This window comes from Arvicola amphibius, chromosome 4, assembly GCF_903992535.2.
Source record: "Arvicola amphibius chromosome 4, mArvAmp1.2, whole genome shotgun sequence".
Taxonomy (NCBI): Eukaryota; Metazoa; Chordata; class Mammalia; order Rodentia; family Cricetidae; genus Arvicola; species Arvicola amphibius.
Window position 1 is genome coordinate 103929442 of NC_052050.1, and position 128435 is coordinate 104057876.

Consider the following 128435-nt stretch of genomic DNA (forward strand, 5'->3'; position numbering starts at 1 on the left):
GACTCTCCACAGCTCCCCCTGCCACCAGCACACTTCCTGCTCTTCCTGCAGGGGTTATTCTCCCCGGATGCTGCCTCTCTCTTCCTGTCCCTTCCCAGCTTGCACCCAGAATCCTCACCCCCTCCCCCTGCCTCATCCTCCCATCTTTGGGGCCGCAAAATCCCACAGCTCAGCCTGTTTGGGCTCTGGGGACCTGGAATTGAGTGCACCCAGGGGGGTGGGAGGTCCCCTCCTTCATTTGACTGCCCGGAGCAAGGTGGGCCTTTGTCTGAGAGCTGCTTGGCCTGCAAGGGGACCTGACAGTCGGCAGGAGGATCCATCATTCTTTGGGGTGAGTGAGGAGTGAGTGCCCGAACCGTGGCAGCTGCCCGGAGAGGGACCACCGACTCTCCACAACTCCCCCTGCCACCAGCACACTTCCTGCTCTTCCTGCAGGGGTTATTCTCCCCGGATACCGCCTCTCTCTCCCTGTCCCTTCCCAGCTTACACCCAGAATCCTCCCCCCCTCCCCCTGCCTCATCCTCCCGTCTTTGGGGCCACAAAATCCCACAGCTCAGCCTGTTTGGGCTCTGGGGACCTGGAATTGAGTGCACCCAGGCCGGTGGGAGGTCCCCTCCTTCATTTGACTGCCCGGAGCAAGGTAGGCCTTTGTCTGAGAGCTGCTTGGCCTGCAAGGGGACCTGACAGTCGGCAGGAGGATCCATCATTCTTTGGGGTGAGTGAGGAGTGAGTCCCCGAACCGCGGCAGCTGCCCGGAGAGGGACCACCGACTCTCCACAACTCCCCCTGCCACCAGCACACTTCCTGCTCTTCCTGCAGGGGTTATTCTCCCCGGATACCGCCTCTCTCTCCCTGTCCCTTCCCAGCTTGCACCCAGAATCCCCCCCCTCCCCCTGCCTCATCCTCCCGTCTTTGGGGCAACAAAATCCAACAGCTCAGCCTGTTTGGGCTCTGGGGAACTGGAAGTGAGTGCACCCAGGCCGGTGGGAGGTCCCCTCCTTCATTTGACTGCCCAGGGCAAGGTAGGCCTTTGTCTGAGAGCTGCTTGGCCTGCAAGGGGACCTGACAGTCTGCCAGAGGATCCATCATTCTTTGGGGTGTCCTGCTCCAGTTCTGGGGCCATCCACCCAAGGGGGTCGGGCTCTGGCCTCCAGGCAGGTCTGGGGGTTCCTGTGGAGGGGTGCGGGCTCCTTTGGATTGTGCTGCCAGGTTCGCTGTGTGGTGTTCCATCCCGCCCTGCCCCCACCTTGGCCCTTTTGTCTGGGCTGCGACCCTGGGCTGCCTGGAATCCCTGATCCTGTGCCCTGACATTCCGTCTGAACTGGTGGGTGAGTGCGGACCCTGGGGCAACCTGCCCTGGAGGAGAACACAGACCCCCTACCCCCAGTTCCCTCTGCAGGCTTGTGTCGGTTTCTCCCTTCCCTGTGTGTCTCCCAAGCTTTCCCTAGTGTTCTCAGGTGTCCTGCTCCTGTTCTCTGACCATCCACCCGGAGGAGTCAGACCCTGGCCTCCAGGACACCAAACACCTCCGCGCTCCTTTTGAAGGAAGAGATGGGCAGGCGCCAATGCAGGAGCTCCTCCAACAACATGAAAGGCAACATGACATCACCACAAGCCAGACATCCCGAAACAACAAGAATTGAACACCCTACCCCAGAAGATATAGAAGAAACCGACATTAAACAGTACTTTATGAAAATAATAGAGGACCTTAAACAGGAGGTAAAAAACTGCCATAAAGAAATGGAGATGACAAACAAAAAGGTAGACGAAATAAATAAATCTCTCAAAGATACCCAAGAAAAACAAGAAAAACAAGAAAAAGCAATCAAACAGGTAAGGGAAACAGTACAAGACCTGATAAATGAAATGGAGGTATTGAAGAAAACACAATCTGAGGGACGACTGGAAATGGAAACTCTGAGTAAACGAACAGAAACTTCAGAAACAAGTATTTCCAACCGAATACAAGAGATGGAAGAAAGAATCTCGGACTCTGAAGATACTATAGAGGAAATAAACTCACAGATTAAAGAACTAAACAAATCTAACAAATTCTTAACACAAAACATTCAGGAAATCTGGGACACCATGAAAAGACCAAACCTAAGAATAATTGGGGTAGAAGAAGGAGAAGAATTACAACTCAAAGGCCCAGAAAACATATTCAACAAAATTATAGAAGAAAACTTCCCCAACCTAAAGAAGGAGGTTCCTATGAAGGTACAAGAAGTCTACAGAACACCAAATAGACTGGATCAAAAGAAAGCATCCCCACGCCATATAATAATCAAAACACAAAACATACAGAATAAAGAACAGATATTAAGAGCTGCAAAGGAAAAAGGTCAAGTAACATATAAAGGGAAACCTATCAGAATTACACCTGATTTCTCAATGGAAACCATGAAAGCCAGAAGAGCTTGGATAGATGTGCTACAGACACTTAGGGAACATGGATGCAAGCCTAGACTATTATACCCAGCAAAGCTTGCATTCACCATTGATGGAGAAAACAAGATATTCCAGGACAAAAACAGATTTAAACAATACGCAGCCACAAATCCAGCCTTGCAGAAAGTAATAGAAGGAAAATCACAAACCAAGGAGTCCAACAACGCCCACAATAACTCAGGCATCTAGCGACCCTTCACCAGCACAACTAGAAGAAGGGAAACACACAAACTCTACTACTAAAAATGACTGAAGTTAACAACCACTGGTCATTAATATCACTTAATATCAATGGACTCAATTCACCTATAAAAAGGCACAGGCTAAGAGACTGGATACGAAAACAGAATCCAACATTCTGCTGTTTACAAGAAACACACCTCAACCACAAAGACAGACATCTACTCAGAGTAAAGGGTTGGGAAAAGGTTTATCAAGCAAATGGCCCTAAGAAACAAGCGGGTGTGGCCATACTAATTTCCAACAAAGTTGACTTCAAACTAAAATCAATCAGAAGAGATGGAAAGGGACACTTTATACTCATAACAGGAAAAATCCATCAGAATGAAGTCTCAATCCTGAATATCTATGCCCCTAATATAAAAGCTCCCACTTATGTAAAAGAAACACTTCTAGAACTCAAGGCAGCCATCAAACCACACACACTAATAGTTGGAGACTTCAACACTCCTCTCTCACCAATGGACAGGTCAATCAGACAGAAACCTAACAGAGAATTGAAAGACTTAATGGAGGTAATGAACCAAATGGACTTAACAGACATCTATAGAACATTCCACCCAAATAGGAAAGAATATACCTTCTTCTCTGCGGCTCATGGAACCTTTTCGAAAATTGACCATATACTTGGTAACAAAGCAAACTTCCACAGTTACAAAAAAATATTAGTAACCACCTGTGTCTTATCGGATCACCATGGATTAAAATTAGAATTCAACAACAATGCTACCCCCAGAAAACCCACAAACTCATGGAAACTGAACAGTCAACTACTGACCCACACCTGGGTCAAGGAAGAAATAAAGAAAGAAATTAAAGTCTTTCTTGAATTTAATGAAAACAAAGACACAACATACTCAAACCTATGGGACACAATGAAAGCAGTGCTAAGAGGAAAGTTCATAGCACTAGGTGCCCACTTAAAGAAAACGGAGAAAGCGCTCATTGGTGACTTAACAGCACACCTGAAAGCTCTGGAAAAAAAAGAAGCAGACTCACCTAGGAGAAGTAGAAGACTGGAAATAATCAAATTGAGGGCAGAAATCAACAAAATAGAAACACAGAAAACAATCCAAAGAATCAATGAAACAAGAAGCTGGTTCCTGGAGAAAATCAACAAGATTGACAAACCCTTAGCCAAACTAATCAAACGGCAGAGGGAGAACACACAAATTAACAAGATCAGAAATGAAAAGGGGGACATAACCACAGACACAGAGGAAATTCAGAAAATCATTAGATCTTACTACAAAAGCCTGTATGCCACAAAATTGGAAAATGTAAAAGAAATGGACGGTTTTTTAGATAAATACCATATACCAAAGTTAAACCAGGACCAGGTAAATGCTCTAAATCGTCCTGTTAGTCGCGAAGAATTAGAAACTGTTATCAGAAACCTCCCTACCAAAAAGAGCCCAGGACCAGATGGTTTCAATGCGGAATTCTACCAGAACTTCCAAGAAGACCTAATACCTATACTCCTTAAGGTATTTCATAATATAGAAACACAAGAGTCACTGCCAAATTCCTTCTATGAAGCTACAGTTACCCTGATACCTAAACCACACAAAGACTCAACCAAGAAAGAGAATTACAGGCCAATCTCACTCATGAACATTGATGCAAAAATTCTCAATAAAATACTGGCAAACCGAATCCAAGAACACATTAGAAAAATTATCCATTACGATCAAGTAGGCTTCATCCCAGAGATGCAGGGCTGGTTCAACATACGAAAATCTATTAATGTAATCCATCATATAAACAAACTGAAGGAAAAAAACCATATGGTCATCTCATTAGATGCTGAAAAAGCATTTGACAAAATTCAGCACCCTTTTATGATAAAGGTCTTGGAGAGATTAGGGATACAAGGGTCATTCCTAAATATAATAAAAGCTATTTACAGCAAGCCGACAGCTAACATCAAATTAAACGGAGAGAAACTCAAGGCTATCCCACTAAATTCAGGAACACGACAAGGCTGTCCACTCTCTCCTTATCTCTTCAATATAGTGCTTGAAGTTCTAGCAATAGCAATAAGACAACATAAGGGAATCAAGGGGATTCAATTTGGAAAGGAAGAAGTTAAACTTTCATTATTTGCAGATGATATGATAGTATACATAAGCGACCCCAAAAACTCCACCAAAGAACTCCTACAGCTGATAAACTCCTTCAGTAACGTGGCAGGATACAAGATCAACTCCAAAAAATCAGTCGCCTTTTTATACACAAAGGATAAGGAAGCAGAGAGGGTAATCAGAGAAGTGTCACCTTTCACAATAGCCACAAATAGCATAAGATATCTGGGAGTATCGCTAACCAAGGAAGTGAAGGATTTATTTGACAAGAACTTTAAGTCTTTGAAGAAAGAAATTGAAGAGGATACCAGAAAATGGAAGGATCTCCCCTGCTCGTGGATTGGGAGGATCAACATAGTAAAAATGGCAATTCTACCAAAAGCAATCTATAAATTCAATGCAATCCCAATCAAGCTCCCATTAAAATTCTTCACAGAGATTGAGAGGACAATAATCAACTTTATATGGAAAAACAAGAAACCCAGGATAGCCAAAAAAATCTTATACAATAAAGGTTCTTCTGGAGGCATTACCATCCCTGACTTCAAACTCTATTACAAAGCTACAGTATTGAAAACGGCTTGGTATTGGCATAAAAACAGAGAAGTTGACCAATGGAAGCGTATAGAAGACCCGGATCTTAAACCACAAACCTATGAACACCTGATTTTTGATAAAGGAGCCAAAAGTACACAATGGAAGAAAGAGGGCATCTTCAACAAATGGTGCTGGCATAACTGGATGTCAACCTGTAGAAGAATGAAAGTAGATCCATATCTATCACCATGCACAAAACTCAAGTCCAAATGGATTAAAGACCTCAATATTAATTTGAACACATTGAGCTTGATAGAGGAGAAAGTGGGAAGTACTCTACAACAAATGGGCACAGGGAACCGTTTCCTATGCATAACCCCAGCTGCACAGACTTTAAGGGCAACATTGAATAAATGGGACCTCCTGAAGTTGAGCAGCTTCTGTAAAGCAAAGGACATTGTCACTAAGACACAAAGGCAGCCTACTGACTGGGAAAAGATCTTCACCAACCCTGCAACTGACAAAGGTCTGATCTCTAAAATATATAAGGAACTCAAGAGACTAGACGGTAAAATGCCAATTAACCCAATTAAAAAATGGGGCGCTGAACTGAACAGAGAATTCTCAACAGAAGAAGTTCGAATGGCCAAAAGACACTTAAGGTCATGCTCAACCTCCCTAGCTATCAGGGAAATGCAAATCAAAACAACTTTGAGATATCATCTTACACCTGTCAGATTGGCTAAAATCCAAAACACCAATAATAACCTTTGCTGGAGAGGTTGTGGGGTAAGGGGCACACTCATCCATTGCTGGTGGGAATGCAAACTTGTGCAACCACTTTGGAAAGCAGTGTGGCGGTTTCTCAGGAAATTCGGGATCAACCTACCCCAGGACCCAGCAATTCCACTATTGGGAATCTACCCAAGAGATGCCCAATCATACAACAAAAGCATATGCTCATCTATGTTCATAGCAGCATTATTTGTAATAGCCAGATCCTGGAGACAGCCTAGATGCCCTTCAGTGGAAGAATGGATGAAGAAACTGTGGAATATATACATGCTAGAATACTACTCAGCGGTAAAAAACAATGACATCTTGAATTTTGCAGGCAAATGGATGGAAATAGAAAACACTATTCTGAGTGAGGTAACCCAGACCCATAAAGATGAACATGGGATGTACTCACTCATATTCGGTTTCTAGCCATGATTAAAGGACATCGAGCCTATAAGTTTGGGATCCTTGAGAAGATAATAAGAAGGTGAACTCCCAAAAAAGATATAGTAATCCTCCTGGATATTGGAAGTAGACACGATCGCCAGGCAAAATTGGGAACTTGAGGGTTGGGCAAGACTGGGCCAAGGGAAGATGGGGAGAGAAAAGTGTGAAGGGGAGAGCGGGGGGAGCTCGGAGGAATGGGGTGCTTGGGATATAGGAAGGGTGGATATGAGAGCAGGGAAGCATATATCTTAATTTAAGGAGCTACCTGAGGGTTGTCAAGAGACTTGACCCTAGAGGGGTTCCCAGGTTTCCAGGGAGACGCCCCCAGTTAGTTCCTTGGGCAGCTGAGGAGAGGGAGCCTGAAAAGGCCAGTTCCTATAGCCATACTGATGAATTTCTTGCATATCACCATAGAATCTCCACCTGACGATAGATGAAGAAAATGACAGAGCCCCACCTTGGAGCACCGGACTGAGCTCCCAAGGTCCTGATGAGGAGCAGAAGGAGAGAGAACATGAGAAAGAAAGTCAGGACCGTGAGGGAACCTCCAGCTGGCGACAGATGGGGAAGATGACTGAGCCCCACATTGGAGCACTGGACTGAGCTCCCAAGGTCCCGATGAGGAGCAGAAGGAGCGAGAACATGAGGGAGAAAGTCAGGAACGAGAGGGGTGCGTTCACTCATGGAAACGGTGGGACAGAACTAATGGGAGATCACCAACTCCAGTTGGAATGGGACTGATGGATCATGCGACCAAACCCGTCTCTCTGAGTGTGGCCAACAGCGGGGGCTGACTGAGAAGCAAAGGACAATGGCTCTGGGCTCTGATTGTTCTTCATGGACGGGCTCTGTGGGAGCCTTCTCAGCTTGGTCGATCACCTTCCTGGACCTGGGGGGAGTTGGGAGGACCTTGGTCTTAGCATAGAGTGGGGAACCCTGATGGCTCCTTGGCCTTGAGAGGGAGGGAGGGGAGGTATGGGTGGAGGGGAGGGGAGGGAAGGGGGAGAAGGAGGGGAGGGAGGGGGGAGGAGGAGGGAAGGAGATGGAAATTTTTAAATATAAAAAAAAAATAAATATATCATTACAATTAAAAAAAAAAAAGAAGGTGAACTCCCAAAAAAAGATATAGTAATCCTCCTGGATATTGGAAGTAGACACGATCGCCAGGCAAAATTGGGAACTTGAGGGTTGGGCAAGACTGGGCCAAGGGAAGATGGGGAGAGAAAAGTGTGAAGGGGAGAGCGGGGGGAGCTCGGAGGAATGGGGTGCTTGGGATATAGGAAGGGTGGATATGAGAGCAGGGAAGCATATATCTTAATTTAAGGAGCTACCTGAGGGTTGTCAAGAGACTTGACCCTAGAGGGGTTCCCAGGTTTCCAGGGAGACGCCCCCAGTTAGTTCCTTGGGCAGCTGAGGAGAGGGAGCCTGAAAAGGCCAGTTCCTATAGCCATACTGATAAATTTCTTGCATATCACCATAGAACCTCCACCTGACGATAGATGAAGAAAATGACAGAGCCCCACCTTGGAGCACCGGACTGAGCTCCCAAGGTCCTGATGAGGAGTAGAAGGAGAGAGAACATGAGAAAGAAAGTCAGGACCGTGAGGAAACCTCCAGCTGGCGACAGATGGGGAAGGTGACTGAGCCCCACATTGGAGCACTGGACTGAGCTCCCAAAGTCCCGATGAGGAGCAGAAGGAGCGAGAACATGAGGGAGAAAGTCAGGAACGAGAGGGGTGCGTTCACTCATGGAAACGGTGGGACAGAACTAATGGGAGATCACCAACTCCAGTTGGAATGGGACTGATGGATCATGCGACCAAACCCGTCTCTCTGAGTGTGGCCAACAGCGGGGGCTGACTGAGAAGCAAAGGACAATGGCTCTGGGCTCTGATTGTTCTTCATGGACGGGCTCTGTGGGAGCCTTCTCAGCTTGGTCGATCACCTTCCTGGACCTGGGGGGAGTTGGGAGGACCTTGGTCTTAGCATAGAGTGGGGAACCCTGATGGCTCCTTGGCCTTGAGAGGGAGGGAGGGGAGGTATGGGTGGAGGGGAGGGGAGGGAAGGGGGAGAAGGAGGGGAGGGAAGGGGGAGGAGGAGGGGAGGGAGAGGGGAGGAGGAGGGAAGGAGATGGAAATTTTTAAATATAAAAAAAAAGAAAAAAAAAGAAAGAAAAAAAAAAGAAAGAAAAGATAAAAAGCCCCGAGGCAAAAGGTAAAGAGAAACAGGTTAATTTAAGTTAAAAGAGCTAGCCAGGGATGTGCCTAAGTTAGGCCGAGCATTCAAAACTAATAATAAGGTCCCTTCCCAGCTTGCACCCAGAACCCCCTACCCCGCCTCATCCTCCCGTCTTTGGGGCCACAAAATCCCACAGCTCAGCCTGTTTGGGCTCTGGGGACCTGGAATTGAGTGCACCCAGGGGGGTGGGAGGTCCCCTCCTTCATTTGACTGCCTCCAGCAAGTCAGGCCCTTTGTCAGCAAGCTGCTTGGCCTGCAAGGAGACCTGACAGTCGGCCAGAGGATCCAACATTCATTGGGTGAGTGAGGAGTGAGTGCCTGAACCGGGCAGCTGCCCGGAGAGGGACCACCCACATTCCCCAATTCTCCCCCACACCCGCACACTTCCTGCTCTTCCTGCAGGGGGTTATTCTCCCCAGATACTGCTTCTCTCTTCTTGTCCCTTCCCAGCTTGCACCCAGAACCCCCTACCCTGCCTCATCCTCCCGTCTTTGGGGCCACAAAATCCCACAGCTCAGCCTGTTTGGGCCCCGGGGACCTGGAATTGAGTGCACCCAGGCCGGTGGGAGGTCCCCTCCTTCATTAGTCTGCCTGCAGCAAGGTAGGCCCTTTGAAAGCAAGCTGCTTGGCCTGCAAGGAGACCTGACAGTTTGCCAGAGGATCCATCATTCATTGGGGTGAGTGAATTGAATTCACTGGGGGGAATTGAACTTCTAAAAAAGACCCAAAGGGGATTATTCAGAGGAAGAAATGGGCAGGCGCCAATGCAAGAATTCCTCCAACAATTTGAATAACAACATGAAAGCACCAGAACCCAGTGAACTTACAACAGGAGGACTTGAACACACTAATCAAGGAGAAGTAGAAAAAATTGACTTTATGAAAGTAATAGAGTCCCTTAAACAGGAGGTGAAAAACTCCCTTAAGGAAATGGACGAGAAGAATAACAAAAAGTTTGAAGAATTGAGTAAATCCGTGAATGATATCCTAGGAAACCAAGAAAAAACAATCAAACAGATAATGGAAACAGTGCAAGACTTGAAAACTGAAATGGAGGCAAGGAAGAAAATACAACCTGAGGGCCAGCCGGATATGGAAAATCTATGTAAACGAACAGAGACTACAGAAAAAAGCATAACCAACAGAATACAAGAGATAGAAGAAAGAATCTCAGATTCTGAAGATACCATAGAGAAAATAAACGCACTGATCAAAGAAAACAGCAAATCCAACAAATTCTCATCACAAAATATTCAGGAAATCTGGGACACAATAAAAAGACCAAACCTAAGAATAATAGGCATAGAAGAAGGAGAAGAATTACAGCTCAATGGCCCAGAAAATATATTTAATAAAATTATAGAAGAAAACTTCCCAAACCTAAAGAAAGATATTCCTATTAAGGTTCAAGAAGCTTACAGAACACCAAATAGACTGGATCAAAAAAAACATCCCCCCGCCATATTATAATCAAAACACAAAACATACAGAAAAAAGAAAGAATATTAAGAGCTGCAAAGGAAAAAGGTCAACTAACATATAAAGGAAAACCTATCAGACTAACACCTGACTTCTCTATGGAAACCATGAAAGCCAGAAGGTCCTGGATAGATGTTTTGCAGAAACTAAGAGACCATGGATGCAAGCCCAGATTACTATACCCAGCCAAGCTTTCATTCACTATAAATGGAGAAAACAAAATATTCCAGGATAAAAACACATTTAAACAATACATAGCCACAAATCCAGCCTTACAGAAAGTAATAGAAGGAAATTCACAAACAAAGGAGTCCAGCATTGCCCAAAATAACTCAGACATCTAGTGACCCTTCACCAGCACATCTCAAAGAAAGGAAACACACAATCTCTACTACCAAATAAAAAATGACAACCGGAGTTAACATCCACTGGTCATTAATATCACTTAATATCAATGGACTCAATTCACCTATAAAAAGGCACAGGCTAAGAGATTGGATACAAAAACAGGATCCAACATTCTGCTGTTTACAAGAAACACACCTCAACCACAAAGACAGACATCTACTCAGAGTAAAGGGTTGGGAAAAGGTCTATCAAGCAAATGGACCTAAGAAACAAGCGGGTGTGGCCATACTAATTTCTAACAAAGTTGACTTCAAACTAAAATCAATCAGAAGAGATGGAAAGGGACACTTTATACTCATTACAGGAAAAATCTATCAGAATGAAGTCTCAATCCTGAATATCTATGCCCCTAATACAAAAGCACCCACTTATATAAAAGAAACATTACTAGAACTCAAGGCAGCCATCAAACCAAACACACTGATAGTGGGAGACTTCAATACTCCTCTTTCACCAATGGACAGGTCAATTCGACAGAAACCTAACAGAGAATTAAGAGACTTAATAGAGGTAATGAACCAAATGGACTTAACAGACATCTATAGAACATTCCACGCAAACAGGAAAGAATATACCTTCTTCTCTGTGGCTCATGGAACCTTTTTGAAAATTGACCACATACTCAGTAACAAAGCAAACTTCCACAGTTACAAAAACATATTAGTAACCACCTGCATCTTATCGGATCACCATGGATTAAAATTAGAATTCAACAACAATGCTACCCCCAGAAAGCCTACAAACTTATGGAAACTGAACAGTCAACTACTGAACCACACCTGGGTCAAGGAAGAAATAAAGAAAGAAATTAAAGTCTTTCTTGAATTTAATGAAAATAAAGACACAACATACTCAAACTTATGGGACACTATGAAAGCAGTGCTAAGAGGAAAAGTCATAGCACTAAGTCCCCACTTAAAAAAAACGGAAAAGCACACATTGGAGACTTAACAGCACACCTGAAAGCTTTAGAAAAGAAAGAAGCAGACTCACCTAGGAGGAGTAGAAGGCTGGAAATTATCAAACTGAGAGCAGAAATCAACAAAATAGAAACACAGAAAACAATCCAAAGAATCAATGAAACAAGAAGCTGGTTCTTGGAGAAAATCAACAAGATTGACAAACCCCTAGCCAAACTAATCAAACGGCAGAGAGAGAACACACAAATTAATAAGATCAGAAATGAAAAAGGGGACATCACCACAGACACAGAGGAAATTCAGACAATCATTAGATCTTACTACAAAAGCCTGTATGCCACAAAATTGGAAAATGCAAAAGAAATGGACACTTTTTTAGATAAGTACCATATACCAAAGTTAAACCAGGACCAGGTAAATGCTCTAAATAGTCCTGTTAGTCGCGAAGAATTAGAAACTGTTATCAGAAACCTCCCTACCAAAAAGAGCCCAGGACCTGATGGGTTCAATGCAGAATTCTACCAGAACTTCCAAGAAGACCTAATACCTATACTCCTTAAGGTATTTCATAATATAGAAACAGAACAGTCATTGCCAAATTCCTTTTATGAAGCTACAATTACCCTGATACCTAAACCACACAAAGACTCAACCAAGAAAGAGAATTACAGGCCAATCTCACTTATGAACATCAATGCAAAAATTCTCAATAAAATACTGGCAAACAGAATCCAAGAACACATTAGAAAAATTATCCACTATGATCAAGTAGGCTTCATCCCAGAGATGCAGGGCTGGTTCAACATACGAAAATCTATCAATGTAATCCATCATATAAATAAACTGAAGAATAAAAACCATATGATCATCTCATTAGATGCTGAAAAAGCATTTGACAAAATTCAGCACCCCTTTATGATAAAGGTCTTGGAGAGATTAGAGATACAGGGGTCATTCCTAAATATAATAAAAGCTATTTACAGCAAGCCGACAGCTAACATCAAATTAAATGGAGAGAAACTCAAGGCCATCCCACTAAATTCAGGAACGCAACAAGGCTGTCCACTCTCTCCTTATCTCTTCAATATAGTACTTGAAGTTTTAGCAATAGCAATAAGACAAAACAAGGGGATCAAGGGGATTCGAATTGGAAAGGAAGAAGTTAAACTTTCATTATTTGCTGATGATATGATAGTGTACATAAGCCACCCGAAAAACTCCACCAAAGAACTCCTACAGCTGATAAACTCCTTTAGTAGCGTGGCAGGATACAAGATCAACTCCAAAAAATCAGTCGCCCTCCTATATACAAAGGATAAGGAAGCAGAGAAAGAAATCAGAGAAGTGTCACCTTTCACGATAGCCACAAATAGCATAAAATATCTTGGGGTAACTCTAACCAAGGAAGTGAAAGACCTATTTGACAAGAACTTTAAGTCTTCGAAGAAAGAAATTGAAGAGGACACCAGAAAATGGAAGGATCTCCCTTGCTCTTGGATTGGGAGGATCAACATAGTAAAAATGGCAATACTACCAAAGGCAATCTATAGATTTAATGCAATCCCCTTAAAGATCCCATCAAAATTCTTCACAGATCTTGAGAGGACAATAATCAACTTTATATGGAAGAACAAGAAACCCAGGATAGCCAAAACTATCTTATACAATAAAGGTTCTTCTGGAGGCATTACCATCCCTGACTTCAAACTCTATTACAGAGCTACAGTATTGAAAACAGCTTGGTATTGGCATAAAAATAGAGAAGTCGACCAATGGAATCGAATAGAAGACCCAGATCTTAACCCACAAATCTATGAACACCTGATTTTTGATAAAGGAGCTAAAAGCACACAATGGAAGAAAGAAAGCATCTTCAACAAATGGTGCTGGCATAACTGGATGTCAACCTGTAGAAGAATGAAAGTAGATCCGTGTCTATCACCATGCACAAAACTCAAGTCCAAATGGATTAAAGACCTCAATATCAATCTGAACACACTGAACCTGTTAGAGGAGAAAGTGGGAAGTACTCTACAACATTTGGGCACAGGAGACCGCTTCCTACGTATAGCCCCAGCAGCACAGACATTAAGGGCAACATTGAATAAATGGGACCTCCTAAAGCTGAGCAGCTTCTGTAAAGCAAAGGACACTGTCTCTAAGACAAAAAGGCAGCCTACTGACTGGGAAAAGATATTCACCAACCCGGCAACAGACAAAGGCCTGATCTCCAAAATATATAAGGAACTCAAGAGATTAGACTTTAAAATGCTAATTAACCCAATTAAAAAATGGGGCACTGAACTGAACAGAGAATTCTCAACAGAAGAAGTTCGAATGGCCAAAAGACACTTAAGGGCATGCTCAACCTCCTTAGCAATCAGGGAAATGCAAATCAAAACAACGCTGAGATACCATCTTACATCTGTCAGAATGGCTAAAATCAAAAACACCAATGATAGCCTTTGCTGGAGAGGATGTGGAGTAAGGGGTACACTCATCCATTGCTGGTGGGAATGCAAACTTGTGCAACCGCTTTGGAAAGCAGTGTGGAGGTTTCTCAGGAAATTTGGGATCAACCTACCCCAGGACCCAGTAATCCCACTATTGGGAATTTACCCAAGAGATGCCCAATCATATTACAAAAGCATTTGTTCAACTATGTTTATAGCAGCATTATTTGTAATAGTCAGAACCTGGAAACAACCTAGATGCCCTTCAGTGGAAGAATGGATGAAGAAAGTGTGGAATATATACATATTAGAGTACTACTCGGTGGTAAAAAAACAATGACATCTTGAATTTTGCATGCAAATGGATGGAAATAGAAAACACCATCCTGAGCGAGGTAACCCAGGCCCAAAAAGATGATCATGGGATGTACTTACTCATAATTGGTTTCTAGCCATAAATAAAGGACATCGAGCCTATAATTCGTAAAAAATCCTAGAGAAGCTATATAAGAAGGTGAACCCAAAGAAAAACATATAGTTATCCTCCTGGATATTGGAAGTAGACAAGATTGCCGGACAAAAAATTGGGAACATGGGGGTGGGGTGGGATGGGGGGATGGGGGATGGGGAGAGAAAAGTGTGAAGTGGAGGATGGGAAGAGCTTGGGGGAATAGGATGGTTGGGATATAGGAAGAGTGGATATGGGAACAAGGAATTATATATCTTAGTTAAGGGAGCCATTCTAGGTTTTGCAGAGACTTGACTCTAGAGGGGTTCCCAGGTGTCCAGGAAGACGCCCCCAACTAGTTCGTTGGGCAGCTGAGGAGAGGGTGCCAGAAATGTCCAGATCCTATTGTCATACTCATGAATATCTTGCATATCACCATAGAACCTTCACCTGGCATTGGATGGAGAAAATGACAGAGCCCCACATAGGAGCACCAGACTGAGCTCTCAAGGTCCTGATGAGGAGCAAAAGGAGGGAGATCATGAGCAAGGAAGCCAGGACCGTGAGGAGTGCTTTTACCCCTTGAGACGGTGGGACAGATCTAACGGGAGACCACCAAGTCCAGTCGGAATGGGACTGATGGAACAGGGGACCAAACCGGACTCTCTGAATGTGGCTGACGGTGGAGGAGGACTGAGAAACGAAGGACAATGGCAATGAACATGAACTCTACAGCATGGACGGGCTCACTGTGAGCCTTGTCAGTTTGGTTGCTCACCATCCTGGACTTAGGGGCAGCTGGGAGGACCTTGGACTTAACATAGTGAAGGGAACCCTGATGGCTCTTTGTCTTTGGAGAGAGGTGGAGTGGGAGTATGGGTGGAAGGGAGGGGAGGGAAGAGGGAGGAAGAGGGGAGGAGATGGAAATCTTGAATAAAAAAAATGAGAAAAAAAACTAATAATAAGTTTTCATGTCATGATTTGGGAGCTGGTTGGTGGCCCAATAGAAAAAGCCTCGTACACTCTTCTGGGCACTAGGTATGCACACGGTGCTAAGACATATAAGGGAGTAAAGGAGGGAAAGGAAAGATAAGGAGAAAGCATGAAGAGTTTCGCCAGAGAGATAATTCAAGATAAAAAGAGCTTGGTGCACTCAGATGACCGCTTGAATTTGACCCCATTTGATCCCTGTGACTCACATCTGTAGTCCCAGAATCCCTACGGAGTGATGGGAGGCAGCAGTAGGAGAATGACCTGGAAGCTCCTGGACCAGTTAGCCTAGAACATATAGAGTAGCAAAAGCAAGGGAGTTCCTGCCTCGATACAGTAGGAAAAAAACCTGGTTCTCTAAGATTGTCCCAACATCCTCTACTGCTCTCCGTTGCCTGCAGAGATCAGAAGAGGGCATTGGATCCCCTGGAACTGGAATTACAAATGGTTGTGAGCTACTCTGTGGGTTCTGGGAAGTGAACCCAGGTTTTGTAGCAGTAGCAAGTGCTCTTAACTGCTAAGCTGCTGTAGGAAGTCTTACAGCCAGTGGTTACCCGCCCACTGGGGCATGGCCTCTTATACTACTTTTTTGGGGGGTTTCTCTGTGTCACTTTGAAGCCTGTCTTGGAACTAGCTCTTGTAAACCAGGCTGGCGTTGAACTCACAGAAATCTGCCTGCCTCTGCCTCCCAAGTACTGGGATTAAAGGTGTGCACCACCACTGTCCAGCCTGGCCTCTTATACTATTTATGCCAATTTAGAGCCTGCATCCGGCCTCTTTTCCAGCTGCGGGGTTCAGTTTCTGATCTCCGTTCCAGCAGAAGATTCTGATTTGTGAGTCTGCCCCTAAATAAATGACTGTCTATTTCTCAACTCTGAGCTAGTGTGGTACATCTTTTAAGCGTCCTTCCACATCTGGCACGCCCACGTGGATTCGGACTCCACACCTACCGGGTGGACAACCTAATAGCCGAGCCAGTCCACAGGCCAGACAGTCTCCCAACACTGCCAGTTTGGCTTGCTTTTAACTAAGAGGTTTTTTGTAGAACCTCCACCACAGCGGTGCTTACTGCATGTGATAACTGGGAAATATCCCAAGTGCATGCACAACTGCCGTGTTCCCTGGCGCGGTTCCCTGCCTCGTTGTGACATGTGTAGCTTCCAGTATCTGCTCTCTGCCCAGGAGTTCTGGGTTTCTTGCTCCGTGTATGGAATTGCTTTAATAGCTTTTAATTTGTCACGCAAAGCATATTTCACAGTGTTTAACCAGCACCAAGACAGGAAACTAAAGTGGCTCAGAAACTAAAGCAGCTCAGGACCATTCCTGTTGCCACCACAACTCTGCAACCACATCTGCTGGACAATAAAGATTATTACACCTAAAACAATTTGCTGGATCATATAACAGGTAATTAATAAATTAATATGGCAAATTACATTAATATTTAAACTCTTAGTAACTTTTTGCTAATACTATGTAATTGTATTATGCAAGGCTTATATGGTTATGGTGATACTTCAGTTTATTGGGTAGTGGGACTCAGTTTTCTTCTTCATATTTTATCATTAAGAAAGAATATGGCACTTTTAGAAATGATACCATCAAAAATCAAGTTACCTGAAAAAAAATTAATACTATTAAAAAGGATAACATTAATTTTACAGAAAGAATGAATACTTATCTAAGGGTATCTAAGAAGATATTTGAAAGAATTCATACTGTTGAATTTGACAATCAAAATTTGTTAAAAATTATGATAAGTTAGCAGATAGAGTATCTCTCTAGGATGGCAATCTTCACGCTATTCAAGTAATGACCAAGGATGAGATGTTATCTTTAAAGGAGAAACTTCAGACCTTGGAATCACATGCACAAAATGAGGACCAGAGGATAGGTGCCTCAGTGAAATTGCTGGAAGTATATACAAGCCAGGAGATTCAGGCTTTACAAAAGACAATAGTAAAAAGATTTAAAATAATTGAGGAAATTATTGGAACTGATGAAAAGAGAAAGAAGGCACAAGGACAGGATTCAGCATCACCAGTAGCTGTCAGAGATGACTTACCCAGGGTTTTAGCTTCCTACCCTATAATCTACTCTGACAGAGCATCAAGTTCTAAAGGCCCAATAGGATCCAAAGAAAGTAGATGGATACCTATAGGAATGAATGATCTAAAAGAAATTAAGCAAGCGGTTGTAACGTAAGGCTTGCATTCGCATTTGTTAGGGAGATGATAAAGACACGATCTTCTAGCACCAAAGCAATGCCACATGACTGGATTCAGTTAGTTTCAGCAGTCCTGGATGATTGGCCTCAATTAATGTTTAGATTTTATTTCAGAGAACAGGCAAAAATTTTGGACAACAGGGAAAAGCAAAAGGCCTTAAGACTTCCCAACATCAAATTCTTGGTGAAAGCACTTATGCTGACCCACAGGTTCAAGTTCTTTACGATGAACAAATCTTGCCCCTATGCCACAAAGCAGTCTTAAATGCTTGTGACAGGATTCAGGAACTAGGAAAAATAATTGAATCATATACCAGGGTTAAACAGGGCCAGATAGAACCTTTACCGACTTTTTACAAAGATTAACTAAGGCTATACAAATAGGAGTAACAGACCCAGATGCTAGATAAGTACTTATTGAATCTCTGGCTTTTGAAAATGCCAACTTAGAATGCAAAAAGATACTTGGGAGTTTAAAGGTCAGATCAACACCAATGGATGAATGGATCCTGCATACAATGAACATTGAGACATTTGACTATAATACTGAATCTTGGGTAGAAGAACCAATTTCCAAAGGAATAAGGGGACATCAAAATGCCAAATGTTTTAATTGTGGTAGAATAGGACATCTGAGAAGGGACTGTAAACAAGAAATTCCTAGGAATAATATCTCCTCTGGGAATGGCAGAAATAGGAGGACTTAGCCTTCAGGTATATGTAGAAGGTGAGGCAAAGGTCCACATTGGACCAATTAATGCAGATCAACAAAAGTCAGCCAAAGCAACCTGATACCATCAGGAAACTGCTTGAGGGGCCTCTCACAGGCCCCAAAGCCTAAAGTGGCCCAGTCATTTGCATTAACTGTTGAGGACATGTCTCACCAGGAAAATTAAAAAATCCAGACCCTTCTGTAAAAGACCATACTGTTCTAGATGATGGCATAAACATGGAGGATAAGTCAAAATTTCCAATAAGGAATAGGAAATGTATATTCTGGCAGACTTCTATAAATGATCAAAGACCAAAGCTAAAGTACATATAAATGGCATTGTAATTGTTGGCTTGATAGACACAGGTGTGGATGTGAGTATCATTACTCCAGAATCTTGGCATCCAAATTGGCCTCTTCAAGAGGCAGATGTTCAATTACTAGGAATTGGAACCATATCTCAAGTTAAACAAAGTACAAGATGGGTTGACTGTATTGGGCCAGAAGACCAAAGAGGGAAGCTGAGGTCATATGTGGCTAATATTGCAGTAAATTTATGGGGTCATGATCTGCTGCAGCAATGAAATACCCAGATTAACATTCCTGCAGTCCCAGTATCATAAGGTACTATATACAAAGGTCACCAGCCATTCAGGCTGTACAAGTACATAAAGCAACTAGCAAACCTTTAGAAGTACCAACAGCCCTACCTTTAAAATAGTTAACTGAGAAGCCAATATGAATCAAGCCGTGGCCTCTTGCTGAAGGTAAATTACAGGCTTTGGAACAGCTGGTATGAGAGCAACTAGATGCTCACCATATTGAAGAATCAACCAGCCCTTGGAATTCTCCTATATTTGTTGTTTAAAAAAATCTGATAAATGGAGAATGGTGACAGATCTAAGAGCTGTCAACAAGGTTATTCAACCTATGGGCCCTCTACAATTTGGAATTCCTCTGCCTTCTCTATTACCAAAAGGATGGCATCTTAAAGTTTTTGATTTAAAAGACAGTTTCTTCACTATACCTGTATAAGAAAAGGATAGAGAAAAATTGCCTTCACAGTGCCTACTTATAATAATTCTCGGCCTACTAGGAGATATCAAGGAATGCTCAATATCCCCATTCTGTGCCAATACTTTGTAAGTCAGCCATTGGAAATAATATGTAGTTTCCTAAGTCTATACTTTACCATTATATAGATGACATTTTGCTATCTGATTCAAACACGGATACTTTAGAAAGAATATTTGAAGAAATAAAAAAGTTTTGTGAAAATGGGGATTACAAATTGCTCCTGAAAAATTGCAGAGAGGAGATTCTGTCAATAACCTAGGTTATAAAATAGGTTTACAGAAAAATAGAACACAAAAGCATGAATTAGGTTGCAGACTCTTAATGACTTTCAAAGATTGTTAGGAGACATTTCCAGTCTATGACCGGCTGTTGGGATAACACCTGATCTAATAATTCATTTAAACAAAACCTTAGATGGTGATAAAGACTTAAACAGTCCCAGAGAATTAACAGCTGAAGCAGAAAAAGAACTGATAATGGTTGAAGAAAAATTACAGGAGGCACATGTGGATAGGGTGAATCCAGAGCTCAAATGTATTCTCATCATATTGCCTTCCAGAATTTCTCCTACAGGAATTTTAATGCAGAAGGACAATATTATATTAGAATAAATCTTTTTACCACATAAACCAAGTAAAAAATTAAAACCTTATGTGGAAAAAGTCTCTGAATTAATTATAAAAGGTAAGTTGAGACTTCATCACTTAGCAGTATAGACCCAGCAGAGATAATAGTGCGTTTCACTACTGATGAAATAGAAAAGTTATGGGAAGGCAATGAACCATGGCAAAGAGCTTGTGCTAATTTGGGGGGAGAAATTAATAGCAATTACCCCAAAAGTGATAGACTTAACCTTATAAAGAGAACTTTTTAGATTCTTCCCCTGAATTCTACGTAATGTTCCAATAACTGGAGCCTGTACATTTTATACTGATATAAATAAATCAAGGAAGGCATGTTACAAATCAGAAGAATTAAGTAAGGTGGAACAAAACCCTTATAATTCTGTCTAGAAGGTAGAATTATATGCTATTATCATGGTGCTATGGGATTTTAAAGAACCTCTTAATATAGTTACTAATTCACAATATGCAGAAAGAGTTGTCTTTCATATTGAAACTGCTGAATTTATACCAGATGATACAGAATTGACTTCATTATTTATCAAGGTTCAAGACAAAATCAGGAATAGGCTTTGTCCTATATACATAACACACATCCAATTCCATATGGGTCTGCCAGGTCCTCTAGCACAAGGTAATGAAGAAATTGATCAATTATTGATTGGAAGCATGTTGCAGGCCTCAGAATTTCATTTAAAAAATCAAGTCAATAGCAAAGGTTTTTAAAAAAGACTTTTCTATTAAATGGCAACAAGCTAAGGAGATTATAAAAAGATGCCCTACTTGCTCTTTCTATAACCAAACACTGCTAACTGCAGGGAGTAATGCAAAGGGTACTTAAAGGGTTGAAATCTGGCAGATGGCACTTTGCAGAATTTGGAAAATTAAAATATGTACACCACACCATTGACACTTATTCAGGTTTTCAGTGGGTAATTGCTTTAAGCTCAGAAAAGGCTGATTCAGCAACCACACATTTATTAGAAGTTATGGCCATCATGGGTATACCTGCACAAATAGAGACAGACAATGGTCCAGCATATCTAAAAGAACAAATCAGTTTTTGCTTATTATAGTATTAAGCACAATACTATAATATAATAATATTATATATATTATTAATATATATTATAATAATAATATAATATATAAGCACAATACCACACAATCCTAAAGGGTTAGGTAATTATAGAAAGATCAAACCGAACTATAAATAATGTTAAATAAACAGAAAGTGGTAAAAATGCCTCCAGAATAAATTACATAATGCTTTATTAACCTTGCATTTTCTTAATGCTAATAAGAAAGGGACAACAGCAGCAGAGAGACATCGGATAGTAGAAAAGTCTTCTGAATTAAATCAGCCAGTTTATTTCAAGGATGTGTTGACCTCACAATGGGAGCCAGGAGATTTGCCAAGTTGGGGAAAGGGTTTTGCTCTTGTTTCCACAGGAGAAGAAAAACTATGGATACCATCAAAATTAATAAAGATTTAGCTTGAAAAGGAGAAACCTCTTGAAAAAGAAAAATGACAGCTCATCCACATTGGTGACAGCCATTCAGATGGTAAGAAAACCTCATAAGGGTTGGAGCAGTGTTCTGTTCTTATCTTTGCAGGAAAATATTCATCTTCAAAATTCAAGAGACCCTAGATGCTTGAATGCTGACAGATGGAAAAATAACTATCCACTAAGGATCATCAAGAAAAAGGATGACAATTTTTGCCATCAAGTAATTGATACACATATTTTTAAACATATATATATATATATATATATATATATATATATATATATATAGAGAGAGAGAGAGAGAGAGAGAGAGAGGGAGAGAGAGAGAGAGAGCTGGCTTTGGAGTTGGGCACTGGCTCTGTCCCTCTCTAAATCCAAGAATGTTGTTAAAATAAAAATTCAAAGTTTCTGTCTCATGTCAGAAACCATGACATGGGACAGAAAGAAAAAATAATTTAGAAAATTTTACTTTTTTCATATCTATTTTTGTCTTTATTGTACCTTCCATTGAATATATGTCTGTATGTGTCTGTATAAATAATGTTTGTGTTTTCCACAATAAACAATAAATTTTCCTGCAGTAATCTTTGAAGTTTCCAGGAAGGGGCCCCACAACAACAACCCCACCTGGTTGACATGACGTCATGATGCTGATAGCTCTACTATAAGACCTGTTTTGGGTACCAGCTGCTCAAGATGGTTCCAACTTAGCCGAAATGGTGAACTTTTTTACAGTGTTCTGGCCAGACTTCCAAATAGGAACCTCAGAAAAACCCTACCAAATACTTAGAGACTATTCGCAATTATACCAGAGAGTAATCTTGGAACTTATCCATCATTTTACTTTCACAGAATCCCATAGAAAAAAAACATCACCCCCCATGACAGCTGGAAGTAATTCTAGAAGACACCGTCCTCTCTCCCAACAAAGTTTATCCTCGGGGTTAGGGACACCATTTAGGGGTTGATTATAATTGATATAGGGTTAGGGATTGGGGGCAAATTTTATAAGCTCAGGGATCTCTTTGAAAAAAGGGGGGAAATTGGATGGGATAATAGATTAGTGTGAACTAACTCACACTAATAACAATAGTGAGTAATAGCACGAATACTTTTGAGTTCTTATAGGCAATTTTATTGGTATAGATTCTTTTATATTGATACAAAGTTAAATTATATTGAATATTGTATGCATGCATGCTTCTACCTCTGCTTAAAACATTTTTATATATTGATATATTTATCATATTGCAATGTACATTTCTACCTCTGATCAAGGTACTTATACATTGTTTACATTTTGAGATCATTGTCCTCACTAGTTGCACAGTTGTTTATTGTATAATATTCTAATATGATGTCTTAGTCTTTAAGTTATATAGGTATTAAGAATTATAGATCAATAGTATGTTTGTCATACTTATATTTAGACTAATCAGGTTCTTTAGATACATAGAGATTATATTCTGCCTGGATAGGTAATCTTCACCCACTTCAAAGAGCTGTAGAATATGGCATTTAAATAACTTAAGGTTTTGTTGAAGTGAGACACAATTGCTCCTGGCAGCACTGATTTATTTCTGAGAGAATGTTAAAGAAAACCCACTTGGAGCTTGTTTTCTTCTTGGCAAAACTGGCCTTTGAGCAAAGAACTGCCCATGCCCCAACCACTGACAAGGTACATGGTATCTGGAAATGGATAAGCAGGACTGTCAAATCTTGCCAAGACAGGGTGAGACAGTTTTGAAAAATGTCCTGCCTCTGAAAATGGTCTGTCAGTTATTCTAGGCCTTAGCCAAAGTTAGTTGCTTCAATGTTGCAAATGAGACTTTGGGTGTTGCCCAGGTAGCCAGTTGTCTCTGTCATTTGTTGCACATTTTGGAAGTTGCTTGATTGCCCTTCCCGCTTACTCAAGTAATATTATTTCCTGTCTCAGATCTTCAATGGGGTTGAAGACTAGGTAGTTGTTACTTTCCTCTCATGACTTGGCCAAGTTTTTTTTATTATACAAGACATAAACTAGTTAGGATAATTACTGAATATATTTGTTATTATTGTATATAATTTTGTATTATGCTTAGAACTCTCTTATTTAAACAAAAGGGGGAAGTGCTTTAGGAAGTCTTATAGCCAGTGGTTACCTCTCCACTGGAGCGTGGCCTCTTATACTATGCCGATATAAAGCATGCATCCAGCCTCTTTTCCGGCTGTGGGATTCGGTTTCTGATCTCCATTCCAGCAGAGGATTCTGATTTGTGAGTCTACCCCTAGATAAATAACTCTTTATTTCTCAATTCTGAACTAGCATGGGATTTTTTTAAGTGTCTTTCCAAACCAAGCCATCTCTCCAGCTCATAAAACAAAATTTTAGGTTAAAATTAGAAAGTTCCCCTACTTCTGGGATTTATAGTAGTTCTGTCTTCTTTGTTTCTCTTAAGCTTCCACCCATAATCTTATAATAAATCCCCTCTAAACTCAAAAAAGGGAAAAACTTGCTGCAGAGTGACAAGATACATAATTAAAAACTTGCATTTACGTAGTAATTACAAACATATGTATCATTTCACCTCATTCCTTTGAGGCTGGGTCTCTCAAATGAATCTGGAGCCAGGCTGCCATCAAACAAGCATTGGTGATTCTACTGTCTCTGCCTCTTGCAGCACTGAGGTCACAGGTGTTTGTTCATTTGCACCTGGATTTTCATTTTTTATGTTCATTACATTCTTATTTGTTTTTGGGGGGAGGGATTACATGCATGCTACTGTAGTTGGAGGACAATTTTTAAAAATTAGTTCCTTACATCATGTTGGTCCCAGGGATCCAACTCAGGTCATTAGGCTCTGCAGCCAACACCTTCATCTGCTAAGCCATCTCTCTGGTCCCACATTCAATTTTCTCTTATGTGTACTGGAATCTTAACCCAGATTTTCATGCATGAGAAGCAGTGTCTCTGGCTGCCACCCCAATATTTTTTTTCCATTTCCTCAAGGAAAAAGCAGTTGTTTGGTAGCTCCACCTGTTCTTCAGGGGAGCAGATACCTTCCATGTCCAGAATTGCAATTACAGGACTGATATATAAATGTGTTTGGTTCTTTGTATATTTCTTGTCTTTTCTGGGTAAGTTCATTTTCCAGGGTCATTTGTTATCTTGGCCAGTTACGCAGAAATGGAAGAAATGGAACTCTATGTAGCTCTCAGAGACTTCTGAAATTAAGGAGTCAAAGTGTGTACTGAACCTTTTTTAGGTAGAAAACGCCTCAGCCTTTGCGAGCCTGTTCTGCTCTTGAAGAGGACTGAGCTTGGTTTCCAGCATGATTTTGGGCAGCACACCCTCTTCTGACCTCTATGGGCACCTGCAGTCTTGTGCAAATATCCACAGACAGATTCACATCCAACACACTTTAAAATGGGTCCTAAAAAACTTCTTAAGTAGCACCAAGGTGTGGTGATGGACACCTTTTATCCCAACATCAGGGTGTCCAATTCATTTGAGTTATAGTTTTAGGTGGTTGTGAGCTGTCCACCCCATCTGAGAAACTGAACCATACTTTTCTGCAAGAGGTGTATATGCTCTTAACCACTGAGCTATCTCTCCAGCACCTGTGTGGCTGATTGAATAAGAATGGCCCCCACAGGCTCAAATGTTTTAATATTTTTTAAAGGTTTATTCATTTATTATGTATACAGTGTTCTGCCTGCATGTACACCTGCGCACCAGAAGAGGACACCAGATCTCATTATAGATGGTTGTGAGCCACCATGTGGTTGCTGGGAATTGAACTGAGGACCTATGGAAAAGCACACAATGCTCTTAACCTCTGAACCATCTCTCCAGCCCCATGTTTAAGTATTTGATCCTCAGTTGATGGAACTGTTTGGGATGAATTAGGAGAGATGACCTTGTTGGAGGATGTATGTCACTAGTTGTTGGGGGGGAGGTGCTTTGAGGTTTCAAAACACTTACAAGATATCCTGTATTCTCTCTCTGCCTCCTACTTGTGGATATGAGTTCTTAGCTATTCCTGATATCATGCCTTTAAATCATCATCATGGACTCTAACTCTGAAATCATTGACTCAATTAAATTATGTTGCAAGTTGTCTCTGTCAGCAATAGAAATGTAACTAATACACCCTATTTTAATATTTTGTTTTTCTGTATTTGTTTTTTGCATGTTCATGTGTAAGTTCAAAACATGTGTTCACAAATGCATGTGTCCTCATATGTATGGAAATCATAGGACAAACTCAGCTTTCAGAGTTATAATAGACTGTTTTTGAGGCATCCCCATACACATGACATAGATCTTGTTAATCAAGGAGACAGGACACCCCATACCAAGTAGAGGAATATGGTTACCCTGAAATTCCCCCAACAGATGTCTCATTCTCAGACAGCTCAGACATGATTGCTTGTCTTATCATCTGCTGCAGAGAGCATGCAACTACCACTCCAGCATGGAGGCATATGATTCTCCACCAGAAGGGAGAGGTAGCCATACTGGGAGTCCCCCTGCAGATGCTTTCCCATCAACAAATCAGCCTCATGTGCCTATCTCAGCCCACTGCAGACACTATGCACTCGTTCCTCCTTTGGTTCTGTCAGTCCCAGTTTGTGCATGCACCCATGTTCTGTGGCACAGAGGTTTGAACAAATGTCAACTCATCAAGAGAGGGGACAGATGACAGATGAATGTAAACACTGAGGTTCAACTTGGTGAATCAATGAGTTTATCAGAGTTATTCATAGAAGGATGGCTTAGTGATTGCTTAAAATGGCAAGATAAGTAGGTGCAACATTGAAAGCCTACCCTAAAATGGATGAGGAATCCAAGCTGCAAACCTGGAGCTCTCTGAATGACCTGCAAGCAACTTGACAGCTTATACAACCTTGAGGAGGGATAAGCCTTGCACACTTGCTAACTTTCAGGAACTTTCTCAGCCTTTGAATTGTTATTTCCTGACTCTTACTGGGTCTCTCTTTAAAGTCAGTCATTGAGGTGGCTCAGCAAGCAAGGGCATTTGCTGCCAAACCCAAGGAATGAGGAGGTGGGGGTAGGGAAGAGAGAAAGCCAGCATGAGAACTTCCTTAGTCCTCTCATCAAGCTTTCCTCCAGCTGTTCAGTTCTGTTATTTCAGCTGAGAGGGAAGTGCAGTGCAGCGGCCGAGAGGGAAGTGCTGTGCAGCAGCAGCTACACGGTCAGAGTTTCCACTTTGTTTTACAGCACTGGGGATCAGACCCAGGGTTTCAAGAATGCTAGGCAATCACTCTAATACTGAGCTAGCCAACATTTTATTACTTTTTGAAGTAGAAAAAGTCCCAGAATGACTTGGAATTTGTCATTTTTCAACTTCAGCTTTGATTGTACAAAGGCTGACAAGCCTGCTCTACAAAGCAAAGCAATATTGAAAAACATAAGAATAATCTGTGTTGTAAAGCAGGCAGAAACAAACATGTCCTTTTTTTCCCTTTTAAGACAGGGTCTCATAATGTCTCATAACCCTGGCTAATTTGGAACTCACTATGTAGACTAAGCTGTTTTTAGACTCACCAGATATCCTACTTCTGTCTCCTGGGTGATGGAACTAAAGTTCTTTGCCACCATTCTCTGCTCAAATATATGAATTTTATTTATTTTATTTATTTTTTTAAAGTCTTATTGCATTTATTTCTCATTTTTGTTGGGGTTTGTTTGACTGATTGGTTGTTTTCTTGCTTTGTTTCGAGACAGGGTTTCTCTGTATAGCTCTGGCTGGCCTGAAACTTGTTCTGTAGATCAGGCTAGGCTCGAACTCTTAGAGATCTGCCTGTTTGTGCCTCCCAAATGCTGGGATTAAATGTGTGTGCCCACCACCACCCAGCTATAAAGTCTTATATTTGTATTCTGTAAGGATACCCCACAAGAGGGGTGGGGTGGGGGAAAGGGGAGAGGGGGAGAGAGAAGGGAGAAGGGAAAGGTTGGGGAGAGCTTGGGGAGTGGGAGGGTGGAGATGGAGGAAGGGTGGATATAGGAGCAGAGAAGAAGATATCTTAATTAAGGAAGCCATTTTAGGGTTGGCAAGAGACTTGGCTCTAGAGGGGATCCCAGGTGTTCAAGGGGATGTCCCCAGCTAGGTCCTTGGGCAGCAGAGGAGAGGGTGCCTGAACTGGCCTTGTCCAATAGTCACACTGATGAATATCTCGAATATCACCATAGAACCTTTGTCCAGCGATGGATGGAGATAGAGACAAAGACCCACATCAGAGCACTGGACTGAGCTCCCAAGGTCCAGTTGAAGAGCAGAAGGAGGGAGAGGATGAGCAAGGAAGTCAAGACCGTGAGGGGCTGGGGGTTGGTCCTCCTACTGAGACGGTGTGCCTGATCTAATGGGAGCTCACCAAATCCAACTGGACTGGGATTGAACGAGCATGTGATTAAACCGGACTTTCTGAATGTGGCTGACAATGGGGGCTGACTGAGAAGCCATTGATAATGGCACTGGGACTTGTTTCTACTGCATGTACTGGTCTTTTGGGATCCTATTCTATTTGTGTAGGTGTGTCTTCTATCTATCTGATGATTTCATTGGATAATTAATAAAGAAACTGCCTGGCCCATCTGATAGACCGGCCCTAAGGTGGGTGGAGTAGACAGAACAGGAAGAAGGAAGTGAGGTAGATGGCTCAGTCAGATTCCACGCCTCTCTTAAGTTAGGCAGACCGCCGTGCCTCTCCTCAGAGAGATGCCAGACGCGATGAAGCTCCAGCCCAAGACGGACGTAAGCTAGAAACTTCCCGGTAAGACACCACTTCGTGGTGCTACACAGATTATTAGATATGGGTTAATCAAGATGTGAGTAAGAGGCTGAAAATAATGGGCCAGGCAGTGTTTAAAAGAATACAATTTGTGTGATGTTATTTCGGGGCATAAGCTAGCCGGCGATCAGGAGCAGGGCGGCAGGAACGCAGCCCGCAGCTCCCTACTACATTTTTGGATGCATACCTTCCTAGGTCTGAATGGCGGGGGGGGGGGGGGGGGGGGGGGGACGGGGGGGGGGGGACGGGGGTGGAGAGGGTGGGGAGGAGGGAGGGCCTTGGACTTCCCACAGGGCAGGGTACCCTGCCCTCTCTTAAGACTGTAGGGGGAGGGAGGAGGGTGAGTGGGGAAGCGGGACAGGAATGGGAGGAGGAGAGGAAGTGGAAATTTTTGAATGGAAAAAAAAGTCAATAGCAAAAAAAAAAGAATATACAAAAATACAATATACAAAATTTAATTATGCAAGAAAGAACTGAAAAAGGTCATAGAACTCTCTATGTGGCGGCCCACAGCTGTAATCTCAGCATAGGAAAGTCGAGGCAAGAGGACCAAGATTTCAAGGCTAGTTTCCACTACAAAGTAAGTTTGAGACAAGTTTGGGCTCCATGAGACCTTGTCTTAAAAACAAAACACAAACAATGACTGAAAGTTCAAATAAAATGCTATAACACAGTGACATGGTTCAGGGTATAAAGGCACTTACCATCAGTCCTGATGACACATCTAGTTAGTGGAAGGAGAGCCAATTTCAGTGAGCTATTCTTTGACTTCCACATGTGTGACACACAAATAAGATGCAATATATTTTCAAATATTTTCTCACACATACTAATTATTACATAATTAACAATATTCAAAAATCCTATTATGAATGCTAGGGAAGGGCTCAGTGGTTAAGAATGCTTGCTGTTGCCAGGTGGTGCATTCAGAAGGTAGTGACAGAGAGCATTCCAGGACAGATTGCAAAGCTACAGAAAAACCCTGTCTCGAAAAACAAACAAACAAACAAAAAGAATGCTTGTTGCTCTTTCAGAAGACCAGAGTTCAATTTCCAATACCCAAGTGTGGTAAGTCACAACTAACTGCAATGCCAATTCCAGGGTTTAGACACCCTGTTGGGGCTCCTGTGAGATTGTACACCGGTGGTATACACGCACACAGACAAATTCATACTTAAATTTTTTTCTAAATCTTCAAAAGTCTTATTATGGCTGTGTTCAAATAATAGCATTTGTATAGAATAGTTGAGTAACAGTAAAATGCATTTCATACAAATATCAAAATTTCCATTTCTTATGTTAACATGGCATTCTGTGTAATTATTACAGCATGGCTTGCATAGAGAAGCCGCTCATACCTCTACCTTTCAAAAGCCCCGCCCTCAAAAGGCCCCACCTCCTTAAAGCCCTTATCTTTGGATTGGATTTTCTCCTTCAAGTATAGAGGCTCCGCCCCACGTCATTGACAGATGTCCGAATGGTGGGTGAGAAGAGTCCGGCTCTTCCGTTTCAGGTTCTCTTGGTGCCGTCAAGCCTTCCCTGCCTGCCTAGTCTTTTCCGGTCTTCGTCTGGCGTGGCAGCCCTTGACAAGCTGATTTGGATCTTTGATTCCGTCTTTGTCATAGCAACGCCCTTACTCTCCTTCCAGACACAGTCTGTCATGGCAGCGTCCAGAGCAGACACTTCCTGACCCGTCTAGCGCTTTCCATGGGCGCTTCCTATTCCTAAAGCCATTCATGGTGGCTCTCAGGCCTCACCGGAAGTAACTTACCGGAAGTGAGCCGGTGCTTCTGCCGGAAGCCAGCGCAGCGCTGGGAAAGATGGCGGCGGTGGGTAACTCGGTTCCTTGCGGGGCCCGGCCTGGCTGGCCCCGGGGCAACGGTCCTCCGCATCCTGGGCCGCGCGGGCGGTCGTTGCTGGCCGCAGGGCCAGCGCTCATAGCGAGTGGCGACGAGCTGGTGGCCGCCGTGTGGCCATACCGGCGGCTGGCTCTTCTGCGGCGCCTCACCGTGCTGCCGTTCGCCGGGCTGCTGTACCCAGCCTGGCTGGGCGCCGCCGTCAGCGGTTGCTGGGACTGGGGCAGCAGCTGGACCCAGGTCCCCGAGGCCGCTCTGCTAGCGCTCGCCACCATCTGCCTCGCGCACGCACTCACTGTCCTGTCAGGGCATTGGTCTGTGCACGCGCACTGCGCGCTCACCTGCACCCCGGTAAGTGCGCGCGCACGACCCCGACCAGGACCAGGCACAGTGGGGCCTAGCAGGGGTTCCGGGCTGCAGCGGGCTTGCATATCCCTAGTCACGGCTGCAGCTTTCCAATTGCAAGGCCCAGTCTCCAGAGGCGCCCTCTGCCCCGCATCTTAGGCCTAATTCTGATCCCGCTGTGACTCGCCATGCAACTGTTGTGTGGTCATTGTGATTCACAAGAAACACATGTAACAGACTTAGCGTAGAACCCATGTTATTGTTTGTGAATTTTTTTTTTTTTTTTTTTTTTTTTTTTTTTTTTTTTCAGAGGAGAAAAATCCCAAGTGTTACACAGTTACACGGAGTCTTTATGGCAAAGAGAACATTTAGCAGCTTTGAATATTGGGGCATTGTTTGTGAATTTTTATCTTAGCTTCCATATGGCATGTTGTTCTTGGAACGGTACTACTTTCCTTCTCCATAGTCTCCTACCTTGGTTTTTCTTTTCTTTCTCTGTTTGTATAGGACAGGGTCTCACTATGCTGCCCTGGCTCGTCTGGTACTCAAAGATATCTGCCTACCTCTGTTTCCAGCATGCTGGCATTAAAAGCCTGTGCCACCATTTCTGGCTCCTACTTTGTTTATCTGAAGTATGAGGCTAGACCTGTAGGGTGATTTCCCCTAATCTGTATTCAGCCTCTGTTCCTTGCCAGACCCAAAGGAGCATGTAGTTCATCCTGGTGCCCAAGAGGAGCAGGAGCGACTTTTAAATGAACAGCTTAGTCTCAGTGGTGTCTGTCTATAACGTAAGGGCAGATAATAAGATAAGGGCTAGTCAGGGTATGCAGCAAGGCTGTGCAGTGACCCAAGCTCAGAATTCTAAATGCAGCGCTGCAACAACCTCAAGGTGCTCTAGCTTAGCAGGTAGCACCAGTGACCACACTATAGATCCCACTAAATTTGAAGCCTGGGGTACAGATATCTGCTCAAGCCAGCTTCTTTTCTAATACCAGCTCTGAGTTGGTCCTCAGGAAAGGAGGAAATGTCAAGGACTGCAGGGAAAACCAGAATATCCCCGTACATACCCTTTCTGACTCTGTGTGCATTGAATCCTGCAGAGGGTTTGGCACTGAGGGTTAGTAGTAGAGTTGTGTGTGGGGGCGGTAGGTATGGAACCCTCAATCCCTAGCAATCATTTATAGAGGAGAACTTCCTCTCCTAGGATGGAGAAGTGAGTGGGAGCAGCTAAGTGGCTAAGTGGCCTTGAGGTGAGGAGGGAGATGAGGGTTTGCTTCTCCCTAGGCTTCAGTTTCACTCTGTAAGGTGAGAGCTGAACTCCCTCCAGGGTCACTGAGGGAGGCTGAGATAACCTGTAAAGTGCCTGCCTGCCTCGGTGCCAGCTCCCTACATAACACCTTGTTCTTGCCTTCGGTGTCATTTCAGCTCATCATTGTGTCTTTGTTTCTGTTTCTTCAGGGTCACCACTGTGTGCCCCTCCATCCCCATCATTGCAAGGTGTAGCAAACAGCTTACGGCGGAGTGTTTCTTGTGTCAGGAAAGTAGAATGGAAAAGAAGGGGGACTCATTTGTTACTGCAGAAGACAGATAACACTAAGTCAAATCCCAGGGAACTTTAGATGGGGAGGGCTCCAGAGTAGGTGACATTTAAGCAAAGGGAGCTAGCTATCTCAGTGTGTATATGCTTCCCGCAAGGAAGGTGGTGTGGAGGAAGGAGGCATGCCCAACCTCTCAGCATCCCGCACATAATTCTCTCTAGGGAACCTCACAGTTAAGTTACAAAAAAAAAAAAAAAAAAAACTAAAAAAAAAAAACCCACCTCATGCTGTTTTAAGTATACTTATGGTTTTATGTCACATTCATAGCTGTCTTTGGCTGCATTGCCCACAGGCTGTAGGAGGGATATGCTTGGATACCAAGGTTCTTAGCTTAGGCACAGGCAAGCCTGACTGTGCAGCGTACTAGGGAGCAGTAAGCAAGCCAGAGAGACCCAGTGTGGTGGCAAGTGTGCTGTGGCAAGTCTTGAGGCATGTGACTGGAGAGCAAACTAAGTGTTCCATATGGCTTTGAGTTCATGTTCAGAGGTGATGAGTGTGCTTGTGACCTCAGCTTTCTAATATAGGGTACGGCCAAGCCAGCACTAGAGCCTAGGTACATAGTCATAACATTCTATGGAGCTGCTGTCCCACACTCCTCTGCCCTGTGAGGGCATGCACTTTGGGTTAAGAAGGGCTCAATAACAATTTTTGGCTTTTGACAGGAGTATGACCCCAGCAAAGCAACCTTTGTGAAGGTGGTGCCAACCCCCAACAATGGCTCCACTGAGCTGGTGGCTCTGCACCGTGACAAGGTAGGTAGGGATGGCCTGCAGGGTAACTGGAATAGGCATTTGTGTAGTGTTCCTGAGCACTGATGTCCACACCCCACCCCCAGGATGAAGATGGGCTGGAGGTGCTGTCATTTGAATTCCAGAAGATCAAATATTCCTATGATGGCCTGGAGAAAAAGCAGTTTCTCCCAGTGGCCTTCCCAGTGGGGAACACTTTCTCCTACTATCAGAGCAACAGAGGCTTCCAGGAAGACTCGGAGATCCGAGCTGCGGAGAAGAAGTTTGGAAGCAACAAGTGAGTCCACAACTTCCCCATGGACCCCTGTGCACAGCTGCCCTGCTCTGCTCCTCCTTCAGGAGCCCTGGCAGTAAGGCAGAGGCTCTGCTTTTAAACCAAAACTGCTAGGCGACCCGCTCTGCTCTAGTTTCCTCCAAAGTTGTCTGCCAATAGGGCCTTAGAGGACCAGGAGCCTCTGCTTTGTGGTTGTGAGACCTTGGTCAGAGGGTTGTCCTGTCTTGAGTGACCATTCTGACCATTTCTGAGTGTCCGTTTTGTGACTCTTGATGTGTGTGGCAGAGGGTGGGTGTGCATGTGCGTGCAAATATATGAGGCAGGGGGCCAGCTTTAGTTATCCCAGGAACCATCCGCCTTGTTTTTAAGACGGTCTCTCTGAATTGGAGCTCACTAAATAGCAACATCAGCAATTCTCCTGTCTCTACCTACCTAGTGCTGCTATTATAAGATCATGCTGCTACACTTGGTTTTTTTACACAGAGTCTGGAACTTGAACTTAGGTCCTCATGCTTATAAGGCAAGCACTTTAAGCTGTGTCCTTGGCCTGCCCTCCCTGACAAACATGGAATTAGATTTTATTTATTTTTCCCTTGTCAGGCTTTCTCCTTGTAACCCTGGCTATCCTGAAACTCAGTCTGTAGACCAGGCTGGCCTCTACCTCCCAGAGATCCACCTGCCTCTGCCTCCCATGTACTGGAATTCAAGGTGTATGCACCACTGCCCAGCATGAAATTAGATTCTACCTTGCAATTTCTGTTCAACTATTTATGCTCATATGCATCTCAACACATTAGATGGTGATGACACACCTTCAGTGGGGTTGGAGTACAGCTCAGTGGTTGAGTGCTTGGCTAATGAGCTAGACTGGATTCCACCTCCAACCCTGCAAAAAGAAAACCTCCTTGATACTGTGTAGGATGATAGATACTCCATGCAGACTTTCTTCTTTAATCTTTTACTAAAATTAAGGTGCTGATAAGCATCTAGGGGAGGACAGTACAAAGCTGGGTACCAAACACCATCATTTGGCATCACAGCCCCCATGGTGTCCACCCTGACAAACTGCTTAATCAGGAAACCAGTAGAGATCTTAGGATTTTCCTCCTGTGGTGCTGTTCATGGAACCTGGTGCCTAGCACGTGCTAGACAGGAGCTGTCCATTGAGCTGTTGCTCCCCTAGCCGTCCACCCCAGCTGTCCACTCTAGCTACCACACACTTAGCTGTCCGTGAGGTTCTTTCATAGCTCAGTTGCTTTTTAGGAAATGTACATATTACCAATATTACCATATCCAGTACCAAGTTAGAAGAATCATTTGGTGGTCTGTGCGACCCTAGTGTCCACATTAATGGCCTGGGACATATTTTTATGCTGTCACTCTGGGTGTTTTTTTTTTTAATCTGTGGGATTGTTCTGCAGTTTCTACTTCTCAAATCCCACCATGTCTGGGGAAGTCTGTGAGTACCCTTGCATTTTGAGAGCTGAGCAAAGGAGACCTAAGTCAGATTGGGAGACCACATGTTGCTATAGGAGACGCCATAGGGACAAGCAGTTTGAACCCTAGTGCTTATTGGATTTCTGTGAGTTCCAGGCCATAGTGGGAACCTGTTTCCAAAAAAGAAAGAAGAAACGGAGGGGGGTGGGGAATCCCAGTTCCAGGGGTAGAGACTAGAGTTCACCTAACATGTACAACGTCCAGAGTTCCGTCCCTACCTGCACATAAACTAATCGTGGTGGCACTCTTGTCATTCCAGCACTCAGAAGGTGGAGGCAGGGATGTTCAGTTCAGACCGCCTCCTTGGCCCTGTAAGGAGCTTGAAGGCAACCTAGGATACATGAGAACCCATCTCAGTAAAAGAACATCCAGTTTCAGTGAGATCAGGCTCTGTCACCAGGGTTCCCCTTCTCCCAGGCACCCTGCCCTGCTGCCTGTGTCACTGACCAGATATTCTCACCTTGCTCTGGGGTGGGTAGTATTGGGAAGAGCCTGTCACAGGGTTCAGCAGAGCAAGGGGCTCAGTGGGTAAGGACAGCACATTGTCAGCCAGTCTGTGCCTGGCTGGTGAGCAAGCAAGGAGTGTGTGAGCACAGCCTCTGCCTTGGGTAGCCTGTATTTTGGAAACCTGCAGAGGTTCCCAGTTAGAGGTGGCAGGGCCAGGATCTCCCCTGCTTCAGCCTCATCCAGGAATTTGACAAGTATGGTCTCTTGCAGGGCCGAGATGGTGGTACCTGACTTCTCTGAGCTTTTCAAGGAGAGAGCCACAGCCCCTTTCTTCGTGTTTCAGGTAACAACAACTCTGTCCCTTGTACCAGTTCCTTCTTTGGGGCTGTTACAGCCAGAGTGAGCCTGGCTGCCCTTGCAAACCCGAGTCTCTCCCTGCCCTCAAGGATTATTGGTGTTTGCCAGGATTTCTGGGTACAGGACAGGTGGGCAAGGCTGACAGGCTGCTGCCTCACAGGTGTTCTGTGTGGGGCTCTGGTGCCTGGATGAGTATTGGTACTACAGTGTCTTCACTCTGTCCATGCTGGTGGCTTTTGAGGCTTCCCTAGTGCAGCAGCAGATGAGGAACATGGCAGAGATCCGCAAGATGGGCAACAAGCCCCACATGATACAGGTGTGACTGATGGAACAGGTGGGAGGGACGAGTGGATGGTAGCCCTGCTCAGCCCTGGGTGAGCACCATTCATAGTCTGTTGACACACTTCCCCTACTTACACTTCCAGGTCTACCGCAGCCGAAAGTGGAGGCCTGTCGCCAGTGATGAGATTGTTCCAGGGGACATCGTGTCCATTGGTGAGGCAGGATTTCTCTCCCTCCAGACAGAAACCCTTGCCTTAGACTGTGGCTGACCCTCCTGCCCGCACGTTGCAGGCCGATCCCCCCAGGAGAACCTGGTACCATGTGATGTGCTGCTGCTGCGGGGCCGCTGCATCGTGGACGAGGCAATGCTCACAGGGGAATCGGTGCCACAAATGAAGGTGATGGATGGGATCCATAGTTCCTTAACCAGGGCAGGAGAGGCAGGTGGGCTGGATTTATTTCCATAGATTTGGGTGAGCCAGGTGGAGAGAACCAGGATATCCAGTCAGGATGGGCATAGAGAATCCAGGAGGATTCTCTGTATCTGTGAGGTTGTCTAGTGCAGATCACAAGGCACTAACTCCACAAGTCCTGTAGTGAGAAAGTACCAGCCATGGAACCCGGATGGAAAGGATTTGCTGATCTAGGTATGGGTGTCCTCATGGGAGTCAGGCAAGTCCCTGGGGGCCAGATGCATACAGAGATGCAGCCTACTAATACCTCAGCACCAGAAGGCTGTCATCCAGTTCTGATGTTTCCTTTCTCAGGAGCCGATTGAAGATCTGAGCCCAGACCATGTCCTAGATCTGCAGGCTGATGCCCGGCTACATGTCATCTTTGGGGGCACCAAGGTGGTACAGCACATCCCCCCACAGAAGGCAACCTCTGGCCTGAAGTGTAGGTGCCTCGAGGGTGTCCTGGAGGTCCTGCACCTATTGTAGCATGAAGGGTGTTAATGACACATGCCTCTGCTTGCCTCCTCAGCGGTTGACAATGGATGTGTGGCCTATGTCCTGAGGACTGGATTCAACACTTCCCAGGTATGGTCTTTGATCACATCTAGGAGGGCCCAGAGTGTATGATGGATTTTTCCAGAACATTCACTCTTTAAGGCTAATGCAGACCTTACCATCCTAGTGCTGGCTTGCTTTCCCTGGCCAAACATAACAGTGGGTGTGCCCAAAGATGTCTCACAAATAATAAATACCCAGAGACAGATATTGGGGTTCAAGCTGAAGATCAGAAAAGCAAAACAGCCAAGCCAGTAGAGAAGTCTTACCTCTACCAAGGCTGAACAACTGCATACTGAGCCCAGAACTTCAGTCTCCTCCAGTCTTGTATTCCCCTTTAGTGCTGGGACTAAAGAGGTGTAGCTCCTAGTTTTGGGATTAAAGGCATGAGCCACCACCACCTAGATCTGTTTCTGCATTGATCTCATGTAGCCCAGGGTGGCCTTGAACTCACAGGGATCCATCTGCATCTGTCTCCCAAATCCTGGGATTAAAGGTGTGTGATACCACTGCCTGTCCTTTAGTGGCTTAGTTTTACCTTCTAATCTTCAGGCAAGTCTTATTTATTAAGATATAATAAAATATCATTATACAAGGTAGTCTGTCTGTGACCATCCTAGGAGGAGGGTGTTAAGTGAGGTGCCCTGGTAAATCCTTCACGATTTTGCCTGGAGGGGTGATGAAAGCCTGACTTCTTCCTTTGCACTCCACACACACACAGACTCACACCCCATGGCCCTGTGGCTGGCATCTTTAACTCTCGTTGGAAATCTAACTGGGGCTCTAGTCTGCCTGCTTCATGGTCTGATGTGAGCATCGCTGTTTCCTAGAAAGAGAAGCCAGCCTCAGTGCTCTCAGGGAGGGGAGGCCACTGTCCCCTGTAAACCTCCAAGAAAAGACTGTCTCCCCCGCCCCTGTCCCCATCCCTGCAGGGCAAGCTGCTGCGTACAATTCTCTTTGGGGTAAAGAGGGTGACTGCGAACAATCTGGAGACCTTCATCTTCATCCTTTTCCTCCTGGTGTTTGCCATTGCTGCAGCTGCGTATGTGTGGATTGAAGGTAAGGGCACTGACAGCCCCTGCTCCACACCCCCATCCCTGCCCCAGGTTACCAGGCCCTGTTTCCACAGGAACCAAGGACCCCAGCCGGAACCGCTACAAACTCTTTCTTGAGTGTACCCTGATCCTCACCTCGGTTGTACCCCCTGAACTGCCCATTGAGCTGTCCCTGGCTGTCAACACCTCCCTCATTGCTCTGGCCAAGCTCTGTGAGTACTGAGTGTTTGGTGGGGTGTGATACAGAACAGGCAGGAGCCTGGAGGGACCCCCTGACTCCAGGTCCCATCCCCCACCCCTAGACATGTACTGCACTGAGCCTTTCCGGATCCCCTTTGCTGGCAAGGTCGAAGTGTGCTGCTTTGACAAGACAGGTACCTTGACCAGTGACAGCCTGGTGGTGCGTGGTGTAGCAGGGCTGAGGTGAGCATAAAGGGACTCCCCCACCCTATCCCACCCCACCCAACCCCACCCCACCTCACTCCACCTCCAGCAAACAGAACCAAACTTGACCTGAGCCTCCACTGAAGTCCTGGTTCTGAGGTTCTATTACAGAGGTCCTACGTGGATATCAGTATTAGTGGTGTCAGGGGTAGGGAATTTGATTCGGGCCAAGAAGAGCCAGCACAGACCTGGTGCCTCATTTGTTGGGACCTCAGGAATCATCCTTGAGGCTGGTAGTCTCAGATGGACCACTTCTTCACCAGGGTATCCTTAGTGACCATCACACTGAGTACTGACAACTCAGAGGGTAGTCCCTGGGGACACTCACTAGAGATTTCCCTGGCAGAGGTGCAACTCACCCACCCTCCTCTCTCCACATGTTACCAACTGTTCAATTGCAGAGATGGGAAAGAGGTGACTCCAGTGTCCAGCATTCCCATAGAAACACACCGTGCCCTGGCCTCCTGCCACTCGCTCATGCAGCTGGATGATGGCACCCTAGTGGGTGACCCCCTGGAAAAGGCCATGCTGACAGCTGTGGACTGGACACTGACCAAAGGTGAGGGGCTAGAATCCAAGGCCTAACATGTGTGGCCTCTTTGTCCTGGGCAGGCTAGCCCATGATGGTGACATTCTTCCAGGCTAGTGCCAGGCTGGCCTCACATTGGTATCTTTATGGGTCAGTGTCCTGTCTTCCATGGCTGATGTGCCTGCTGTGACCAGCAGGGTTCTGGGAATGCTGGAGTGGGAAAGTTGGAGCAGAGTGTGGGGGGCTTGGCTACCTCTCTGGAGCAAAGCCCCTCAGGACCCGTACTTATTTGTTTCCAGATGAGAAAGTTTTCCCCCGAAGTATTAAAGCTCAGGGGCTGAAAATTCACCAGCGCTTTCATTTTGCCAGTGCCCTAAAGCGAATGTCCGTGCTCGCCTCCTATGAGAAGCTCGGCTCCACTGACCTCTGCTACATCGCGGCAGTGAAGGGGGCCCCTGAAACCCTGCACTCCATGGTGAGCCAGCCCCAACCCTGGGGGAAGGGATAGGCAGGGAACAAGCAGTGACATGTCCCCTGTGTTTTGTGCAGTTTTCCCAGTGCCCAGCTGACTACCACCACATCCACACTGAGATCTCTCGGGAAGGAGCCCGTGTCCTGGCTCTGGGGTACAAGGAGCTAGGACATCTCACACACCAGCAGGTGAGGACTGGCCACACTCACAGCCCCTACAACCCTGCCACATCAATGGGAGTGGGTGCAATTTCATGTTGCCTTCTCTGCTCTGGGATGTGCTAGGCACCTTCTTGGGGAAGGCCAGAAGGCATCTCAGATTCCACCATTCTTGGCCCAACAACCTGGTGGTCAGAAGGCCTTAGCGGTCTGTACCCCTCCCTTTCCTTCCCTCCATCTATCTCTGCCCCTCTTTGCGACCTCTAACAGCCCTTTGACTTGCTTCTTGGTCCTGATCTAGTCAGCTTACTGCCTCCAGCCAAACATCCCTCTAGAACATAATGTCAGCCCACAGCCCTGACTATGGAGACCCACTCAAGTCAGGACTCAAGCCTCTGTCCTCCTGCATTATGGTTGGCTTGCTTCTGGGTCTGGAGAGCCCTCTTTCTCCCAAGCCTGGCCCCCTGGTCCTGTCTACCCTGACCATCTGCCCCATACCTTCACTCCTATTTTACTGTGTCTTCTAGGATTTTTATCCCCCGCCGTCCGTGCTACTTTTTGGCTTTCGTGATGGTGGTCGCCTTGTGCAGTCCCACTTTTGAACTGAGTCACAGAGTGCTCTATGATGTCTCGCAGTCCACAATCATGAATTCTAGACACAGTTGGGTCTAGACCCCATTATTATTAACTGGATCCCACTTGGCACCTGCCTAGCCTCTCCCCTCCTGACTTAGACATTTCTCTTCTTAGAGGACTGGGCCTTTCCTCTCCTGGCACCATCACACACACAGTGACTCTAGTTGCTGAGGCACTTGTCATTACCTGCTTTCCTGACTGGGTTCCTCACTCTGGGAGATTTGAAGAGGCTAGTGGGAAGGTAGATGGTGAAGGTATCCTGCGTCTGTTCACAGGCCCGGGAGGTCAAGCGGGAGGCACTGGAGTGCAGCCTCAAGTTCGTGGGCTTCATTGTGGTCTCCTGTCCACTCAAGGCTGACTCAAAGGCTGTGATCCGAGAGATCCAGAATGCATCCCACCGGGTATGAGCAAAGCAAGAAGTTGGAGCACAGGCGGGGGCCTGGGACTGGCAGCAGAGAACTGACAGCTCTAGTTCTCAACAGTGAGGAGACCACAGGCTTTAAGCTGGGTGTAGATAGGGCTGGTAAAGGATACTCTGTAACATGGCCTCTCTTAAAACCTTCCTCACCTCATCAGACTGTGTGTGACTAAGAAGGAGACAGAAGCTGGAGGGAAGGGATCTGGAGGCCATGCCTGTCCTCATGTACAGTCTCAGAGAGAGGCAGAAAACACAACTGGTCCCCAGTGAATCATCACAGGTCAAGGCGTATCTACTTGCTTTTTCCATTACTAAAATGTTCTCTGTACAAGCAGGTACCAGGCCCTGAGCACGGACAGTCAAGAGCTAATTCTTAATTTGTGTTTTAAGTGAAGGCAATAAACTAAATGTGGTGACATGCCCATCACCCTAGCAGTAAGGAGGCAGAGGTCAGCGGGTCAATGTGAGTATGAGGTCAGTATGTTCTACATAGTGAGACCAAGGCCAGCCCAAAAAGCAAAAAGTAGGATTCGAGAGTTGGCTCAGCAGTTAGGAGAACGTGGTGCTCACTCATGAGTACCAGAATTCGAATCCTGACAGCACACGGTAACTGTAACTACAGCTGTGGGAGATCTTACATCTCCTGACCGTCATATCCAAAGGCACACACACCCATTCCTAGAAACACAGTGTAAAAAGTGAGTTCCTTTACGAAGAAGCAGTGCATTGGGGCTGAAGTGTGACTCAGCGTGTGCTTAGTGTGTGAGCAGCCCTAGTGCCAGCTCAGCACTAGGACTGTGGTGTCCAGTGAACTGCTGCAGCCCTGCCATTTGGGTAGCACATCCTGGGTTGTAGGCTGTGCTACCCCAGAAAGGTTGTGGCCTTTTCTCTCATGCTTTTAGGAGGAGCTGTAAAGCCAAGGTAAGAATTCCGCCCAGCAACTCTTCCCTGCTAAGCTCTGTCCCCTATTCCCTATCCTCTAGGTGGTCATGATCACAGGGGACAACCCACTCACTGCCTGCCATGTGGCTCAGGAGCTGCACTTCATTGATAAGGCCCACACGCTCATCCTGCATCTTCCCTCAGAGAAAGGTGAGACTGGGTAGCTGGGGCCCTAGTCTAGGACCAGTGCCTTACCGCTCTTTACTGCTGATTCCAATTGCTGTCCACCCCACTATGAGGAGGCCTCAGATAAGGCTTTGGATATGAAGGCTAAGAGAGATAGGTAGTGCGGCGTATGGTGTGGTATAAGGGCATTCATTGGTTCCTGAGCCTGCCTTGTTTGTTTACAACAGGCCTCGTATACACTACCAGACAGAGGCACTCATTCCTCATCCTTGCCCACCTTGGGCTGGCAGGTCACTCCTGTGCCATTGCCCAGAGGTTGCTAGGTCCCAATACCTGATGAGGGCACCAGTTGCCCAACATTGAGGGTGGTAGATCCTGGGTGAAAGTCATGGTGTGTTCTTAGCACATCTGTCTGCCCTGCTGTGCACTGCGAGCACCTTCTATGCACACTGAAGGGAGGAGATAAACTGCTAAGCTGGCTCTTGGCATCTTGCTTGTAAGCAAGGAGGCTGGGCCTCAAAAGTAAGTTCACTTAGTTATGTGTGGAGGGAGGGTGCACTCCTGTCAGCCCAGCACTTGAGGCAGGAAGATTGCTGTTAGTTCCAGGAGAGACTGGGCTACATGGTAGCTTTCAGGCCAGTTTTTTCGTACATATCTTCTGAGACCAGTCTTTAGAACCCTTCCTAAGTAAGCAAGTAAACCCACTTCTTGCTTGGGTCACTTAATGTCACTTAGTGCAGGACCTATATGAGGAGCAGCAGGTAGCCCAATGCAGGATAGCAGAATAGAAGGTGGTAGATATACCCAGCTAGGAAGGCTTCTAGAACCTTCCCACTGCTTCTCAAAGAGCTCAGTCATCACTCTCAACTGTTGGCCCCAGCTCTCCCTCCATTCCAGCCCTGTATGCTATGTTCTTGGACCTGAGGGTTGTGGGCAGGTGATCCTAAAGGGATGATCATAGCTGTTACTTTACGTGCAAGTCAAGCAGGTTGACTAAACTTCCCTCTCACATAGTCTAGGGTGGGAAGTCAGAGCTGGGTGTACTGATGAGCCACCCTCCCCCAGCCTACTCCTGGATCTGAGCTGCAGAAGTAAAAGTGGGTCCCATGGGGCTTAGCATGAGAGGGATCCTAGGTACAAGAGGGCTAGAGTTCAGGTTGGTAGTGGAGAGATCTGTTAGATGAGGGATCAGTGTCATGTAACTTCCTGAGGGAGAAGGTGGCTTGACTTCTGAGACCAGACCTCCTGTGTTTGCATCTAGCCCCATCATGCTTAGATTCCTCGTTCCTCCTGAGGGTCCTCTGTGTGTTCTTTGTGAAATGTCCAGACCAGGGTTAGGTTCTGGGTGAGGCTGTGGTCTTGGCCCTGGAGTACCAACCCTTACCGTGGATGTGTCCCACAGGCCAGCCGTGTGAGTGGCGCTCCATTGATAGCAGCATCGTGTTGCCTCTGGCCCTGGGTTCCCCCAAGGTACTGGCCATGGAGCACGCACTATGCCTCACAGGTGATGGCTTGGCTCACCTGCAGGCTGTGGACCCCCAGCAGCTGCGCCACCTCATCCCTCACGTGCAGGTGTTTGCCCGTGTGGCTCCCAAGCAGAAGGTATGTGCTGGAGCCTGGAGTTGGGCACTGGGGACTTTGGGGATGGCTGCAGCCCTATTCATTTCATGTCTACCATGCAGGAATTTGTCATCACCAGCCTGAAAGAGCTGGGCTATGTGACCCTCATGTGTGGAGATGGCACCAATGACGTGGGCGCATTGAAGCATGCTGATGTGGGTGAGCTCCAATAGCTGGGAGCTGTGTCTCCATCACTAGAGTAGGAACATCTCACCTTGCCCTGTTGCTCATAGACAATCAGGGGTATTTGACTCTTAAGATAGGAGCTGGGTGTAGCTCTGTGGTAGAGGTCTTTATATGTACAAAGTCCTGGACTTTATCCCAAACACTGAAAAAAGAGGTAATTTTAATTAATAACTTCCCTGGGCAGTCGTGCTCATCCAGGCAGAGCTCAAGAGAATCGGGTTCAAGTTCGAGGCTAGCCTGGTTACATGGAACCCTGTCTTTTAAAAAGAAATCTTTATGGGGCTGTAAGGTCAGGGAAGGGTACAGGCACAAGGAACAGAGGATAGAAGCAAAGAGGTAGTTGGGGGCATTGTGTGAATCCCACAACCAGGCCTGATTGCCACAGGCCATTGACAAGACAAGTGTGACAACCCTGGACTGCAAAGGTTGAGCTTTTGTCTTTTTTCTTTTTCATCTGACCTGCATCATCTGAGTTCTCACCCTCAAAGACTTTTCTCTCAAGTGATAAGTTTCTTTGGAGACCATCAGTTTTCAGTTTCTCATTTTAGGTTCTGATGGGATGTGTACGCTCATTTGAGCCTGGATCTTGCTGTGTTACATGACCCGGAACTCAAGATCCTGCTATCTCAGCCTCCAGAGGGCTGGGGTCACAGCTAGGCCTGCACCAACATGGTTCTGACACATCTGGATTGGTGTGTTCTCCATTTGATTTCTTGTGGCTTCTACTTTTTTTTTTTTTTTCAAATAACAAATATTTACATTCTCTCTTTACAAACTGAAAGTAATGCTTTTTAAAAAATTTGGTTCTGGGCTGGGCAATGGTGGCGCATGCCTTTAATCCCAGCACTTGGGAGACAGAGACAGGCGGATCGCTGTGAGTTCAAGGCCAACCTGGTCTACAAGAGCTAGTTCCAGGACAGGGTCCAAAGCTACAAAGAAACCCTGTCTTTAAAAAAAAAAAAAAAAAAAAAAAATTGGTTCTGGCTGGGCAGTAGTGGCTCACACATTTAATCCTAGCATTCAGGAGGCAGAGGTAGATGAATCTCTGAGTTCAAGGCCAGCCTGTTCTAAAAATGAGTTCTAGGACAGCCAGGACTACACAGAGAAACCCTGTCGAGGAAAAAAAAGTTCTAAATTGAACTTGGGCACTTGAGCATGGGCAGGCAGGTATTCAGCCACTGAGCTACATCCCCACTCTTGCTTTCTTTTTTCATACCCTCTTTTCAAATGCGTTGATTAGTATTGTGTGATGTGTATTCATGCTGGTGGAGGTGCATGCCTGCTATCACGTAGCTATAAAAGTCAGAAGAATGCCTTGTTGGAGTTGGTTCTCTTCACATTCACACGAATGCCAGGCACATGTGGGAAGTACTTTTATCTGCCAAACCATTCTCCAGCAAAACAAGGAGGCCAGTCTCTGAGGGCACCATAGGGCAGTCAGGTGAAATGGAGAATCTTGGAACTGGTGGGATGAGCAATAGCTTTGCAACTGAACACTGGTACCTGCCCTTCCCATCACTCCTTCCCAATACCTTATCAGGTGTAGCACTCTTGGCCAATGCCCCTGAAAGGGTTGTAGAACGACGGCGGCGGCCAAGGGACAGTCCAGTCCTGAGCAACAGCGGCCCCAGAGTCTCCTCCAAGTCAGCCAAACAGAGGTCAGCACTCCTGTCCCCTGAGGAGCCACCAACCTCCAACAGGGTGAGTATTCAGGTTGGAAAGCCCATCACCCTTGCTAGCCAGGGCTGACCCCTGCTGCTCACCCCACAGGACCGCCTGAGCCAGGTGCTGCGGGACCTGGAAGATGAGAGCACCCCCATTGTGAAGCTGGGGGATGCCAGCATTGCAGCACCCTTCACCTCCAAGCTGTCCTCCATCCAATGCAGTGAGTCTTGAGCACCTAGCTCTGCCCCTGCCTGTAGCCATGCTCACCCAACACCCTGCCCAATTGTGCCCAGAGCCACACCCAACCCAGCACCCTGCCCACTCATGCCCTGCTTCCCCACAGTCTGCCACGTCATCAAGCAGGGCCGTTGCACATTGGTGACGACGCTGCAAATGTTCAAGATCCTGGCCCTCAATGCTCTCATCCTGGCATATAGCCAAAGTGTCCTCTACCTAGAGGGTGTCAAGTTCAGCGACTTCCAGGCTACTCTGCAGGGGCTGCTGCTGGCCGGCTGCTTCCTCTTCATCTCCCGCTCCAAGGTGGGCCCTGGACCGCCTAGGGCTGGCCACAGTGCATTTCAAGAGCTCTTGGAATTTTCATCCCATGTTACAGACAGAGACCTAGAGCCCAGAGGCAGGATTGTCCCTTAGACTGCATAGAACATGCACACAGTGACAGGCTGGCTGGATACCAGTGATATCACTTAGGGTATATTGCTATCTGTGAGCTTGGGGTTCAGGCAGGTCACAGTCCCTAGGACAAAGGAAATGATAAATGAGAGCAAGCAGAGAACTCACAGTTCTGTGAGGGGGAAAAGTGTGTCACAGGCTTCAGGGACAGCCACGGCGGCCTCCTGAGGAAAGGGCGCTGCCACAACCAGGCGTCTACGCTGTCACTGATGTGGCAAAATAGAGGTCCCAGTGGCCAGAGGGTGTATGTGTCAACTTCCCGTCAAGGTGAAGAAAGGCTGCACAGGGCAACTTGAAACAAAAGGTCTGTCTTGGCTTAGTCTTCCAGACGTTTCAGGCCATTTTTAGAGCTACTCACCTAACAGCAGCTAAAAGAGGAAGGCCTGGGATTATCTCCTAGGCTACATTCCCATATGCTGACCCCACTATCTTTCATCAGTCCAGGCATAGGTCACAGCCTTAGGGATTAATCACTTTGCAAATCCTCTCATGTTCCCGGGTCTTCCCTCCTTAATAGGGTGGGAAGCTAGCAAACTGGACTAGGCATAACCATAGGCACAAGGCTCTGCCTGCCATTTTGGGAGTAGAGAGTAAATCTGTTTCCTAACAGACCTCCATTGCTACCATGGAGTACAGATGATTTTGGGCATAGGCAGCCCCAAGATCAGGATGAAATAAGATGCTTGAGGAGGCAGGAGTATCATCTCACTACTGGTTGAGTGAGTAAGCTGGCTCTGACTGCCCCACAGCCTCTCAAGACTCTGTCCCGAGAACGGCCCCTGCCCAACATCTTCAACCTATACACCATCCTCACAGTGATGCTGCAGTTCTCTGTCCACTTTCTGAGCCTCGTCTATTTGTACCGTGAGGCCCAGGCACGCAGCCCTGAGAAGTAAGTGGTTCCAGGAGGAGAGGAGGGAAGGACAGCTGACCAGGCCCTGGCTCTGTGTCAGGGCAGCAGGAAGCCACAAAGGGGCCTGAGCAGAAGAGGGATACTGACATCCATGTGCCCCTGCAGGCAGGAACAGTTTGTAGACCTATACAAGGAGTTTGAGCCAAGCCTGGTCAACAGCACTGTGTACATCATGGCCATGGCCATGCAGATGGCTACCTTTGCCATCAACTACAAGGTGAGGCCCCACATACCTACCCATTCCCACCTGGCCTGCCCCTCCCTCCTCAGCCTTCCCTAGGCAGCTGTGTTTTCATTACAGGGCCCACCGTTCATGGAGAGCCTGCCTGAGAACAAGCCCCTGGTGTGGAGTCTGGCAGTTTCACTGCTGGCCATCATTGGCTTGCTCCTTGGTTCCTCACCAGACTTCAACAGCCAGTTTGGCCTCGTGGACATCCCTGTGGAGGTGAGTGACCCTGAGCAGTGGCCACTGGCTCAGCCCAGCCACTGGCCCGGCTCACCTGCTTCCTCCTTGACAGTTCAAGCTGATCATTGGCCAAGTCCTGGCCCTGGACTTCTGCCTGGCACTCCTGGCTGACCGTGTCCTACAGTTCTTCTTGGGGACTCCGAAGCTGAAAGTGCCTTCTTGAGACGATGGTGCTGGTATCCACTGCCTACCCTGGCTGCCGCTGGACAGGAGCACTGCCCCCCATTGCTCCAGAGGGAAACACTGCTCCCATCTCCACAGTGAGGCAGCCCTGCCTTGACCTTGGAAGACTGAGCTGGGACCCTTGTGTGCAACCACTGGCCAGGCTAGTGGAAGCAGCCCTGGCTAGCACCTTTGGGAAATAAATCAGCGTCTGCAATTTTGTGAAGCCGCCTCCAATTGTCTGTGCCACACAGGGCCTCTGGGAATTGAGGAGCCAGGTGGTCACCAAAGAAGGGCCTGCCGTCACCACAAGCCAAGGGAGGAGAGTGGCACCTTCTGTTGGCATTCGGCACTTTGCAGGCCAAGCCTGAAACTGGTGACCTCAGGTTTTCTATGTAGTGCCCATCCTGGATTTGTGGGGCTTTTATAACATGTCAGGCCCTGGGAGAGGCAACAGTGTGTCTTCCTCAGTGCTGTGGCAGATCCCACTCAGGGTCCTTGCCACCATCTCCTATCACAAATGCAGCTGCCACTGGCTGGGACCCTAAACGCCCCCACTGGATAGTCTCCTTACTTTCAAAGGAAAATGCGTGCAGGTAGGGGACTCCTGAGCCTAAGTGAGTTCTTGGAGGCCCCAGTACAAGGTGTTTGTGTCCCTACCTGCCCCTAAGACCTGACTGCACTGAAAGGGAACTTACCTCAAGAGCCTGACCCAACCAAACATTTAATCCCAGCACTCAGCTGGCTGAGGCAGGGGGATTCTTGAGTTTGAGACTAACCGGGTTTACACACGGAATTCAGGCCAGCCAGGCCAAATAGTGAGACGTGACTCTGCTCCCTCGCGGGGGTCCCCCACCCCCCCACCCCTGCCTCAACAAAAAAGGGAACCTGACCCATGAAAGCCACAGGGTGCTGGGGACTTCAGGCAGTCTTCATAACATCAGTTCTTCACAGGGGGCGCCCTGAATCTAAAAGACTGGACCGGGAGTTCGGTCTAGTCACTGGACGGGGCAGGGTTCTGGGGCGGGCAACCAAGGCTTGCTGGAAGAGAATACTGCCAGGCTTTTAGGTAACACAGAAATCCATGGAAGGGACACCTGATCAGCTGAGGCTCAGCAAGCCTGGGAGGAAGCAGTGAAGGCTAGTCAGAAGTCCGATGGCGGCTTCCGGGAGAGGCGTGTCACCTCGGGGCGTGGCAGAGATTGGGCGGGGCGACACCACTGGGCTGGAGGAGGCAGGAAATCGGGGCTGGTCCTGGCGGCGCAGCCCTGTCCCTGTCTCGGCTCCGCAGCAAGTCCCCCCACCCCCGCCCCCGGGTCTCACCATGGACGCTACGGAGACAGGTAGGAGGGGTGGGAACTGGGGGACATCTCTCCACCGCTCCTTAGCTCCTAACCCAGGGAGCCCCACTTACTCCTGAGCTACCTGACAGCCGGGGAAGAAATCCTGGCAAGGGAAGGACATGGGAAGGTCTGTGCACCTTGGAGACTCCTGAAGCGCACCGGGTGCACGACTCCTGCCCCAACCCTCCGATTGCCCTGCTGAGCCGGCACCCCGGATGCCTGGGGGGGAAGGGGCCCAGGAACGGGAAGTGGCCGCTTCTGCTTATTATACTATGGATGGGGGCAGGGTGTCACGGCCAGGATCCCTGCAGGGCACCCCGGGCGGGGGTGGGTGCATAAAGCAAGAGAGTGGCGGCAGCAGAATTGTGACTAGGTCTGGGTTATGTTTCCGGCTGTCTTTGTGTGTGTGTGTGTGTGTGTGTGTGTGTGTATGTGTGGTGTGTGTGTCATTCAGTCCTGTTCCTCATGGTTTCAGCTGTACTCGCGTGTGTTTATGCCGCAGGCTAAGTGCCTGTGCGTCCCACGTGGGATCCCATCTGTCTGCCCTGGGGTCCATGTGGCTCCATTGTCAAGCCGCATCTGTATTCTTGATTTGCCTATGGGTCCCTGCCTGTCTGTGTGACTGTGAGCAACCGCTTCTCTGATTTTGCCGGTGTCCATCTGTCTGGTCTGAAACAACCCCTCCGAAGCTCACTGTCCCATCCCACACTAGTCTTAGACCAAAACTCAATTAGGTCTCTGTTTCTATCTCGTTTTGTCTCTCTTCCTCCCACCTCTGCTTGAGAGTGGTTGAGGTGCCTGTGATTGCTTTGCTGCCACTGAGGGTAGAGGAAGGGGGACAGTGAGTTGGTTCATGTTTTCTTGCACTTCTCTCCCCCAGAGCTGACTCCAGCTCCCGAGGGCAGGAAGAGGTACAGTGACATCTTCCAGAGCCTGGACAACCTGGAGATATCATTGGGGAACGTGTGAGTCTGAGCCTGTTGCCACATCTGGCCAAGCTCCCTAACTATCTGTTGCTCCACATCTGGACACACTGACTTCCAACCCTCCCAAATACGTGTGCCTTCTGGCATTCTAGATACACAAGTGTTTCAGGTATATCTTAAAAGTAGTCCTAAAACAACTCCCACCACATACACATAACCTCATGAACCCTTAAAATGCTTTAATCCCAGCACTTGGGAGGTAGAGGCAGGCACATCTCTATGAGTTCAAGGCTCTTGTCTACAAGAGCTAGTTCCAGGACAGGCCCAAAAGCTACAGAGAAACACTGTCTTGAAAACCAAAAAAAAAGAAAGAAAGAAATAACTATAATCCCACTCTGTGAACCCCTAAATTACCTAAGGCCCTTCAAAATCTTTCTCAAGTCTTGTTTTTAGGAGAAGATCTCACCTAAAGATGTAGAACAAGTACATAGCATTCATAAGGCACCACCATGTAATATTGCCTGTGCCACAAAAGGAAAAATGTGGGAAAGGAGTTATGTTGATAGAATGTTTGGCATACATATGGCCTGCATTCCATCCATAGGGCTGTGCAAACCAACCAAGGTGGTATGTCCTTGAAAATCCTACACTTGGGAAGTGGAGGCTGAGAATCAGGCTGGCAGCACAGTGAGCTGAAGGCCTGCCTGAATACCAACCACAGCCTCACCTAACTCCCTTAAATCCTCAGATCACACCTTCTAAATCACAGATAATATTAGAGACTAGATCTCTCCCTTCTCCCTCAACTGTCCAGGATTTTTCCCAACAAAGGACAGTCTGGGGCAGAAATGACTTCCTCATTCCTTATCCTCCCCCAACCCCACCCCCAGGGCTTTCGACCCCTTGGCTGGAGACCTTGTACTCAGACAAGACCTGGAGCCTGACAAGACTGCCACAGCCACAGTGGTGAGCAAGGAGATAGGGGACAGGATTGGGGGGGAGGGCTCAGTTAGGCAAACCCCTGTCTTGCTTGATCCTGAGTGCTGTCTCTCATCCTCTTACCCCAGAGCAGTGAAGCCAGATGTTGGAGTGATCCCTCACCAGAGGGTCCTTTACCTCTCACAGGTAGGGGAGAATTTCAGGCAAGGATGGGGGGAATAACAGAGGTCATTCCTTCACCACGGCATCACAGACCCTGTTCTGTGCCAGATTTAGAGGACAGGGAAGAGCCCACAATTCCCCTATCCTAAAGGATTCCCCAGTCTTGAGTAGAGAATCTGTAAATTATGACAATGATCTCAAAAGGGGCTTTAGGAGGGGTCCATGAAAGTGTGGAACCAAAGTCATGGGGCTGGTCTCAGGGTCCAGGGAAGGCTTCCACAGAGGGCTGGGCTCGGGGGTTTCCCTATTTGTCCCAGAGGAAGAACTAGATTTGCGACTCACTCGGACGAATGGTGGCGTGGATGCTGCCCTGGAGTATGCCAAGGCATGGAGCCGCTATGCCAAGGAGTTGCTGGCCTGGACAGACAAGAGGGCCAGCTACGGTGAGACTTCTTTCTTCCCAGCCCCTGATGACAAGCAGGACCCAAACCTCAGCTGCCTATAGATCCCCCTCTGTCTCTCCTCCCCGTAGAGCTGGAGTTCGCTAAGAGTGTCATGAAGATCGCTGAGGCCGGAAAGGTGTCCATTCTCCAGCAGGTACCAGCCTTCTCTAGAGCCCCAGGTCCTCTATCCCTCTCTGTTCAGTTCCTGAACAAGCCCTGTACTCCACCCAGAGCCAAATGCCACTTCAGTACATCTACACCTTGTTTCTGGAGCATGACCTCAGCCTGGGAGCCCTGGCCGTGGAAACGCTGGCCCAGCAGAAGAGAGACTACTACCAGGTAATCATCCCCCTCCCTGTAGCTGCCACTCAGGAGGAAGCTGGAGCCCAGAGATGCTCAGGATCTTGTCAAAAGTTCCTACACTGAGATTCAAACCCAGCTTCCTATGAGACGGCAACACACACATACACACACAAAATGGTACTTTTATCTGAGAGGAGGGATGATGTGAGTGTCCTAGGGAAGTATCTACCAGTAGAGATACATCCTCAGCCCCAAATCTTAAAATTCTTCAACTTAGAAATACCGATTTTATGGGGCATGTATGCCTTTAATCCCAGTACTTAAGAGGCAAAGGTAGGTAGATCTTTGAATTTGAGGCCAGCCTGATCTACATAGTGAGTTCTAGAACACCCTGAACTACATGTGAAACTCTGTTTTGATCAAACAAAACAAGAAAGAAATACTAATTTCAAGCCTGGCATGGTGACATACACCTTCAGTTTCAACGTAGGGGAGGCTGAAGCAGGTGGATCTCTGAGGTGGTGGTCAGCCAAGACCTCATAGTAAGACCAGGGCCAGTGAGATGGCTCAGAAGGACCTGAGTTCAATTTCTGAAACCCATATAAAAGTAGAAGGATAGATCAAACTTCATAATGCTATCCTCTGTCCTCCACACACATGCCATAGCATGTATGTTCACATATGCACATCATCATACACATAGAATAATAATAATAAATAGATTTTTTAAAAAGATGGGCTGGAGATATAGCACAACAGTAGACTACTTAGCTAACACATGCAAGACCATGATTCAAATCTGAAGTAGCAAAAGAAAAAAAAAAAAAAAAAACCAGACAGGGAACCCATGGAATTGGCTCAGCAGGTGAAGACACTTGCCACCAAGTTTGGCAGTCTGTACCCATATGGAGAAAGGAGAAACCAGCTCCCACAAACTGTCCTCTGACATCACACGTACTAGCACAAATGTATCCCCACACATAAACAAACATAAAATAAATAAGTGAACTTTTAAAGAGGCTGGAGGGAGGCCTCGGTGGTTAAGAGCACATACTGCTCTTGCAGAGGGCCTGCCTGAGTTTGGTTCCTAGAACCCATGAGTGGCAGTCCACAACCACCTATAAGTCCCACTACATGGGGATGTGATGCCTCAAGCCTCCATAGGCACCCACACTCGTGTGCACAAGCCTGCACACATTCACACATTTTAAAGTAATAAAAAATAAAATTGAAAAAGTTGAAAAAACAAAGAATACACCAATAGGGATGTTAGACTGATGTTTCTTGGCACTAAGACCTCAGGATGTCTGGAGTCCCTGAAAAAAAGATGGAGTGATCACACAACTTTCTGCTTATGTACATGGGCTTAGCTTAGGTCTGGGGTATTGGTAGTGGTGTCTAAGAGCAGAGCCCATGCAGGGCCGTGGAGCCGGAGACAACAAATGAGAGCACTGAAGTTGCTTCCCCATGACCATCCTCCACTCTGTAGCCTTTAGCAGCCAAAAGGATGGAAATTGAGAAGTGGAGAAAGGAATTCAAGGAGCAGTGGCTGAAGGAGCAGAAACGCATGGTAAGGCCCTTCGTAGTGGGCCGTCCATCAAAGAATGGAGGCCTCTGCAGACCGCAGACAGAGGACTTATGGTCCTCTTATTGCCCCCAAGAATGAGGCGGTGCAGGCACTACGGCGCACCCGGCTCCAGTACATTCAACGCAGAGAGGACCTTTGGGCACGTTCCCAGGGGTCCCCTGAGGACCCTCCTCTCCAGGCATCTCCCGGATCCAGCAAGCAGCAGGAGCGCAGACGACGCTCCCGAGAGGAGGCACAGGCCAAGGTGGAGACACAGTACCAAGAACCCCTAACATCTGGATACTCTTCCCTCCCCAGCTCAAGTCCATTTAAGCTGTCTCTGCCTTGGTTTCCCCAGGCACAGGAGGCGGAGGCTTTGTACCAGGCCTGCATCCAGGAGGCCAATACACGCCAGCAGGATCTGGAAACCACCAAGCGGCGGATAGTGTCACATGTACGCAAACTGGTGTTGCAAGGAGACGAAGTACTTAGGCGGGTAAGACCCGGCCCCATGTTACTCGTGGTTCATTGCACTTGGGCACCGGTAAATACTCCTTTCCTCTGTCCCTAAGCCATCTCTGAGGCCCCAGGACACTATCTTTACTGCATGTCCCATAGCAGGCCCCATACCCCTTCCTCATCCTTATAGCCTATCAGTGGCAGGCCCTGTCCTCAAACCCTGGTCATCATACTTGTTCGTAAAGGTTAGGCTACCCCGGGGCCACGCCAGGTATCTAGGTCCAGTCCTCTTAGGTTATGCTTATCTCCATCCTTTCAGGTGACACTGGGCCTGTTTGAGCTACGAGGGGCACAGGCAGAGAGAGGACCTCGAGCCTTCTCAGCTCTGGCTGAGTGCTGTGCGCCCTTTGAGCCTGGCCAGCGCTACCAGGAGTTTGTGCGGGCACTGCAGCCTGAGGCCCCGCCACCACCATCTCCCGCCTTCTGCTTCCAGGAGTTCACGCCTGTGCTACACAGGTGTGCTCTAGGGCTGGGCTTGGAGTAAGCTCAGAAGCCCCGTGCCAGGTTTTAATAAATGTGTATGTGTGTGTGTGTGTGTGTACTTTGATTATGTTCATCTCTGTTACCCCCCTCTTGCTCCCTCTTCCACACCAACTGAATCCCTTACTCTCCCAACTAGTTCCCATTTCTTTAATGTCTTCCAGATTTTTGTTTTATTTTATTTTATGAGACAGGGTTTCTCTGTGTAGCCCTGGCTGTCCTCAATCTCCCTCTGTAGACCAGGCTGGCCTCGAACTCACAGAGATTCACTTGCCTCTGCCTCTTCTTGAGTGCTAAGATTAAAGGTGTGCACCAGCACTGCCTGATTAAAGAATTATTTTTATTTAGATGTATGTGTATATGCTACCTGTATGCAGGTGCCCTCAAAGACCAGATGATGGGATCAGGTCCTGTGGAGCTGGAGATATAGGCATTTGTGAGCCATCTATGCGGGTGCTGGGAACTGAGCTTGGGTCCTGTAAGAGCAGCCAAACATTCATAGCCACTGAGCCACCTCTCCAGCCCTTCCTGTGTTTGTTTGCTTGCTTGCTTTGAAATGGCTCGATGACTTTTGTTAAGGGTACTTATGTGATCAGGGGGACTTCTAATGAACTACCCCAGTCTTAGAGTGGTGGGGCTAGGGCCCTTTATGGGGCTCAAATTGTCCTGGATACCAGAGTTTGCAAACCCTTGAAATTGGGACCCAAATGCTATGCCCGCTTGCTGTCACCAAGGCCAGCTTCCTGGATATTAAACCCTCAAATCTCTCTCTCCCAGTTCCCCTCAGGACACAAAAAAGAAGTTTTTAGGGCCCCCACATGCCAGGCTGGAGGAGGGTTACTCTGAGCCTGGCTCTTGGGAGGATACCAGCTCAGGCAGCCAGGGTAAGTTCAAGGAGGCCTGGTGAGTATAGGGCCTGGATTTGGGCCAGCCTGATTGCCCTATTCTCACCTAGGGATGCCAGGCCCCACTCCAGGCAGTGATGTGGACAGTGTAGGTGGTGGCAATGAATCCCAGTCCCTGGATTCCCCTACTTCCAGCCCAGGTGAGGGTAGGATCCTCCCCTCATCTCCCCCCACATGCCTGTACCCTTCCACCTCCCACCTGTCCTCCAGCTCCTAGCCAAGCACTGACTTTTATTCTTCAACCTACCTCTTGGCCTCTGATCTACCCTTCGATCTATACCTGATCCTCCAGTGTTGACCCACTGTCTTGGTGGAATTTTCCTCTAATCCACCAGACAAGGGCCTGGCCCATTCCTGTACGTGACCTCTGGCCTCTGACCCTTTCTCTCAAAGATCTCTCTGGGTGTTTTTGGAAGTCCTGGAAACCAAACCTGTCTCCTTAGACCTACCTCTGTGTCCTCTGACCCCAGGTGCTGCTACTCGGCGGCTTGTGAAGGTGTCGTCTATAAGCACTGAGTCCTCTGATGACTTTGAGGAACGAGACCCTGGTAAGGCTGACATAGGTGGGCAGGTGAGCTTACAGGGACAAGAGGGTGGCCCTGACAGCCCTGACCTCCCTCTTGCAGATCTGGGGGATGGGATGGAGAATGGACTAGGCAGCCCCTTCCGGAAGTGGACACTGTCCACAGCTGCTCAGACCCACCGGCTACGGCGGCTGCGTGGTCCAGCCAAGTGCAGAGAATGTGAAGCCTTCATGGTCAGCGGGACAGAGTGTGAAGAGGTGTGACCTAGACTGGAGACCTAATGACCTCTGCTGACTTCTACCAAACACACTGACCCAGATCCCTGCAGCCCTTTGCTCTAGGACCTGCCTTTGTCTGATGTCTTATCTCAGTCTCAATGTTTGTTTTTTGTCGTGTGTGTGTGTGTGTGTGTGTGTGTGTGTATGCATGAGTGCCATGGTGTGGGTGTGTTAGAGGATACTTTAAAGGAGCCATCTCTTTCCTTCCTGCTTGTGAGTCTTGATCGTCCTCAGGCTTGGCAGCGAGCACTTTACCTACTGAGCCTTTTCACTGGTCAGGTCGAGCATCTCTTACCCTTCTCCACTCCCTGGTTTTCCTGATAACCTCCTCATCCCCTGCTGCCCTCCTAATAACCTTCTTGTCCCCAGCTGAACTCTTAACCCTGTGACATTCCCCCCTCCAGTGTTTTTTGACCTGTCACAAGCGCTGTCTGGAGACCCTCCTCATCCTTTGTGGACACCAACGGCTTCCAGCCCGGATGCCTCTCTTTGGAGTTGACTTCCTACAACTCCCCAGAGACTTCCCTGAGGAGGTGCCCTTTGTGGTTACCCGGTGCACAGCTGAGATAGAGCATCGCGCCCTTGGCCTGCGGGGTATCTATCGGGTCAGTGGGTCTCGAGTGCGTGTGGAACGACTGTGCCAGGCCTTTGAGAATGGCCGAGTGCTGGTTGAACTGTCGGGAAACTCTCCTCATGATATCACCAGTGTCCTCAAACGATTTCTTCAAGAGGTAGGTGGCTCTAGGCCTGAGGTGGTGGGCAAGAATCATGCAGCCTCTGGCTCAGGACTCTCAGCAGCCCATCCCCACTCCTGTCCCCACCAGCTCACTGATCCCGTGGTCCCCTTCCACCTCTACGATGCCTTCATCTCTCTGGCAAAGACCCTGCATGCAGACCCTGGGGACGACCCTGGAACTCCCAGCCCCAGCCCTGAGATTATCCGCTCACTGAGGACCCTCTTGGTGCAGCTGCCTCCCTCTAACTACAGCACTGTGCGGCACCTGGTGGCCCATCTGTTCAGGTGTGCATGGGTCCCTAACTACAGCACTGTGCGGCACCTGGTGGCCCATCTGTTCAGGTGTGCATGGGTCCCTAACTACAGCACTGTGCGGCACCTGGTGGCCCATTTGTTCAGGTGTGCATGGGTCCCTAAGCTTTGAATCATGGCCCTCTTTCCCTAGAAACATAACTGCTTACCTGTATGGCTCATATTAACCTCTGACCTTTCATATTTCTTCTGAGCTCAGAGCCCTGAACACACACACACCTGACCCTGATACAGTCTCAGTGACCAGACACTACTTTCCTGTGTCCTGGCCACGTCACCAGGCTAGCTCACATGTCCTACCATTCTTCTTCAACTTCATGGTTGACCCTTCTCCCCACCATTTGCAGGGTGGCTGCTCGGTTTGAAGAAAACAAGATGTCTGCCAACAACTTGGGAATTGTATTTGGGCCTACGCTGCTGCGGCCACCAGATGGACCCAGGGCCCCCGGAGTCAGCCCTGTGGCCTGTCTGCTGGACTCCAGTCACCAGGCTCAGCTTGTTGAGTTCCTCATTTTGCACTATGAGCAGATCTTTGGAATGGATGAGCTCCCTCTGGCCTCTGAGCCCCTGACCCAAGATCCTGGCCTGGCTCCCACACTCCTCAAATCCAGTCCCCAGCACCCAGCCCCACTTCTTGCCCAAGACATACAACTCCTGACCATAGCCTCAGACTCCAGCCCAGATCCCAAACTCCACAATGCCCCGGAGAAGTGTCTGGAGGCCACAGCTTCTGAGGTAGAAGTCTGCTTATCCCACAGATGTGGGGATGGCCTTGTCTGTGTTTAATACCCCCCTTCTTTTGCACAACTGGACATTGAATCCAGTACCTGGTGTGTGTATGTGTGCTTATCACTAAGTCCTCCTAGCTCTCTTTAATTTTGTTTGCATTTTTCAAAAGCGTTTATTTGTTTGTTTGTTTGTTTATTGAATGAGTGTAGCCACACACATGCCATCGCATGAGCATGAAAGCCAGAGGACAGCCTATCCTTCATGGGACCTGGGGATGGAATTCTTCAGGTTCAAGTACCTTTACCCACTGGAACATCTCCCCAGCCCAAATTGCTTTTGTTACATTTAAGGGGGTGTCACACGGAAGTCAGAGAAAAAGTCAGTTCTCTTCTAGCATGTAGGTCCTGGAAATGGAAATCGCCAAGCTTGGTGACAGAGGTCTTTTCATCCTTAACCTCCTTTTAGTGTTTATTTTGTGGCAGAGTCTCCTTAAAGTGCCAGATTGGCCTTGAACTCACACTGTAAGCCAGTTTAATGGCCCTCCTGCCTAGGACTATTGAGTAGTAGCTGAGATGACACACTATATATTATATATATATATATATATATATATATATATATATATTTTTATATATATATATATATATATATATATATATATATATATATATATATATGTACATTGGTGTTTTTTTTGCCAGGATGTATGTCTGTAAGGATGTCAGATCCCCTAGAACTGGAGTCACAGACAGTTTTGAGCTATCATGTAGGTGCTGGATATTGAACCTGCATCCTCTGGGAAAGCAACCAATGCTCTAACCTCTGAGCTGTCTCTCCAGCCCTGACACACTTGCCTTTTTATTGTATTGTTTTATTTGATTTTGAGATAGGGTCTTTCTCTGTGATCTTCCTGCCTTAGTGTTTTGAGTGCATGACATAGGGATAGGAAGAAGCATGGGCAAGTCTGGGGAAAACATACAGGCAGTAGGACCAGCTGGGAAAAGGTCTTGAGGTGGGAGTGCGCCTGCTATGTGCCGTCCTGGATTGTAAAGAGTGGGCAGGGGAAACAAGAATGGAGCAAGGATCAGGTTGCAGATGAATCTCGGTGACAAAGTGATCGTCTAGCATGTGTGAGGTTTTGGGTTTGGATCCCAGCACTAGAAAAGAAGGTTAGTCAGATGGCTCTGTTAGCTGCCAAGCACAGGGTGTGAATGACAGATGAGCACTGGCTATGGACAGTGTGCATTGAAACAGAGTCACTCACTGAACTTGCAGCATGCTATTTCAGCTAGGCTGGCACGCCAATAAGCTCCCAGGACACCTGTCTCCACCCCATAATATAGTAGTTACAAGCACTCCCAGTCATGCCTGGCTTTTTACAAAGATGCCAGAAATTCAAATTTGGCTCCTCATGCGTGTACAGAAAATCCTCTGATGCACTGAGCCACCCCCACAAAACCCAAACAAGGCTTTACTGTTAGGAGTCACATTCTGGGTTTCTTCCTGCAGATTGCAACTCTGCAGAGGGACCAAAGGGAGGAGAAGGAGGTGGAAAACACCGGAGACGGGGCAGGGGAAGGTGAGTGTCCTGGAGAGCTCCCTTTCCCGTAGGGTTGCTGGACTGACTGGTCACTCCTGGAGGTACATCTTGAGAACCTGGGGATGCTTAGTATTCATCTTTCCACAGGGTCCAGCCACAACCCTGAGGACTTGCTCCTGGGAACACAATCCCGGGGCCACTTCAGTCGCCAGCCAGTGAAGTATTCACGGGGAGGTGTACGACCAGTCACTCATCAACTGTCCAGCTTGGCTCTGATAGCTTCCAAACTGTGTGAGGAGACTCCTGTTACTGTCTCAACAGTGCACCGAGGTAGTTTGAGGGGACGAAGCCTGGGCCCTGCTGCTGCCTCCCCTGAAGGCAGCCCCCTGCGCCGAAACCCTCTGCCCAAGCACTTTGAGATCACCCAGGAGACAGCCCGGCTACTCTCCAAGCTGGACACTGAGGCTATGTCCAGGGCTACCTGTTGTGCTGACACTGAGCCTGAGGGATCTGAGGAACATCTCTGACCACCCACCATCCCAGGAAACTCAGGACTGAGCTGATAACCCCATATGTCTCTCTACCTGCCCCACCTGGTAACCAGACCAATTCAGAGGGGTGTGGGGAGAGACAGGTTACCAGAGAGTTGGGTAAGGAAGACCACCCATCTTGGGAAGTCCTCACCATCTCCCTGCCAGAGGAGGTTAAAACAGCCAGGCAACACAGGTACACAGGCGAGTCAGGTTCAGTATTCAATGGTCAATACAGGTCCGAAGATCCTTGGGGTTACCCCAGTCTCTGACCTCTGAGACAGATGTCTGATTACTCTGATCATAATGGCTCCTGGCCCTAGTGCCACTTGCCTCCTTGACAGAGTCTACGTGAGTAGGTGGGTGTAGTTTAGCCCTCTCACCTGCTTTTATGCCTTTCTGGGTTTGGTTTGTTTGTTTGTTTTGAGGCGGGGGTCTCTTGTAGCTCTGGCTGGTCTGGAACTCCTTATGTAAACCAGGTTGTTATAGAACTCACAGAAATTCTCTGTCTCCCAAGTGCTGGCCAAATCTGGATTCTTATAACCTGAATAAAGCCATGTCCTGGTTGAATACAACGGTGCTAACAGTGCTTGCTGCAAAGCCTGACCCACTTGGTAGTAGGAGAGAACCAATTATTGCAAATTATCTGACCTCTGCCCATAAACATGCACATGCACATATAAAATTACATCTTAATTAAAAAAAAGTCCTCTGAGCAGTGGTGGCACACGCCTTTAGTCCCAGCACTCAGGAGGCAGAGGCCGGCAGATCTCTGAGTTGGAGGCCAGCATGGTCTGTAGAGTTAGTTCTAGGACAGCCTGTTTTGAAAAAAGGTAAAAAACAATCCTGTGATGTTCTTACACATCTGTCTTTGCCAGGGAAGGCTGACAAAGAAAAGGTCACCAGTAAGAGCAGCTTCTTTTACCCCTATATTACTGACCTGATGAACCAAGACTTCTAAAAACCATCCTGCGAAACCCCACAGGAAATTAGCGCAGGGCCTGGAGCCCCAGATGAGTCACTAAGGCCCTGCCAGAGCTCTGTGTCCCTGATCCGGTTCTACATAATCAAATACAACCCGGTGCAGATAATTGGGACAATGGGGCTGTATGCTGCAGACGGGGGAGGCCAAGGGAGGAGGCTGCAGGCCAGAGCCAGCACAGGCTGAGGGGAGACCACGGAAGTCAGGGTGGCGCACAGAGCGCTGGTGGCGCGCCTTCAGTGGGGCGGGGGTCCAGCCGCGAGCTTGACCAGGGCAGGGTGAGGTGGGGCGGGGCTTGCAGCTCGGTACAGGATTGGTCAGGATCAGGGGGGCGCCCCAGAGGCCTCAGCTGCGGATCTTTCCAGCTGCCAGGTGATTCAACCTCAAAGGCGCGAAAGGGCAAACACGTGAGGTGCGCGGAGGACGGAGTGAAAGGGGTGTCCCACGTGGGAAAACGGGGCTGTGGGGAGGAGGTGGGACTACTGCATTTTTTCAGTACACCATTCTTTCGACATTGGAGGTGGTACGCTCCAGGGGGCGGGACACTCCCCCAGGGCCCAAGAGCTGGGGCAGGTAGGGGCGTGGCCTTGGGCCCCGCCTCTCCTGCCTGCTCGGCCTGGGGCTTATAGCACACCGAACGCTTCAGCTGCGCAACCGCCCCATCGCAGGGTCATGGATCTCAGTCCCACCTCGACCCCCCGCGAGCCTGCCCCGTCTGCCGCTTGACTGGAGGCCCAGGTAAGACCAGTACCAACCGGACCAGGGTGGGTGCAGGCTTCCGGAGAGAGTGAGGCGTACCCCTTCTTCTCCACAGCCCTTCCTCTAGCCCAGGGTCGTCTGCAAAACACCTTTTGTCCCGGAGGCCTCTTGGCCTTCCGTCCCACCCCGGAATGGCCTGCTTCCAGAGCTCTTGTGCGGAATCCTGCCCATAACTCAACTTCTGGTGCGGTCTCTCTGTCTCCTCTGCTCACTCTGTCACCTCTGCGCCTTGGCACTGCCCTCCGGGTGCTGACTAGGAACCTTGCTCTAAGTGTGCACACACCCCCTGGCCTCTGCACTGTGCGAGGACCCTGGCACCAGTGTGATCTTCAGGCTGCCCCAGCCAACCCTCCCACACCAGTGCCCTGGAAACCACAGGTGTCCAATCTGGTCGCAGATTGGTGGTGGCAATTACAAGGCCCCGAATTACAATGTAGATAGATCACAATGCTTCTTCAGATTTTAAAGAAGTAAAAAAACAAACAAACAAACCCTACCTATCAGACAGAGATCCATTTAAAAATTGTTGTGGCAACATTCAGCAGAGGCGAATGGGTCTCTTGATTTTGAGGCAGCCCTGGTCTCAGGGTGGGATGTGCAGTGAGACCCTGCTTTCTGAGTAGATAAACAGAGCTTGTGTTTTTTAGGTCACTCTGGCTCTTACCACAGATGCCTTGCTCAGAGGGCCTCTGAGTCTGTGGGTTGCAGTCACCCATCTTGATTCTCGTCTTGGCCACTGCCTGTTCATAGCCTCCTCCATCAGGGGCCACCTGCACTGAACCTCTCTCTTTCCATGTCCACAGGCAGTCACCAGGGGTCAGTGCTAACTACAATGAGACCATCGGCTTTTTCTATAATAACAGTGGCAAGGAGCTCAGCACTTCACTGGCGCCCCAAGGATGTGGTAGTGGTGGCTCTGGGCTGACAGTCAGTTACTGGTGTTGCTCACCAATCTGCTGGTTATTGCGGCCATTGCCTCCAACCGGCGCTTCCACCAGCCCATATACTACCTGCTATCGCAACTTGCTGCTGCTGACCTCTTCGCCGGGATGGCCTACCTCTTCCCTCATGTTCCATACTGGCCCACGAACTGCCCGGCTCTCCATCAGAGGCTGGTTCCTGCGACAGGGTCTGCTGGACACCAGCTTGACGGCATCAGTGGCCACACTGCTGGCCATCGCTGTAGAACGGCACCGTAGTGTGATGGCTGTTCAGCTACACAGCCGCCTACCCCGGGGCCGTGTGGTCACACTTATTGTGGGTGTGTGGGTTGGCTGCACTGGGCCTGGGGTTGCTACCTGCAACACTTCTGGCACTGCCTCTGTGACTTGGATAGTTGCTCACGAATGGTGCCCCTGTTCAGCCGCTCCTACCTGGCTGTGTGGCCCTGTCCAGCCTTCTGGTCTTCCTGCTTATGGTAGCTGTCTACACACGCATTTTCTTCTATGTGCGTAGACGGGTAGAGCGCATGGCAGAGCATGTCAGCTGCCATCCCCGCTACCGAGAGACGACGCTCAGCCTAGTCAAAACTGTTGTCATCATCCTGGGTAAGTGGGTACTCTGACAGCAGCTTCAGGGACCAAGCCTCCACAGGTCTTGGAAAACTGAGGAAATGACCTGATATTGCAGGAAGGGAGGGGGGCATTCTCCAGGGAGGTGGTATCCTCAGTGCAGGGGAAAAGGAAAAGATGAAACTCCATGGTCAGAACCAGGCAGGAGCCTCCAAAAAGGAAAGAGTGACCCTTCAGCTAGCCTGCACAGAGGAGAACAAGGGCAACCTCCAGTTTTCATGTTCCCAAGGAAATCGTTTAGAGGTCTTGTTTGTTTTACTGTGTTTGAGGGCAAAGTCTCATGTAGCCCAGGCTGGCTTCAAATTATATAGTATTAGAAGATGATCTGGAACTTCTGTTTCTCTTGCCTTCATCTCCCAGATGGTAGGGTGTACTCCACACCTGATTTCAAGTACCACCAACTGATCGGTATCCTCAGACCTGTTCTTGTGGTTGTTTGTTTTTTTAAGGCAGGGTCTCACAAGTACCCTTGACTGTCCTGGAATTCACTGTATAGACCAGGCTGGCCTCGAACTCACAGATATCTGCCTGCCTCTGCTTCCTGAGTACTGGGAATGAACCACTACATACCCAGTCTTTCCTCATTTTGTTTTGTTTTAGATTTATTTTTATTTGTGCGTGTGTGTATATGTGGCTGTGAGATTGTGTCTGGGCTCATGCAAGTGTGTGCAGGTGCATGTGGGGGCAGAAGTATCCTAAGCACTTGGAGCTGAAATTGCAGGCAGTTTCGAACTGCCTGAAGTCGCTGTTGGGAAATGGATTTAGGTACCTGCTCTTACCCATTGAGCCATGTTTCTCCGGCCCTGGTTGTTGATTCTGCTTATTTATTAATTTGGTTTTCTTTTGAAGTAGGGTCTCACTGTGTAGACTTGGCTAACCTGGAGCTCACTGTGTAGATCAGGCTGGCCTTGAATTCATAGAGAGCCACCTACCTGCCTCTGCCTCCCAAATACTAAGATCAAAGGCATGCACCACCACACCTGGCTCATGGTTTAGGTTTTTGATTTTTGAGACAGGGTCTCTCTACATAACTATGGTGTCCTGGAACTCACTCTTAGACCAGCTGACCTCAAACTCACAGAGATCATAGGTGGCTGCCTCTGCCCCCCAGTGCTAGGATTAAGGCCTGTGCCACCATGGCCCAGCTTGGTTACTTTTTTAATGCAGGTTTCATGAAGTCCAGGTTGTAACTAAGGCAAGACAGGCCTTAAAGCACTGACGGTTCCTGCCTCTCTTTCCCTGAGTAGATGGGTGTATGCCCTTACACCTGGCTCCCCTTGGGAGTTTATTCTTTTCGGGGGGGGGCTAGAAAATGACTTGGTGAGTAAAGAACACTTCCTGTTCTTCCCAGGACCCATGTTCAATTCCTAATATCCTCATTAGGCAGCTTATACCATTTGTAACTCGAAGGGATCTGTTGCCCTTTTCTAGCCTCCAGGACATCACCCACATGCATGTGGCTTACACTCATACACGTGTACACACACATGTAAATAATTTTTTAAAACTTTATTTTGTGCATGTGTGCACAGGTGTATATAATGCACTTTAGTTCATCTGTAGAGATCTGAGGGACAATGTCTGGGAATTGTTTTCTCCTTACTCCACATGGGCCCTGGGAATTTGATTTGGGTCCTCAGTCTTAGCAATAAGTCCCTCTTTTGAGCTTTTAGTATAGAAGGAAATCTATTTCTGGTTGAGGACTGATTCTCTCCAATGATTCTTGGCCCACTATTCTAACTAGCCTGTCTCATTCTTTAGTGAACAAATCTCCTATAGAAGGTTGAAGGGCCATGGGCTCCTTGTCCCAGTTCAGACAGGTGTTCCTCTGACAGGCAAATTGGAGAAAGGTGTCTATCCCCTCCTGGCAGTTCTGGCCCCTGCAGGGAGCTTGTGTGATATGTGCCACACAGTTGGTCACTGCTTTAGCACAGGGTGGTTCACGACAAGTCTCACCATCGTCAGCCTCCACCCCCTCACTCCCCAGTCTCTGTCCTGCAGGGGCATTTGTGGTGTGGCTGGACACCAGCCAAGTGGTGCTGCTCCTGGACGGTCTGGACTGTAAATCCTGCAATGTCTTGGTTGTGGAGAAGTACTTTCTGCTCCTGGCTGAGGCCAACTCACTGGTCAACGCAGTGGTGTACTCCTGCCGAGATGCTGAGATGCGCCGGACCTTTCGCCGCCTCCTCTGCTGCGTGTTCCTCCGCTGATCCAAACACACAATCTTCCCGATACTCATCTTCTACCCAGACTGGTGCCAGCACCCGGATCATGCTTCCTGAGAACGGCTGCCCACCAATGGACTCCACCCTTTAGCTTCCTTGGACTGAGGCAGAAGATGGGGCAGCAAAAGTATCACCCCACAGCCTCTAGCAGTTTCCCTGACTCAATCCAGCCCAGGAGATGCATGGTTTTCAATACTTCCCAGGCTACAGATCTGCCTGCCTCAGAACACAGGGATTTGGGGTCATCTCTGTGCACCTGGGAGAGCATCCAAAGGGGCGTGGCAGCCTGGCTCTCAAACATCTCAGGGTTTTACTTATTTTTGTTTTAACAACACGTTTTATATTTTTCTTTATATCTCTGGTATGTCCTGTGGACTGTTTCTTCCTACATGGTGCTGTCGGTGTTCAGGGTAGAAAAGGTGAGAGCTGTCGTAGGTTACACCACCCACTGATGCAGGCTAGACTATAGGTATGCTGTCTTTCCGAGGCCAGTTTGGTTTTTGGTTTTTTTGAGACAGGATCTCAGTAGCCTAGGCTGGCCTTGAGCTCACTGTGTAGCTGAGGATGGCCTTGATCCTCCTGACTCCACCTCCCAAGTGCTGGTATTGAAGCTGATTCCTTGGGAGTTTTGAGCAGCCTCTGAGGGCTCACCTGCCTCCATTAACGTGGAGGGAGTACGTGATACAGGACAAGCCTTTCCACTCTAAGGTTGCCAAGGTCATTTTCAAACAATTTGTCCCTGTGTCCCTGGAATTATCTATCTATCATGGCACAGAGTTTGCGAGAATCCTTCAACATGGAATCCCCTGACCCCATCCTCATTCCTATTCTGTGCCCCCACCTTTTTTTTTTTTTTTTTTTTTTTTTTTTTTTTTTTTTTGGCAGGGTCTTATGTGGCCCTAGGTCTATGTTGCTGCATCCATCTTGCCTCTGAATCCTATGTGCTGGGATTAGAGCTATATACTACCATTTCTGGCTTCTGCCTCTTTCTGGAGTCTCATATTTCCTTCTGCCAATCCTTCTACTATCCGCCTCTTCAAGAACCTAGAGCGATTTCTGGCTTGTGTAAGCCTTTCTTTCTACCTGCCTCCCCCCAACCCATTATTTTATTTTCTAAGATACAGGATCTCACAACATACCTCAAGCTATCTAACTCACTGTGTAGCTTAGACTAACTTCCAGTTCTTAGCTGTTCTTCCTGCCTCAACTCCTGAGTGCTTGAATGACAAGCCTAAGACACCATATTCAGGTGTAGCCGTATCTGACTACACAGCTTGGAAATGACCACAGACATGCCAGGAGGGACCAGAAAACTCCACTGAGGAAAAGGACTTCAGTGTCCCTAGGAACCTGAATTAAGTCACAAGTTTCTGGAACTTTCTACTCCTCAGGCCTGAGATGAGCCCTCTCCCCTGCCTAAGAAAAGTCCCATGGCAGTGAGGTGGACCATAAGCCTGGCTCCCTGCCCCCACCTCACCAGAGGAGCAAGAGTAGTGTTCTCATTCAGATTCACATGCCAAGCAAGCAACAGCAGGAATGTGGACCTCTGTCTTATCTGAGGCCAAATTCTTAAGGCATTAAGCATCTGTTTCCCACAGCTCTGGAAATGATGCTGTCTCAACAGGTGTTCTCCATCCCACAGCTCTGGAAATGATGCTGTCCTCTACAGTGTTCTCCATTCCCTACAGCTCTGGAAATGATGCTGTCTCTACAGTGTTTCTCATTCCCCACAGCTCTGGAAATGATGCTGCTCTACAGTGTTCTCCATTCCCACCAGCTGGGGCCTGGCACACAGTAGCCAGTTCCACCACAGAGCTCGGCGCACAGGGAGCCATCTCCGAAGAGAAAATGCTCATCCCTACCTACCTCTGTGAAGACAGGACTGACTGTGGGGCTAGGTAGTAGTTCTTGATCCCATGTGGCAGTGTGTACCTGCAGCCTGAGGTCTCCCAAGGTGACAACCCAGGCACTGCCCAGCCGACCATTAAGGACTTTCTGTCCCTACTTCCATGGACCTCCAGACCTGTTGGACCTTGTCACTTTGCGTATTGAGGCAGCCAATCAAATCCGGAATCGGGGACCCTCTGCTGACTCCAGAGGTCAGTTGTCTCTCCTGTACTTAGGTCTGTCCTTCATCATCCTCGCCCAGATTCTGTTGACAGATTTATCTTGTCAGCTTTTATTCCTTTTTCCACTTATAAGTGTTACAGTTTTTGTTTTCTTTTTTGACACAAGGGTTTTCTATTAGCCCTGGCTGTCCTGGAACTCGGTCTATAGACCAGGCTGGCCTTGACTCAGAGATCCACTTGTCTCTGCCTTCTGCGAGCTGGGATTAGAGAGTGCCTAGCTGTGTGCATATTTTTATACAAATGTGGGCATTCTTGTACCTTTGGTGTGCATGTGGAAGGCTAGAGGTTAGTGTCAAGAATCAGCGCTGGGAGCTCTGCCAGTCTTACTCCATGAAGCAGAGTCGCTCACCAAAACAGCCAGTCTCACTGACCCTGCTGCTTTGGGCAACCCTTTGTCCACTGCCCTCCAAAGGCTAGAATTACAGTTTGGGCCACTCCACCCCTGCATTTATGTGGGTTTTTGAGGTTCTGAATTCATACACTATGAGTGGCAAGCGCTTAACTGCTGAACCCCCTCAACCCCACTCCACCCACCCCCAGCTTTTTTCTCTTGATCTTTTCCTCTGCCAGGTGGTCACCAAGTTTTTTGTCTTTTTTGGCCTGTGGAACTTATAGTCACCTCTCCCCACCAAATCAAGCCTGTGTACTGCTAGCCACTGACTGACATTTTGTACAGGGTACCACTCTCGGCCCCCTTCAAGAGTTCCATTCCTGTTGCTGGGACCAAGCCTATGGTTTCCTTCATCAGAGGGTTTCCCTTGTTCTTTCACATTTTCATTTCTTGCTGGGTGCCCCTGAAGTGTCCCCATTGCCCTACCTGCTGCTTGAGTTACCTCTTCAGTAACAGAATGAAATGGGCTACCCAGTCATGCTAACACTCACCAAGCCTTCGTCTGAATTCTGTCTCAGAGCAAACAGATTCTGGGAGGTTCTGTGACTTTGGAGAGGGATTTGTGTCCCTTTTTCTTCTGCTTGAGCAGCCTGTTGTCATGTCATGCATCCCAAATGAGAGACAAAGGCCCTTCTGTCGGACGTGGTGCACACACTACATGCTAGCGTTTGCTAGACCTGGAATCCTGGGGTTGGAAGGAATGAGCAGGCCTATGATCAGCAGGAAAAGGTGTTTTCTGTCAAGCCTGATAACGTGAGTTCAATCCCTGGGCCCACATGGTAGGAGAGACCAAGTCATGAAAAGGCTGTTCTCTGACCTTCACATGTGCCAATGCTTGTGCATGCAGATGAGCATACACAACACACACACACACACACACACACCCACACACACCAAAGGCATATTAAAAACAATGAACAGCCAAGCAGTGGTGAATGCACGCCTTTAATCCCAGCACTGGGGAGGCAGAGGCAGGTGGATCTCTGTGAGTTCAAGGCCAAACCTGGTCTACAGAATGAGTTCCAAAGCTACAGAGAAACCCCAGTTCGATAAAAAAAAAACAAAACAAAACAAGCAAAAAAAATGACAAAACAAAAGTCTTCCAGGACTGGAGAAGGAATGGTTCAGTAGTTAAGAGCACCCGGGTTCAATTCCCAGCACCCACATGGTAGGTTCACAACTGTACTCCAGTTCCAGATCTGACATCCTCACACCAATGTGAATTGAATAAAATAATTTTTTTAAAAAGGATTTCCTAAACTGGATCTTGCCGAAAACCACATATAGAGCTGACTTTCTCCAGTGGAGAAAAGTGCTTGGTTCTAGCTTCCTGTTACTGCTATCTATACATATCTGCATACTTCAATCCAGTCCCCTCAGCTGGATATAAGGGGAATAGAGAGCTTCAGGGAAACAGGGATCTGGTGACCGGCCAGAAGGGACCCCCAGAACCCAGGACTTGTATAGCTATCCCTCCAGATTGAGCCGCAATGTGCTCGTTGTAGGAGGAGAGGACATATGGGGCTGCATTCCTCATGATGAGGGTGGGGAGCATTCTTCAGCTTCCCATGCTCCTGTAACCCCCAATAAATTCCCTGGGTCACAAAACTGGACTTGAGTGAAATTGTTTCTTTAGTCAGTCTACTCTTATCAGGGGTGGCTTCTCCCAGAAAAAGGGACGTGTGAGGCTCTGGGGTCTGAAGAGCTCTGAGAAAGGCCAGAGGACAAGTGGAAGGCCCTCAGGACTGGTAGGAAAGACTCGAGATGTGAAAGGACCATGGCAAGGAACACGAATTTGAGGAGCCTGACTTAGGTATGGGAGGCCTTGAAGAAGAGGCAGGACCTGGAGTGGGAATTCTGAGGAGGAACCAGAGTGCTGAGGAACTAGCTGGGGTGGTGAAGGAGGTGGAAGCAGGCGACTAGAGCAAGGGGCATTCTCAACTACTAGTAAATTTGATGTCAGCTTGGGCTATATGAACCCGGCCTCAAGTTGAAAAACTAGGAAACAGATGTACTTCAGTTGGTAACAGCGGTTGCCTGGTATGCATGAAGGCCTGGACTCCATTCCTACCACCACACAATAAGACATGAGGCACACTCCACATCCCAGCACTTACGTAGATGCAGAAAAACCAGAAGGGTCGAAATCAATGCTCCATGTAGCAAATTCAGTCAATTTTCATTACATAACAAAATGTGAGGACACCCTGGGCTATATGAGACTCTGTCTCAAGTTATTTATTTTGAGACAAGGCTTTGCACATAGCTCTGTACTGAAACTCACTATGTAGAGCAGGCTGGCCTCGAACTCACAAGATCTGCTTCCCTAATGCTGAGATTAAAGGCATGTGCCACTATGCCCAGCCACAAGTTTTTGAAAAGTTCTGAGGGAGGGAGGTGTGCAAGTGGGAGAGGTGAGGATGCAGGCCTCTGAGGAAGGAAACTCGGAGATGTGTGGGGCTGCCAAACTGGGGATCAGAGAGAAGGCAGACGCGTTCAAAAACCCAAGGGTTGTGGCCTCTGACGGGGATGGGAGCCATCAAGTGCACCAGACTTAAGCAAATGCAGGTATCGTCGTTACCATGGCAACGCTCAACCGGGTTCTCAGAGGCAGTTGAAAAGGCAAGTTTCTAGTGAGTCGCTGGGAAGGGGGAAACAATGCCTGGCGCTGACGGATGACGGCGCCCGCAGGGAGCGTGTCCGGGGGAGGGATTGCAGAAGAGAATCGCTCTTTCTAGACAACCTTCAACTGGTTCCTCAGCATCCGTTAAGAAAGACTGTTTGAAGCACACGTCACGAGGGAGAGGGCGGGTGCTCCGCCCCGATTGGTGAAAGGCACCTCCAGGGCGGTTTCTGCGGGCTGTACTCAGCGGCGGTTGGCTAGTGGGCGAGAAGGGCGTGGCATCTGAGGCTGCGGCGGTTGGCTGCTGCGCACGCGCGGGGGCTCCTGGCAGGACCGTTCCTCAGCGCTATCTGGCCCATCGCCCATGGCCGCCTCGCTTGCGCCCCGTGCCGCCACAGTCCGCCCCGCGCCGCCCAGCGCCCGCAGCTCCCTTGGGCCGTGACCAGCGACGTCCTGCAGCAGATCATGGCCATCACCGACCAGAGGCCTGGACGAGGCCCAGGCCAGGTACGGGCGTGCAGGCAGGGAGGGAACGGGCGGAGGCGGGTTGAGGATGGGGACAGATGCGGCAGACCTTGGAGTGGATGACAGCAGAGGGCCTCTGGCCAGAGGTGAGTGAAGGATGGTTTCGTGAGGAAAGGGGGCTGCGGCGTTATGGGAGTAAGGGCCCAGCCCTGGAAACAAGAGACATTAGAAGGATAAGTGAGCTAGTCATCTGTTATTGGCCTGTCCGAGGACCGCAATTTTGCAAGGCACATAGTTGAAGAGAAGCTACCGAAGAGATAACTAGGGTGATCTGATGAAGGACCTTTGAGAACTTTCAGAAACAGATACGGGGAGCTGGATGGACCTTAGAGGGCCCCCTTCTTCCTACTCCTCATCCTCCTGTTCTTTTCCAAGACAGGGGTTCTCTGTGTAGCCCTGGCTGTCCTGAAACTATAACAAATTTGTGTTGTGGATCTTGGAAGCAACTACTTTTACCCATGGAGCCATCTTCCAGGCTTAGGTTTCTAGACACTTGGAGTGACTGCACAATTGCTGCTCCAGAAAGACGAAGGAAAAGTTTGACAGAAGCCCCAAAAACTGATTCAATTCTAGGTACCCAAGGATAACTCAGGAGTCATTATTTATTACCTTTTTTTGTTCAGAGACAGGTTTCTCTGGGTAGCCCTGAATAGCCCTTGAACTTACATAGAACCTCCTACTCTTCTGCCTCCCGAGTGCTGGGTTTAAAGGTTCATGCCACCTTGCCTGCCTTAATTACTATATTTTAAGACAGGGTTTCGCTGAGCCCAGAAATGACAGATGAGCTGAGTTCCTGGCATCCTCTCCTGTGTGATGTGCCTACACCCACCCACAGCACAAAGGATTTTATCAGTGTTGCCGGGCGAGCGAGCCCTGACCAGCAGGGAAAGATCACCACCGACACAGGATTCTTCTCTGATCACACTTTAATGAAGCGCTGCTTGGTTGAGGGAGAGCTGGAAGCAGGGGGGCCCCCGAGCCGGGCTGGGTGGCGGCTTATATAGAGGAGGACGGGGCGTGTCTACTGATTAGGTGACGTGGCAGAAAAGGATTGGTGGAAACCTGTTGCTAGGCAGATGTGGCGCGAAAAGTTCGCGCCACATACTTGTTTACTTTAGCCCTCGGCGCCATCTTGTAATGGCGAATGTAAGTGCGGGCCGCCACAGTTCCCCCTTTTAATTTTATGACATTTAAAAGACAGTCAAGGCTGAGGTCAGAGGACCTTACCCTAAATGTAGACATGTCCGTTTTTCTCAGGGATGGGAAAAAATAAGCAGGACTACCCATATGCATAAGGTCATGATCTCCTGAGTGGATCTACTCAGTGCACTCTTAGGGTGCAAAACCTACTCTGTCCAGGACAAACACATCCCCAGATTCAGGGGAACCTCTCGATCCCTCTTTCCGAGTGCAATGGCTCAATGGCCTTCGGTGCAAAAAAGCAGGGATCAGGGTCAGGAGTCCTTTAAGATGCTGATCCAAGCTGGGGGGAGTTACCGGCCTCCAAGGCTGCGAGGGCACGAGCATGGCCAACCCTTTTCCCGTTTCCTTACCCGAATCAGCCTTAGATCAGAAACAACGCCACTATATCACTCCCGAGAGTTAATATTAATCCTAGAACGCAACACCCATGCCCATTCCTTAATATATGAAAAGGTATCTACCAGCCAATCTGTAAATTCCCCCAGCGAAACCATAGTCGCCTGGGTTTGATTCAAAGCCAAAATCTTCAAACTAAAATTTGCTTGCAATTGTTCAATTCCCCTTGTCCAATTGCCATTTAGATATTGAGAAATCGCTCGGGATTCATTAAGGGTAGCAGTATAGGGGGTAACACACAAATGCTTAGTACGATCTACACAACCAAAGGTAACTATATCAAACATTTCTAACATATTTCTTTCCACCAAATCAACTCTCTTATTTAACAATAAAATACCTGACATTAATTGATGGTTAATCTTTTCTTGTATATACATAGCGTCCGAGGTTTTTTGTACCACGGAATTGATAATAGTAACTGTCTGAACTTGATTGGCCATAGCTACTCCTGCAGTAACAGCCGCAGCAGCAGACACTGCAATAGCCGTCACAATAGTTGCTGTAATGCCAAAATCCCTTTTCCGGCGAACCAGGGTGGCTAATGGGAAGTTCTTAGGATTGGCTTTCACAGGCAAAAACACAAAGGTAGGGATGCGCATAACAATCGCACCTGAATGGTAGAAATTCCAACATTGTGACAGAGAGCAATTATCCTTCTTGCAATCAACTGCAGTATTATTTGAACTCCCCTGTAGTATTAAACAAAAGCCAGACAAAGGGAGGGATCCAGGCAAACTCTGGTTTGCCGTAGAGTAGTATTATGTTTTTTCTCTACACTAGTTATATTAATTTCTTTAGAAGTGTGATTCATAATCCCTGTATAATTATTTAACATAATTATTCCAGAGCGAACAAATGTAGCAAATGGAGACAACTCAGTTATAGCTCCTCTGGAATTCATAAGTATCCATGGAGTAAAGGGTGATCCAACCTTTATCATAAGTTTTCTTTAACCTTAAAATGGTTAAGATTCCTAAGAACCCATCCAGAATTATTGTAAAACTTATCATATCGTCCTCTGCAATCCACAAATTCAGGGGGGATAGCTCAAATCATTACCAGAGCATCTAGGGACAGACCAAGAAAAAATATTATTACTAGTATGATTACTATTGCCAACCTGTGAATCACTATTATTAACCTTGCTACCTGTATCCAATTGGGGCGTTGTAAGGTTGCAACTGATCCCATAAGTGGTAACATTAACAGTATCATTGGAACCGGAATAGGAGCCAGATCCAGATTTAGCTCCAGATCTAACCTGAGGCAGGGCTGCGCTAATGGCCTTTCTCAAAAATTTGGAGGTATCTTCTAAAAATGGATCTCTAGCTACAGTAAGATTCATGGCATCTAGCAAGATGCAGTCTGAGATAGAAGTGCTCTGATTTGTGGTAAAACATAAAGTTCCTGCTAGGGGCACTACAGTTTGATTAAATTTTTGTTCCTGAGCATCCACCTTTTTGCAAACTAAGTTCAATTGGCAACTATCAACAAAAAATTGTGGCAATATTGTGGACTCATTGTGAACAGGAATTGGAATGGGCCATGTACGGGACCACAGCCCAGAAATAAGATTCTTCAGATTCAACTGGAACGGTAGGTTCACCAACAGGATCAGGAGCAGCAACATCTCCTTGCTCTTCGTCAGGCTGTTCCAGTGTTGTCAACGATTCTTGTCAGTCTGGTAGGGATCCACACCGGATCTGGCCGATTCTGAGGAAAGACACAAACAGCTCCCCTGGACCTCTGTATCACAGGGTCCGCGGTCCATACCATTGTTATCAATTACATCCTTCCATTTTACTAATTCTGTATTTCTGTGTCTGTGGTCCCATATGTCTTTCCGCGGGCTGAACAGCCATTGGAATCCAAGGTCAAAAAATTAAATGTAAAGAGAGCGAGAGATATTCTATCTCGCGGGGATGCCGCCCTTCGGCTATTCCCCCTTTTGTTTTTGAAGCAATTCCTTAATGGTGGCTGTTAGCCCTTTCCACGATGCCTTGTCCTTGTGGATTATAGGGCAAACCAGTAGTATGATTAATTTCAAAATTAGAAGCAGAACTGTTGAAAACTTTTAGAGGCATATGCCGGGCCATTATCCGTTTTTAAAGAATAAGGCTTGCCCCAAGCAGCCCAGGCTTCTAGGCAAGGGGTCCTTACGTTAAGGACCTTTTCACCACATAACGGGGTGGCATGTATAAACACCTGAACAAGTGTCCACAGAAACATGCAAATATTTTTGTTTACCAAATTCTGAACATGAGTAACATCCATCTGCCAAAGGGGTGGTGGCTTTACCCACGTGGATTACCCCAATATGAGGCGGATGATGAAAAACCACACAGGAGGAACATTGTTTAACTATCTCACGCGCTTGGTCGCGAGTAATTTAAACTTAAGGCGAAGGGTATTGCAGGCACATGAAACTTTCTATGAAATTGTTCAGCCGATTGCATAGGATCCAGGGGCGACTAAGCCATTTCCCTGGTAGCCTTATCAACCATATCATTAGCTTCAGTCATAGGTCCAGGAAGACCGGAATGAGCTCTAATATGACCGATAAAAATGGTTTAGCAACGTTGAAACTATACAACTCTGAATTTGTAATAACAAAGATGCAACCATGCTACTAGGTTTAACATATGCAGCCACTTCCAGATGTTTTACAGCATTAACTACATAACATGAATCAGAATACAAATTAAAAGGCTGATGGGGAAAAGCCTTAAAGACCTCCAACACCACTTGACACTCCACGACTTGGGGTGCTCCAGAGCGAAATTTCAGAGTAACAGGCGGGGAGCCATATACCATATAGGCTCCAATTCCAGTTTTGGACCCATCAGTAAAAAATAGTCAAGCCATTATTCAAAGGAGAAGCACTGGTAATCTTTGGAAAATATACAACATTCTGTGCCATAAAGGACAGCAATTTATCAGAACGGATAATGATTATCAATAACGCCTGAATATGAGGAAATCAATACGGCCCAATCATCAGTAAGTCCCTGTCAAAACCTCAATTTGATCTTTGGTATAGGGCAATATTAACTTCTCTGGCATTTTTCCAAAGGAGGTCAAGCTGAACCTCACTCCCAATAATGCCTGTTGTGCCACTAAATCAGGATAATAGCTTAACGTGCGCGAACCAAGTGTATGACCATGTATCCACCAAAGTCGGGGCCTGTCTGCCACAATACTCCAGTAGGGATGACCAACAGTGCGCAGAATGCAAAGCAATAATGGGTTGTTCTGGATCAAACCGAAGAACCTGCGCTTGTTCTATGGCCTTTCCACTATCTTTAATGCTTCTTTTCCTTTTGGTGTAAGCTCTCTAGGTGACGTTACATCAGGATTTGCCTTCTAATATTGAGACAACGGCTGCAAAGCTTTCACGGGTAATGGGGAGATATCCTCTCAGCCAATTTATATCTCCGAGCAACTTTGAAAATCATTTAAAGTGCGTAAAATGTGATGTACGAAATGCAAATTTTTGTGGAAAAAATCTGTTTTGGGGTAACACGGGCTCCTAAAAACTCTATAAATACTTGTCTTTTGAATCTTAGCGGCGGCAATAATCAGCCCCTTTGTTTTAGGGATGCCTCCAGGGCAACTAATGCCCGTTCTAGCATATGCTCTTGTTTTGCTGCCAATAGGAATATCATCCATGTAATGGATCAGCCTAACTTTGGGAAACTACGTCTCACTGGTTGTAACGCCTGATCCACGTATAGCTGGCACATGGGGGGACTGTTGGCCATACCCTGTGGTAAGACCTTCCATTGATAGCGTTCATCAGGCTGTTCGTGATTATAGAGGGAACAGTAAAATGCAAAACGATGTTGTATCTAAAACATGCAAGGGTATAGAAAAGAAGCAATCCTTAACATCTATGGCAAAAACAGGCCAATCTCTTGGTAAAGCACTTAAAAGAGGCGAACCCTCTTTGGACGATCCCATGAGTTGCATCTGTGCATTAACTGCTCTAAGGTCATGCAGCAGCCTCCATTTTCCTGACTTCTTTTTTAATGATGAAAATAGGGGAATTCCAAGGAGACACCAGAAGGTTCAATATGACCAAGCTGAAGTTGTTCTTTAACTAATATGTGTGCGGCCTGGAGCTTTTCCATAGACAGGGGCCACTGAGGCACCCAAACGGGTGTATCTGTGCCCCAGGGGATGCGTAACGCATCATCAGTGGCCCCTAGGAAAAAACCCAAGCCCTTCCGATCAGATTTGGGAGTGGGCAACACGGGATCACTTCGTCCTTGAAGGCGAGCCCCCAGCCCTTTTCCTGGTACAAAGCCTTGTGCCTTCATGACATCTTTACTCACTTGAGAATAATCATTGGTAATTATCAATTTTAATTGTTGTTGTACATCCCTTCCCCATAAATTTAAAGGAAGGTCTATGACAAAAGGCTGAAAAATGCCTTGACTGTGTTCCATCCTCCAATGCAATTGCTTAGCACTCATATCTGGAGTATTTTTGTATCCTAGACCCTGTAAGGTTTGTGCAGCCGTCTGTAACGGCCACCTCTTCGGCCAATCCTGTTTACGCATCACACTTCTGTCCGCTCCGGTATCCAATAGGCCCGTAAAGAGCTTCCTTCTATTTCTAGGGTACACATGGGGCGATCATCAAGTCCTATAGACAAGCATGCTAGCTCAACCCCAGAGGAGCCGAACCCTCGCCTCGCCCCTCTCTTTCTCACAAGCGGGAAATTTTTCATGGTCTGATCGAAGAATTAACAATTGTGCGATAACGATCTCCGGGTGCAATCGAAATGATGCCAAATGGAGAATGACACATTACCTTAATAATGCCTTTGTAGTCAGGGTCGATCACTCCAGGTAGCACTAATAACCCTCTAAGAGTACTGGAGGATCTTCCTAAGACTAGTCCCACTGTTCCTTCCTCTAGAGGTCCTGACATATCTGTGTCTATAGCTTGAACACCCATACTCTGAGTCAGTACCAATCCGGTGGTGGCACGGAGGTCCAACCCTGCGGAGCCTGTGGTGGGCCCTTCTGATGACTGGGGTGGTCTCATGTTTGGCTCCTGAATTGCCCCATAAATTCTCGGGCCCTGGGGTAGTGGGCCCTTCTGCCCGTTTTTTGACATGGCTGATGTTGCATTAGGTATGGGCTGTCCATTGATATCCTTTACGGATCGACACTCATTCGCCCAGTGTTTCCCTTTTTGCACCGCGGGCATGTGCCCGGCTGTCTCTGACCTTGGCTCTTTTTATGTGTGCCTTGGGGGCAATTTTTTCGTATATGCCCCGGCTTCCCGCAATTAAAGCAGGTACCTGATCTTCCCTGCCCCCTGGAGACTGCTAGCATAGCAGCCGCTAGACCAGCATTAGTTAGAGGGCCGCCTATCTCTCGGCAGGCCTTAAGCCAAGCATCCAGTCCTTTATTTTTCCACGGCATGATGGCTCTCTTACATTCTTTAGTAGCCTGTTCAAACACTAACTGCTGAACCAGAGGCATAGCTTTCTTCTTCCGCCTCACCGAAAAACTTTTCCTGCAGCTTCCATCATGCGAGCCACAAACTCCGAAAAAGGTTCAGTAGGGCCTTGAATAATTTTAGTAAGGTTGCCCGTCACTTCACCTCTTTTTGGTATCATTTTCCATGCTCTTGTGTAAATTTCATTAATTTGTTGATAAACCTCCACTGGATAGGCTGTTTGATTAGCCGTCCATTGCCCTTGCCCTAATAACATGTCCTGCATTCCAGGGAGCTCGATTTGGCGTTTGCGCATTTACTCGAGCCTGAGTGTGAGCAGCTTCTACCACTATAGATCTATAATCTAGATATTGACCTGTAGAAAGGCATGCTCTAGCAATTTCCCACCAATCTGTTGGTGTCATAGCTCTGGTGGTCAACCGAGTCAGTAATGTGCGAGTATACTGCGCATTAGCTCCATAAGTCTTTGCCGCTTCCACTAAATCTTTCAACTCTTTATAAGGGACTGGCTCATGATATCTTTGTTGATTTTGATCCTCAAAAACAGGAAATACCACCACTGAAGGTGGATAATGCACAGCTAACTGCGCAAGAGTGCCCCTGTCAATGAAATGGCAGCTACTCCTGGGCTGCACGTAAGGAGGGGGAAACTCTCTAGTGGGCACTTTTAGAGCTGGCCCATATCTCTCCTCCTCATAATGTGCATCTTCCTCCTCTACCTCTACCAGCTCCTCTTCAGCCAGCCGCAAGGCTGCGAATTCATCCAGCACCGGATACAGGGGAGGTGCTGAAGGTTTATTTATCTTAGGATCCTCTTTTCTTTTATATCTTTCTTTTCTCCTTTTTGTTCCTTATTACCGTGCACTTTTCTTCAGTATCCTCCTCTGTCTTTGAACCTGCTTCTGAAAGGCTGTCCTGGTGTCTTGCCAACATTTTCCTTCCTTCTCTTAACTCCTCTACATTTTTTCCGTCTTTCAAACAGGAGTGTACTAATCTCCAAAAAGGATAAGTTCCCTTCTTTAATTGCCCCTGTTCCTTTGCTGCCTCCAAATCTTTGCCTAGCTTTCTCCAGCAATGCAGATTTAGATCCCCAGACACCGCGAACCACGGCGCCATGCGATCAATATCCCCGACAATCACCTTTATGGTGGATTTCGAGATTTTCAATCCTCTCTCCTGTAGTAACCGCTGTATGGGATCTACAAAATCGCATGCACTGAAGACAGAACTGATCGTGTACCCATCTTTGCTTACTTTTCTACAAAAGGCTTACAAAAGGGCAGAAAAAATCGCCTTATCTGCCACGGACTTACTTTCACTTTAGATGTTGCAGCAGAGACACTCCTCTCCTGGTCTATGACAACGGATAAAAATACAAAAGGCATAAACCACTACAAGCAAAAAACAACCACTGCTAGTGCAAACCACAAAGGACTAATTCCTCCAAGAAGCATACCTGAGGATACTTACCGGCGCCGACCGCTTCGTGTGTAGAGTTCTGAATCCTTTTCGGCCCCCCTGTGTGTGTCCGCCGAAGTTCCCGGGTTTCGGCACCAGCTGCGGCGAGCGAGCCCTGACCAGCAGGGAAAGATCACCACCGACACAGGATTCTTCTCTGATCACACTTTAATGAAGCGCTGCTTGGTTGAGGGAGAGCTGGAAGCAGGGGGCCCCGAGCCGGGCTGGGTGGCGGCTTATATAGAGGAGGACGGGGCGTGTCTACTGATTAGGTGACCTGGCAGAAAAGGATTGGTAGAAACCTGTTGCTAGGCAGATGTGGCGCGTTCGCGCCACATACTTGTTTACTTTAGCCCTCGGCGCCATCTTGTAATGGCGAAATGTAAGTGTGGCGGCCACACAGTGTGACATCCACAACACCCACAGCACCAGGGTAGCATCAGTGTGACGTCCCCTATACCCACAGCACTAGGATTACAGACTCCATTGTGCTGAGCTTTATTATATAGATGCTAGGGAATCTGAGTTGACTTTTTTGTATTGTGTCCTTTTTGAGACAGGGTTTCTCCGTAGTTTTGGAGCCTGTCCTGGAGCTAGCTCATGTAGACCAGGCTCTCCTCGAACTCACAGAGATCCACCTGCCTCTGCTTTCTGAGTGCTGGGATTAAAGGTATGTGCCACCACCGCCCGGCCCCTGATTAGACTTCTAATGCTTGCAAGGCACCTTACTAACTGAGTCATCCCTGCAGTCTCTGAAGAAGCCCCTCCTTTATTGGAGAGTTGGGAAGTTGGTCTTAACTGTGTAGATCAAGCTACCCTCAAACTCAGAGATATACCTGTCTCTGCTTTCTCAGTGCTGGCGTTAAAGGCTTGCATCTGACTTCAGAATCCATTTTATTATTTTTTTAATTTAAAAATTTAAAGATTGTTTTATTTTAAACATATAAGTATCTTGACTACATGTCTTTATATGTACCACATACATGCCTGGTGCCCGACGAGGTCAGATTCTTACAGATGGTTGGTTGCTAGAAACCAAACCCAGGTCTTCAGCAAGAATAACCAATGCTCATAACCACTAACCATCTTGCCAGCCCCAGGACCCATTTTTAAAATGAACTTGATAAATACTTACTGAACACTTACAATGTGAGGGCACTGTCCCAGGGACTGGAGTAGTCCTTTATGAGCTTGGGGTTTGGGACAAAGGAAGAAAGTGGAAAAATATACACATATATAAATTGTGGCTAAGCTATAAGGAAAAGACTGGCATGCTAAGTGGAGAAGGGGCACTGTTCTGTAGTGTGGAGCTGCGGGCCAGCTGCTTTCCGCCACCCAGCTCCTGGCCGTCTGGCTCCTGCACGGCTAGCTTAAAGCCCAAAATAACAACACACAAATTATATTCTTTTAAACACTGCTTGGCCCATTAGTTCCAGCCTCTTATTAGCTAATTCTCACATCTCTTGCTTTAACCCATATCTAATAATCTATGTAACACCATGAGTGGTGTCTTACCCGGAAAGATTCAGCATGTCTGACCTGGTGACTGGCTTCACCGCAACTGGTTGTAGAGGCAGGGCAATTGTCTGAGCCATCTACCTCACTTCCTTTTTCCTGTTCTGTCTACTCCACCTATCTAAATCTTGCCCTATCAAAAAGCCAAGGCAGTTTATTAGCCAATGAGAATCCTCCATCAGCACTGGCTCCAGATACTCCAGGAGCCAAGAAAAAGACATTCCCAACCAAAAAGGGAGAAACCTTGGAGAGTCAAGTTTGGAGAAAACCTGAAGCCTGCTTACATAGTTCCACAGTCTGCCGCTCTCAGAGCGGAATTAAGATTTCATTCCGGTTTTCTTTTCCTTTTTCTTTTGTTATAAAGTTTGTTTTTTGAGACAGAATTTCTCTTTGTAACCCTGGCTGTCCTGACATAACTGGCCTTGAATTCAGAGATTCACCTGCCTCTGCCTCCCTAGGAATGAGATTAAAGGCGTGTGCCACCACTGCCCAGCTAAAGATTTATTTTTAATTCGTGTGTAGGAGTATTTTGCCTGCATGAATATATGCTTGGTGCCCATATAAATTAGAAGAGGGCATTGGGCCCCCTGAAAGTGCAGTCACAGATGGTTGTGAGGTGCCATGTGGGCGCTCTGCACGAGCAGCAGCCTGTGTCCTTCAACACAGTCATCTCTCCAGCCACCACTCCACTCTCAGTAGGAGAAAAAAATCAAAGCACAATTTTTGTTTGGGTTTTTTCTGTGGAAACTGTTGCAGAACTCACTCTGTAGACCAGGCTGGTCTCAAACTCACAGAAATCCTCTGCCTCTGCCTTCTAAGTGCTGGGATTAAAGATGTGCACCACCACACCCAGCATTCAAAGAAGTTTTAAAGACCACCTGTTCACGTCCCACACCAGTGTCAGCCGACCAGGACTGTGGGAATCGGCTTTACAAGGCAGTCTACCAGATCAGCACCTACTGGTATGGTCACACAATAGGAAAAGCTGGGTTTCTTCTGGAGCATGAGTGTGTATTAAAAGGGTTTGTTTTGAGGTGAGGACAGTTCCTTAGGGTCTGACAGTTGTGCTCTATCTCTGCAGTGAGACCAGTTTGCTAAGGAGAAGAACAAGAGCTCCCTTAGGGCCGGGAGTGCAGCACAGATGCTAGAGCACACACCTCCAGTACACATGCAGGGAGCCCTGGCTTTGCACAGCGCTCCTTGGTTACATATTGAGGCCAGTCTGAAATACCTGAGACCTTGCCTACAAGCCAAACAACCACCCACCCCACTTCTGTCGAACTCAGGGTTTTGTACTCCTGCTAGGCAAATTCAAACTTTTCCCTAGCTCTGTGTGGAATGCTGACTCTTTAGTTTTATAGCCTCTCTCTGGAAAGTTAGGAATACTGGCCTGCCTCCAGCTCTTTCCATTCCACTTTAAAAATGTATGTTTTATTAGGGGGTGTGGTGTGTGTGTACACCCACACTGCACTGTTCTTACAGCGCCTCTGTCTTCAAAGGATCCTATGTGTTCTTCTGTCCTCTGTGCACCTGCATACTTGAACACCTACTCCACACAGAAATAAAACAAATCTAGAATACAGAGGAAGAAGTGTGGAGGTCATATGCAAATGCTACAGTGTCTTGCCTGAGGGAGTTGAGCACCTGCCTGTAGGATGCCAAGCCTTGACTACAGCTTGTCAGCCCAGGAGTGTGCAACCAACTGCATCCCTGCCGGTCTGCTGACTGGACTAGACTTTGCAAATCTTTCTGAACCAACTAGTCTCTCAGTGTGTCTCTGTCTCTACCATAGCTCCAAGGTCAGTTTAGCTGAACTGTCCATCAAGAACTTTTCATCCCCCATATAAGGCCTCTCATCTTTATTATGCTACCAACTGTGTTTAAAGAAAGGAAAATGGGGATTGGTGAGATGGCTCAATAGGTAAAGGCACTTGCTTCTAAGCCTCATGACCTGAGTTGAATCCCTGGCATCCATTTCCCCAGGTTAACTTCTAGCTTCCATACATGCACATACAAGTGCACTAAATAAAAGCTGTTTAAAATTTAATGATATCAGCACCAAAAAAGTCAAGGAAGCTAATGATTTACTAGAAGGTGAAGCTAAAAAAATGAAGTGGAGGCTGGAGAGATGGCTTAGGGGTTAAGAACACATGCTGCTCTTGTAAAGGACCTGGGTTCAGTTCCCAGCACCCACATGGTGACTCAACCATTCAAAACTAAGCTCCAAGGAATCCAGCCCCTTCCAACCTCCATGGACACTAGGCATGCATACATGCATAGACACTAGGGAAACACCTATACACATAAAAATAAAGCTAAAAACATTTTTAAATGACATAAGTGTGTAATGAATTTTAAGTTCCCACTGGTCTATGTGTATGAGTACAATTTATGTAACAAACACCTTAGAGCTACCCTTGTGAAAGGACGGAAGGAAGGAGGGAGGTTGTAGGTGTTAGCTGACAATGACCCATTCATAACTCTTGCTGAGTGGGCTCAACTGGCCGGCTTGGCTGGTGGCTCCTCCCAACACGTGTGCCAGTGGAAGAGGATGGCCTCTCCCATAGACGACTGTCCTCCTGTCGCCAGCATACAAGTTGCTGCATCCCTGCTACAACCTTCAGACAAGCACCAAGGATATTTGTAGAACATAGGCCAGCCAGGCTTTCCCAGCCCAGACACAGCAGAGTGAGGGACGTGACAGGGGAAGATAGGAAAGTGACTTTTCTTATCTAAAGCAGATCCTTTCTTTCCAGGGCGAGGTGGGGTCTGGTTTTCTGTCTGGCTTTACATACTTTCATTTACTTTGTGTATGTGTGTGAGCACACACTTTCTTATGGAGGTAAAAGACACCTCGTATGAGTCGCTTCTCTCTTCCTTGTGAGTACCAGGAGTCAACTGGGACCCTCAGGCTTTGTCACAGGCTTCTTGACTGAAGAGATCATTCCACCAGCCCAGGGCTAGTTTTTGAGATGGGGTCTTATGTAGCCCAGGCTGGCCTCAAATTCATTCCTGATCCTCCTGCCTTCACCGCCCAAGTGCTGGGAAAACAGGCGTACACAGTTCAGGATTGCTTCTATTTCTGTGAAAGACTTAACACTGGAATTATGACGGGGAGCGCACTGAATCTGCAGATTGCTTCTAGCTGTTTTCACAATACTCCAGTGCTCCAAGCACATAGGACGTTTTCTGTCTTCTAGTTTCCTCAGTGTACCATTGGTTGTTGTACTGACTGCTCCCCAGGCGTCGGTGAGCGGTTTCTGAAGGTTATCAGTTTATCATTGAGGACTCTGGAGTTCTCTTCTCCAGATCCTTAGTCGTTGTTTGAGTCATAATTCCTCTGAGCATCTGCTGAAAGTCTTGAGCCCTTCCCCTGGACAGTGTGTGCTGGCTACATTTTCTTGGGATTCCTCAGGAGACAGAAGCCTTGAATTTTTAAGGTAATCTCAGTTGCCCAGAGCCAGGGAGCCTCCACTCAATAAAAGTTGGCAGACTCAGTGATTAGATGCCTAAGAAGTCTGCAAGAGACTCAATCTGGGAATTGCTTAGGGGTGACTGGGGCAACCTAGTGACGGTTAGAAAGAGAATGGTTGACAGATGTCTGGAGATGCAGGCCTCTGTACCTCACACTGCAGCAAAGGCAACTTATCCGTTGTCCGTCTGAACTGTTTGACCGAGCTCCTTGGTTCACGTGGCCTGACAGCACTGAAGGCAGCTGCAAATTCCAGACCAGTGAGGGCTGCTTCCTGTTTCCTGCTTCCTGCCTGCACTGGGGCACAGGGCTCTCTGGTGTCTTGCCTGCCCACACTCCCCTTCTCATAGAGACCCTTTTTAAAATTTTATTGTACATAGCATATAATGTATTAGATATTAGTGACATTCCTGAGCAAAGTGTGTCTTTGTGGTTTCGTTCCCCCTTTTTGCTTCCTCAGCCCTGAGTCTTCACTCTCCTAGAGGTCCTTACAGCACCCACCCCATCCTTCCTCACCGCCTAGTTAGTAGCTACCATCTTTGGTCTCCTTTGTAGAATTTTAGACCTACTCACCCTACTTTCATGTATGCTTGTATGTATTACAGGCTAGGGTCCCTATGTGATGGAAAGCCCACTGCTTTTGCCTTTCTCTTTTAAACTAATTAACATTTTGAGGCTGCTGCTAGAGTCTGTTCCCTCCTCCTACCGTGGACTCTGGGCCTTAAACTCAGGTCTTGGTTGGCATCATGTGCTTTACCACTGAGCCATCCTACAGCCCCAGCTTTTTTCCTGATTTTTTGTCACCCACTTAATATTATCCTTTCGAGAGCTAGCCATTTTCCTGCAAAATTCACAATTTCATTTTTCTTTATAGCTGAATATTATTCCACTGTGTATACATGCCCACCTTTGTGTGTGTTTGTTTTGTTTTGTTGGTTTTTTTGTTGTTGTTGTTGGGTTTTTTTTGTTTAGTTTTTCGTGATAAGATTTTTCTGTGTAGCTTTGAAGCTGTCCTAGAACTAGCTCTGCAGACCAGCTGGCCTTGAACTCACAGAGATCCCCCTGTCTCTGCCTCCTAATTGCTGGGATAAAAGGTGTGTGCCACTACTGCATGGTTTGTTTTTAATTTTTTGAGTAACCTCTATGGATTTCTTTTTTTTTTAATATTTATTTATTTATTATGTATACAATATTCTGTCTGTGTATATGCCTGCAGGCCAGAAGAGGGCACCAGACCCCATTACAGATGGTTGTGAGCCACCATGTGGTTGCTGGGAATTGAACTCAGGACCTTTGGAAGAGCAGGCAGTGCTCTTAACCACTGAGCCATCTCTCCAGCCCCTATGGATTTCTTTAATTGCTAATTTACTCTTCCTTTACAGCTGAGTTTTTTTAAGCTTTTGTGTGTGTGCTTGCACACATGTGCGCCTCAGAACATGTACAGTGGTCAGAGGACAACTTGCATGCTGGTTCTCTTCTTGCACCATGTGGGTGCCAAGGATGGAACTCGGGTCACCAGGCTTGGCTGCAGCACCTAGTCAGCTGAAACATCTCCCACACCCTGAGATCTCCTCTTTAAGGGTTTAGGGCCTTTTTATGAGGCTTCCCACCCATGACCTTATCATCCCTTAATTAGCCCTCACCTCCAGACATGGTACCACCGGCATTAGGTTTCTGCATATGATTGAGAGGAGCTAGGGTATAGCTCAGTGACAGAGACCTGCCTCGCACAGCGAGGCCCCCTGTTCCCTTCCTAGCACCACAGGGAACATGCCATTTAGTCTGCTCCACAGCTGAGTAGCATAGGATCTTCTTCCAGCTTCTCTGTGAGGGCAGGTGCACTGTGTTGTAATTGTCAGGTCTGGCCTTGAATGCATACAGGTACGCCAGAGAACTGTCCTGATTAATTTGCCCCATGTGTCTTTTATTATTTATTTCTTACTTTTGTATGTCTTTTAGATATTATTTATAATTTTTTAGTTTTTGAGGCATGGTGTTACTGTATGGTTCAGATTAACTTCAAACTTGAGATCTTCTTGCCTCAGCCTCCCCAGAGCTAGGATCATATGACTGTGTTCCTTTGTCTAGCACTGGGACTCCTTTCTGTGGCAGGAGACTCTCTGAGACAGGGTCTTATTCTGTAGCCCAGGCTGGCCTTGAACTCGAGGCACTCTTTCTGCCTCTGCCTTCTGATTTTGGATTACAGGCATGCGCCATCATTCCTGACTAGCTTTCCTGGTGAACTTTGTTAAGTTAAGGATGCTTTCTGATACCCTAAGAGTTTTGTCTGTTGTTTCATGAAGAGGCTGAAACCCAAATCAGCTAATGTAATCCTGTGATGCTTTTAGTCTACAAATATGATGGACAACATTAATGATTTTTAAAGGATTCATTTGTTTTTACTTTTTTACTTATGTGCCTGTCTGTGTCTGCCATGTGTTGTGGGGAGCAAGGAGCGGGGGGTTGCCCTCAGAAGTTTGCAGGAGTATTGAACTCTCTAGAGCTGGAGTTACTGGTGTCTGTGACTGAGAACTGGACCCTTTAGAGCTGGAGTTACTGGTGTTTGTGGGCTGGCAGCTGACTCAGGTCCTCGCAAGAGCAGCCAGTGTTCTTAAAACCATAAAGTCATCTCTCTAGGCCTATGACATTGGTGGGTTTTTGTTTGTTTTTAATGTAGATCCTAGGATAACTCAATTTTTTTGGTACTCATGGGATAGATGAGTTGTTTAAAATTGTTGTTACTTGTTTATTTTTCGTGTGTGGGTTGGTGGTGATCAAAAGGCAGCTCATAGTAGCGCTCTCCTTTCACCTGAGGGTCCCAGGGACTGGAGTAAGGGGCCAGGCTTGGCAGCAAGGTTCTACAGGAGCTGTCTCGCTGGCCCCAGGTTAACTCTTCATTACTAAAGGGAGATGGGGTGGAGTGCCCTTCAAACGAGGCAGCAAGACCCACATTGTCACTGTCACAGTGCATCTTTAGTTTTAGTGCCTTTGAGATGATGTGTATAGGGAAATAACCATCATGTGATGTGTATGCTGATGCATGCCTGTAAACTCAGCCCTTCAAAGAATGTGAGGCTCAGCGTACCACTTGGAATTTTCTAGAGTCAGTCAACATTAGTGTGAGAGGATCTCATTAATCAAAACCTGAGGAGCAAAATTTCAGGTGTGCAGTTTTCTTTACCCCTACTTTTCTTTTTGGTGAGTTCTGGGATTGAACACGTGTCTTTGTTGCAAGGCAAGCACTGCACCAACTGAGCTGTCGCTTTCCACTCCTCATCAGCATGGCCCCAGTTCCTTCTCTGAGGCCAGGACACGAAGACAGTCCCATGGGCTTCAGAGCACATCTCTGTCTTCCCACGTCCCTTCTCATGTTGCTGTGGTCCCCAAAACCATTGTTCTTAAAGAGGAGTGTGCTGTGGGAGATATCGGAGGGGCTGGAGTTAGCCCTTCCCCAAGAGGAAAGTGTATGGTGTGTGCCCAAGGGGAATCGACTCTAAAAGCAATTAGAAACGGGGGAGACATACCCTGAAAACGGCCACTCAAGGGGAGTCAGCACCACTGTGGAGGCTACATGCAAGCAGACAGGCATTCCAAGGCAGAGGGGAATCACCTGGGGGAGACCACCTGCCTCAGCCATTGTCCAGCCGAAGTTGCTAAATGAGGACAGAAAACATGTTTTGGGGTGAGTGTGTGTATGTGTGTATATCTACATATGTGTCTGTATGTCTGAGTGTGTGTGCGCACTCTTGTGTGTGTGTTTAGGAAGGATGCATCCTTCATTATCACCCTTACCTTATTTCTTGTAGACAGGGTCTCTCACTGAACTTGAAGTTGACTGTTTTGGTTCAGCTGGATGGCCATTTAGCTCCTAGTCTGCCCATCTCTGACCTTTGGCTCTGGGTTGTGTAGCCATTTCTTGCTTTTGGGGCCTTTTCAAATTTATTTTTTATTTATGCGTATGTATGTCTGTGTGTGAACGTATGTCATGTGTAGATGTGCATGGAGGGGAGATTGGTATTGGATCCCCTGAACTGCAGTTATAGGCTATCTGAGCTATCTGGTGGAGGTGCTGGAAGCTCAGGTCTTAGAAGAGCAGCAAACATTCCTAACCACAAAGCCATCCCTCCAGTCCCCATGTCTAGATTTTTATATGGGTGCTGGGAATTCAAACTCGTATCTTCAAGTTTTCACAGTAGATACTCTCAGCTATTGAACCATCTTCCCAACTTTTATTGTTTTGTTGAGACAGGGGCTCACAATAGCCTGGGCTAACCTGGACCTTAAAGCCCATAACAATCCCACACCAGTTTGGATTTGAAGGGTTATTTATTTGAGGGGGGAAAACTTACAGAACACTGTCCTACACGACAGCTAGGAAAGGAGTCTAGTTGCTGGAGCAAGAGAGAGAGCAGAGGGCTGCTGCTGCTTTTTAAAGAGAAGAAAGAGACCACGCCCCAGTGGGCTGGTATCTCAGCGGCTACTGGCTGAAGGAGCGGAAAGAGCTCCCACAGCAGGACCTCAAGAATGTGGCTGAGGTTGTCCTTGAACTCCTGATCCTCCTGCCTCAACCTCCCAAGTGCCAGAATGAAATTCTTTTCCACTGCTCCTGACTTAGAAGTCCTTCCTAAAGTCCTCTGACCTTTCTTAGGGATCTTAGCTGGGTCAGAAGAAAAGTAATTGGTCATCCGTCCTCCACAGCACCCAGTCTTCAGAAATGCCGTTTGTCTTTCTGTATGTATGTGATACTGGGCATAAAGCCCAGTATGTGGATGTGCCATGCATGTGAGCTGTCCTTGAGAGACATGTTAGGACACTGTATCCTCCTCATGCCTCACTTCCCAGCATTAGGATTGTGAAACAAAAGGATCAAATAAAAACCCCACGTGTGAAGTACCATGAAAATCCTTGTAAAACTGACACTGGGCTGCACTTAGAATCCTTTTAAGCTAGGTGTAGTAGCACACACTCACAGGGCTGGAGAGGTGGCTCAGCATTGACCCCATTTTTCGACCACAGTCTCACTAGTCTCAGGTTGGCTGAGGAACATCAGCTTGCTGTTGCTGCTGTTCTTAAAAAAAATGGGTCCCAGGCAGCAGCTGTAGGCAGGCAGAAATGCTGTAGGTCCCAAATGGTGGTAGCCGGCCATGTGGCGGCAGACAGCAGGCCCTACGAGCAGCCAGTCCCAGGCAGAGATGGCCGCCGGTCCCCGAGCAGTGGCTGGTCCCAGGCAGGGAGACACATGGCAGGCGGGCAGGAGACAGAGACATGGATAGACATGACTTGCAGAATGAGGTTGAAGTGAGGGCGTTATGAAGGGAGAAGGGGAGGAGGGAAGTGGAGAAGAAGTGGGGAGAGAGGGAGAAGCGAAGCTGCCTCTCCGAGAGGAAGATGGAAAAGAGAACAAGCTCAGGCCAGAAGCTGAAGATCAGCCTGCCTCAGCGGATGGGAGGGAGTGGGCGTGGCTTGTCTCTTAAAGGGACCAGGGACCAAAACCATAACAGTTGCTGTGAGACAAACTAGCAGCTAAAAGCGATGTACATTACCATAAAATCTGCATACATTGCCATGTAGATTTTGTGCTGCTGTGGGGTGCAGGCCAAGAGGAGGGTGCTTGCCTAGCAAGCCTAAGTTCCTAGTTATATCCCAGTACTACAAAAGATGATAATAAGTTAATAACTAGGTGTGGTGACACACACCTATTGCCCTAGCATGTGGGAGTCTGACGCATAAGGATTGTCATGAATTCCAGAAAGAACTGAGATGAAGAAAGATATTCTATTTCAAAAAGATACAATAATGAAATCTTTTGTTTGTTTGTTTTTCTTTTTCTTTTTTTAAAATTTATTTATTTTTAATTAAAAATTTTCACCTCCTCCCATTTTCCTTTCCCTCCCCCATACCCCCTCCCCCTCCCTCTCCAGTCCAAAGAGCAGTCAAGGTTCCCTGCCCTGTGGGAAGTTCAAGGTCCTCCCCACTCCATCCAGTTCTAGTGTTTGTTTTTGTTTTTCAAGAGAGGATTTCTCCGTGTAGATTTCTCCTGGCTACCCCTAAACTCACTCTGTAGACCAGGCTGGCCTTGAACTCACAGAGATCCACCTGCCTCTGCCTCCCAAATGCTGGGATTAAAGGTGTATGTGACCACAACCTGGCTTCAGATTTTTATTATTTTGTTTTACTGTGTACAAGCATTTTGCCTGCATACATGTCTGTGTACCACAGGTGTGCCTAGTGTCCACAGAGGCCAAAAGGCACTGAGCTCCTAGAGCTGGAGTCACAGATGGTTGTGGGACCGTGTGGGTCTGGGAACCAAACCTGGGGCTTCTGGAAGAGCAATTAGTGCTCTTACCTCTGAACCATCTTCCCAGACTCCAAAGTAAAATAATAAGTAATAAAAGAATAAAGCATAATTTTGTGACCTCAGAGCTTTGCTGTGCTGTCCAGCAGGAGTGGCCTAGGCTGTTCCTCCCTTGTTCTCACTCTCACAATTACTGACAAGTCAGCTCCTACTGTTGGAAGACTGAGGTCTCTGCTCCTTGACCCTTAGCTCCTAGATGCTCCCTGCTGTGGCTTTCTCAAGCAAGGCCCTGGCTTCTCACCAGCTACATGAAGTATCAGGTAATAATGATACCACATCTTAAGTCACAGGTTCAGCTTGGAGTCAAGGAGACTATGACAAGGACATGCTTGCTTAGGGTTTAAAAAGGAAATAAAGTCATCCCTTCTGGTGACACTCTGACCTCACAGGCCAGCATCACTAGACTCTGGTTCATTATCTGTAGGCAGCTGCTTGGGACATGGCTCAGTGATAGGCACAGGCTTAGAATTCCCTAGTGAAAGGCTGAGAATGTGGCTCAGAGGTACAACCCTTGCCCAAAATCCTCTGGGGGGGGGGGGGATAGGGATATGACTCAAAGATAATGCTCTTGTCTACAGTCTCAGAGGAAGGCTGAAGGCCAAGTGCTAGTACAGTGCCTGCCTAGGTTTTAGTCCTGTGGAGGCCTAAGGATCGGAACTTCAAGGTCATCCTCAGCTAGTAAGTGCTTTCTATGTCAACCTGGGCTTTGTTTTAAAAGGGGGTGTGATATAAACAAGCTGAAAAATAAAAACCACATGATCATCTCATTAGATGCCGAAAAAGCTTTTGACAAAATACAACATCCCTTCGTGATAAAGGTCTTGGAGAGAGCAGGGATACAAGGAACATACCTAAACATAATAAAGGCAATAAAGCAAGCCAAAATCCAACATCAAGCTAAATGGAGAGAAACTCCCAGCGATTCCACTGAAATCAGGAACAAGACAAGGTTGTCCACTCTCTCCATATCTATTCAATATAGTTCTTGAGGTCCTAGCTAGAGCAATAAGACAACAAAAGGAGATCAAGGGGATACAAATTGGAAAAGAAGAAGACAGACTCTCAGTGTTTGCCAATGATATGATAGTTTACATAAGCGATCCCAAAAATTCTACCAAGGAACGTCTACAACTCATAAACACTTTCAGTAATGTAGCAGGATACAAGATTAACTCAAAAAAATCAGTAGCCCCCCTGTCCACAGATGATAAAAGGGCTGGGAAAGAAATCAGAGAATCAACATACATATATACAGGCATTCATACACATAAAATTAATCAAAAATATTTATTTTTTTAAAAAAGCACTATCCTGGGCTAGAGAGATGGTTTAGAGGTTAAGAGCACTGGCTGCTCTTTCAGAGGACATGGGTTCAATTCCCAGCACCCACATGGCAGATTACAGCTATCTGTAACACCAGTTCTAAGGAATCTGCCTTTCTCACACAGATAGATATATATGCAGGCAAAACACCAGTATCTGTGTGTGTGCACCCATGCACACAAGACCCATCTTGCCAGTGGTACACAAATCCCAGCACTTGGGAGGCAGAGGCAGAGGCAGATGAATTCTGAGTTCAAGGCCAGCCTGATCTACACATGAGCTCCAGGACAACCAGAGCTACACAGAGAAACCCTGTCTACAAAACAAACAAAAATCAGACATTTATTTGATTATGTATATGTGTGTCCTGTCTCTAAGGTGTATACATGTGTGAGTGCTTTGCTCTCAGAGGTTAGAAGAGGCATCTGATCCCTGCAGCTAGAGTCACAAGTGGTCATGAGTCGCTGGGAACATGGGTGCTGGGAACCAAACTTATGTTGTCCTTTGCAAGAGTAATACAAGCTCTTAGCTGCTGAGCCATCTCTCCAGCTTCATCCTGACTGGATATGAAACATATTTGTTTGAAATAAGTGTGACAGGGTGGCACACCTGGACACAAGTGCTTTGAAAGCAAAGTTTACTCACTGCTCCTAAGAGGAGGTGCACACCATACCAAACAGTACCATGGCCATAGAGGTGGGGTGTGTCTCTGTGTGTGTGCGCGCACACACACACACATGCTTGTGCGAGTGTCTGTTCTAGGCTGTGACCTAGACCTTTGATAGGATTTTCTCCAGAATGAACTGGATGGACTGGGCAAGCCAGTTTTGAGCCAGCCTGGAACTGGATGAAGTAGATACATGCTCTCCTCTGGGTCATAGGGCATGTCTCTATTTGTCTAGGACCTGGAACATGGTGACTGAGGACAGGGACAGCCTTGGTGGTGTGCAAGATGAGAGTTGTTGGAGGAGGCTTTGGGAGTAGCCGATGTGATTTTGGAAGGCAGTTTCTGTCTAGGAGTTAGCTGAACCAGCTTGGCCAAGCCTCATACAGCAGAGCAGAAACCCAATTGCCTGCACACTTCATGCTGGCACCTGCTGCATTTCTTTGCATTCCTTCATGACAAGGTGGCTGAGTGTATGACTGCTGTTTCTGTTTCCTCCACTCTCCTGCACTCTGTGCTCCACCCTCACTGAGTCACCCTGGAACTATAGGAAGTCCCCTTCTCCTGGCATGCTTTTTCTGTGGTTCCTCCTCACTGGCATCTGGATTCCACTGTCTTCCATGTGACCTCTGAGAGTCTGAGCTTTTGTCTGGGTTCTCGTCCCCTCCTGCAGAGATTCCTCAAATCTCCAGGCCAGTGATTGCCTGTGCTAGTGCTCCATCTTCGAGTCGCTGGCCCTGCCTGTGTGCTCAAGACTGCGATGTGAGCCTGATGAAGCTGCGATCTAGTCTGTGATCTAGGTCCGCCATCCAGGCTTGCTGGCTGTCTTGGCATTTTCTTTTCCCTCAAAATTTTTCAACACTTTACACAAAGGTCCTGCAGATCTACCCCCAAGTTAAAGGTCTGACCCGGGCTAGCCGCACCTCAGTCCCGTGCAGGCTTGGTGGCCTCCACGGTGGGTCCCCTGGCTCTTCCTTCCTGAAGCGTAGCCTACAAAACATCGCTGCGCTCTCTCTCTCTCCCTCTCTCCCTCTCTCCCTCTCTCCCTCTCTCCCTCCTCTCCCTCTCTCCCTCTCTCTCTCTCTCCCTCTCTCCCTCTCTCCCTCTCTCTCGCTCTCTCTCTCGCTCTCGCTCTCTCTCTCTCGCTCTCTCTCTCTCTTTCTCTCTCTTTCTCCCTTCCTCCCTCCCTCCCTCCCCGAGACAGGGTCTCTCTGTAGCCCTGACTGTCCTGAAGGTTCCATATGTAGACCAGGCTGACTTGAACTAAAAGAGATCCCCCTGCCTCTGCCTCCTGCCTGAATGCTGGGATTACAGGTGTGTGCTACCACATCCAGCCCATGAAATATATTGTTAGAATGCATTTTAGATTGGCTGTGGTGATGTATGCCTGTAACCCCAGCAGGTAGGGGACTAAGCCAAGGCAATTGAGCAAGGTGCTGTCTCAAACTGAAAATCAAAAGTAAAAAGGACTTCCCGTGTAGCTCAGTGTAGGGGTCTTCCCAGTGTTGGAGGGCCCTGGGTTTCATGCTAGCACACACACACACACACACACAATTAAAATATAAATATTTCACATAGCCTGATGTGGTTCCTACTTCTAATCCAAGCATTCAGTAATGGTAGGCAGAAGAATGGGAAGTTTAACCCTAGTCTGAGCCACATGTCTCAAAGGAACCAAACATTTGAAAGAAAGTGCATTTCAGCCCAGCATATGGCACACACCATAGCAACTCTAGCTACTCAGGGCTGAGGCCAGTGTTGTCTGAGGGTTTCTGTCCTGTCCGATTCCCTCAGTCATTAAGTCCCAAGGAAATCACACAAAGGTCTACATTAGTTATAAACTGATTGGCCCAGTACCTCAGGCTTCTTATTAACTCTTACAACTTATATTAGCCCATTATTCTTATCTGTGTTAGCCACATGTCTCGGTACCTTATTCAGTGGGGCAGTCACATCTTGCTTCTTCTGTGGCTGGGACAGGACTGCTGACCAAGCTTTCTTCTTCCCAGATTCTCCTGTTCTCCTTGACCCACCTCTACTTCCTGTCTGGTTGTCCTGCCTATACTTCCTTCCTGGCTACTGGCCAATCAGCATTTATTTAAAATATAATTGACAGAATACAGACCATTGTCCCACACCAGGACAGAAACCCTTTAAGCCTGCGAGTTTGAGGTCAGCCCAGGCTACATAGCAAACAATAAATAAATAAGTCTGAAGACAATAAATAGTAAATGCATTTCACTTAAGTCTAGGCAAATAGGTCAAAGGGATAGAATTGAGACAGGGTCTCATGTCAGCACATATCCCAGATGACGTTGAACTTCTTGTGAGACCCTCACCCCTTATTCTCAAAGGGGTGAGAAGAAATTTCCTAGCAGAATGTTTTAAAAATAGAAAGCCAGACCAGCTTGTTCCCAGGAAGATAGTGGCCTTCCCCGCTCCCACCTGAGAAATTATGCCTGGCCACCTGGTACAGGCTGATAAAGATGGCCTGACTCAGAAACAGGGTGGCCTTGCTATAAGAACAAAGAACAAGCTGGGAGAGAAAGCAAAGACCTTCAAGAAGTTGCAGCTGTGCCAAACCCCCCTAACCTCCCTGAAGGGCTGCTTGTGTTTCTCTTGCCTTTAAAAGCTAACCCCATGGAGGAGCTCTAACCCCTCTCTGCCTCGCTGAGATGGGGTGTTAGAGACAGGTCCCAAACTAGTTTGTATTATGTTAAATAAACCTTGCTTATTACAGTCTGGGCTTCTCTGGTCTCTGGTGGTCTTTCTGGGGATCATAATCTGGGCACAACACTTCTGACCCTCCTTCTCCCCTCTAAAACCTGGATTACAGATGTGGACCAGCACAGTAGGTTACAGATGTGCACTGCCACACTAGGATTACAGATGTGCACCGTCACACTAGGAATACAGATGTGCACCGCCACACTAGGATTACAGATGTGCACCACCACACTAGGAATACAGATGTGCACCAGTACACTAGGAATACGGATGTGCACCACCACACTAGGAATACAGATGTGCACCACCACACTGGATTACAGATGTGCACCAACACACTAGAAATACAGATGTGTACTGCCATACTAGGGTTTTGCTCACGTAGGCCAGCTCCACTGCATAGGCTGGAGCCCCAGCACATGAGTGGCATCTGACAGGTGTGCCAGCCAGCACTTCTGGAAGAGTGGAAGTGGAGTCTGCCCCATTGGGTTTCTCATGCTGTGATGAGCACCATGACAGAAGCAGGTTGAAGAGGAGAGGGCAGTGTCAGCCCACAGCTCAGCTGATAATGGAAGGAAGCCATGGCAGGAGCTGAAGCAGAGAAGCAGAGGCCATGGAGGATTGCTGCTCCCTGCCTTGTTCTCCAGGGCTTGCTCAGCCTGCTTTTTCAAGCAACCCCACAGCACCTGGCCAGGGTTTACACTGCCCACAGTGGGCTGGGCCACATCAGGTCTTAATCACACAATGCTCTACAGGCTTCCCACAGATGAGTCTGATGGAGACTCAGATGAGGATCCTCTTCACAGAAGATGCTAACCTGACCAAGTTGACCAAAGACTGACTCCATCTCATCTCATTACCATGTGTTCAACTCAGACACTAGGCTGGGGATGAGAGTCCATGGTAGAGCATTGGTATAGCACACTGGAGAGTCTGGTTTCAATTGCCAGCAACACACAGACACACACACACAGATCAGGTGTCTAAATAGAAGAGCTAACCTTGAATAACTGGTTTTTGTTTGTTTGTTTGTTTTTAAAGACAATATCTTAGCTCAGGCTCTCCTGACACTTACAGTGGCCTGTTACTTGAGTGCCAGAATTACAGTCATGAACCACTACTCCTCGCCAGCTTGTAAAACACTTAAAAGAAAATGTTGATGCACATCTTAACCTGGAATCAGGCAATGATTTATTAGAAATGAGACTTAGCCAGGCGGTGGTGGCATAAGCCTTTAATCCCAGCACTCAGGAGGTAGAAGCAGGTGGGTCTCTGAGTTCAAGGCCAGCCTAGTCTACACATCAAGTCAGGACAGCCATTACACATTGTAACCCTGTCTCAGTAAACCAAAAATATTCTGAGTTTAGGGCCAGCCTAGTCTATAAAGCGAGTTCCAGGGAAGCCAAGGCCACACAGAGAAACCCTGTCTTGAAAAAACCAAGAACCAATGCATGGAGGCTGCAATGTGTCTGGAGTTACTGTAAAAGACGGTAACCAGCAGGAGTTTGTCAGAGCTCTGCAGTCTTCCTCAGAAAGTCCGGGAAGCTGAAAGTCCCCAGATGGGTGGATATAGTCAAGTTGGCCAAACATAAAGAGCTTGCCCCCTATTGTCGTGGGCCCTGCCAGAGGAGCAGCAGTAGGTGTCAGCCAGGATGGTCCATCTCATTTAGGCAAGGCCACGGGTCTACAGATTCTGAAATGTCTTTTGCTTCTGCTGTGTCTCTACATGTTTGCTGCGGCTCTCTTTCTCTGATATCTAGTGTGGTGTGAGTGGACGTGGGGAGATCTCCACGACCTGTGATATAATGCGTTTATCTTTTGGAAACATCCTGTTCTACTGGGTTTTTTTTTACCTGTGATGTCAAGAAGATGACCCCCTAAGCTGTACTGTTCAATTTGATAATAATAATAATGATGATAGCTTATACAGAGTTTTGATGAATAAAAATAAATTCAAGGATATGTTTTACAGCTGCATGGATAGTAAGTAGCTCAAGTTAATAACTAACAATTGAGTTCCAGTAGCCCAGCTAGTTTAAATTCTTTTAACCTTAATGTTGGGAGATGTGTTCACAGGTCTTGGAGTGCATCACAGTTGAAACAAAGCTTTGAAAATAACAAAGTTAGACTAAGATGTTTTTGCTAAAAAATTTTGAGGTGAAAACCCAAGGAGACAATCTGAAGTTTTAGAAAGGCACATAGATGAATGAGGAACTCTTTAAGGTCAGGGGACAAGAACAAAGCAGCTCAATTACTACTGGCTGACACACTGCCCTTGCTAGGATTGGTTGATGACTAAAGGTGATGATTAATTCTTTATACCCATTTCTGTCCTCAATCTCCTGATGTAAAAAATTACTAATGAATGGATATGTACCCACATGGAGCTGCCTGATTTTTTTCTCATATATAAACATTTAGGTTTGTGATTCCTTTAAGATTCCTTATAAGATTACCTTTCAAAATAAGTAGCAAAGTAATTGCCCTTCCTTTGTAACTGCAAAATGCAGCCTGCCAGTAAAAGACCTGCCACACCATTAATCTGTAACAAGTTGCTTGAGTATGAATGTATGTGGGTTCCTGGGATAGTTTGTTTTTCACCTGTAATTAGTCATGTGAGGGAGGTGAAAAACCTGGTTTTTCCTATAATTATTCACTTGAAAAATGGAATGCAACTCTTTTGACTCTTATACTGCCTCTAAGATTCTTTTGGGATATAAAAGCTGTAGAACAACATGAGATAAAGAGAATAAAGAAGGAAACCATCAAGAGAGTTTGTGAGTGCCTTTTCCTGTAATCCCCCTCAGATAGAAAAGTTAAGTCTTGTCAACTGCATGGCTTCCTTGTAAAGCCCTGTGCTGCTGGAGGCTGGCCCCAGACGGCAGTGCCCTATGGTTCTACACACAGCTGTTTCATAGCACGGTACCTGCACCTGTGTGGTGGTGCCAGAGCTGGCTCCATGACCAAGATTTACAGAGGATGACAGAGAAACGTGTCAGACCCAGCCACTTCAGCAGAGGCTCTGAGAGTTTGGCCTGCTGCATTCTCCAAGCCCTGGAGGGGTAGAAAATGGTGGAAAAGGACCAAGATGGGGGCCACAATCTATCTCTTCAGGGACAGAGAGATCTGGACAGGATTGCCAGACAGGTGGCAGCTGCTAACAAGAAGTATTAGAACAAAGGATGCTGTGTTAGTAAATGGCCTCATTCAAAAAACAAAAACCAAGAAAACCAAAAAATATGATGGAGTTATGTAGTGAAGAGGTGTGGGCAGGCCTGCTTTTCGTCCTGCACGGCTTCCACATGACTAGCTTTACACCCGAAATAACAACACACAAATTATATTCATTTAAACACTGCCTGGCTCATTAGTTTCAGCCTCTTACTGGCTAACCCTCACATCTTGCTTAACCCATTTCTAATAATCTGTGTAGCACTACAAGGTGGTGGCTTACCGGGAAAGATTCAGCATGTCTGACCTGGTGGCTGGCTTCATGGTGACTGTCTCAGAGAGGAGAGGCATGGCGTCTGACTAACTTCCCTTCTTCCCAGCATTCTGTTCTATTTCACCTATCTAAATCCTGCCCTATCAAAAAGCCAAGGCAGTTTCTTTATTAACCAATGAGAGTCCTCCACCAGAGTTAGCCGTGGAGTTACTGTGTGATCCGCAATTGTAATATGGTGGAGTTAGCCGTGGAGTTATTGTGTGATCCGCAGTTGTATTGCAGCATATGGTCACGGTTTTGTGCACAGTTGTTTACAGCCACATCACTCATAATACCCAAGATGAGTGATGAACCCAAGATGTTCATGTGATAGAACACTTGACTTAGCACCTCATAAATTGTGGTGCACACCTGTTACCCAGAACTCAAGTAGAGGCAGAGGATTGGGAATACAAGGTTATCTTTGGTTTCATAGAGAGTTGGAAGCCAGCCTGTACTTGAGACCCTGCCTTGGGAAAAACACTAAAGGGACTGTAGAAATGACTGAGAATTCGGGAGGTACAGGAGGCATCAGAAATTCAAGGTCATCCTAAACTACACAGAGTTTGAAAACAGTCTGGACTACATGAGAGTCTCAAAAAAGGGCAAATGAGGCTAGTGGGATGGCTCAGTGGTTCAGAGCACTCAGTGAGCAGTCATGAGAAAGGACCTGCACACATTGTGACAAGCCAAGGGTGGTCTCAAACATATTAGTGCTTCTAACTCTGTGGGGGTTGCTAGGACTTGATGACTACTACCCTAAGGGAGTGAGGATCTCTCTCTCTCTCTCTCTCTCTCACACACACACACACACACACACACACACACACAAAACACACACAAAAAAACCCACAAGAGTTAGAAAATAGGTGTGGAAGTGGATAAATGGCTGAGCAAACTGTCCTCTGTCCATATGATAAAATATTAGTCAACCAGGACAAGGAGCAAAGTACTCGTCCATGCCGTATTCCAGAATACCATGTATTATATAATTCACTTGTGCAAAAAGCTCCCCCCAAAAGCAAATATAGAGACAGATTGATGGTTGCTGGATGCAGGGAGAGCATGGACCAGCAACCAGTTAGGACAGGCTATGATGTGGAGTTAATGGCAGTCATTGCACAATGAATGTACTACAGACCATAGAACTAAACACTTCAGAAGAGCGAACTAGGGGTTGGAAGATGGCTTGGGTGAGAATACCTGTTTGCAAACATGAGAACCTGAATGTGGTAATAGAAAGATGTGCAGCACATGGCAGGTACTAAACACCTGTGGGACACTGGGGAAGTGTGTAACTCATGTTCATGCTTAGGCCCTGGATGAGCCACTAAGCACAGGAGGGTGAGTTTGCTTACAGACCTTCTGACCTTGAAGTTGGTGTTCTTTTTTTTAAATAAATATTTAGGTCTGTTTTACTATTTTGTGTGCATGAGTGTCTTGCATGAATGTCTGGTGCCTGAGGAGGTGGTGAACCTCCATGTGGGTGCTGAGAATTGGACCCAGGTCTTTTGTAAGAATAAGTGCTCTTGGGCTAGAGAAATGGCTCAGTGGTTAAGAGCACTGCCTGCTCTTCCAAAGGTCCTGAGTTCAATTCCCAGAAACCACATTGAAAGAAAGAAAAAAAGAAAAAAAAAGAGTAAGTGCTCTTTCCAGATACATCCTGGGGAAAAAGAGAAAGAAAGAAAGAAAAAGTGCTCTTAACCCCTGAGCCAACTCTCGAGCTCTGAAGTTGATCTTTTTTGTTTGTTTGTTTGGTTGGTTGGTTGGTTTTTTTGGGGGGTGGGGGGTGAGACAGAAGGTTTCTCTGTAGCTTTGGAGCCTATCCTTGAACTAGCTCTTGTAGACCAGGCTGGCCTTGAACTCACAGAGATCTGCCTGTCTCTGTCTCCCAAGTGCTGGGATTAAAGGCATGCACCACCACCGCCTGGCTGAAGTTGGTCTTCTTGATGAGCTGTTGGCAGTATGCAAATCTATGTATAAAGGAGCTGTTTTGAATATTTATAAAAAGTGTCCCTCAGTGTCCAACAAGACCTGGGTCCAGGAATGCCTGCCCCAGTGCAGCAGAGGTAAAAAGCACGGGCACTAGGTTCCTCATGAGATCTGGGACATCTGTGTGGGACCAGCACGTCCTGGAAGATGCTGCACGACTCAACACCTGAAGCTGGGCAGATGTTTTGTAAGCAGTTTTTGTCAACTTTTAAATTACATCTATTTCTTTGTATGTATGTATAAGTCAGAGAAGAGCTTCCACGTTTCTCCTTCCACCATGTGGTCCCTGGGTATTGAACTCAGTTCATTAGGTTTAACGGAAAGTGTCTTTACCCACTGACCCATCTCACCTGCCCTATGAATAGTTGTTTTGCTACTTACTATTTATAATACTCTAGTGTTACTGAAGAATGCTGATGCAGGGCTGGAAAAATGGCTCAGTGCTAAGAGCAATGGGCACTCTTCCAGAGGACTCAGGTTTGTTTCCCAGCACCCATATGGTCCCTCACAACCATCTCTAATCCAGTTCCATGGGATCCAATACCTTCTGGTCTTCATAGGCACTAAGCATGCACATGGTGCACAGGCAGGCATGCAAGCAAAACACCACACACATAAATTAAAAATAAAAAATAGCCAGGCAGTGGTGGCGCACGCCTTTGATTCCAGCACTCAGAAGACAGAGGCAGGCGAATCTCTGTGAGTCCAAGGCCAGCCTGGTCTACAGAGCCAGTGCCAGGAAAGGCTCCAAAGCTACAGAGAAACCTTGTCACATAAAACCGAAAAAAGAAAAAGGAATATAGCCATTTAGAAAACCAAATTATTTTTTATTCTTTTCCATCCCAGATTAGAATTGGTTTGGGTAGTTTATTAGTTCAATTGCTGGGGATGGGACCCAGGGCCTGAAGCATGCTGGATAGGTACTCCCACTGAGCCACACCTCTGCTGCCCTGGTCAGTGGGACTCAGTGAGGTCCCCACAACTGGAGGAAATGCCTGATGTGAGCAGCTTAAGGAGGAGAAGATGTAATTGGCACAAAGTGTCTCTGCCATGACAGAGAGGACATTCAGGGCAGAACAGTTCTGGAAGCAGGTGGCCAAAAGGAAGGTGTCAGGTTGGCTCATAGCTCCAGGGATCTCTCAGTTCCAGAACTTTTCAAACTATTCACACCTTCCAATACTGCTGTCAGTGTCCTGTGAGGTTCCCACCTGAGGCTGTACTCTGGAAATGCCATCACAGGCACACCTGGCCTGCTTCTTTAATCCCCAGGATATTTCCTTTTTTGCTCTTGTTTGTTTCCATTTTTAAAGGACATTTATTTTGTGTGGATGGGCAGGTGATAGCCACTTCTGCTGTCATGTGGGCTCTAGGGACTGAATTCAGATCTGCAGCAAGACTCTACCCAAGGAACCTTTCATCATCCCCTTTTGTGTTTGTGTTTAATTTTCTTATTTTCTCTGTGTGTAAGCACAAGTGTGGGCATGCCGCTGTACACATGGAGATGACAGAGGACAACTTGCAGGAATCAGTTCTCTCTTTTCCTCATGGCTTCTAGGGATTGCACTGAGGTTGTTGGGTTGCACAGCAATGGCCTTTACCGGCCAAGACATCTCTGCTATCTTGTTTTCTATGGAGTCTTTACATTGTTTGGGGCAGAATCTCCTGGATCCCAGGCTGGCCTCAAACTCAATGCTCACTATATAGCTGAGACTGACTTTGACCTCGGTCCTCCTCACACTGAAGTACTGGGGTGACAGGTGTGCATCATGGCATCTTTCCGACTGTGTTGAGACAAGGTCTCACTATGCAGCCCTATCTTGCCTGACCTCAGACTCAAAGAAAGCCATTCCTAACATTTCTGTTGTAACGCTGGCTAGCTTGGAACTCTCTATGTAGACTAGGCAAACTGCGAACTAGGAGATCCACCAGTCTTTGCCTCCAGAGGGCTGGAATTAAAGACTCATGCCACCATGCCCAACTCCAAACATTTCTTGATCCATTCAAGTTGACAATCAAAGTTCCCCATCACAGACTGCACATTCCTATTTTAATGTTGCAAAAGTCAAAATGATGTGGCATACTTTGCCCTGTCTTTGCAGGGTGTGACCAATGTCACATTGGCTGGCAGGGCCTGGTTTCTTGCTAACTCCTCATGAGCTAACTTTCTCACCATGCCTCTGCTGCCTTTTAGAAAGCATGCCCTCCACTGCCATCGGATGAAGTCTGCCCTCTTCAGTGTGCTCTGCGAGATCAAGGAAAAGACAGGTAGGTTCTCCAGGACTCTGTCTGGCTCCAGCCTCATGTGCTGCCCCAGTCTGCCCCTCACAGCACATGGTTCTGCCATCCTTCCAAAATTCAAACATCAGAATTTTATCCTAATTCAAGTATCCAAAGTTATCCCCATGGAAGTCTTCTGCCTCTGAAAATACTTGTGTTTAAGAAGGTACACAGGGGACTGGAGAGATGGCTCAGAGGTTAAGAGCATTGCCTGTTCTTCCAAAGGTCCTGAGTTCAATTCCCAGCAACCACATGGTGGCTCACAACCATCTGTAATGGGGTAATGGGGTCTGGTGCCCTCTTCTGGCCTGCAGGCATATACACAGACAGAATATTGTATACATAATAAATAAATAAATTTTAAAAAAGAAGGTGCACAGGGCCATGATGTCATCCAGGCCCAGGTTGCTGCATAGGCCAAGTCTGGATCCATAGCCCAGCAGCAGCCAGGGTCTGAGCTGGTGTTCATGGCTCCTGTTATCACCAAGAACTGTGTAGGTGCCTGGGATCTGTACAGCCACCCGAGACCACGTTGGTGTCCAAGGCCTTTCTGACACTGGGACCATAATGATATTCAGGCCTGGGCTGCTGCCAAGGGCCATGTCTGGGTCTGTGGTCCTGCTGTAGTTAGGGTCTTTGATGATGCCCATGGCCCTGTTGCCACAGGGGGTCAGCCCCACTTTTCATTGCATGTTGAAATCCAAGGGCCATGCTGAGCCAGCCCCACTTTTCATTGGCCCTGGAAGAGCTGGTCTGGCCCCTCACTGGTCACTGCAACAGGAGAACTGCTCCCCCACCCATGCCCACACCAAACTCAAGAGAGCTAGCCCCGCCCCACATCATGGGTGTGGAAGAGCTGGCCCTGATGGCATGGGCCCAGGAGAGCTGGCCCTGCCCATCTCCTGAAGGGGACCGTCCCAGTGGCCCAGATCAACCAGCTCAGCTACCACCCAGACCCACATCCTGGGCCTTGGGCTGGCTCACTCTATTATCTACCCCATCTTTGACCTGCTGGAGTGTGTGAAGGGACTGGTCCTATGGAACAAAAACCCCAGAATCTCCATGACTCGGGACAACAGCACAATAGCTGAGAGGAGCTTCGGTGAGGGTCTAATGATGATGGCATGCCCCATCTTACAAATAAAGAAGTATAATTAAAATAAATTAAATTTAAAAAGTAACAATAATAAAAAGGGAGGCACTCCAGCACCTGAGAGAGGAAGATGACCAGAAGTTACAGCTTAAGTTCTAGGCCAGTCGGAAACGTGAGGTCCTGTCTCAGAAATGATAAAAGGTGTGGCTGAGGACATAGCTTAGTGGTTAAGCCACTTGCCAGGCAAGCATGAGGACTGGAGTTCAGGTTTCCAGACCTATGTCGAAGTGAGGTGGGCCTGAAAGCTGACTGTAACCCTAGTACAGGGTCTAGAGTCAAGCTGTCTGTTCAGACTAGTCAGATCAGCAAGTTCTGGGTTCAAATGAGAGGCCTTAACTCAGTCTGTAAGGGGAAGGGCTACAGAGATGGCTCCGTATGTAATGGGGAGGGGCTGCATAGATGGCTCAGCAGTCAAGAGCTCTTACAGAGGACCCAGTTTCAATTCCCAACACCCATGGGGTAACTCACAACCATCTGACTCTATTTCCAAGGGATATGAAGCTGACTTGTCACCTTGCAAGCAGGCAGATCTCATGTACATAGACGTGTGTAGGTAAAACACCAATACACATATATCAAGTAAAAGTATTGATGCTAACCATGGATCTACACACACACATGAAAGTGTACCTTCACACATTGTACACATACTATATACACATACATGTGCAAAGAAAAAGCCAAGCAGGGCAGCACAGTCCTATGGTCAGTTCAGGCAGGAAATGTCAATTCTGTCATCCAGAATAGGATGCTTTTGTACAGTAGGCACTGGAGTTTTTAATTTCCACAGTGACTGGGAATGACTGGACCACGTTTGACCTGGGGGCCTGTGAGAGGCCCCTCAAGGAGTTTCCCAATGGTATCAGGTTGCCTTGTCTGTCTTTTGTTGATCTGCATTCATTGGTCTAATGTCAGCCTTTGCCACACCTCTTACATATTCTGAAGTCTGAGACCGTCTATTCTTGCCATTCCCAGAAGAGACATTATTCCTAGGAATTCCTTACCTACAGTCCCTTCTCAGATGTCCTATTCTACCACAATTAAAACATTTGGCATTTTTGTGTCTCTTCATACCATTGGAAATTGCTTCTCCTACCCAAGCCTCAGTACTATAGTCCTATAATCAAATGTCTCAACATTTATTGTATGCAGGATCCATTCATCTATTGGTGTTGATCTGACCTTTGAAGGCCCAATATCTTTTTGCATTCTAAGCTGGCATTTTCAAAAGCCAGAAATTTAATAAGTACATGTCTAGTATATATCTAAAGAACCTGATTAGTCTAACTATAAGTATGACAAACATAGATGACTATTGATCTATAATTTTTAATATCTATATAACTTAAAGACTAATACTTCATATTAGAATATTATACAATAAACAATTGTGCAACAAATGAGGACAGTGACCTCAAAATGTAAACAATGTATAAGTACCTTGTTCAGAGGTAGAAATGTATATTGCAATATGATAAATATAAATATATCCTAAAATTGTTTCAATGTACAAAAATGCTTTAAGCATACAATATGACAAAATAGCCTTGCCCAGGTATACAAATATTGTGGACAAAAATAGGAACATATTTAATATAATTTTTTGTATCAATATAAAAGAATCTATACCAATGTAAATTACCTGTAAATAATAGCTCACAAGTATTCACTCTGTTACTGTTTTGTTTTGTTGTTTTTAAGACAGGGTTTCTCTGTGTAGCCCAGACTGTCCTAGAACTTATCCAGAGATATTCACCTGCCTTTGCCTCATGAGTGCTGAAATTAAAGGTGTGCGCCTCCACCACCCGGCAAAATTTAAGTTTTAAAATTAGAATTCAATTTTATCATTTTCTCCTCCCTCTCCTCTACCCTTCCTATGTACTCCCCCCTCCCTCCCAAATTCATGATGTCTTTTTAATTATTATTGGGGGGGTGTTGGGATCCTGTGGGATTTCCCCACACGTTAGCATATCTATTTGTAAAGTCCTGTTTAAGCAGCCATATTATCATGGTCTCATAGGTGTGGCTTTCCTGTTCTTTGTAGGACACACATTCTACAGGAAGGCTTGCTGGTCTCCTGGCTCTTACAATCTACCCTTGTTCTTCAGTGTAGGGTTGTGTCAGCTGGGGCTGGACACCTTTTGATCAGTGTTCTCTTCATTTGACCAGCTTTTTATGTTCTCTCTTCACTGAGGGGTGAGAGCTGCAGTTATCAGGCTGGGCCTTGGAACAGCCCTCTCTAAAAGAGTTGTCTCCAAACCAAGGCGAGGACATTTGCCTCCAGAACCATGTGAGAGTAGATGACTGACTCATGGCTCTGTGGCCCCTATGCAGCTCAGTGTGTCTCAGTCCTGTTGTGTCAGGGTCTGGTTGTGTCAGGTGTCACTCATGTTGGTATGGGAAGTGGAAGCCCTTAGAGCTGGCCCATGACCTACTATCTCTCGACCTCTGAAGGCATTCTTCTTTACTGCCAGAAGGTTCTCTACCTCACATCCTGCCTCAGCCCAGCTGTACCTGTGTCCAGAGAACCATTGGGGATGGTCATGGCTCTGTACATGTCATTGCTGTTGGAGCATTACTGCTTCTGGGGCCTCTCAGAACAGATCTCAGGAGTATCTGTGGGCATTCCACTACCCTGCTAAGCCTCCACTCTCAATGTATGTGTTACACAAGCTTTCCTTCCTGTCTGGTGTGTGTGCATGCGGTGTGCATGTATGTATGTATGTACACATGTTATATGTGGAAGCCAAAGGTTAGTGTCACAATGTCTTTTTCTATTATTCTCTGTTTTATAGTTTGAGGCAGTCTCTCATTGGAATTGGAGCTCCCTAACTGGACCAGACTGGCTGGCCAGCAGGCCCTTCCTGTCTCTCTTGCTCTTGAATTGCAAGGACAGTACTTGGGCTTTTTACGTGGTTGTTGGGAATCAAATTCATGTCCTCATGTTTTCAAGGCATGCCGTCTCCTCAGCTCCTCCAGTCTATTTCTTATCTAATTCTGAGGAGCAGATACTCTGGGTCCTAGCAAATGGGAGCCTGGAAGGTAGGCTTTCTTAGGCCCCTGACCTACACCTTCTTGGTGACAGCACCTTGGCTTCAAGCAGATCGCCCTGCACTGCCAGTGGCACTGCTGCTTCAGTGTTCTGTGTGGTCCAACATGCGCATGATCCCCAAGGCTTGTGAGCTGAGAGGACATGCCATCCTACCCCCACACATGGCCACATGGCTGTCCTCTGGGTACAGTTGACAGCCACATGCTCTTTAGTGTTCTCAAAGTGTGTCCTGTTGACCCATTTTACATTGTACCTAATAACCAGCCAGCCATCAGCACTGAATGCCCACCTGTGCCCCTCTGCTCCCTTTGTGGACTGCCCACTGCCCACAACAAATTGTCTCTGTCACCATATTCTCAGATATATAGCCTCTGGGGCTTGGTGCTTATTTGTATAATTAATTACAAGGTTTCTCTCTGTAGCCCTGGATGTCCTGGAACTCACTCTGTAGACCAGGCTGGCCTCTGCCTCCGAGGGCTGGGATTAAAGGTGTGCACCATCACCTTGTAGTTTTGATATTGTTTTGAGGCTGGATTTCCTTATACAACCCCGGCCAGCAAAGTCTCACTGTGTGGACCAGGCTGGATTTCCTTAAACAACTCCGACCAGCAGAGTCTCAGTGTGTGGACCAGGCTTCTGGACTGGAGCTGGAGCTCAGCTGGTAGAATACTTGCCTGGCACTCGTGAGCCATGTATGCTGGCACACAGTCATCCAGCCCTCAGGGAATCAAGATTTCAAGACTGGCCCAGCATTTGAGAGGCAGAGGCAGGCAAATCTCTAGAGTTCAAGGCCAGCCTGGTCTACAGAGTGGGTTCCAGAACAGCCCTGGCTACACAGGAAAACCTTGTCTCAAAAAAACAAAAACAAAAAACCACCACCAACAACAAAAAGAGTTCAATGTTGTCTACATAGCACATTCAAGGAGACGAGCCTAGACTCTGTGAGACATTTGTGTCATATATATATTCACACCTGATCCCTGCCCTGGGGAAGTGGAAGCAGGAGAATAAAAAGTACAAGACTGGCCAGGTGTGCCTTTAATCCCAGCACTCGGGAGACAGAGGCAGGTAGACCTCTGTGAGTGTGAGACCAGCCAGGTCTACATACTGAGTTCCAGGACAACCAAAACTACATAATAGAGAGACCCTGTCTCAAAGAAAGAAAGAGAGAGTTAAGTTAGTTCAAGACTGACCTGGGTTACAAACCAAGGCCCTGTCTCAAAAAGCCAGAAATAACCAAGTGTGGAATAATCCTGAAATGGGAGATGCAGGCAGACATGGGAGTTCAAGGTCAGCCTGGTTTACATCGTGAGCCTGAGCTTAAATGAGACCCAGAAACAAGATACTTTTTCATGACTGCAGTCTTGACAAGCTGTCACTTCTGATGCTCCTTTCGCCCAGTTAGCTGAAGGAGAAAACAGGTGGTGCAGGAGCTGGGCACCCCTGTGCGTCAGACTTCTCACTCTGAACAGTTCCCATGGGGACATATCAGTGTGCCTGAACACTGTAGCCCTTGTCTTCACCCTATATACCCTGGACTCGTGGTGGCTCACGTGCAGGTAGCCCCTGGAAGGTGGCAGGGTCAGCCTGAGCCACACATTCTTGCTGGGCATGCCTTCGAGCCATAGGCTCGGGTAGCTGAACTGGGCATACTTTCAGCTGTAGTGGGACGGGGGAGTGACAGATTCGTATTCAAGCAAAGAAAGTGTTGGAGCCTCCTGTGAGCTGACAACTGCAGGGTAGCCACGGTGCCACAGTAAGGGGGAAGTGCAAGCTGGGGCACCATTGGCCCCACCTCCAGGACTTGAGTGAGGCCAGCAGGAGAGCAAGGGATTCTCAGTTCTGCTCCACCAAGAAAAGGATTTTCTCCATGATCCTGACCTAATGCCCACAGCCCACTGGCCAGGGAGCTGTCCTTCCATTCAGAGGCAAGATATGTCATGAGAGACATGGGACAAAGGTCTCTAAGTTGAGAGATAGGCATTTGCATACATGTATGTCTGTGCACCTTGTACATGCCTGGTACCCAAAGGAACCAAGAAAGGGCATTGGATCCCCTGGAACTGGAGTTACAAATGGTTGTGAGCTGCAGTGTGGATGCTGAGAACTGAAGTCGGTTCCTCTGCGAGAGCTGCATCTTCCCTCTCGTCCTATTTACTTTTTTAAAGAAATATTTATTTGTTTGTTTGTTTGTTTATTATGTATACAATATTCTGTCTGTGTATATGCCTGCAGGCCAGAAGAGGGCACCAGATCCCATTACAGATGGTTGTGAGCCACCATGTGGTTGCTGGGAATTGAACTCAGGACCTTTGGAAGAACAGGCAATGCTCTTAACCTCTGAGCCATCTCTCCAGCCCCCCTATTTACTTTTGTTTGTTTGATTTTTGAGACAGGGTTTCTCTGTGTAGCCTTGGCTGTCCTGGGACTCCCTCTGTAGACCAGGCTGGGCTCGAACTCATAGATCTGCCTGCCTCTGCCCCCAAGTGCTGGGTTTTAAAGTGTGCACCACCGTCACCTGACTTATTTTTCATTTTATGTGTATTAGTATTTGCCTGGATGTATGTCTGTACCAAATGTGTGTGGTGTAGGAAATACAGACACAAGCCAGGTCACTAGCATCTGAATCAAGCATTTCCTTTTCTACTTTATAGGTGTGCTACCCTCCATACATACATGGACACATGGTCATATACACTCATGAACACTGACACAGATATGGATACATGGACACAGATGCAAGCATGCATTTACACACAGGGACATATGCATGTACAGACACATTAGAGATGACATAAGTCACAAGACAATCCCACACCATAATAAAATAAAATAAAAGGGTTATTTATTTAAGGGAAAAACTTACAGATCACTGTCGTAGACAACAGTCCTCTGCACGAACAGGAATAGAATCTAGCAGCCGGAATCAGGAGCCTGAAGCAAGAGAGCAGGTGCACGTTTACCGCTGCTTTTACACTATAAGAGATCACGCCCAAGTGGACTGTTATCTTAAAGGCTATTGGCTGAAGGAGCAGAATGTGCTCCCACAGCAAGTGTGCACACATACAAGGACATAGACACGTGGACACAGCAGAGCCCATCAGTTCAATACTGTGCCCAATCCCAGTGGTAGGCCATTTATCTTTAATACTTTTTCACACTGTTTACTTTGGAGAACAGCAGGGAGAGGCACATGTAGCTCAGAGTTGCAGGATTTGATTCTCCTTCTACCATGTAGATTGATTTCAAGTCAACATGCTTGGCAGCAAGCTCCTTTACCCACTGAGCCCTCTCACCAGCCTTGCACACCAGCACCAGCATGCCCCTCCCAGCATGTCAGCGTTCCTACCCAGCCCTGGCTGTGTTCTCACATGGCTGTCAGGTTCCGGCCACATGTGCTGCACTGTCCTGGCGTCCTCTGCATGACCAGGACTGTGCTCCTGAAGACATTTGGGTCAGTGTTCCAGTAGGTTCCTAGGTGTCTCTGATCCAGTGTGGTAATAAAGGGGCTAGAGACATGGTTTGGAGGTTCAAAGTGTTTCCTACTCTTGCAGAGACTGAGTTGAGTTCACAGCACCTGCACTGGGCAGCTTACAGCTGCCTGTCACGCCGGGTCTGGGGATCTGACACCCTGGCCTGGACTCCTAGGACATCTGCACACACAGGCGCACATGTATACATAATTCAAATGTTTTTAAATGATGCCCAGCCATGGTTCCAGTGCCATTTGGTCCTGGCTACTTTTCTCTGTGAAAAACACATCTGCCTGTCTTCTTCATCTAGCCATGAGCATCCAGCATGAGGAAGAGGATCCTCCCGACACTCAGCTCCTGAGGCTGGATAATATGCTGCTGGCTGAGGGTGTGTCCAGGCCAGAGAAGAGAGGACGAGGAGCAGCAGCAGGCACCACAGCAACACCAGGTGGCTGTCCAAATGACAATAGCATTGAGCACTCAGACTACAGGGCCAAGCTGTCCCAGATCCGACAGATTTACTACTCTGAGCTAGAGAAGTATGAACAGGTGATCTTTCTGCACGCAAGAGTTTCTCATATGAATGTGCACTGGCCACAGTCGGATGTGGACGCTAACCCCCTCCTCTGTGGCAGAGCAGGGACAGCCCACTGTAGTTTGTCACTGCAGAGATGGCTGAAAGCCCTTTCCCTCACTCTTCAGAAACTGACCTGTGGGGGTGGCAGATGTGGTCAGCTGTGGAGCTCACTGCACCCGGCTGCTTAGTCACAGACTGGCCTATCTTTTTCCATCGCAGGCCTGTCGTGAGTTCACCACACATGTCAACAACCTTCTACGGGAACAGAGCAGGGTGAGGCCTGTGTCCTCCAAGGAGATGGAGCACATGGTGGGCATCATCCACAGCAAGTTCAGTGCCATCCAGAGGCAGCTTAAGCAGAGCACCTGTGAGGCTGTCATGACCCTGCGCTCACGGCTCCTGGATGCCAGGTCAGGGCTACATGCCGCCGGGTTCCCCAAGGGTTGGTTCTTAGGACTTCTAAGCAAGATCAGTGCTACCTCTGGTGTCTGTCTTGTACTGTTTTGTTTAAGATTGAACTAAGGACTTTGCACTAAATGATGTTCTCCCTACCACTGATCCCCACCCCAGCCCTGTCTTGGATTTAAATCCATGCAGAGGTTCTCTAGCGAGGCCTCACACACCTTCCCTGGGAGAAGACCCAAAGTACTAACTGCTGGTTTGTTTTAACCTGTGTGTGAATGGCAGGTGAGTGTGTATCATGGCCCAGCGTGGGCATCAGAGGACAACCTTGGGTATTAGTCTTCACCGCTCACCTTGCTTGAGACATGATCTCTGATGCTTTCCACTGTGTATGCCAGGCTGGACAGGCTAGGAGAGCTCTGTGTGCTGCCCATCTTGCCACAGGACCACTGCAACCGCTGACAAATATGGCTCAGACTCAGGTGCCCATACTTGTTCATTACCCACTGAGGCATCTCTCAAGCCCCTCATTGCTGTTCTAAAAACTGCAGGAGATCAGGAACGAGAGTTGGCTCAGCCAGTAAAGTGCTGGCCATGCAAACAGAAAGACCTAGTTTTGTGTACCTAACACCCATATAAAAAGCAGATGTGGGCCAGCAAGATGACTCCATTGGTAAAAGAACTTATTGCAAGAGTCTCAAGACCTGAGTTTGATTCCCAGGATGACCGGAACCTGTCTAAGGGTCCTGAATGTGTCAAGTGTGAGAGTGGCAGAGGGGCAATAAGCAATGGCTGGGACCAGGAGACCTTGCATAAGTGATACTTAGGCTAAACTGGTTTCTTAAGAAGTATAGCATCCTGTATACTGTTTACAGGGGAGAAATGGCCGGGTTTAGCAGAGAAATAAATCAGACAATTTTGGCAAAGGGAACATGGGACACCTCAGACAGCTGCTTAATCAACCAAAGCCCAAGAGAAAATATTGTGTCCCCAGAAGCTGCCACCTTGACTCCTCTGAGGCACTGGCTCCAGCATAAGACTGGCATTTCCAAGTCCACTCCTGGACAAGGACACAGAACTATTGTTCCCTTTGTTCTTTCATCAGGGTCTCTGAGAAAGTCTTGGATTGGTCTGGTTCTCCACACCAGAAGCCGTAATGGACAGGGAGAACCAATTGCCAAAAAGTTGTCTCCTGACCTCTGCCTATCTGCACACACACACACACACACACACACACACACACACAGGCACACACACATACAGACAGACAGACACACACACACCGGCACACACACATACAGACAGACAGACACACACACACCGGCACACACACACACAGACAGACACACATACACAGGCATACACACACATATACTAATAAAGCTGCTGCAGCTCGGCACTGAAAATGTGGAGATGGGTGAATCCCCGGGGCTTGCTGATCAGCCAGTCCGGCCAGATCAGTGAGCTCCAGGTTCAGTGAGAGACTAGTGGAGAGTGACAGAGGGGAGGGCACAGGACATCAACCGTGGCCTTCACATTCGTACACACACATACATGCACACGCACATAGACTGCCAGGAGATATGGATGTGAGGGCCATGGCGAACACCGCAGACGGAGGCTCCCTGTCTGCAGGCGGAAGCGGCGGAACTTCAGCAAGCAGGCCACCGAAGTGCTGAATGAATATTTCTACTCCCATTTGAGCAACCCTTACCCCAGCGAAGAGACCAAAGAAGAACTGGCCAGGAAGGGCGGTATCACGGTGTCCCAGGTGAGCCTTCCTGCCCCTGGAAGAAGATAAGTCTTATGAGGAAGACTTTAGATGACATTACTTAATGTGGAGGGAGGACTCCTGGGGACATTATTTAATATGGGGGAGGACTCATAGAGAAGTTACATAATGTATGGCACTGGCCATGTGTGTCAGCCTGGCATGGCTTGCACTGAGAATTAGAACATTGGTGGGGACTCTGCTCCCTTTCCTGGAAGGAAGATATGAGAGCACCATGGCAAGATGTGGAGTCTCCGGTGCTGGTATGAGTTCGAGGCTCTGTAGAGCCATGTGCTTGCTGCAGGAGCAATATGTAGCGTGAGTTCCCTTGGGTTATGTGGTGGAGTGAGATTCCTGACTCTGTGGCTTGGCACTTGACCACCATTGTCTTTCTTGGAATTGGAGGCAAAGGAGAGCATGAGCAAAGGCCAGCATGCCGAGAGAACATTCCTGAAGTCATGAGGGTGAGCTCAGGCAGCAGGCAGGCCAGACGAGCAGTGTAGTCAGTATGGCTGCAGAGGCAGGTCTGGCAAGGCCTCAGGCCACACAGGCACAGCTACCCTGTCTTTGTCACGCCAGGAACAAAGGCCACTGGCACATTCATCACCACAGCCCTCTGACATGCCTTGGTCCTCCTTGCTTCACCATTGGAAAGGTTGTGTACCCCGTTAGGTATCATCCTGAGCCCTTAACCCAGGCTGCTCAAGTCTCTGTGCCAGTGGCCCAGGGTCACACAGGGGTCCCAGGCACAACTGTTTTTAATGGGGCTGCTGTAGTGTCCTCTGAGCAAGACCAGAGCCAAGGGAAAGGACCTGCACCTCTGCTTGACGTGTAAGCCTAGCTGCTGCGTGGGCAGCAGGGACAGTGCCGCAGGCCAGCACCGGCCACTGCTGTGAAGGGGCATCACGGATGCCGCAGCTTCTCTAGGGGAACTTTTCCCTGGGGCTTCCAGTTCAGAGGGTGTGTCCATTTCATTCATCATGGTGGGAAGCGTGACAGCATGCAGGTAGACACGGTGCTGGAGAAGGAGGTAGCAGACACGAATGTCAAACTAGGCATAGCTTGAGCATTTGAGACCTCAAAACCACCCACAATGACACACTTCCTCCAAGGCCACACCTAATAATGTCACTCCCTATGGGCCAAGCACTCAAACACAGGAGTGTATGTGGACCATTCATATTCAAACCACCACAGACAGTATGAGAAGCAGGCAGATTCACCCCAACCCAACTCCCTCACCCTCACCCCTGTGCCCCTGTGCTCCCTGTGTCCTCCAGGGAGCAGAGTCAACAGGTTTTAAAGGCCTTATCACGTTTCAGGGGCTCTCCTTTTGGGTGACATGGGCCCTAAGGAGTGCGCAGAAGAAGAGTTGTATGCTAGAAGCTCCACCCCACCTTGTCAAACCCATGAGATGTTAGGACCCACTAAAGTGGTCTGCCATTAGTTGAAGTGAGGTTCTGAATTTGGGGTGCAGGTGAGTAGGCTATGATGTGTGGTGTGCCTCAGGAGAAGTCAGGAGGGAGGAGAGACTTTTAGGGCAAGAAGCATTTCTGTTGATGTCAGGATGTCTTCAAGACAGGATCACCTCAAGCTGAGGAAACCCCAAGGGGAGATCGACAAAGGAGCTGAGCTGAGGGTAGGGGTGAGTCTCCAAATGGGACCCCTAGAACTGATTCCATAGCTGCTCCTCCAAGTGAGGTGGGGTCTCCCTGTGGGAAGCTGTTTCCTACCAGTCACTGAGCCCTACGTTCCCACTTAGCAGTGTCTGAAACCCCTGACTCATCTGTACTGAGACTCCACTCTCGTCTAAGCTGTGTCCCAGCTGTGCAGGAAGGTCACTGCAACCAGGGACCCAGTGGAGCTGAGTGACACAGAGCCTTGTCTCCAAAAGTAATTTTGGGGCTGGGGCTGGTGGTACAGCCTTTGGTCCCAGCACTCGGGAGGCAGAAGCAGGAGGATCTGTGAGTTCGAGGTCAGCCTGGTCTACAGAGTGAGTTCTAGGACAGCCAAGGCTACACAGAGAGACCCTGTTTAGAAAAAGAAGAGAAGGAAGAAGAGGAATGAAGGAGAGAAGGAGGAAGGAGATGGGGAGAAGGAGGAGAAAGTAGTAGTTCTGAAGTGAGCTGGAGAGCTGGTCAGTTTCAAGAGTGCTGGGAAGATCTCAGCACCATGGCGGTTCACACCATCTGAGTCCAGTCCCAGGATAACCAGTGCCTCTTCCCTCCTCTAGGGCACCAGACATGCACATGGTATACATACATATACATACACACACACTCAGGCAAAGCACGCATGTACATAAAATATGAAATAATCTTGCAAAGAAAAACCAGTAAGCATGAGATGTAGCCTCAGCACCGTCCAAGCCTGTGAGTAAGATGGTCACCCTCCTTTCAGAACAGGGAGCTGTGCTGTTCTGGAAACTGCAGTTATTCGGGGCCTCTTTCCTGTTGTGTTAAGTTAGGTTAGATTTCGGTTTTGAACCAGCTCTCACTCTAGCTCAGCCTGACTGGAACTCATTATGTTTCCCAGTATGGCCTCGAATTCACAGTAATCCTCCTGCTTCAGCCTCCCCACTCTAGGATTACAGGTGTGAGCCATCAAGCTGAGTGTCTTTTATTGTAGTGGTAGTTATTATTTTTATATTTATGTATTTATTTCTTTAACTGTGTGTGTATGTATACCCCATGCGGTAATTCTTGTGCCTACCACTGCAGGATAACAACTTTTGCAGTTGTTTCTCTCCTTTCTCCATGTGGGTCCTAGGAATTGAACTAAGGTTCAATTGAACTAAGGCAACAAGCACCTTTACCTAGTAAGCCTTCTCACCAGCCCCCAACTTCTTTTTGTTTGTTTGTTTGTTGTTGTTTTGGTATGGTTTTGGCTTTTTGAGACAAGGTTTCTCTGTGTAGCCCTGGCTGTTCTGGAACTTGTTCTGTAGACCAGGCTGGCCTTGAACTCACAGAGATCCCCCCGTCTTGCCTCCCAAATGCTGGGATTAAAGGTGTGTGCCACCACTACAGCCACCACCACCTGGCAAGTGTGGCCCACCCCAGGACAGCATTCATTATCTATCCCCAGGTCTCTAACTGGTTTGGCAACAAAAGAATCCGGTACAAAAAGAACACAGGGAAGTTTCAGGAAGAGGCCACCATGTACACTGAGAAAACATCCACGGCCACCAGGGCCCGGGGCCCAGGGGGACAGCCCAGCCCAGGTGACAAGGCCATGGCCTCCTCGACTGTAAGCTCTCTTCTGTAAGCGCTCTTACGAGAGCATCCTCTTAACTTCAAGGGCCACTGCCACCCACACAGGGCTGGGGGATGAGCAGGCAGTTAGATGCTCCAGGGAGTCAGATCTAGACTCTTTTGTGATGAGGGCCTGGGCAATTGCCACCCAGAAATCCCTGTGACTGCTGGCCCATCTTCTGCTGTGATTCCCACCCCACCCCCCACCCCATCATCCTCCACCCCACCATGCTGGCCTGACTCCACCTACTTCTCACAGGTTCCTGTGGCCCCTTTCCCCTGACCAGTGGAGGTGACATGGTTCTCACCCTGCAGACCCTGGCCTTCCTTCAGCCTCCACCTGGGGGAGTCTACCTCCAGCCCCCGGTGAGTCAGCTGCAGCCACCCGCGGACCCCTCTGGGGCTTTGAGGAAGTAGAAGAACCCTGATGCCTCTCTCGGAAAGAAGACCCCAATGAAAAGTGGGGTCATTTAACATCTGGACTTAGACCTACCTGTCACTGGGGACTGGAGACCTAGGAAGGGGGTTTCACCCTGGAAGGGCAGCATCTGCCAGGCTGGGGTTTGGTAACTGGGGTCTAGACAGTCAAGAGCCTCAAGAGCTTTGTCTCAGAGTGTCACCTGAGTCCTTTGTAGGCCCTGTAACCTCCCAGTCTGTCCTGAGGGTCTGGCTGAAGCCTCCCCTCAAGGACTTGTGAGGGCACCACATAAGCAGAGTGAAGCCTGGCATGGTGGCACTGGCCATGGCCCCATGAGTCCCGTGGGCTTCCCAGAAGCCCCCTCAGAACCAACCCTGGAGCTCAGGACAGTGGCAGGCCTGGCTGACTCTGGCCCTGCCTGCCACCACCATGAGTCCTAGCCTAACACAAGCTGCAGGCTGCAAAGCAGTCTGGGCCTGCTTACATACCTGGAGCTAAGATGCTCCTCAACAGAACCAGCAGGGGTGAGGGGGGAATTGGAGCGAGACAATAGCCTGCCCCCCCCACCCCCCGCACCCTGACCCAGCACACCTGTTGTCAATCATAGCACTGAGTGGAGCTCAGACCTAGGTGCCTGCAGGCATCCCACCTGAGCCTTGTTGGAGGGAGGCTACTTGTTGGTTCCCGGCAGCTTGGTAGGTAGCTCAGACCTGAAATAATCACACAGAAAACTGTATTATTTAAATCACTGCTTGGCCCATTAGCTCTAACTTCTTATTGGCTAACTCATATTAATTTAACCCATTTCTAGTAATCTATGTATTGTCACAAGGCTGTGGTTTACTGGGTAAAGTTCTGGCATTGGTGTCCAGTGGGGCTACATGGCTTCTCCTTGACTCCACCTCCTTCCTCCCAGCATTCAGTTTAGTTTTCTCTGCCTATCTAAGTTCTGCCCTATCAACAGGCCAAGGCAGTTTCTTTATTCATTAATGATAATCATAGCATACAGAGGGGACTCCCACATCACCTTCCCTTTTCTGTTTAAATAAAAAAGGTTTTAACTTTAACATAGTAAAATTACATATCTACTTTATCTTTTATAATAACTAAGGAAAACTGTAACTATAACTATAAATTCTTCAACTCCATCAAAGACTCCAGAAGGATATAATGTTACCTAAGTAAACAGGAAGTACATTGTAAACAGCTTCCAAAACTCTAGAATTGATAGAGACATCTTGCTGCCTGGATGGTCACCCAAGGTTCTTCTGTACTGTTGGGGCATCCATCTTCAGCCTACAGGTCCATAGTATCCAGCAGACTTATCCATGAAGCAGGAAATTGAAGATCTGTTCTGCCTTGCAATGGCAAAGTCCACTAGTTGCTTTCTTCTGTGTCCTGCAGAATGTCTCACAGACTCGTTCATGAAGCAGGAACCCCAAAGGATTCTCTCATCTTTAGGCAAATTCAGCAGTCATTTCTATGCAGGTCCTGCATGTCCAGTTCATCAAGCAGCCCAGGCAAGAGAAGTTTCTTGCCCGAATGGCTAGCAAACTCCATAAGGAGCCTCCTTGATGTCCATCTTCCTCTTAAAGGAACTGGTGCTGCCAGGAGCATATGTGTCTCACTATCATGAAAAGTCCTAAATTCTTAAATATTTTAAATGCCATTCTGTAGTCTTTGAAAGTTTTGAAGAATATGTATCTGAAATACATCTCTGTACATCTAGAAAATTAACTAACATAACACGCTTGACTATTACAGATAACTATTGACCTATATTTCTTACTTTTTAAATAAGCTGTACAAACACAATACCTTAATCAAAATCAGAAATACATATACACAGTATAACAAAATTGACCTTAAATTTGTATCAGTAAACCAAGATCCATACCCAATGCAAATCTCTATAGCATATCATCCTTTAAATGTAAATAAACACTTATAAACAATATTTGGGAATATGGGTATAGTTTTCTCCAAACTGCTTCCTGCAGTTTATTGGCCGAAGTGATTTTTTTAGGGTGTTCATGGAGTCTTGGTCCATCAAACCATATTAGTCTGGAAGCAATGCATAGGTTCTCATCCTCTGTGGAAACAAAAGAAGACCGACCCTCTTTTCCAAAGCAACATATCCTTAGACTCGAATTTTAACATTTTTTAAAGATTTATTTATTTATTTATTTATTATACAATATTCTGCCTATATGTGCCTACATGCCAGAAGAGGGCACCATATCTCATTTTAGATGGTTGTGAGCCACCATGTGGTTGCTGGGAATTGAACTCAGGAACTCTGGAAGAACAGCCAGTGTTCTTAACCTCTGAGCCATCTCTTCAGCCCTAGACTCGAATTTTGAATTCAAGATACTATATATATATATATATATATATATATATATATATATATATGCTTAGCTTAGCAGTCTCCAGAATCAAATGTCTCTCTGAAGTCAAAAAAAGTCAAAGATAACACAATAATATACATAATCCAGACTCTGTGAATTTTCCATCTTTATGTGGCTTGTTTTTACTCTATTACTTTTTCTACAAGTTAATATTTATTTTATCTTTGCTCCTTTAATCTATGACTGTCTGTACTCTGTCTCTTTAAAGACTTTGTTTTATTTTTTAAAAAAACATTTACTTCTTTTTATAATTCTCTGTACTCTTTTTCTCTCTCTCAAGCCTACTTATATTCATCCAACACTGTGACCCATTTAAAGGTCTTTTATGTCTGAATCTGTCCTATTGTGAATCTGTAATTCTTTACTGTCCAGGAGCACTTCTTAAAATGCTAAGCCCTCCTTATGAACTTCAGCTGCTGCATTGCTAGGGGAAATGTGGCACTGCCTGCTTGCCCTGCCCAGTCTAGCATTGTGGAGCTGTTTGCTGCCTCTGAAGAGCCATGCTCATAGCCCCAGTTTTAGGCACACAGCCAGTCTATGTTGCCATTAAGCAAGTTGTAGCAGTCTGCTCTCAGACCCCAGTCAAATGTTCTGTAGCCGGACCTCCAGAAAGAGTGAGAGTTCACGCTGGCAGCATGACCCAGAAAGCTGTCGTTTTAAAATGGCTTTTTTTCTGCTACCACTGAATCAGGAAAACTGCCCTTAAAGGAGCTGAGGCATGCAACCAGCAAACAGCAGGAAGCAGTGTAAACTATGTATTTTTGTGCCTAGAATTCCTTTTCAAGCTCTCTCAGGTTTTTAAGTGGATTTTAGTTTGCCACATTGGTGCCAATTTGGAGGAGAGGTTCCCACTGCCCAGAACTGAAATAATCACACAGAAAACTGTATTAATTAAATCACTGCTTGGCCAATTAGCTTTAGCTTTTTATTGACTAACTCTTATATTAATTTAACCCACTTTTAGTAATTTGTGTATTGTCACGAAGTTGTGGTTTACTGGGTAAAGTTCTGGCGTTGGTGTCCAGTAGGGCTACATGGCTTCTCCTTGACTCCACCTCCTTCCTCCCAGCATTCAGTTTAGTCTTCCCTGCCTATCTAAGTTCTGCCCTATCAACAGGCCAAGGCAGTTTCTTTATTCACAGTACACAGGGGACTCCCACAGATCCTCCTTTAATTTTCAGCTAAAATGTGATCCAGGCAGATCCTTTGTTTGTTTGTTTGTTTGATTGATTGATTGATTGATTGATTGTTTGTTTGAGACAGGGTCTTTCCATAACCCTGACATCCTGAAACTCACTATGTAGACCAGGATATTCTCAGGTTCACAGAGGTCCTCCTGACTCTTCCTCCTGAAGGCTGAGATTAAAGTAATACACCATCATGCCAGGCCCAAGTCAACACTTCCCCCTGTTCACCTGGCAGCATGGTCTCTGTCCATTCCCGACTGCTTTCAGCACATGGCTGCCACGGCCTCACTCATAATCTCTGCCACACCTGCTCTGCTTGATAACTCTGTGTGAGGACAGTGTCCCCTGACTCAGCACGCCTGTCCAGCTATCCTCAGATAGACGAGCTCCGCTGTGTACTGTGCCTGTGCACACTGCAGACACAGGAGGCCATCCCTGTGAGGAAGCCTCTGGTTGCCCACGAGCCATGGCTCTGTCATAAGCCACTGTGCTAGTAGACTCTTGGTTCTGACATCCTTTGAGGCATTTCATGGAGGGGTCGGGGCTCAGTGCCCAGCTCTTTCTGGAACTTGTGTGGTAAGAAGTTGTAAGTGCCCTTGGGGATCAAGACTAGGATGTCATGTGTTCTCACTCTCACGCTTCCTTTCCAGACCCACGGCAGCTGGCAGAGGGCCACCACTCCACAGCCAGTCTCACCACCTGCTGGAAATTGTGGCAGCTTCCACTCAGGTGTATCTAATTAAGTTCTGGGACCCTGGTTGAGTACCGTGAGTGACTGGCCCTATGTCTTGCCAGTCACCTCAGGAACCCTGGCTGTGGTGAGACCCTTGGCCTGGCTGCTTGTTTGTTGTGGATCATTCGTCTCAGGCTTCCTTCCAAGCCACCCCATTAAAGTTTTTGACTTGTCTGCATTTTGACTTCCAGCGTTTTCAATCTGGGCTTGTCCAGGTGACAGGTGACAGCCTAGCTGCCATCCCCAACTCTAACACTTCCTGGGTGCAGTGCCATGGTCCCTGCTCCAGTCAGAACTGTTTGTATTTGTTTCTGATAAAGAGGTGCTGGGGTGCTGAGCTTCTGTCCATGGCCCTCTGCCCCTGAAGCCTGCCACTACCTGCCCATGTGCTGTGCTCTATTGATCCTGAGGACTGAGGATGGCTTCTGGCTGTCACCTATTATAACAAACCACTCTCATTCACCACAGTGATTGACCCCATTGTCAGTCTCTCCCAACTCACTTCCCCAGCCCCTAGCAGTCATTCATCTTGATTCGGCCGTTGGTGTCAGTGGAGCCACACACCCCACGTGGCCTTCTCTCTAGTTCCCGTCACAGGTATATTTTAGGTTTTGCTGCATTATAGAATGGATCAGAGACTCATTTTTTTATTGGTGTGGGGGGGGTTCCAGACTGGGTTTCTCTGTGTAACCTAGGCTTTCCTAGAAGTCGCTCTGTAGACCAGGCTGGCTTCAAACTCAAAGATTTTTCTTCCTCTGCCTCTGGAAAGTGGGATTAAAGGCGTGTGTGCCACTGCCCACCTGGCTGCAGCCAGTGTCCTTAACCACTGATCCATCCTTCCATTTCCCAAAGCCTCACTCTTTTTCATGGCTGAATAATATGCCATTGAGGAAGGTGCCTTTCAAGACAGACCCCAGCTTAGGTGCAGGGTCTGAAGGCCACGGTCACCACCACCCTCCACACCCTTTGGGTGCACAGCCCTGTACTAAGTACCTTCCCAGCCACTCTCAGGCTGCATGGAGAAAACCCAGATTCTGGAAGCTTCTCTGGGTGAGGTGAGTGTTGCCTTCCCAGAAGTCTCGCAAGAGCCAACATCACTCTGGAGCTGTGGACAGCCATCCATTTGAAGCTCCACAATGTAGTGATAGATGGTTCATTTGTGTTTTAATAAAGAAAGCTTGCCTGAGGAGCAGAGAGTAAAACAGCCCCACTGGTCAGCCTTACAGACCAGGCAGCAGTAACGCAACCCTTTAATCTCAGCCCTAGAGAGAAATATAAGATGGGAGGAGACAGCTCTCATATACAGTCTTATTCTGAGATTACTGGAGGCAGGAACGCCATTTCGGACTGAGGTAGAGAACAGAGCCAGTAGCGGACTGCTTTGCTTTTCTGACCTTCAGGTTGAACCCCGATATCTGTGTCTTTGTTTTTACTAATTGTGCTGCACCACAGTCCCTGTGAGCCCTGCCGGGATCATAAGTTTTCTTGGCCTCTGAATGGAGAACTGAGTGAGATAGAATTCCTCAGGAAAACTGGCTCAAGTAAGGGAGATCTGAGAACAGCCATGCAAACAAGATGCAAATCTAATACAAATTAGGTGAATCATGCAAATTATATACAAATAATACAGCAGTATCGCAGAAGAGGGAGAGTGAGCTGCATAGCAAAAATACTCTGAATGTGAATGAAGAACTGCATCCGTTCTGAAATCCACTCAGGGACCTCCTCAGGTTGCACAGGCATTGGGGTCTCCAGGCTTCCAGGCTGTAGACAGAGCGTCCTCTGGTGGATGGAGGTAGGACAGCAGCTGACCTATCATCTCTTAATTCCCCAAGCATGGTCCGACCTCCCCAGAGGATCCCCTCAGGTAAAACCTCTGACCTATACTCCCAAGCCTTAGGTTGTTTGGGGGTGATAATAAACAGGAAGGGTCAAAGTTCAGGGGTCCCCACCTCTCTTCCTCCACCAATTTTTTTGGCATGTTACACAAGAACTCATGCCTCCAGCTCTTCACTGGGGGATCTAGGCAGAGACCTGAAGAGGCAAGGGTCTCTAACAGTGGTTAGTCCTGCTGGGGAAACTCAGACAGCAAGAATGAGTAGGGAGAGGGCCTGGAGCTTACTGGAGAGGGTAGGTTTTACCTTCAAGAATTTCCATGATGGTTGGGTGGTGGTGGCACACACTTTTAATCCCAGCACTCGGGAGGCAGAGGCAGGCGGATCTCTGTGAGCTCAAGGCCAGCCTGGTCCACAAGAGCTAGTTCCAGGACAGCCTCCAAAGCTACAGAGAAACCCTGTCTCGAAAAACCAAAAAAAAAAAAAAAATTTCCATGATGACCATCGTGAATGCATTTAAGCTCCCTGCTGTTGCTAAAGGGAGTGTGGGAGCCTTGGTGAGCGAGCAGGAGAGGCCATGGGGACCTCACAGGCTCAGGCTGCAGTTATGTCTTTAGCCACAAGGGGGAGGAGTCAACCCAAAAAACGAAATCCTGTCGCCAGACTCTAGGAATAATCTCAAGACTGGAAGGAAACCCTCTGAGCCTCAGTTTCCCTATCTGTGAGGTGGGGAGGTCACAGGAACAGCCTTCCTGGAGAGGCCAGTGAGCGGAAGCCAGGAAAATGGTTTCAGAATCCAACACACAGATAACTAACTGTAAAGCATGACTGTTGGGCCGAGCCCGAAGGGACTGAGAACTAGCAGAGACTCAGGTGTTGGAGGGGAGGGTGGAAGCAAGGAGGTGGAACTGCCCTTCCTGCCGTAGGGTCAGCAAGCCAGCACTTTCTGAGGAAAGGGGACTCGGGCCACAGAGCAGAACCATCCAAGCAGATGGGGCCGGGGCGAGGGTGGGCTGCTGCGTCCTGTTCTCCCAGACCGGCCTGCCGCCGCCGCCCCGCCCAGAAACAGGTGGCCTGCCAGCGACATTCCTCAGTGCCCCGCCAGGCAGCCACTGGGCCTGGTCCCGTGGGCCTCGTGTTTTTCCAAGAGCTTCTTCAGCCACAGCCTGACCACAACCTAGATTCCGTAGGACTAGCCACTTTGTGTTTGTGTTCAGCCGGCCAGACAGTAGCAGGGCCAGGCCAGAGCCCGGGCCGGGGCCTCCCAGAAGGTCTGGCTGCCCAGCCTGAGGCAGGCTCTCCTCTCAAGAGAAGCCCTTGTTAGAGTTACTCAGCTGTTATTCCTTCTCTTTGTTGCTTTTGTTTGGAGACTGGGTCCCTCTATGTAGCTCTGGCTGGCTTCAAACTCATTACAATAGCTGAGGATGACAGAGAATTCCTGACCCTTCTGCCTCTGCCTCTCAAGTGCTGGCCTTGGCTTTTAAACCTTAGAGTCAGTTTGGGATCGGGTGCTAGCTGCTGCTGAGCCCACATGTCTGTGAGACCCGTTTCTGTGTCCTAGCTGCCCCAGCCTCAATCTCCCCAGCTGGGAATAGGGATCCATTAGGACACCTTTAATCCTACACTGGTGATGCTGAAGCAGGGGGCTCTCAAGCTCCAGGACAATCTGAGCTATATACAAAACCCTGTCTCAGTTGATGCCAGGCGTGCCGTGAATATCTTTTGTTCAAATGTTGGCAAAGTCTAACCCAATGAGTGCCACCCTGAGAAGTGAAGTCACAGCTGTGTACCCCTGGAGTTTCTGCTGAGCATGGCTTTGCCTCATGCTCCAAACTTGATGCTCCTAGGGGCAGAGACAAAGCCATGGCTCAGAGTCCACCTCCGCCCCCACTCCTGTGCTTGAGACCCTCACAAACAAAAGGAAAAACTGAAGGCAAGACTTCTGAGTCCAGTCTGGAAAACTATTCACCCTTGAAAGCCCAGATTGAAAACTCCCTGTTCTCCAGCCCTTGGCCCTACAAGAAGGAACCTTTGTGCCTGTTGTGCCATGACTTTGTGACTCGGGTCCTAGGAGTCCTTCTCTAACACAGCTCTGCTGTAGCTGTCTGGGGGGAGGGGTGCCCTGTGTGTACCTGTGTTCTACACAGGACCCTCACAAGAGTGGGCTAACCTATGCCTTTCATGAAAAGGGCTGGGAGAGCCTGGCCCTTTGGGGGTTCATGTCTCCAGAAACCCTCAGGCAGGAAGAGGGAGTGGGAGCTGTGGCCTCACCTCTGCCTGGCTGGTCCTCCGCCTGGCTCAGCCGTGCTCCAGCACTGTCTGGGGCCAGGCAGCCTTTGAGGACATAACTGAGGTCTGGCTGAGGTCTGGCGGTGCTGCCTGCTCCAGGGCTGAGTCAGCAAAGGGAGGGAGGGACTCAGGCCTCTACTGCAAAAGCAGCTGGGATCTTGAAGGCCTGGGGTTCCCCTAGCCCACTCTGTTCTTGGGGGATGTACCCAGGGCACCCAGCTGTGGGCAGATCTGGAGATCCTGAGCCACTAGTTCAGCATCCTAGGCTGAGGTGACTGTGGGGGCACAGACACAGGTGGGTATGGTGTGGCCTCGGGGCATGGGGCTCCATAAAGGTGACAGTGCCCTGCCTAGTGCATCCTAGCCCCAGGATGATAGACACTAGCTGGGTGTCCAGAAGGAAACATCTGACTGTAAGAGACAGAGATAGGGTGTGGCCAGGAAAATCTGACCTCAGGCCTGAGGACGGGCAGGCATATTGGCTCTGACTGACACAGTGGCCCTGGGTGAGCCCATGTCTGTCTCCCCATGTCTACATCCAACAGCTGGACGTCCCCTCTCCCCATGCTGGTCCCCTCAGCCTGGTCTCTGTTCCCACCCCAAGACCCCATCCCACAGAGGTGCCATGTATCCCCCACTAGCTAGAGTCACTGCCTGCCAGGCCAGCTTTAGTCCTGGGGTCTGAGACCAGCACAGCCCCATCCCTGAGGCTGATGAGAGAGACAGACAGTGGGGAAGTGGTGGGTGGCCACTCCAGGAAAGCCAGGGATGTTCTGCCAGGACTGAGCTGTGGAGAGGGGGTGCTGGGCCATGTGGGGAGAACAGACCTCAGTGCCACCAGAGAAGTAGGTCTTAGAAGCAGAGCTCATGGGAGCTGTAGGGGATGGGGGTCTGTCCTGAGAAATTGTGTAACTTAGGCTGGGGCACCAACTGGAGAATATGAGGTCAATCCCTGAGACCCACATGAAGGAGGAAAGAGAAAACCAATTCCACAGAGTTGTCCTCTGACCTCCATACTCCTGTGATATAAACACACCCGCACAAGCCCAAAGTGCAGGGAAAGGGAGGGAGGGAGGGAGGGAGGGAGGGAAGAGGAGGGAGGGAGGAAAGAGAGGGAGGGAGGAAGGGAGGGAAGAGAAGGAGGGAGGGAGGGAGGGAGAGAGGAAGGGAGGGAAAGAGGAAAGGGGGGAGGGAAGAGGAGGGAGTGAGGGAAGAGATGGAGGGAGGAAGGAAGGGAGGGAAGAGAAGGAGGGAGTGAGGGAAGAGATAGAGGGAGGGAAGGAGCGAGGGAGGGAGGAAGAGAGGGTGGGAGGAAGAGAGGGAGGGAGGGAGGGAAGGAGGAAGGAGAAATTGTCTTCTAGAGGTTTCTCACTCTAGAAGTTGCTCCCCTCCCTCCATGTCTCTTGCTCGCTTGTCCCTCCAGAATGCACATATTGTTCCAGTTGCCCATGCCCTTCCTGTCTCATCTACCCGCCAAACCCTAACGCAGCTTCAAGACCCAGTTCCTAGCTGGGCATGGTAGCTCACATCTCTTCTGCAGTGCTCAGGGTAGAAGCAGGAAGGCCAGAAGTTCAACCCTGATCTACATGAGGCCCTGTCTCTAAAAAACAGACAGAAACGGCCAGTTACTATACCCCCCAGGTAACAGTGTCTGTATTCCCAGTTACAGTGTCTGTATCCCCAGTTACAGTGTCTGTATCCCCCAGTTAGTGTTTGTACCCCCCAGTTACAGTGTCTGTACCCCCAGTTACAGTGTCTGTATCCCCCAGTTACAGTGTCCACACTAGCTGAGGCCTTCAGCTATGAAACAGAACCCAGCCATTTTCCCTAAAAACAAAGCTTGGGCTGGGTGGTAGTGCACACCCTTAATCCCAACATTCGGGAGGCAGAGGCAGGGCGACCTGAGTTCAAGGCCAGCCCGGTCTACAAAGTGAGTTTGAGGCCAGCCTGGTCTACAAAGTGAGTTCTAGGACAGCCAGAGCTGTTATACAGAGAAACCCTGTCTCGAAAAACAAAAGCAAAAAAACAGAGCTTGGTACCTCAATACACTACGTATACATTAAGCAAGTCCGGCAACTTCAGGGCCACATCCGGCAGCCCTTGGTGCACGTCTGTCTTGCCATCCTTCCTCTTGGATTCTGCTGTTTTCAGACTTGTTTTAAGTATTTTACTGGTCCAATATTTTTCTCTACATCATGGTGTGAGGAATTTTAAGAACCCCTGGTTCTAAAATTATAAAATCTAAAATGTCGGGGGCAGGACATTGGGCCTCCTGTGCCCTGAGCTGACCTCAGGGTGGCAGGAGCTGGGTCTCTGGGGGGTCTTGGCCCTGATTTCCCCCCCCCCCCCGCCAAGGGCGTGTCCTGGCAGCCTTGCTGGGGGTGGAGGGGATAATGGATTTTCCAGAAGCTGTGGTTGAGGTTCCAGGAGGGAGGCTGGGTCTGAGCACCAGGGCAGAATAAAGGCAGAGCAGCCTGCCAGCACAAGGCAGCACTCCCTTCTCTTGGAGTCTCAGTTTTCTCATGTGGAAATTGGGGGTGAATGCTGCCCTGTTAGTTCATAACCATCTGGGCTCAGCTAGAGGGAAGCTCCCACTGACCCCACCTCACACCAAGAAAGGGTCCAGGGCAAGGCCAGTCACCCCCCTAGAACCTAGCTGGCAGCTAGAGAAGCCCCAACACTTTCTCAAGGAAGGTATTTGGCAGGAGGGCCGGACACCTCATCAGGGGAACCGCAGTGCTGGGTGACCCTTGCCCTGCTCCAGGCAGCTCCGGGCACAGC

At 47.5% G+C, this 128435-nt stretch overlaps 4 protein-coding genes and 1 pseudogene across 7 annotated transcripts; all 5 read left to right on the top strand.

Moving 5' to 3' along the window:
* Nucleotides 1-30144: 30144 nt before the first annotated feature.
* Atp13a1 (ATPase 13A1) lies at nucleotides 30145-47546 on the top strand. The gene is made up of 26 exons (XM_038326045.1): nucleotides 30145-30630; nucleotides 32885-32974; nucleotides 33058-33248; nucleotides 35460-35532; nucleotides 35707-35862; nucleotides 35972-36041; nucleotides 36120-36226; nucleotides 36596-36725; nucleotides 36813-36868; nucleotides 37771-37897; nucleotides 37968-38105; nucleotides 38196-38316; nucleotides 38739-38896; nucleotides 39166-39341; nucleotides 39416-39526; nucleotides 40408-40533; nucleotides 41534-41642; nucleotides 43021-43220; nucleotides 43301-43397; nucleotides 44965-45125; nucleotides 45195-45309; nucleotides 45433-45629; nucleotides 46529-46671; nucleotides 46798-46909; nucleotides 46994-47137; nucleotides 47211-47546. The coding sequence occupies exons 1-26, from the start codon at nucleotides 30244-30246 to the stop codon at nucleotides 47319-47321; spliced, it is 3606 nt and encodes a 1201-aa protein (XP_038181973.1). The 5' UTR covers nucleotides 30145-30243; the 3' UTR covers nucleotides 47322-47546.
* Nucleotides 47547-48386: 840 nt separating this feature from the next.
* On the top strand, nucleotides 48387-60131 carry LOC119813291 (GEM interacting protein). 3 transcript variants are annotated; one of them, XM_038328523.1, is made up of 20 exons: nucleotides 48387-48663; nucleotides 49544-49628; nucleotides 50480-50555; nucleotides 50657-50714; nucleotides 51008-51133; nucleotides 51223-51287; nucleotides 51365-51472; nucleotides 52926-53006; nucleotides 53098-53268; nucleotides 53362-53499; nucleotides 53782-53978; nucleotides 54780-54886; nucleotides 54958-55047; nucleotides 55378-55455; nucleotides 55534-55688; nucleotides 56114-56440; nucleotides 56534-56730; nucleotides 57105-57492; nucleotides 58996-59065; nucleotides 59174-60131. In XM_038328523.1, exons 1-20 carry the CDS (start codon nucleotides 48477-48479, stop codon nucleotides 59551-59553), a joined length of 3084 nt encoding a protein of 1027 aa, XP_038184451.1. In that variant the 5' UTR covers nucleotides 48387-48476; the 3' UTR covers nucleotides 59554-60131. The 3 variants fall into 3 exon arrangements, with proteins under 3 accessions (XP_038184451.1, XP_038184452.1, XP_038184453.1); XM_038328524.1 differs by having other exon boundaries at nucleotides 54967-55047; XM_038328525.1 differs by lacking the exons at nucleotides 52926-53006; nucleotides 53098-53268.
* On the top strand, nucleotides 59599-65922 carry Lpar2 (lysophosphatidic acid receptor 2). The gene is given in 11 exon segments (XM_042054911.1): nucleotides 59599-59752; nucleotides 61353-61698; nucleotides 62101-62179; nucleotides 62181-62218; nucleotides 62220-62361; nucleotides 62363-62569; nucleotides 62571-62600; nucleotides 62602-62680; nucleotides 62683-62844; nucleotides 64870-65081; nucleotides 65083-65922. Coding segments are annotated over 11 exon segments (1551 nt in total). The 3' UTR covers nucleotides 65185-65922.
* Nucleotides 65923-70593: 4671 nt separating this feature from the next.
* Pbx4 (PBX homeobox 4) lies at nucleotides 70594-121573 on the top strand. Of its 2 annotated transcripts, none has more exons than XM_038327149.1 (8): nucleotides 70594-70743; nucleotides 103017-103090; nucleotides 111091-111228; nucleotides 111577-111767; nucleotides 113395-113530; nucleotides 116615-116750; nucleotides 117041-117147; nucleotides 121448-121573. In XM_038327149.1, the coding sequence occupies exons 4-8, from the start codon at nucleotides 111655-111657 to the stop codon at nucleotides 121538-121540; spliced, it is 585 nt and encodes a 194-aa protein (XP_038183077.1). In that variant the 5' UTR covers nucleotides 70594-70743; nucleotides 103017-103090; nucleotides 111091-111228; nucleotides 111577-111654; the 3' UTR covers nucleotides 121541-121573. The 2 variants fall into 2 exon arrangements, with proteins under 2 accessions (XP_038183077.1, XP_041910908.1); XM_042054974.1 differs by having other exon boundaries at nucleotides 70687-70743; nucleotides 111091-111329.
* On the top strand, nucleotides 96797-98523 carry LOC119811566 (annotated as a pseudogene).
* Nucleotides 121574-128435: the final 6862 nt, after the last annotated feature.

Bases quoted from the DNA above. Each gene is read 5' to 3' on its own strand.
- Atp13a1 (XM_038326045.1), top strand. From the start codon at position 30,244: ATGGCGGCGGTGGGTAACTCGGTTCCTTGCGGGGCCCGGCCTGGCTGG. The intron at 38,897-39,165 runs GTGAGGGGCTAG...ATTTGTTTCCAG, and splicing joins GGACTGGACACTGACCAAAG to ATGAGAAAGTTTTCCCCCGA. The intron at 45,310-45,432 runs GTGAGTCTTGAG...GCTTCCCCACAG, and splicing joins GCTGTCCTCCATCCAATGCA to TCTGCCACGTCATCAAGCAG.
- Pbx4 (XM_042054974.1), top strand. From the start codon at position 103,042: ATGAAGTCTGCCCTCTTCAGTGTGCTCTGCGAGATCAAGGAAAAGACA. The intron at 113,531-116,614 runs GTGAGCCTTCCT...ATCTATCCCCAG, and splicing joins GCGGTATCACGGTGTCCCAG to GTCTCTAACTGGTTTGGCAA. The intron at 116,751-117,040 runs GTGACAAGGCCA...TACTTCTCACAG, and splicing joins AGGGGGACAGCCCAGCCCAG to GTTCCTGTGGCCCCTTTCCC.
- LOC119813291 (XM_038328523.1), top strand. From the start codon at position 48,477: ATGGCGGCTTCCGGGAGAGGCGTGTCACCTCGGGGCGTGGCAGAGATT. The intron at 53,979-54,779 runs GTGTGCTCTAGG...TCTCTCTCCCAG, and splicing joins TTCACGCCTGTGCTACACAG to TTCCCCTCAGGACACAAAAA. The intron at 59,066-59,173 runs GTGAGTGTCCTG...ATCTTTCCACAG, and splicing joins CGGAGACGGGGCAGGGGAAG to GGTCCAGCCACAACCCTGAG.